The sequence below is a fragment of the Castanea sativa genome, chromosome 10, assembly GCF_040712315.1.
Source record: "Castanea sativa cultivar Marrone di Chiusa Pesio chromosome 10, ASM4071231v1".
Lineage (NCBI taxonomy): Eukaryota > Viridiplantae > Streptophyta > Magnoliopsida > Fagales > Fagaceae > Castanea > Castanea sativa.
This window is the reverse complement of record NC_134022.1, coordinates 38,404,396-38,548,574: the sequence shown is the minus strand read 5'-3', so window position 1 is coordinate 38,548,574 and position 144,179 is coordinate 38,404,396. Positions and strand designations below refer to the sequence as shown.

The window sequence follows — 144,179 nt, the reverse complement described above, 5'->3', positions numbered from 1 at the left end:
CAAGGTGAAAGACCTCATTTAGGGAACATACCGATAAATTGATAATAACTCCAATGACTTCTTATATAAGAATCAGATCATTTTTTAAAATATATAATTTATTTTTTTATCATATATAACTCAATAATTTTATGAGCCTTTAAAGCATATACTCATAAAATATACAAGTAAATAATCACTTTAGGAAAAGTTTTTTTTTAAGAAACAAACTCTTTTTAATTTTGTGTTTTAGAACGTTATGAATATAGAGAATGCATGCTTTTTCTTTTAATTAGTTAAAAGTTTGGTACATACCCTACATTTCTATTTTCTTGCTTCAATGCCATTGCCACAATTCTTTTTTTTTTCTTTTTTTTCTTTTTTTAAAAACGGAGACAATCAGACAACTTTAAGTATAATTTTTTTAATATTTAAATATCAATCAAATAATAATTATTTAACTTTTTATATTATACATTTTTTTAATTTAAAATCCATTCTTCTTGTTTTTTGAATTGCAAATTGAGCTTTTGTATTTAAGTTTTACTAACATCTCAATTTTAAATAATAAGTAATATAACTAATTCACTTATTCTTTCTTGTTTTATTATCAATTTCGGAAAACTCTAATATTTTTATATAATTTAAAAATCCAAGGAATACTAAAAAACTATTATATTCCTCCTTAATGAAATCCTCAGCAATTATATTAAAAATCCAAATAAAAAACTATTTCCTTTTCATTTCTATTTTCTTTCACTTTCTTGGCAACCAAATAGTGCAACAAATACAAAGAAATGTTATTTGAAGCTCAAAACTTTCCCGGGAAAAAGAAAAAACAAAGAAAAAACTTTTCTTTACAATGGCCTTAGTTGCCAAAAAAACGAAGGTCTTTGCTTCTTGTTGTATCAACAACGATTTTTCCTCCTCCTCATTTGATTTTCTGACTAACCAAATAGAAACTCCACACAAAAATTATCACATCTCCCTACACCTACTCTTCAAGCAAACAGAAAACTCAAAAAGATAGCAAAAAGAGTATACCGCCGGCGGCTGCTACTCCAATCTTGGCCAATGCACCTACAACGGCTCCCATGTCGGCTTCTGCCTCCGCCAATGCTGCCCAAGATTGGACCGTTGCCTCCTCCACCAATTGCCGAGACGATAAGCCCGCACCAACCTCCTCCAAAGGTTCTCTCTATTTCTTCAAAGATGAGATTTTTGAAACGGTTTTTTTCATGTTTGAATTGATTAGTGAGCTTCATTTCTATATATATTTTTGTGTTCAGTATTTTATTTCGTCTTTTTATGAGGTTTTGTGTAGAGAAGAATAGTCAAAGATGAGAGAGAGAGACAGCAAGCGAGAGAGAGAAAAGTGTTTGGAGGTTGAGAAAATGAAGGAAAATGAAAAACACTGAAATGTCTGAAGTCTTCTTTTTTCTTTTTTCTTTTTTATGGGAAGGGCTAGGTTGAATTTGAGTACATTGTTTTTGGGTTAAATGGGGCTCATTGGGTTTTTAGTTAAAACTCAATAATCACTGGGTCTAACTGGGTTAATGTCCATTTAACCCAACTAATAATTGGGTGAGTTTGGGTTCAATTAGAACAGATGGGTTTGGGCTTACTTTGCCACTCTTACTCGTACCTAGGGGTAAAATCTAAGTATGAAACCCACCTTTACATTAGAAAGATTTTACATATCCCAGTTTAGAAAAATAAAAATTCCCACTACCGGCCGACACCCACAAAGACCTTGAAATAATCTTGGGGGATATTAAGAACCCGAAAGCAACGTACATTCACATAGCCTTCCGCGCGCATAGGCCCTACCCCAACCATGAAGGAAGTCCTAGGACAAATTGAGATCCTATTGCCTCATGTAATTGGCTTTTAAGGGTTGGGATTAAAAAATAAAAAAGTTTACTTTTTAATCTCAATCATTGCATCAGGATTTTGTTAACATTTAAAAAAAATTTCCTATCATATTAATAAAGGTGTAATAGGCCAATAGCCCTTAAAAGCATTCGTATCAATCCATGCAAAAAATTATTATCTATTTTATTATAAGAATTTTCTTTTTTATTTTATTTTATATACTCATTTTTCAAAATACTCTATATCAGTTATCTATTTTGTACTAAAATTTATTAAAATATCAATTTTTTATTTTTTAAATTGTTTCTCTTTCTTTACATACAACAATTACCATTCACTCTTTTCCTTTATCTTTGAGATACGTAAAAAAAATTTTAAAAAAAAACTAAATATAAAATGAATAGCGTCAGTGTAAATTTACACGGTTACTATAACAATCTTGTAAATTTACATAATTAGATACAAAATAATATGAGTTATTTTTAAACAAAATTATATAAATTATATATATTTTTTATTATACACAAATTAATACGAATGCTCCAACTATTACCTCATATCCAAATTCTCCTGGGACTAGTAGCATAACTGTCCAAAGTCACCTCCACATCGCATGGCCTAGCTAGGTGTAAGTGCACAATCGCACCTGAACCCAAAGACAATTATGGGCTCAGGCCCAATAAGCCTTAAACAATGAAATTTGTAGAGTGTGGGCTTAAAACCTAGGTTAGAGGTGCTGAGAACTGGATAGCAGGCTAAGGTGTGCAAACACTTGTAAATAACAAATGATAATCGCAAATAGACCTCCTCGGACCCAAGCCGAAGACTACCTCAGTATTATTTCTCTTTCCTTCTTAAAGATTACAATTCTTCATCTTTTTCTCAGTTACAGACCGATCCCCCTCTTTTGGCCTTCACCCCCCTTTAAATACTTCTTTCCCTAATGCTTTTCCACGTGTTGCTCAAATTCCCTCTCCCCTAGATATTTCTTCCCTTAGTGCCTTTGAATAGTAACCAGAAGTTTCAGTTCTACTATTCAGGGGTCACTTCCCCATTAATGTGGCCAGGGAGGTAGGTGCAGAGTCTTTAATGTAGAGGAGGCAGCCTTTGCTCATGATATTTTTCTAACAACTGGTATGTCTACAACATTCAGGGGTTCCCCCTTTTAACCAATAGTCTTTCCAGAGTTGTGCCTTGACCTTCATAGTGAAGCTCCGAGTTCTCTTGGGTCCATCCGAGGAGAAACTTACTCTCGGACATGTCCTCGGACCCTCGGCGTATGGGCCGATTCACAGTACTAACAAATCCTTAGCTCAAGAACAGATCGGCCCTCCTTACTAGAGCCCAAAGGCCCAAATGCTTGCTTGGGTCCTTTTACTCCCCACAATAGCCCCTAAAAACTCTATTTTTCAGCATCCGAGGAGAAAAATAGGGTTTTGATCTAACGAGAACTTCCCCACATGTTTTATAAATAACTGCACGTGTGGAGATCGTTTCATGTTCCAGAGGGTTCCACTTGGCGGTTTTAATTTCAAAAACGCGCGCATTTATTACCGTAAGTTATACCTTGTGCCCCACATTCAACGGTGAGATGAACATCTAACGGCCCTTGTTACCCCCTGAAAATTTGGGCGGGACGAATGCAATTTCGAGGCCGCTTCCTGCATGTTGTGACGCTTTGGGAACCTGCGCCTTCATTTATTTCTTCAGAGGCTAATCCCATCAAAACATCAGTAATCACCTTTTCTCTGCAGAAATCCGTGGAAATTCGAACAACTTCAAATTTGTAAGTTCCTATTCTCTTTCCTCAACCCATTCTCCTCGGATCCTGTCCTCGGCCCCCATTTTAACAGTTCTCCCTCTTAAAACTTAGTCTTTCGTTCCTTTCTAATGGGAAAGTTTAAGTGTCTAGTTGACACCGCCGCTGGGATGGAAGGTTTTAGAGCCAAGTATCGCATTCCCAACGACGTAGGTTTAAGATACTGCCCGGCGGAAGCCGTGGCTGATTCTAGGAAAACCGGAGAGGTCATCATCCCGATGGTTGCCTTCGTAGAAGGTAGGATGACCCTCCCAATGAAAAGCATAACCAGGGAGTACCTCTGCAACCACCGGTTGTGCCCCGATCAGTGCGCTTCCAACGTTTTTAGAGTCTTAGGAAGCGTCGACGCTCTAAACGAGCAGATGGGTCTGAACCTCACCTGGCATGATGTCGCTTTTATGTACGAATGCCACAAACTCACTAGAGTAGGTTATTATATCAAATCCCGCTCTAGCGTAGTTAGGTTAATCTCTTGTCTGCCCAAGTCCAATAAAGGCATGAAGGACGACTACCTCATCGTCTCAAGCAACTGGCACGACGGCCCCCACTGCCCAGTTGAGTGGGGAGATCCAGGTGCGACACCTTAGGATTTAACTTCCCACCCCATAACTCCATCTAACATCTAGAAATGTGCATTTGCATTTACTAACTGTTTGACTCTGATCTACCACATATCTTAAAAATCTGACCATGTTTGTCTGTTTTTGGTGTCTTTCTTGGCAGATAAACAACACGTGCGCCCATGCTTAAGCCACTGCAACGTTGCAGATTTGAATCGAGTGCTACGCTCCGAGGTGTTCGTCAACGAAGACTTACAACTTAGGGCGGCTCATTTGATATTAGGGTATGACCCTATCTCCTCGGACTTCCAGGAGATCGAGAACGCAATAATTGCAGGTGACCGGAGGCGTAGGAGGATTCACGTAGCCAGACCCCACATCCTGGCCGACCACGACATTCTAGACGCCCCTCACACCATATTGTACACACAGCCCATTGCGGCCATCCCTCTCGCCGCGCACTCTCAGGCAACTGCTGTCCCAGAGGAGCAAGTGTCTTCTTCGAACACGTTGGACGAGGAGATAGAACAATTTCAACTCGAGGACGCCCAACGACCTCGCGGAAACCCGTTCGTTGTTCTTTCCGACGAGGTAGAAGAGCCAGCTGAGACCTCTGGGATCGCGAGCCTAGTGATAGCACGTCCAGACGACAGCTCCATTGAGGAAGAAATGGACGAGCTTAAGGGCCTTATGACCGCGAGAAGGGCGAGAGTGGCTAAAAAGGGAACGAGGGGGTCCCAAGTTCCCCCAGCTTTGCCACCACCTCCTCCTCCAGCCGACCCCAAGCCTCCAGCCGAAGATCCAAAGAAGAAAAGGAAGGTGGAGGCCGAGGGGGCTGGTGGTGAAAAGCAAAAGAAATTGAAACAGCAGCCAGTGCCGGCCCAGCAGCAGAAGCTGGACAAGGGCAAAGGACGTGCCCGTTCAGTTGAGAGCGGGGAGATCAGAGACGTGGTCGAGGTGCGCCGAGCACCAGCTATGTGGTCTCCCGAGTTGAGGTTGGACGGGGCGCCAATTCCCCTTCAGTCCAGCATCAGGTCGTTCCAACAAGGCCATGCCCTCCACTTAGCCGAGGCGTTGGAGCGTCCTCTTCTGTTGCCTAAGGACATGGAAGCCTTGGAGAAGATGGGCCAGCCTCAGCAATTCCTTTCATTAAAAAGGGATTTAGCTCTGGTAAGTTCCACCTCACACTTGTACTCTTGGTTCGTTTGTAAACATTTTACCACATTTAACCCCTAACATTTTTTTGCAGGCCATCCAAGAAGTTTTCGCGGCCGAGAAGTTCGTGGAGGATTCTCGGAAGCGAGCGGGGATGGAGCAAGAGCTACTGCAAGAAGCAGAAAGGTCCTTAGGCCAGGTCCTAGCAGAGAATGGGAAGATCACATCGCGGCTGGCTGATCTAAAAAGAGAGAAAGATGGTGCCAAAGCCAGCTTGAAGACAATGGAGAACCAAGTGGAGGGGCAATGTAAGCTTCTTTGCCAAAAGGATGACGAGCTCACCCAAGTCCAACAGGCACGCTCTGACTTGGAAAAAGAGCTTACACGGGTGAAGGAGGAAGCTCGCACCCACAAGCACGCACTGGAGGCCGCGAAGAAGGCCAGCTATCAGGAGGGGGTAGCTGCAACGCAAGAACTGTTGACAGAAGCCTTCGCGGCCATGTGCCGAGAGTACTGTCAATAGGTCTAGGGAGAGGCCATGAATGCAGCAGGGGTTCCTCAAGCTTCCGAGCTGAGGAAGCCCGAGAACATTTGGCTTCCCCTAGACATACAAGAGATAGAAGACCCTCCTGTTGTTGCCTCTCCTGCCCTTCCTCCTGTGGTGCAAGATCTCGTTCCTGTTCCTACAGAACCTAAAGGTTCCCATAAAGAGAAGGACGAGTGTGGTGGTGCCGAGAAGGAGCAAATTCAGAACGTGGAGCCCCTCATTCCTTCAACAGACAAAGGGAAGCAAGTTTTGTCTACCTTTGAGCTAGAACTGAAGAGCACTGAGGCTGGCAGCAGCTCCCTCCAAAACCCCCCTCCCCAAGCTTAGGGCCTAGTATAGGACTTTTCTGTACTCCCCCCCCCCCTTTTTTGTGTATACAATTAATGAAGAACAATTTTATTTGACTTTCATTCATGTTGTATTTATTTTACTTTATTCTTTTTGTGCTTATCATGAAAATTCTCACTAATACATAGCTAAAGGAAGAACAGAATAAATAAGTCTAACTCCAACAGTCAAACAACTATAACTTCTAAACTGCCATATGCACACTTGCTTTGCAGAGTGAATCATTCAAGAACCCAACAAAAGAAACTAACTTAGTTCGGGTATTAAACAATGCCTTAGTTAGAAAACTCATATGATGGTTAAACTTTTGTAATCTGAGGTATCACTTTCAGTAGGATGTAAGGTTTGAGGACCATTCCTTACAAAAATTTGTTTAACACTTAAAGATATAAAACTTAAGATCCAAGCTAATGAATGATAAGATATTGATTTCCACAAAGCGTGTGATAAGAATAAGAACAGTGACTAAGGTGCTGTTTAACAAATGACAAGATATCAATTTCCACAAGGTTTGTGGTCCGAGGACCATACTTAACCAAGTTTCTGTTTGACACTTGAAAATAGTAACTTCAAATGTTAATTTCTCCAAAGTAGGAGGTCCGAGGACCCGGCATAACTAAGGTTCTGTTTAACAAATGATAAGATATCAATTTCCACAAGGTTTGTGGTCCGAGGACTACACTTAACCGAGTTTCTGTTTGACACTTGAGAATAGTAACTTCAAATGTTAATTTCTCCAAAGTAGGAGGTCCGAGGACCCAGCATAACTAAGGTTCTGTTTAACAAATGATAAGATATCAATTTCCACAAGGTTTGTGGTCTGAGGACCACACTTAACCAAGTTTCTGTTTGACACTTAAGAATAGTAGCTTCAAATGTTAATTTCCCCAAAGTAGGAGGTCCGAGGACCTGGCATAACTAAGGTTCTGTTTAACAAATGATAAGATATCAATTTCCATAAGGTTTGTGGTCCGAGGACCACACTTAACCAAGTTTCTGTTTGACACTTAAGAATAGTAGCTTCAAATGTTAATTTCTCCAAAGTAGGAGGTCCGAGGACCCGGCATAACTAAGGTTCTATTTAACAAATGATAAGATATCAATTTCCACAAGGTTTGTGGTCCGAGGACCACACTTAACCAAGTTTCTGTTTGACACTTAAGAATAGTAGCTTCAAATGTTAATTTTCCCAAAGTAGGAGGTCCGAGGACCCGGCATAACTAAGGTTTTGTTTAACAAATGATAAGATATCAATTTCCACAAGGTTCGTGGTCTGAGGACCACACTTAACCAAGTTTCTGTTTGACACTTAAGAATAGTAGCTTCAAATGTTAATTTCCCCAAAGTAGGAGGTCCGAGGACCCGACATAACTAAGGTTCTGTTTAACAAATGATAAGATATCAATTTCCACAAGGTTTGTGGTCCGAGGACCACACTTAACCAAGTTTCTGTTTGACACTTAAGAATAGTAGCTTCAAATGTTAATTTTCCCAAAGTAGGAGGTCCGAGGATCCGGCATAACTAAGGTTCTATTTAACAAATGATAAGATATCAATTTCCACAAGGTTTGTGGTCCAAGGACCACACTTAACCAAGTTTCTGTTTGACACTTAAGAATAGTAACTGTAAGCCCCCGAGGTATTTAAAACTTTGAACCGTTAACTAAGAAAAGCACAATTTATTAATAATAATACCTTCGAAGGTTATCTACATTCCACGGGCGTTGTACAATTCTTTCATCTAGGTCAACTAGTCGATAGGACCCTATGCCTGCTACTGAAACAATGCGATAGGGACCCTCCTAGTTTGGTCCTAGCTTACCCCAAGCCGGGTTTTTAGTAGTGCCCACAACTTTTCTTAGTACGAGATCCCCAGGCGCGAGTGGCCTTAGTTTCACATGGGCATCATATCCCCGCTTAAGCTTATGTTGATAATAAGCCATTTGGACCATAGCTGCTTCGCGCCGTTCCTCAACTAAATCCAGGCCTTTCTCCAAGAGGCCATCGTTATTCTCTGGGCTAAAAGAACTCGTCTTTAGGGTGGGAAAACCAGATTCCAGAGGTATCACCGCCTCAGCTCCATAAGTCATGGAGAATGGCGTTTCTCCAGTGGACCTGTGCGGTGTAGTCCGATACGTCCACAGGACATGTGGTAGTTCTTCTACCCATCTGCCTTTTGCATCGTCCAACCTTTTCTTCAGCCCACTGACTATGACCTTGTTAACGGCCTCGGCTTGCCCATTTTCCTGAGGATAAGCTGGGGTGGAGTATCTATTTATGATGCCCATATCACCACAATATTTCCTAAAAGCCTTGCTGTCGAATTGAACACCATTGTCCGAGATAAGTGTGTGTGGTATACCGAATCTAGTGACGATGTTTTTCCAGACAAACTTCTTGGAATCAACATCTCTGATATTTGCTAAAGGCTCGGCCTCGACCTCGACCCATTTAGTAAAGTAGTCTGTCCCCACGAGCAGCCATCTTTTGTTCCCTGCTGCTCTCGAAAATGGCCCCACTATGTCCAATCCCCATTGTGCAAAAGGCCAAGGACTGGAGAGAGGTTGAGAACCCCTCCAGGTTGATGAATATTAGGGGCGAACCTCTGGCATTGATCACATTTTCTGGCATAGTCCTGAGCCTCCCTCTGCATATTGGGCCACCAATAACCCTGACTCAGAGCTCTATGGCCTAAGGACCTTCCCCCAGTGTGGCTCCCACAAATCCCTTCATGCAGTTCTTCTAGAAGCGCTTCCGTTGATTCAGGATGTACACATAACAAGTAGGGTCCTGAGAAAGATCGTTTATACAGTTTCTGATCTTCGGACAACCAGAAACGTGGCGCCTTCCGACGTATCTTATTTGCCTCAGACTTGTCTTCAGGAAGGACGTCGTTCTTAAGAAAAGATATGACCGGGTCAATCCAACTAGGTCCAGGCCTTATGAGATGGATACGAGCTGCGTTGACAGCGGTAAGAGTTGGCTCCAGCAAATCCTGTACAAGGATAATCCTGGGCAAACCCTGAGCCGAAGACGTTGCCAACGTGGCCAAAGAGTCTGCATGGGTGTTTCCACTCCTAGAGACGTGAGATAAGACGAAGGAGTCGAATTTAGCTTGTTGACGTTTGACCTGGGCCAAATATTCTTGCATTCTTGGGTCCTAGCCTCCATGGTCCCCGTGACCTGGCCGACCACTAACTGAGAGTCCGAGAATGCATGGACTTCCTTTCCACCCATCCTATGTACCATGTTCATGCCCACCAAGATTGCTTCGTACTCGGCCTCATTATTAGTAGCCGAGAACGCCAGCCTCAGAGATTTTTCGAAGACAATTTCCTCAGGGGATATCAGGACAAGTCCGACACCAGACCCTCTCTGATTAGCTGCCCCATCCACATACACTTTCCAAATTGGAGGTGCTGCAGCTGTGATGACACCAACTGATTTTCCATCCATGTGTGTTTCCTTCAGAGTTTCTTCTAGTAGTGGTTCGGCAAACTCTGCCACCAAGTCAGCAAGGACCTGACCCTTCACCGAGGTGCGAGGCATGTATTTAATGTCAAAGGCTCCCAAAATGGTTCCCCACTTTGCCACCCTGCCTGAGTAATCGGCACTACGTAACACCGCCTTGAGGGGCAATTGCGTCAAAACCACCACAGTGTAGGACTGGAAATAATGAGGAAACTTCCGCGTAGCATGAACTATGGCTAGAAGTGCTTTCTCCAAGAGTAGATAGCGCACCTCGGCTTCATTCAGAGACTTACTAACATAGTAGACCGGTCTCTGCACCCCGCCTTCCTCCTTTATGAGGACCAGACTGACTGCGTGAACGGCCACTGCCAGATAAGCAAACAGGACCTCGTCCGCCTCGGGACGAGACAAAATGGGTGGCCGAGAAAGGTATTGCTTAAGCTGTTGGAAGGCTAACACACAGTCCTCGGTCCAGTAAAACCCTTTCCATTTGTTCAACAATTGGAAGAAAGGACGGCACCGGTCAGCTGACCGAGAGATAAATCTACTCAGTGCGGCAATCATTCCGGTCAATTTCTGGATCTCCTTTGGATTCCGAGGCGGCTGCAAGTCCTGAATAGCCTTGACCTGCGCTGAGTTCACCTCTATGCCTCTATGAGTAATCATGTAACCCAAGAACTTTCCTGAACCCACGCCAAAAGAGCACTTTGAGGCATTAAGGCGCAACTTGTGCCTCCTAAGTACCTGGAAGGTGTCAGCCAAATCTTTAACGTGCGAAGGTACTGTTTTGCTCTTTACCACCATATCGTCCACGTATACCTCAATGGTCTTCCCTAGTTGCTGTTCGAACATTCTAGTCATCATTCTTTGGTAGGTAGCCCCAGCATTTTTCAACCCAAATGGCATGACCTTATAGTGGTAGTTCCCTGTTGGAGTGATGAAAGCCATCTTCTCTTGATCCTCCGCTACCAATGGAATCTGGTGGTAACCCTGGAAGGCATCCAAAAAACTCATACAAGGATGTCCGATAGTGGCGTCTACAAGCTGATCAATACGTGGCATTGGGAACGAATCCTTGGGGTAGGCTTTGTTCAAATCCGTGAAGTCCACACATACCCTCCACGTTCCATTCTTCTTTTTGACCACAACTGTATGCGCCAACCATTTTGGGTAGAAAACTTCTTTAATAGCCCCAGCCCTCTTGAGTTTGAGCACTTCCTCCTTGACAGCCTCGGAATGTTCTTTGGAAGAACGCCGAGGCGGCTGTCTTCTCGAAACAATGGCGGGGTTGACATTCAAATAATGACAAATGAAGCTTGGGTCGACACCTGGAGCCTCATAGGGGTTCCACGCAAAAACATCAACGTTGTCCTTCAGAAACTCCAATAAATCCATCTTCTCCTGGTGTGGCAGATGTATGCCCACTTGGAAGAACCTCTCAGGGTCCTCGGCTATCAAAAACTTCTCCAGATCCTCACAAAGAGCCTCCTCTCCTGTCACCGCATCGGACGCATCCGGAGCTGTTAATTGCTATAAATCTTTGGTGATCAAAGCCGAAGACTCGGCTTCCGTCTGGTGCAGCACTGCAGCCGATATGCATTGCCTGGCCACTGATTGACTGCCGAGGATCTCTTCAACATATTCCCCCGAGGGGAACTTGACCTTAACATGTAAGGTAGAGGAGACTGCTCCCAGAGCATGGAGCCATGGCCTGGCGAGAATAGCTGTATATGGGGAGTACGCGTCAACCACAATGAAATCCACCTCCACCGTTTCCGAGCCAGATTGAACAGGTAAACGAATCTGTCCCTTCAGTACCACGGCCTTTCCTTCAAAGCTTATGAGTAGCGAATCATAAGGAGTGAGATCCTCCAGTTTCAACCTTAGCCCCTTAAATAAATCAGGGTACATAATATCCGCACCGCTGCCCTGATCAATCATCACCCTCTTTACATCATAATTCCCTATCCTAAGAGTAACTACAAGAGCATCGTCATGGGGTTGGATGGTCCCAACCTTATCCTCCTCGGAAAATCCCAAGACGGGCAAATTCAACTTCAACCTCTTTGGCCTGCAGCCTGACTTTTCGGCCTGAGAATGTGAAACTGTCATTACCCTGGTGGGACCTGAACTGGTCTTGCCAGGTGCAGCGAAGATGACGTTAATTGTTCCTAACGCCGGCCGAGATGAATTATTTTTCTGATTGTTTGAGCCGGATTGACTGCCCTGCCCATTAGGTTGACACAGGTGCTGCTTCAGTTTCCCCTCACTGACAAGCTGCTCCAAGTGGTCCCAAAAGGGTCCGACAGTTCTCGGTAGTGTGGCCCACGTCCTGATGGTACTGACAAAAAAGGTTCTGATTCCTCTTCGCGGGGTCTCCCGCCATTTTACTAGGCCACCTGAAGAAGGGCTCCTTACGAACTTTCTCCAGTAATTGGTGCACTGGTTCTCGGAATACAATATTCACAACCTAAGGGGCTGCCGAGCCGGATTGCCCGATGTAATCTCTTCTCGGCTGTCTGTTGTGGTATCTGTCCGACCTGAAATCTCTTCTTTCCTGCGGGATAACCTTCTCCTTACCCTTTCCTTACTGCTGGTCTTCTTCTACCCTTTTGTATTCGTCAATGCGATCCATGAGGCGACGTACACTACGGACGGTCTTTTTTGTCAAGGACTTCCTCAAGTCGTGGTCAGTAGGAAGGCCGACCTTAAAGGTATTGAGCGCCACCTCATCAAAATCATCATCTATCTCATTAAACATCTCCCAGTATCGGTCGGAGTATGCTTTTAACATCTCCCCTTCCCTCATGGCCATGGATAATAGTGAGTCCAATGGTCGAGGCACTCTGCTACACGTAATAAACCGCGACGCGAATGATCTAGTAAGTTCTCCAAACGAACCTACAGACCCCGATTTAAGGCCGTTGAACCACCTCATAGCAACAGGTCCCAGGCTAGAGGGGAAAACTTTACACATCAGGGTCTCATTGTGAGAGTGCACTGCCATCCTCTGGTTGAAGTGACTCACGTGCTCCACCGGATCAGTCCGGCCGTTGTAGATGGTAAAGGTGGGCTGGGTGAACCTTTTGGGGAGCCTCCCCTTCTCAATCCTTCATGAGAATGGTGATTTAGAGAGTTGGTGCAACACGTGACTCATAGCGTCGTTCCCCAAGCCCCTGGAAGGGAGCTTCTTGTGCTTATGGGCCGGCAGGTCGTCCTCCTCACAAAAGGACGTTGCGCTAGGGGGCGACCAAGACCTCGAGCTATAACTACTTCCCCGAACCTCCACTGAAGAAGGATTGGAGGAGTACGGTGAATGCTTGCGTCTGACGCGGCGCAGTTTCCTTTTCAAATGATTAATCTCCTTCTGCATTGCCTTAGCACCATCCTCGTGGGTGGTGCTGCCCCCGCCATGAGTATGGCTCGCCCTAGGGTATTCTGTATGAACACTTCCCTCACGATCCCTTCGACGCTCAAGACGCTCAAAAATATCTTCAGGTTGTGATCCTTGAGACTCTGCATGGTGTGAGCCTAAGCCTGCCATAGTATCCCAGCTCCTTTCAAACTAGATTCCCACAGACGGCGCCAATTGTAAGTGCACAATCGCACCTGGACCCAAAGACAATTATGGGCTCAGGCCCAATGAGCCTTAAACAATGAAATTTGTAGAGTGTGGGCTTAAAACCTAGGTTAGAGGTACTGAGAACTGGATAGCAGACTAAGGTGTGCAAACACTTGTAAATAACAAATGATAATTGCAAATAGACCTACTCGGACACAAGCCGAGGACTACCTCAGTATTATTTCTCTTTCCTTCTTAAAGATTACAATTCTTCATCTTTTTCTCAGTTACAGACCGATCCCCCTCTTTTGGCCTTCACCCCCCTTTAAATACTTCTTTCCCTAATGCTTTTCCACGTGTTGCTCAAATTCCCTCTCCCCTAGATATTTCTTCCCTTAGTGCCTTTGAATAGTAACCAGAAGTTTCAGTTCTACTGTTCAGGGGTCACTTCCCCATTAATGCGGCCAGGGAGATAGGTGCAGAGTCTTTAATGTAGAGGAGGCATCCTTTGCTCATGATATTTTCCTAACAACTGGTATGTCTACAACATTCAGGGGTTCCCCCTTTTAACCAATAGTCTTTTCAGAGTTGTGCCTTGACCTTCATAGTGAAGCTCCGAGTTCTCTTGAGTCCGTCCGAGGAGAAACTTACTCTCGGACATGTCTTCGGATCCTCGGCGTATGAGCCGATTCGCAGTACTAACAAAACCTTAGCTCAAGAACAGATCGGCCCTCCTTACTAGAGCCCAAAGGCCCAAATGCCTGCTTGGGTCCTTTTACTCCCCACACTAGGCGTATCGATTCTTTACCTAAAATATGTGCAATTGATATCACAGGTGTTATCTTTTTTTTTTTTTTTCCCCCAGATGTGTGCTTTCTCATTTAAGTTGAAAAGTTCCCTCTTTCTCTTTTTTAAGGCAAAAAGGTTGTAGATCATTTACTTAATTTGGTAAAGAAAAGGCTTTAAATTCGGACAAAACATATGGAATATTAGCTTAATTAAACTCCAAGTTATTCGCAAAATTAAAATAATAATAATAATAATAAACAACAAGTTTTATGGGTCCTGTTATCAAAAAAAAAAAAAAAAAGAGAAGTCTTATGGGCCCTGTTAAGTCTAAGGCCTGTGGTTCTCCTTTGTAATTTTCTCTGTTGTGAATAAGATTTGCAGTCCAACGAAAAAAAAGAAGAAAAAGAAGTCTTATGGGCCCGGTTTTGCAGCGCAATGTCCTTTTTCATCATTAGCCAACGAGTTGCACGATTTCTACGCAAAAAAAAAAAAACAAAAAACAAAAACAAAAAACGAGTTGCACGACTCACCATATAATTCTCAAAAAAAAGTATAAATATACTGGTAGCTTACACCTTCCCATTCACCTTGGTCAATAGCGATATCACCTCAGAATTCGGAAATCTCAAGATTCTCTACACCAACATATAGTCCTGGGAGTGACTAGGAGGCAAGAAATTTTTTCCAAGTAAGTAGAACCATTTATTTATTTTTTCAAACGAATGGTAATAATTCCTAATACATCAAACTCACCAACTAAGCCCATCTCTCTTGGAAAACTCTACCCTTTCCTTCAAACTTAAAGACCTTTGACCCCCGTATCTTTAGTGTGATGTTATTTCATAAGTATACGTAACTGCTTGTAGGGTGTGAGGAGTAAAAACTAAGGATCTAGTGTTCATATCTGTAGGAGAAAATTTCACATACATATATATTTAGATTATACTAGATTAGAACTTTTATTTTGTAAAAAAAAGAAGAAGAACAGAGTAAGTTTTTATTATCATTTTTTTTATGGCTCCATCCAATGTCCTTTTACAATCTGTGTGGACAAAACCTTAGTATCTAATCCTGACTTCACATCTTGGAAATGTTAAGACCAACTTCTTAACATTCTTCTAATTTCATCATTGTTTGAGGAAATCCTTCCTTTCGTTACAAAACTGATCCCACTCAATACAATTTGAGGTTTAAGGCGGTAATTTTAAATAGAATTTTTCATATTTAAATAATACTTTAAAAAAATATAGTTTATTAACAATAAATTTCATTAAGGTTTTTATTATATTTTTTAATTTAGGATTTATAATTCTTATTTTTTAATATGACTAATTCAAGTGATGATGCTAGAACTTTACAAATTTTACTGCATAGGCCTTCTAAATTGACACATTATCAATAAGTAAAAAACGATGCAAACATTTCTTTATTATTTACTATATTATTTAAGTGGCACAAATATTATTTTTTCCACATTAATTTGTAAGTTTTTTTTAGTGAAATTTATAGTAGATTTAGCATTTTTATTCACTCAATGGTATTTGGTTAGATTTCTATTAATTCTTTTTTTTTCTTTTTTGGACGGGGTGGGGGGAATGCTAAAACTACTATATAAATTTTATTATAAAATGGTTACAAATTGATGCGGTAACAAATGTAATTAGTGGCACTTCAAAGGAATAAGAAATTATTATTTAAATTATATATTATCATCAGTGACACATCAATTTGTAAAACCTATATTATAAAATTTATAGTATTTCTAATATTACTTACTATTTGGAGCCCTTATCAATTGTGGAGGAAAAAAAAGCACAATCCACATTTTGTTAAAAGAAAAAAAAAAATACATGAACCCCTTCAGTTTAGGAACTTTTACTCAAACTCAACTTCATCTTATACAGGTGTGAGTGGTTTTTACTTTTTAGTGCGAAATGTGCGATTTTACGTTTTTTGTCCCATGACCAAGCAGATTTTACGTTTTCTATCCCATGACCAAGGAGCTAACTATGAACACTCTTACAATCTTTTGTCCCATTTTTTGTGTTTTATTTAATACTTCACCAATTATAACTTGATGTATATTCTTTTTTACTTTCCTCATATATTGAACAAAGTTTAAAATGATAAAAAATATATAAGACACAGACATATGTTATACTGCAATTTATAGAGTATAAAGTGGAATATAAAAAGTAGAGTAAATTATTTTTATTCAAATTTGTCTAGTCTTTGTTATTTGAAAAAGGGTGTTCTTTGGGTATGTTTGAGGTTTAGGTTTTGTAAAAGTACTTTTTGACACTTTTGTGCTCTCCCATATGTTGTTGTTTGTAAAACTTTTTACTTTGACGCCGCTTGTAGATATAGGCCTAAGGTTGAATCCATGTAAATTTTTATTTTACTTGTGTGACTTTCTAACTTTTTTTTTTTGGTTCTATTTTTATTTTACACAAACCCACTATTATGAGTACACACACAATCAGGGGCGGAGCCACCTTATGCATTGGGGGGGGGGGGGGGCATGGCCCCTCCAATTTTTTTTAAAACCTCTCTAATTATAAGTAAAATGAGTCTACAATCATTTTGAGTTAAGAGCTGGCCCCCACAAGATTAAAAGATTGCCCCCCCCCCTCCAACACATCACTCATAAAATTATCCTCACCCCGAATCCCAACTGTGCAATGGTAAAAATTAACTCATCTTGTCTTTCCCGTTCTTCTCTAAAGCATGATAGCCACGTCCATATTTTTCTAGTTTTTAGTTATTCAATTTTTTTGAAAGGATAATACTGAGGAGTAGTACTTTAGATTACTTGATTAAACTCATATGTATTGAATTTCAGTGTCCTTAAAAATAATATTATTGTTTGTATTTTATTGGACATGTTAAATATGTGCTTGAATTTAATTGAAGAACATAATGTATTACATTTAGGACATTGTATTTAAGTTTTACACTTTCTCAAAACTATTACAATATCTCCTTCCACTTTACAATTCCACAAAAGACTCTCCTCATCACTTGGCGTTCTCTCTTCAGTTTCTCTATATTAATTCTTCCATAGGATGCTCTCATGTAATCACATTTTCATTAGTTTCTCCCACTTCCTTGACAAAGAGTTTTCTTATTTAAAGCTAAGAAAATATTGAGAAATACCAACTTTTTTTTTTTCTTCTTCTTCTTCTTCTGCAGTTTTGTTGTATACTTATATTTGATTTCTATGAATGTTATGGACTTATGGATTTTCAAAAAAATAGGAGAAACTCAAGAAAAAAAAGACTTAAGATGCTTAATTGGTCGATTAACTTGTTAGTATTTTGATTTTTGAGTGCTATAGAATTACACTGACAAAAAAATTCTATCAATAAGCTTGTGTTATAAATATACTGTACTTTGAGTTTTTCGTTGAATCAAAATGATAGTTTTACGTTGGCCCCCTCAAGCAAAAATTCCTGGCTACGCCTCTGCACACAATAAATAGGTATCAAAACTATCATATCTCAACAAATTGTTCTACTACTGCACACCCTTGGTGTGATCGTCATTCCACGAGTATAAGTGCTTGTGGGGTGTGAGAGGCGAGGGTCGGGGTTCAAGTCTCCAGGAGGGAGCTTCACACACATATACACTTAGATTATGTTAGAGTTAAAATTCTATCATGTAAAAAAAAAAAAAATTGTTCCACAAAACTAATCCTAATTATTTCCGTCCATTTTCATCTTCATTGTTGCTATAGTAGATGGCTCTTTCCGATGAATGGGCTAACTTTCGAGAAAAAATTGGAAGATATATTGAACACACCGCGGCGAAGGTTGTCGTTAAATACCAACACTATCTCATGGGCGACCTATATAGAAGATTGTTTCAAAGTGCAGTGCAAGGTGATTGGGATGGAGTCGTTAATTTATGTGAACAAGAACATTTTGCTTTCAATGTCCAGATCACCAGGTCAGAGGACACGATATTACACCTAGCTGCCTACAATAAACTCGAAAAGATTTTTGAAAGACTTTTAGAATTATTGGCCGGGAAAGGGGATCTCGCACAGAGTTCTTTAGAATTGGTAAACATGAATAAAGATACCGTTCTCCACATTGCAGCATCAGTGGGGAGTGAGACGATGTGTAGAAACATCATTGATACCGCAGAATCAAAAAAGTTGCTAAGTTGTCGTAACAAAGATGGTGAGACCCCTCTCTTCTCAGCAGTACTTCATGGTCACAAAGATGTTTTCCTTTACCTCCATTCTATCTGCGGCCCCGAAGATGGCTATGATTACTGTAGTAGGGAAGATGGTGAGAATATTCTCCACTGTGCCATTACCGAAGAATACTATGGTGAGTATTTTCTTGTTTGAATAAAACTTAGATATGGTATTTTAGATTTAATGCAGTTACTTCCTCAATTGAATTCAAATTTCTGGTTAAATTGATCAATAAAATACAAATAGTATTATTTTTTTTCAAAGACAAGTAAATTTAATGCAACTAAGTGTTTGTATTGAATTAAAGAATTTTATTAATGTACCATACTTTAAGTTTACCTTTTATGCTTTATCTCTGTTTGTTTTTGTTTTTTTGATTTTGCTTCAAATTCTTGCTTAATCTCTGTTGAATTATGATAGAAGTTAGTAAATAGTTAAATGTAACAACATAATTGATGTGAATTGGCAATTTTGTGCAATAGGTTGTTAAGGATCCTCTCCATTTGAATTTTGAAATGGATACATTTCATGGTTCTGACTTTTGATAAAATATTTCAAACCATCTACGTAACTATATTGTTAAATTTAGGAAATAAAATCTTAACTATGTTATAGATTGAAGATTCTCAAATTGTAGTGAAATGGAGAGATCTATTCAATGTGAGAATTGCTCGAAATGAATTATATATTAATTAAGTCGTATATGGTTATTATGATTGGCAGATTTGTCCCTAGTAGTACTTTGCCTATATGGAGGTTTGGTAAACCTTGCCAATAAGGATGGCATGACCCCTCTCCATCTCCTAGCAAGTAAACCTTCCGCCTTCAAAAGTGGCTGTGATCTTGGATGGTTTGAAAATTACATGTATCATTGTAAGTATACTGTAAAGTTTTTAGACCCCTTAAACACAACCAGATTAACCTAGTTATTTAGCCAAGTGATTAACTTAGGTAAATTATGCAGATCTAGGTTAACACATATAAATCATATCATGCAAAACAGCGAAAATATAAAGAACACAATGATATGAGGATTCAAAAAAACCAAACCGGTAAAAAACTTAGGGAGGATTTAACCTAACTATCCTCAAGGTAAACTGAATCCACTATGAAAGAATTGAAGTTTACACAATAGTGACTTAGACCACTAACATCCTATTGCTACCTCAAGTAGGAAACTTACTACAACGACCGCGTGACACCTTCGAGTCTATGGACTATTTCTTTCTTGGATTCCCAACAAGCACAAGCACTCCTGCTTGTATATCTTTAAGCTCTTGAATCTGCAATTAAATTGATCACCAAGCTCTTGACAAAATCTAGATCTTGATAATCCTAAGTGTATGTGAAGGCAAACACCTCTAGATCTCACAAGAAATTCACACACACAACATAAAGAGTATTAGCAGCTACTCTAAAAACGTGGCTAGGGTTTTCCCTTTTATACCTAAGGCAAAACATAAAACTCTACACATAAAATGGGCTTGGACTGAGTTGAAAAATTCTGCAGAAAAATAATCTGCATGACTTTCGATCGGTCGAGTCTAATTCTCGATCAATCGAGTCAGACAGAATTGCACAGTAAATTCTATAACAACTCGATTCCAACTTTACATATAAGACACGTACTTTGAGCAGTCTAAACAAGACTAAAACGTTTTAATTATGGTTTGTCAACATTACAATTTAGAGTTTTAATACATTTAAACCTAAAGGCATTAGAACTTAACAATCTCGTAAACATACCATTAATTCGAGACATTGATGCTAATTCATTGATTTAAAAACAAAGCATCAATTAGCCTATAATATTTTCTCTATATTGAGGGATTAAACTAATTTACTCAAAGTACAACCCATTTTCCACTTTGCTAAAAGAATTAGGAAGGACATGACCTCTGTTGGGTCACGTAAAGAGTAGAGGGCTTCTGTCTCCTTTGGAGTAGTAGAAACGGCTACAGGAAACCCTCTTCCAATGCTTTTAATCATTTGCAGACATTTATGTACAAATTATATTAGTGTGGGTCGAAATACATGCCTAATTATTCATCAAAACTAGCAACAAAGTTAAACGCATGATTCAACATGGTTTTAGGAAGAATCACCATTTTTTTAAACCTTTTAAAATAGGTGACAATAATGAATTATAATCGATTAGGTTACCTTAAAAGCATCCTCATCAGTTTTATCGTCTCCTATATATATAGGAAGGACATTGCTAGAGTCTTCAAAACCAAGAGTATCAAGTAAATACTGCAAAGCATGACCTTTATTCCAATTTATAATAGGGCAAATTTCCATGACCTATAACAAAAATACAAACAACAAGATAATTAGTATTTTGGAGTCAACTATAAATCTTTAACAAAATAACTATGATCTATTTTCCAAGAAATAAAATCACAAGATATGAATTATAAAACTTTACCGGCTAGTACTTTATGAAAAATCATATTTAAAAAAATAGAGAGATCTTATAATTAGTATGGCAACAAGAAATTTTTTTATACCTTTTTCCCCTCAGATATACGGAAGTCATTATAGAATTCCATTGTAGATTCCACCATCTCCTTAAGCTTGCCAACATTCTGCAATAATTTAGACATGAAATCCACTAAAGAAAAATTACAATTTTCCATGATTTTAATTGGGTGTTAACAATATCATTGTTATTACATCACTTTATTTTATTTTATCATATCATATCAAATTAATTAGTATTATTGCATTATGCTAATTACCTCTTCATTCACACAACGAAAGTGTACAGAGAGGCAGAACTTATTGTCTTCAACCGAGGCACCTTTTATGTCTTTTGCTATTTTTTCCAATTTATCCTTTATCTGCAACAAGAGAAGCAAAAACATTATTTAAATAAAAACAAAAAAAGAAAGAGATAATTTATTTGCATTCTAATACTACAAAGACCTAGGAACAAAAGGTGGAGATTTTTATCTAATAATCATGCATTTTAGTATGAGTTTTCCATTTTATTAACTTTGACAAAGAGAATACAAAGTTTTTCAACCATAGATATACATCATTTCTTACCGTTTGAATTCTAGGCAAGAAGTCTCGTACTGGGCAGAAGTTAATCATGTCATTACCCTGCAAGATAAAACAATTAATGTGCTCAGAATGAAAAACAATATGGATATATCATTGCAAATTTGCAATTATTTTATATAGGAGTTTTGAACACAATATAACACAGTTTTTTTTTTTTGATTGGATATAACACAGTTTGCATTACAATAAGCACCAAGTAGAGAAAATAAACCACAAACAATTGAGAAATATACCTTCTCATCAATAGTCCTAGTTTGATGTTCATGGTAACCGTAATTGAGAGAAACTGATGGCGTTGATATATCCATCCCATGACTTCCAGCATAATAGATGTTATTCAATCTCACAAATTGGAACACTTAGAGTAGAGAGAGAAAAAAAAAAAAAAATTTGTTAGTAAAAAAAAGTTTGTATAGACCTTCCAGAGATAATTGCAGTTGGGAAATGTTCACCGATTTCTCTTACCGCTGAACGCATCTGTCAATCGAGAGGCACAAATAGAGTGTTATAACTTATAAGCCAACATGTTTTTGGAGGAAAAAATTCATTTATAGAAAAAATAAAAGAATAAAATATAACTTCCACACACACACACACACACATATATATATATATATATATATATATATATATATATATATATCATTTTAATGGTGCGGTTAGTTTGCAGAAAAATAGTATGTTTATGGTTTGATTCAATTTACTTTTTATATGGTATAGACATTACTTCTATTGCACAATGTTTAACCAATTAAGTATCATAGTTTTCTCCAAAAAAAAATCAAGTATCATATCAAAATAATTAGGCAATTTAATTCTTCCTCCATAGAGGTTAAGGAAATTTGTTACTTAAAAATTTATATAATCTTTAATGATGTATATATAGTTAGAAGTCACAACTATAAATGTATGTTCTGAATTTTTTAGATAAAGTACTAACCTCAATAGACATGAAAGCTTGATCAGGGTTGTTTACAATTGGTGAGAGAGTTCCATCATAATCCAAAAACACAACCATCTGTTTCTCATGAGCCATACTCTTTATTTCTTCGAAAGAGCTCAAGGCGGATGGATGATTTTTTTGTAGCAATCAAACACAAACTTTTAGTATTTTACTACAACAACAAAGTTTTAGTGTGTACTTGGGTTGGCTTATTGGTTTTTCTGTTTTACTATATTATTTTTTGAGAGTAGATAAGAGTATAATATTGTATTTAGAAAAATTGAGGTTTTAAAATTTTTATCTAAAAAAATTAATATGCTTAATAAGTTCCAAGATAAAAATTACTTTATTTTCAAAATATCTAGTTTTGTTATATTAATAAAACAAAAGTTGAGATCATCACATACAATGTCCTTACCAGCCATATATCATAAAAATCATCAATTACATCTTCATTGTTGTGAAATCTTTCTTCTGAGTTGGATTCCATGTTTAGAGGGCCTGAAGGGAGCTGTGGATATACCATAGTTAGATGAAATTGCACACTATATATAATTAAACATAAATGAAAAAGAAAGAAAATAAATCAAGCTCTAGAAGAGGTGCTTGACCTGTGCATAAATAATTGAAATTCTTGCAATATGAATTATAGAACAGGACAACTTTTTTGGGGGGTAAAGATAATTTTTTGTTTTAAATGTCATTACAGTTAAAAATTGTTGCTTTTGTTATGAAAAAAGTTCTTAAGCCCGGCCTCTGCTCGATAATAAAATTCCACCTTGGTCATGGTTCATCAAAAGCAAGACACTAAATTAGACTCATAAATGTACATTGTCTAGAAGGCGGAAAAATAAGGTCAAAGATATAACGTGTCACTTAGTTGATACATGAATAATCGGTACAATGGTACAATGATTTCACTTAATATTGCTTTGTGGGAGTTTTTATATTTTAAAGAAATAAAAGAGCAACCTTATATCAAAATTAAAAGGCAAAAATTAGAAGGAAAAATAAAGTATTTAAAGGAGTCCTAAATCATGTGAAGGTTTTGCACTATTAATAGAAAATCTTTAAGACATCTAGCAATAATTTCTTACCAAAATTGATCTATTTTCTACTACCGATCTCTATTCAAAAATTGAGAAAATAATAAGAATCAAAATAAAATAAAAGCAAGGTTTCGTGGACCATTAATTATAAACCCACCAACCCTCATAGAAAGGGTTAGGGGGACCTTGTCATCTGCAAGGGTATTTATAATCCTTTTCTACAATTGCATGCATGGACTCCAAAACCCCTAAAGTTTTTAGAAGAATATTATGGTCTGTTTAGATATTGCATATTTTGCTTAAACTGAAAACTTATTACTGAAGGTACTGTAGATAAATGTAAAAATTAGTTGAAATAGTACAGTGGAACCCATAAATAGTGCCAAAAAATGCAGTGGGCTCATGAATAGTAGTAAAAATAAGCTGAATAATGAAATAATTTATAATTTTAGGGTGTGTTTGGGTACCACTTATTACTGAAAACTGAAAACTGAAAAAACTGTAGTAAAATAATTTTTAAATATGTGAATAGTATCATAAAACCCAGTTTTGAAATTGTTTTAAAAGAAAAAGGTACTTACGGGTCTCGTGAATAGTGCACGGGATTCACTGAAAAAGAAACGCAAACACATGGATAGTGCAAAACGCGTTATCCAAACGTGCACTTAATCCACATCCAAACGCACACTTAATGCAAGATTTTTTGTTTGTTTAAAACAATGCCTGTCTTACCCTTACCCCTCCTTTGTTTAACAATTAATTGTCACAATAAATTCACATCAAAAGTAAGGCTATGATGGACTTTCTAATAAACCGTAGAACTTAGAAAAATAAAAAAAAACCAGGAGTATTATTTTTTTTTCCTTACTAAGTGCAAACTCTTGGTGACACGCAACCAGATTTCCTTCTTAATATAGGAGACCAGCCCAACACACGTTAACAAAACGCTAGTATGAACATAAAACATATATACATTCAAATCTCTGTCTCTCTTCTGATAAAAATAAAATAATATAAAATCTCCCTCTCTCTCTCTCTCTCGACCACATGATCAATAACAATATGCTTGCTGAAAAACATTAAGATCTATAACAAAATAAAAGAAGCAAAAATTAAGTAACTGAAGGCAAAAACATAATGATATCCACAGTAATATCGAACAAACCCACGTATCAAATTGAAGTATTAAATTGACTGTATTTTGAAGGACAAATTAATTTGTCTTTGTAAATAAATAGAACCAAACCTTAATTCTCTACGATAAAAACGCTATCTAATTTTGTTCTCCTCGCAAAATCAAAACTTTGTAATATAGTACATAGTATGTGCAGCTATGAATAAACAATGAAGTGAAAAGAATTGGAAGGGAGAGCAAAGAAAAAAGAGTACGTACTTTCTTAGTTGGGCTTTATTTGAGAAAACCTTCGAGAGAGAAAAATTCGCAAGAAATTAAACTATGTAAGAAAGAAAACTTTGTTAGAAAGAGAGATGAGTAAAACTAAAATGGAGAGGGGGTGGTATTTATAGAATTAGGAGGGGAGAATTAAAATTACAATCTCGTTAATGTCCTAGTAGTTGTAGGATTAAGAATGTGGTAAAAGCATAGGTATGTTTTTGTTATCATGATGACGAAGGTGATTCAAAATTTACGTGTGCTTTACTGTAGTCGGTAGTGCATTAATTATTCATAATTCTATTCGGATTTTTTTTTTGTTGAGAAAACTAATCGGATAAGTAAATACTAAGGATTGAATATGTTATTATTAATTCACTTTTATGTAATAATGTAGTATGTCAGAAACTACATACTAAAAGTAATGGGATTTTTTTTCTTTGAAAAGGGTAATGAGAATTAAAATACTTAAAGAAGTGTTATGGTACTCGATCAAAAAAAAAAAAAAGGGTTAGGGTTCAAGACCAAAGAGTGAGGAGCAAATACAGTCTCCCATAAACTTTAAAAATATAAAAAAAATTAAAAATTAAAAAAAGAAGAAGCAAGAGAGAGAAGAGTAAATAACTTTAAACTATGTAAATAAGATATATGTCAAACTTTGGAAGGCATCATAATTCTGAAATTAGATGTTCTCTAAAAAATAACAGTATATTACACTCTTCTTCTTCTTCTTTTTTTAAATTTTTTTCGTTGGTAGGTATATTACACAAATATAGTAGTAGTGTAATTGTTATATGCATGGGCAACCAGTAAATTACTTTGTTTTCCTCTTCAATAAAATTTTAAGTTTTTGTTGATATTTATTTGTCTAATAAATAAATAAGTACTTAATGAGGCTTGAGAACAAATATAAAATCAAGCATTGTTTAGTACTTTCTAAGTAGAGCACATGATACTCTCTCTTTCATCACACATGAACAATAGATTTCATTATTTAATTTGATTCTTCTGATAGAGTGAACTTGATTCATATATATATATATATATATATATAGAGAGAGAGAGAGAGAGAGAGAGAGAGAGAGAGAGAGGTGAACTTGAATTTGCTTAGTTATTGTATGAAAAAAAATGTGAATAAATTTGCTTGGTTTCCTTCATCCTCTTAGATGCAATTATAAGGTTGTTGCCCACTTTCTTTACATTAAGAAACTAGACCTCACCAATTCAAAAATCATAATAAATTCTTAGACTTCAAATCAGACCTGTTAGTAGCTCGTGTCTCTATGACATGTTATTTAAAAAAATTGCCACATCGATCATTACTCCATCAGTTACATAGATAAAAATTTATAAAATCAAATGAAGGGACCAATAGTCTATTGAGTGTACATGTGTGATTGAAGTCCTACATTAAATAATGATAAGAAAAATGAGTGATTAATATAGTATAATTGAGCACATACCCATTAGGCTTAGACTTTTTGGGTTAAAGTGTGTGTCTATATATTATATTAATTATTCAAGGAAGCTTTTTAAGTTATTTATCTCTCCATTATAGCCTCGATTTCGACCAAGGTTTTCCCTCAATCATTACCAAACTCAACACCTTTTAGTTGTCTTTTCTAAAATATGAATAAACTTCATCAAACACAGGATATAGATTATAAAATAAAATAAAAATGATCAAGTAATGAAATTAATTAATAATCATTGAAACCATATATCTTGAACATACAAGTAATAGTCATAATTTGACTACAATAATCAATCAATCAAGGCAATGATCATTCAAACATGTAAATCAATATAGCACAACATGAAAATGAAATTAACATGCTCAATGTCAAGAGTGTATTAAACCAAGTAACAATGTTTAAAGATTACATCAGAATTATTAGAGAAACACAAATCTCTAACATAAAAAAATGAGTCTCCCCCCTATGTACGTCCCCCCACATAATATGTATATAATAAAAATCATACAAACTCCCTACTCATTCTCCCCCTAATAAGAGCACTGCCAAAATAGACCAAAACTTTTCCCCCCTTTTTCTCATGAAGTGCCAAGGGAGAAACCAAGTAGCATCATCGCCACCAGCATCATGTCGATCATTGATGTCCTAAATCTCAGTACTCAAACGGGTGAAGGTGGTGGCGAGACACTCCTGACCCTATAGAAGCTGTTGAAGTCATGATCTCATGCATTCGGGGCAACAGTCGGTTAAAAATGTAATGTTTCTCCTTTTAGGCTAGAAACTAAAGCTTTTGAAATTGTTATAGTTAATAGTCATAGCTTTGTAATGAACTCTATTAAAGTTATTGGTTTTGACCCAAACTTTAGTTATGACCCAAACTTTGTAATGTTGATGCAAACCAATGCAAGCTTGCTCTAGCACAGGCCACAGGAGAGGTGGAGAAGCTGCATTTGCACTAGCACTTGGATTTGTCAAAACTTCTTTAAAATTTAAAGTGCTACTAGGCATTGATCATATTGCAGGAGCCAAGAGATAATTCTAAATGTTGCGGACCCAAACCCCATATTGTCATCTGTGTTTTTAAATCTTTCAATATATCAATTCTCTTTACTGTAATTGGCATTGCAGGCTTGGATCCGAAGCAAAAGAACTGCTTTATGTCACCATGTTCTCCAGAGGGATTTGTTAGGTTCTAAGTACTTAGGAACTAATGTATTAGAACTCTAATATGTATCGTTGACAAACCATGATCAAAATAGGTGTCTAGTAGTGTTTTAGAATTGCTCAAAGTATGTTATTTGTGTAAAGTTGGAATCAAGTTAACTGCAGAAGTTACTGTGTATTTCTGCTTGACTCGATCGATCGAGAATTAGACTCGACCGATCGAAAGTCGTGCAGATTGTTTTTTTTGCAGATTTTCCAACTTAGCCCTAAGCCCATATAACGTGTAGGGTTTTATGTTTTTCCCTAGGTATAAAAGGCAAACCCTAGCCATGTTTTTGTGGTTTCTCTTATTGCTGTTTGTGTGAATCTCTTGTGAGATCAGAGAGGCGCTTGCCTTCACACAAGCTTGAGATTATCAAGAAGGAGATTCCTTCGAGAGCTTAATGATCGTTCAGTTGTTGTCATAAGAGCTTAAAGATACACAAAAGGGGGTGCTTGTACTTGCTGGAGAATCCAAGAAAGAAAGAGTCCATGGTCTCAGAGCTTGCACGTGGTCGTGTCAGCAAGTTCTACTGGTGGGTAGCAATAGGATGTTAGTGGTCTAAGTCGCTATTGTACACTTCGATTCTTTCATAGTGGATTCAAGTTTGCCTTGAGGATAGCTAGGTTAAATCCTCCCCAGGTTTTTTACCGGTTTGGTTTTCCTGGGTTATCATATCTTTGTGTTTTTATATTCCGCACTTTGCATTGATATGATTATATGATTGTGTTAACCTAGATCTGGAATTTGGACTAAGTAATAACTTGACTTGTTAACTAGGTTAATCCAATTGTGTGTTAAAGGGGTCTAAACAAACTCTACAGGATTGAACCATGATGAGTATTTCAATGAGTGCAAAGGCTTATTTGGAAGGTGAGAGTGGGGATTTAGTAGTTATATATTTTGGGTGATCCTAATTGTGAGTTATGATGTAAAAATAACTATTGTCTCTTCTAAAGGCTAATTATTTAATAAAATTATCATGGTGAAAATATTGTATATTCATGTGTAACAACTTATGAGCTATGCAGTAAAAATAACTATTGTCTCTTATGAAGGCTAAATATTTAATAAAATTATCATGGCAAATCTCTCTCTCTCTCTCTCTCTCTCTCTCTCTCTCTCTCTCTCTCTCTCTCTCCATGTGTTGCTTGTTATTGTGATATGATTATGTTGATATTGGTACTAATGTGTACCTAAAAGGCTAGCGCGCGTTTGATCTTTGAAATTGTGCTATATTGTAATGTGGTGTGATGATTTCCTGATAGAATGATGTTTGGTAGACTGAAAAATAAAATTTTGGTCAAGCTGTGATTTCGTGTCTGGAGATATTGTAGAGAAGTAATATAATTTTCTAATATGTAGTAGCTGTTTGGGAAGTTTATTTTTTGCCAACTTATTTTACTATTAATTAGCTAATTTTTGCTACTATTTATGAGTCTCATTGCACTTTTTAGTACTATTTATAGGTCTCACTGTACTATTTCAACTAATATTTATTTTTATTTATAGTACTTTCAACAAAAAAAAAATTTAATTTCACCAAAATAAGCAGATCTCAAATAGATCCGTAAACAGCAAAGCTTAAGAGGAGGGAAACAGGAATCCCCTCTTTTGTGCTCTATTCATCGGAGAAGGATCCTCAAAATTTGTGCAAAGTACAAAATTTTGAAGTGTGAAAAATAAAGTGCCATAGAGCTCCTTTTAGAGTCAATTAGCACTATTTGGTTTGGTCAAAATATCGATTAATACTTTGATTTTAGTTTTCTAATTTTATGATAAAATTACTATGGCTCGTGTATAAAAATTGGCTGGTATATAATCCTAGAAGATATTATGCTTTTAAATTATCATTTATTTTGCAGAAACAAATAACTAGTTTTAGTAATTATAAAATTCACCAAATCCTACACATGCATATCTTCTGTTCCATTTGAATTTTTTTAAGGACCAATCAAAATCAATTCACATCCCATGTATTCATGTCCATTTTAAGATCATTCTTCAACTAATGAGAAATAACCGCTGATACATCTTGATGGGAACTTGTAAATTTCATACAGGGAAATTCCATTTTGCCCACTGTGGCTCAATTTGATGTGAAAGGACCTTTTTGTCTCTGGACACGCGCATGACAATTTTACCCCTAAATATCTTGGGATTTCAATTTTACACCATGACAATTGATCAAATTCCAATTTCTTCATGGTGTCAAAATCAATTTTGTAATTTCACCGAAAAATAGTTTTGACTCATGTGGACAATGTGATCATTTGGTCCTGGTACCAACAACTTGCACTTTGTCTTTTGTAATCACTGCAATGTGCAAAGAGCCAATTTTATATATGGACATATGCATGCATGTTATTCGAGTCCGATGTATCTGTTATTAATTAGCTGTGCTAGTTGCCAGCACAGCCTTAATTTTCTCTCTCTCTTTCTTTGTTTTGTCTTGTATTTTTCTGGTCGATTATAAGTGTCGTAGAACCAAGATTAAGAAGTACTACATAGATAAAACCAGAAATGCTTGGATGGCTGAGGGGAAACTCTATCAAATAACATAGGTTGTTATATGGAGTCTAACCTTGCATAAAGAAACAAAACTCTTATGCTTTACTATCCAATTAAGGTTCAAGGACACTCTTTTCTGCTTATTTAATTTAAAAACAAGAAATAAAACCGAAGTTACAAATTCCTCACCAATATACATACATACATACATAATCAATATAATGTGCTACATTAGTGTACTATATATGTCTATACATGCAGTGTATGCATTTCTCAGCTCATTCTCACAAAGCTACAGCGTGAGAGAATTTCCTACTAAATTGGTGTCCTATATGGGTGGGTTCCAAATTATAAAATTGTGTTTACAATCAGGATATGACTTTAAATTCTATCTTCTCAACTATAAAAAATTAAAATAAAAAAATAAATCCAAATGGTAAACAAATTGAGAGAGAGAGAGAGAGGTTAGTTATCTAGTCACACACCAAAATAATTTAAATACTTAATAGCCGTTTAGATTAAAAAATAAGTTGTTAGACATGAAAATACAATAGAATTTCAGCCCAAAAAAAAAAAAAACAATAAATTGAGCTACTTACTCACCAAATACGTACTCCACAATCCATGTTTTCATACCCAATAAACTTGAGCATTATGCACGCATGAATTTATTCTTCAATCAATTCAACTGGTTCAAGCTTCGCAGGAGCAAGACCAGGATCAGCCAAAATAGCTACAAAATCCCCACTCTCATCTTCCAAATAAGCCTTCAAAAACGCCACAGCAATCCCACCTACACTCCTCCTCATGGGGTCTCTTGGACCCTTTCCATTCACACACATACAGCCACTCAATTCCCCAACAATACCCGATGGATCATCATTTAGCATGTCCATGTGACCATAGTCCTTAGCAACAAAATGTGCACATGGAGGCTTGCACTCATTGAAAAATTCGTCGTGGTTCAAACCCTCTGGAGCACATGGTGGTGATAAGCAATTCTTCTGCTCTGGACCCAACCCAGTGCCAATTACTGTAACTGGAATTGATAAGTTGAAAGATCTAGGAACATAGGTGAGAATATGGGGTTGGGTTCGGCAACATTTAGTACATCCAGCCACGGGATCTATGCTTAGTAATACTGAAAATTTTAAGGAAGTTTTGGCGTAACCCAGTGCTAGTGCAAATGCAGCTTTTCCACCTCTGCTGTGGCCTGCTAGAGCAAGCTTTTGTAGGTTTGCTTCAACATTTTCAGGAAGCTGAGGTTGAAGACCACTTGATAACCAATCTGTCACTTTTGCTGCTGATTCAATTTCTTCGAGTCCACTCGATGGTATGTAGAGGTATAGCTTAAAAAGAAGACAACACAAACAAGAATGAGAGAGAGTTCTGTACGTTAGAAACCTATATATATGTTCTTATTTTGATAAACCATATTTCATCCCTCCAAGTTTTGATATGGATAATAGATACCCTTCTACAACCTCTTCATTAATTACATGCCATTATAATTAATAAAATCAAAGCATGCGTTTTTTAAAGTAAAATTTCATCAAAATGTTTATATAATAAGAAAAATAAAATAAGAGTATCTTCAGGGAGTTTGTCATTTTTGAAAAATATTAGACATTTTTTGAATTTCCTCAAATCTCGATGATGGTTGATGTGATTTACCCTACAGTGCTTTATATAAAACCCTGATTAAATTAGCATTTTTAGTCCCGTATTTCAATTTTATCCTTGAATAGAATGTTTTAATTACTTTTTTAATTTAGTGTCTGTTTGGGAACAGTTTATTAAGTTGAAACTAAAATTTTTTTACTAAAAGTACTGTAAATAAACTTAAAAGTAGCTAAAATAGTACAGTAAAACTCATCTATTGTACTAAAAATTGCAATAAAACTCATAAATAATAACAAAAATAAATTAAATAGTAAAAAAAATTTGGCTTTTATAATCAATGCCAAATGTGCACTTAATCCCTCAGCTTTAATAAGGTTTTAATTATCCACTCTTTCCATTACTAATAACAATTTATTGATATGACATTTTTTTTTTTTTGGGCTATAAATGTTCTCAATGCATATATTGCACACTAGACTGCATGTCAGTATTACAATATCAAAATATATATTCCATTTAATATTTCATTTAAAAATATATATTTGTGGCCACAAAACCTTAATTTATTGATCAGATCAGCAGAAAGATATGGATAAGGAACAGTAGGGATGATATTGACTTGTTTTTAAAATTTAAGAGGACCACAATATTCCTTTTCGTAAAAAATAAAAAAGGACCACAATATTCCTTTATATAGCTTTGTCCTTTCTTTTGGTTGGTAAAATCTTTTATTTGTTAAGAAAAAACCCCACATGGAGAGCAAATTATTCTTTCGCCTTTTACTTAAGAAAAAAACCCCACAATATTGAAAAATTCAGTAATTCATAAATGATGAACTAACAATAGTTCATATACCAAAATTGCATTTTGAACTGAAAACATTATATAAAATACGACAACTATGAAAGGGCGCCTTGTTATATATTTTTACTTATCGATCATCTCATCAAACATCTCTTGTATAACAATGATTAACATATAAAATATCTTAAATTGGTACAAAAATTCAACCAATATATGTCAAACTAAGTGACGTCCTAACAAGAATGAAAAGGGCCCATTGTCCTTAAAAAAAAAAAAAGGCCCATTGTATCATAGTTTTGTCAATACGAGTACTATTCACAAAAATCTTAAAGGTATCTTTGACAACTTTTAGTTTATTTGTTTATTATACAACATTTTAAAACTTTTTTTTTTTATGTTCAAAATATTTTAAACAATATTTAGTAAATAAGTAAATAAACTGTTAATATGAGGAAATTGTTTCACACAAAAAAAAAAAAATTCCCAATTTTATAATCACAAGTAATAAGATAACAAGCATAAACATAAAAACGAGACAAAAAAAAAAGGGGAGAAAGATATTAGTTCAATTAATATTCTTAGTAAACTAAATTAGAAGAGTACAAATAGAAAGGAGAGAAGAAAGTGATCCAAATCAATGTATAGCAAATAATTGGGATTCGAAATACCTGAGGAGCAACAACAATATAACCATGTGAGGAAATATGTTCAAGAAGTTGAGAGTAAAAGTAAGTCCGGAGGTAGAAGCCATGAAGAAACAAGATTACAGGGTATTGGCCAGTAGTAGTTGGTGTAACAATTAGCAATGGCTTTGGAGGTGGACTACTGCTACCATCACCGTTTGATGTCTCCACTTTCTTGCTTGTGAAAGGAAGTTTTCCCTGATCAAAAACAGTAGTAGTTGTTGCCAAAGCTGGTTTACCTTCCAATTCTGCCATGGCTCTCACTCAGCGTTGTACCTTGTACGTGTTTTTCTTTGTGTGTGTATATGAGAGAGAGAGAGAGCTTGTGTTCTATAAAGTATGGAGAATCTTGGCTTCTTTTTTCTTCTTTTCTTCTTGCATGATGAAAATAATGGTAATGATTATAGCGTTATAAACGTGATGTTTTACAATATTCACAAGTTGGAAAAATATTATAAGTCAAAATATCTTTTGTTAGGTTAGAGCATTAACTGGTAGTTAGGGCACGCTATTTAATGAAGTACTTGTAAAAATTAATAGCTAACAACAAGACAAGAGGGTGTCATCTTCCCCCTTGGCCCAAAGTATTTTGGTGAGAGCACAGAGATAGGGAATGTGACCATTGAAATTATAGTCTTTATTCACTTATTTAGCAAAATGTTCTAAAAAACAATTTTCTACTCTATATGTGCTCTCTAAATCATTGTGCGAAACAAAAAAAAAAAAAATATATATATATATATATATATGCCAAAAGTATTTTCTATTCAATTTAGGTCCTCCATGAAATTTTTTACATAAAATCAAATTTTTATTTATTTATTTTATAACGGTCATTTATGTGTGTGACTTACCGTCATAAAAACCGCTAATTGACAGGCCAATACAAGAATCACTCCAAAACCAACGGCGAGCCATGATGAATCATTGCTACTGCCTAAGATCCTTGAAGAGTCACCAAAAACCTTTGTGATCTCTCTCTCTCATCCAAATCTGGATTTTTTTTTGGGGTAATTTGTAAGTCAATTTTGCTAATTTGTGTTGCTCAATTGCTGGTTTGGGTGTGGTGGAGGGTTTGGCCAATTGTGAGGGTTTGGACGTTTGGCAGTCAATGGTGCGGGTGATTATTTATTTATTTAATATAAAACAAGTGTGAAACATATTTTTGAATTTACTAGTTAGTAGAAAATCATACAAGGTTTATGTTTTTGATAATTAGAAAATCATACAAGATTAAATGTGCAGAAATTCAAATTAGAAATGATAACTTTATAATTTAGCAAAATTTAACAATGATCCAATTAATATTGTAACACAAAAATTTAGAGCTTTATCCTTAAAACTCATCGAAGTGACTTGAATCTCATGTATAGAGTGAGACCATTGGAACGAGTTGGTCTTAAATTTTTTTACGCCTACCGACACAATAGTCGGAATAAAAAATTAAATTCTGATGCCAAAATGTTGCTCATGTACCACGTTTTTCAAATGTAACATCAAGGCCGAAGTTTATAAGGCCCACCTTAATCAAGTGGGTGATGGAAAGCAACTCAATGGTCCAAATCAAAAGTGGGCCTAACTCATTCAATTCTATGAAAATTAAGGAGAAGATTATTCGATTTCAGTCCCAAGTTTTCGTTGCAGATTAAGGAAGTCAATACCGTACCGGAGGCTGTACTAGTTTGACTAGCGGTACGATATATTTCGGATACCGATCAATATCGGTGTACCGTTTCGAATTTACCGCTATTTTATTTATATATATATATATATATATATACACACACACACACAATCTCTAAAACCATATTTATGAGCATATAATATTTCACTTATTGTTTATTTCTAGCTCACATATCAGTCTATTAATTAATAAAAATATAAAACTAGTGAGGGATAATTGTTGAATATTCAGCAAAAAAAAAGAAAAAAAAATACAATAGTTGAAAAATTGAAATAAATGATGTGATTGAAATTTCAAACTTGTTTTTTAAGTCTTAAAGGTCCTGGAGTTATAGGTTAATGGTTTGCACTGGGCCGTTCTTTGTTTGAAAAGCTCTTGGGCTGGGCCTCTTTTGTTTTCCTTTTGATTAATATGTTTCTATCCTTTCAGTCAAAAAAAAAAAAAAAATTCAAACTTGTTTCAAATTTCAATGTTTACACGTGTGGCGTCAGAACACACAAAATAAGACTCTAACAACCACACAAAACAAAAGGAAAAAGGGGGATGCAGCTGTAGTCTAAACAGGTAAGAAGAAGCGAAAAAAGAAAAAGAAAAAAAAAAAAAAGAAAAAAAAAAAGAAGAGAAGTGGAAACTGAAGGAGGAAGAGCAAGGCATAATTCAGCTAAATGTTAACAACGACCAACAAAATGGTACTGGGCTTTAAGGCGACATGAGCCATTTGGTATTTTTATGTTTTGTTTTGTGTTATTGTTGTGTATGTGTGTGTGTGTGTGTGTGTTTTTTTTTAAGAAGCTTTTTGTACCGGCCAGTTTTTACTTTCCGCCTGAAATGACCAATATTCGCCGGTACACTCGGCATAGTTCGGTATAGACTGGTATTTTGAGCGGTACAATTGAAGGGTGTTTCGGTACCGTTTTATTCACCGGAACGAGAAATACCGGCCCTACTGGCCGGTACGATATGGTATTAACTTCACTATTGCAGACGCATAATATTAGGCACTTATGATATGATATAACTAATCCGCGCAATACAGGAGCGATCGAGTGTGGAATATGAAATTTTTGTCATACCACATATTTGAGCATTAGAAAACAAAATTTATTGTTTTTTTTAATACAAGATAAAAGTTCTACTTGATAGGAATTTTTTTTCTAAGAAAGTCTTTTTGGCACTTTGACCCATTAGGATGAAATACTTTGTCTTTGGCCCATCAGGATAAATGCCTCCTCCAACAGGACCTACCAACCAAGGATTTGTAAGGATAAATGCCTCATTCGATCCCTTAAAGTGCCGACAGATGTTCCACTCAACTCGAAGATTCATCGGGTAGCTCGTGTATATGCCCGACTAACGATTCATACCTCGTCATTTGCATACTGACAAAGGGATGATCATACCAATAAATGGATGATCATACCGACAGTTGAGTACACTAGGTCCCGCAAGCCTTTATGTATTCTCCATGCATGTGTCCTTATATGGTAATAACTTGCACACCACGCCCAAAAACCCTACTACACGTTCATATCTTCCCTATATGGAAAAAGAAGCAATAAGATCTCAGAACCTTAACTCCAAATCTCCTCTACAAGGAAAGCTCCTACATTTAAGGGATCTTGGTCAACTCTACACCACTATATAAGCACCAAACCTCCTCTTCCTTAAGGTACGTGAAATTTCCTAGCTCTCACATTCTTGAGTTCTAGGAGATTCTTCTATCACTGACTTAATCTTCAAAGGATTTTTGGCCAGCACCCCACCGGTGTTCTTCGTTGGTTCTTTGTTCCCTTATTCTTCAAGTACCTTAATTGGTGCAAGTATGGACAATCAACTCATTGACGTTTTTTGTTCCTCACTATATAATGAGATTGATATAGTTAAATGTAGAGCTCAAATACTTTTTGCTTTTATGTACAAATTAAATCAAGTCTTATCCATACAAATTTGTTTACGAACACATTATTATGTTTGAGCTTGACTTATTTTATAGTACACGCTTAAACATGAGTATGAGACTGGCTTGTTTGCTAAATACACTAACACAAACAAACATTTTCTTAAGTCAACCTCAAGTTATCCATAAATTAGTATGGTTCATTTATAGACGTCCTATGTCTAACTAACTTAGGGAGATTACTAAAAATGATGAGAACATTGGAATTACATGTTAAAGCATCAACATATTTGTTTAGACAATAACTAATCCAACAAATTTAAATGAAATTACAAATCTATACAAAATTTATTTCCTACAAGTATATATAATTAAAGTTGACTCAAAACATTCAAATTCAAATTCATAATGATAATAAAAAATAAAACATGAAGACAAATTGAACTCCCCATGATAAATTGTGGTTCAACAACTTAATTAAGAAGGTTGATAATATTCAATTCACCCAGATAAATATGTTTTGCTTTATTGAAATAGAACACACAGTACAAGTCTAGTATCAATATTATCGGAGAAAGTGTATCAATCAATAACCTGAGCCATCAGATTCTTGAAGATAGGAATGTATATACTAGTTAATCTTCCAAAAACCAGCGAGGAATAGTAACCCTGTATTTACGTTGTGGCACCTTCTTAAAGGTAGCCCACACCAAATGAAAGTAGAGTGGAAACACTGCCATAGAAGACACTGTTACCAGCACGTTGGTCAATATATACGAGGTGGAAGACACAAATTTTAATTGATTCCTAAAGATGAAGAAATGTTCAGTTGTGAAGGATACCAAGGTAGAAGCTATGGAAATGTAGAACGCTGTTTAACCAAACAAAAGCTTCAGTGGTAAGGCGTGGTAGAAATCTCTTTCTCTACACCCAGATGTGGGAATTGCAAGGAACATGACAACTGCTATGACTGAAGAGTAGGACACAAAGGATGAGCATGCGTAAATTTTGGATGACTTATTGACTTTGCTTTCAAAACCCTCAGGCACGTTGGTTGCGGTGGAAAAGGTACTTGTGACAAAGAGACCTGCTACGACTGAGCATGCATTTGATGTGCTGATTAGCCAGCTCACTCCTAGCTTAACAAGATTCTGGTGTTTTTTGGTGAAGACCTCCTCTGGGGTTTGGCTATTATTGTTGTGGAGATAATGGAAGCTTCTTTGCAATAATGATTTCCTTATGTACTGCATGCATTTCGAAAAAAAAAGAAGGTTATACTTTCACATCTATTTCCAATGGAGAGGACCTTATGCATTCTGTCACTACATAAATGAACGTATACATGCATTAAACTTAGTCCAAGCATGGTACAAAGTACAAACTAAGGAATGCATTATATTCTTTCTAAAAGCAAGGTACAATCAATGACCCCATTGTAACAATTTGCAGTAGTTTCCGACATGCTAATCTGATTAAGTGGTGGGCTGATAATTCATCCAAGATCGACAAGTTTTTTGTGTGTATGTGTAACAAAATCAAGTGCTGAGCAATAGTCTATCTCATCCTTGTCACAGTATTCTATAAACTTAGTTAAGATCTAACAAGTCAAACCTTAAAAAAAAAAATTAAACTATTACAAATTTTATAGTTTAACATTTACAAACTGATGTAATAATGAATATAATATGTGAATTTTAAAAAGTATAATAAATGAATATCAAAATTACTTTTTTTTGTTATTAATTAGTTATATAGTAAAATTTATAATATCTCTATTATTACTCTAAACATTATGATGGTAATGTTAAAAATACTAAAATTTTATTACATAATACTTACAAACTGATATGGCACCAATCACAAAAAAGTCTGAAAATACTAAACATACTACCAGTTTTATGCATAGAACTTATAAACGAATATAGTTATAATAAATATGATTGATAGGCTTCAACCACCTCTTAAATGAATGTTTTTTTTAGAAGACTCTTAAATGAAGATTTAAATTGTCTCTTCATGATTAGTGACACATCAGTTTGTAAACTTAATATAGTAAAATTTATAGTACTTATAACACTATAGAAAAGTAATTATATATTTATTATGATTGTCACAATAGTTTGTAAAGGAATTACTAAGTCTTTAGTAACTCTATCTTGTGGCAATGAATATGAAAGTTGGATTTAAAAAGCATAATAAATTAATAACATTGGCAAACCAATATAATAATGAGTATAATTTGTGGATTTCTAAAAATAATAAAAAGAGTTTCTAAATTAATTTCTTTATTAGTGACACATTAGTTATAAAAATTATGTATTTGTAAAAATTTTAGCATCCCTAACATCACTCATTTATAAATATTTTGTAGTAATTTTAGTATTTTTCAATATATAATATAGGAGGAATCAATGATAAATAAAAGTCCTCTTTAGGTTGGCCATTTGGGGCTCTTACCTTATACCATTTGATTTCCCATTGCATTTGGGATAAGGCTCCGAGAATTGGCCAACTAAAATCTATGCTCTTTGCTGCAAGATGCAATGCATTATTCCCCTCATTATCCACTTCACCAAATATACTTTCTTTAATAAGTTTCTCTTCCTTGAGTGAGAGTAGGAGCTCGTATACACAAGGTTGCTTATGCTCCGATGTCAATAATACTATGTTCTTTTGGTTTTTATCCACGTCATACATGGCCATGGGATAATTCTTAAGGATTGTCTCAACCATTTCGGTAATTCTATTCTTTGCTGCAACTAGTATGGGTGTTAACTCAGACAGATCAATGTCTTTCTGTCCACTTCTTTTCTTCTTCTTGTTGGTAGAATCCTGTACGCTTGTTTCCTTTGACTGATCACTGTCTGCCTTTTTCTTTTCTTTCCCTGTCATTGCACAAGATAATAAATTTCACTCAATTTTATCCAAAACTATTACCATTTCCTTTTCAACTATGAGTCTAAAATATGTTGTGCATGTGCAACATATTTAATTATTTATTTTGTTTTTAAGAAAAATAAAAAAATTTCTCTACCTTTTGTAAGAGGGAGGGGGTTGGAGGGGAAGAGATAAGTGGAGAGGGGAATGATTGCACTTTTCATTTGTTTGTATATTCTAAAAATTAGGTAGAATAGGAGGAATATTATTGAATACAAATGCTTTTTCTCATTTTCTTTCACTTATACTTCACCAATTATGACTTGTCATATATTCTTTTTACTTTCTTTATAAAATAACCATAGTTTAAATTGAAAAAAAAACACACACACACACACAAAAACTAACAAACAAAAAAATACATAGCATACCATTATTGGTATCTGGTAGAAAATAAAATGGAATAGAAGATTTGTATTCATGAGTAACCCTTCCTTTTATTTGAATACTTTTTAAAATTAAGTAGTGGGACAAGAGGAGAGTGGTTGCCTTAACAATTATAACTATTTTTTGCTAATTAAAAAAAAAAAAAGATATAAATTGATATCATAGATAAAAAAATTTAAAGTTTTTAACATAAGTGGAACAGTTCCCATCTCCTTCAACCTCCAATTTCTCTCAAATTTTGAGAATTAAAAATTAGAGGTTTGGAGGGGTAAGTATCCCCTCCAAATCTCCAGAAAACCTTCCCATCTCTCTCTCAAAAATCATCCAAACAAATTTTATTAAATCTCCCTATCCCATCCCATTCCTCTACTCCCTTCTCCATCTAACCTTACTCCTAGAGTTTCATGCTAGTTAAATATTAAATCCTAAAGGTTACTTACCAGCCCATGATGAATAACTAGATGGGTTGATCCCAGGGACGGACCCAAGTGGGGGCCCAAGGGGGCCTGGGCCCCTCGGGTCCAATTTTTTTATTATTTATTTTTTTTATAGTTATTATATATTTCATTTTTGTAATTAGCCCTCTTTCCAAAACCTTAGACCCCCTTCTCCCCATTCAGCCTAACTAACTTAACCCAAATAGCAACTATCCAACCTAAAAACTTAACAAAAATAATAAAAACATTCATAATGATGATTGTATTTTAGCACAAAAAAAACTATTTTACTACCCAAAAATCATTTGTCATTAGAGAAGCTAAAGTTAATTTTTTTTTGCTACTACAATAAACTGGTATAAATATCAGTTGACTGTAGCAAGTTGTTAAAAATAAAATACAATATTTTATTAAGATTATATCTCTTTCTTTAATTAAAAATCTCAAATTCTCTTTCCTCATTTATTATTTTAATGAGTTGTTTATATTATTTTAAATGAAGTGATAAAAAAATAAAACATTTGATATTAGGTGTATTGTAAAGCGAAGTGATAAAATAGATAAGGTAGCTTTGTGAAGTGCTAAAAGTTAAACTTTTTAGCACTGCTCTAACTTCAACCAAAAAAAAATCCTAGTCAACATAGTATTAAAATTTTTTTTTGGTCTTTGTTAGTAGATGATTGCATCTTAATCTATTTAAAAACAACGACTTTATATCTTTATAATTTTTAAACACTATATAAATGCCTATCTGTAGTTTTTTTTTCCCCCTCTTTATACTCCGCCCCGCTAGTTCCCTGGACTTGATCCACACCACCCAAGAATCGGAGAGTTTCATTTTTAAAAAGTGAAAGTGCTTGATACTTGTATATGTTAGATTTTTGGATTCATGTGGTGCAGAATCCACTGAGTATTGAGGTAGGGCAAATAGTTTCCGGTTTTATGTGCATGAAAGGAATGACGGATTGATTCATAGTCAATATGTTGAACTAAGCAAATAATTGTATTTATGTTGCCTTATATAGGCGCACTGAATAATATAAAAGTACACAAATAATTAAAGACATGATCAGTATGTAATTACATACGTGTAAGATGAAGAGTAACATAATGTATGTGGTGGGTTTGGTGAATTCTGCAGCAAAACATAATGTTTGTGGTGGGTTTGGTAGTTTCTGCCGCAAAACATCCCATGATTCTCCTAATACAACACTAATAACCAACGTAAAATTGCGAAAAGATTAAAAAGAGAAAGAAGAGAGGACTGAACCCAGAAAAAACAAGAGAGATTAGAACGAAGGAAAAACCAGAAAGCCTCTACTGTAAGTCAGAAGGCAGCCGTGAGAAGGGAAAATTTTGCGAAGAAGAAATGCAGGAAAAAACTGCCACTCGGCCTTAGACTATAAGCAGCCATAGTGTGTAAGGAGGAAGGTTCCAAATGAAAAAATCTTCAACTTGCTAGGCATAAGACATGGAAGAGCTCAAAGCATATTTGGCATTGGATTTCTTGAGAAAGTTGGCTGACGTTTGGTAAGGAAAAGAAGTGATATTTTGTAATGGAATCATGTCACAATTCATTGCAGAACACGACGTGATATATATATATATATATATGTGTGTGTGTGTGTTACCCAAAAAAAGAAAGAAAGAAAGACTAGGAGGTGAAGTTACTGTTCCTGGCCAGACTAAGCATGGCTGGTGATAAGTCACAGAGACTTCCTAGTTCCTACCACCAAACTATTTCTGCAGTGTGATAAGTCACAAAGATTTCCTAGTTTCTACCATTAAACTATTTCCGCAAGGTAGTTTAGGATTTACTTGAGGCAATTAAAAGAGAATTATATAATTTTCCTTCTTCGTTGGATGGAGTTTTAAGGATATATAATGTCTTTCCATTGAATCACAATGATTAATACTATCTTTTCTTTTTCCTTTTCTTTTTTATAAATATTTTTGGTCTAATGACATGACAATTACCCTTTATACACGTGGTTTAGCTCTAATTCTATTTACCAACTTGTGGCTTGAAAAATTATATATTATATTCACATAAGTTTTTTTTTTTCCTTTTTTGCAAATTTAATATGTGCCTATCATAATGAGGTTTCTATTCCATTTAAATAAGTTTACTTTTTAAATAACGTAATTGGAAGATTAAATTATTACCAATTTTAGCCTTTTTAATTAAGAAATTAATTATCATTTACATAAACTATAATTATTTAAATAAATCATAATAAGTAAATAATTCGAATGCGAAAACATATTCAAATTAATAAATAAACTGTGTAATTAATTATCCCTAGAAAAATATTAAGGTTGAATTAGGTGATTACCTTTTCCAAGCTTTTTATATAGAGGGATCAACTCATCATCATTTTGAGATTCTGCATATTGGGGTATCACTGGATAGTCGAACGAAAGTGAGGGTATGCCTTCTGAAAATCGATACAATGAAGTGTTCTTTAGTAGTTTGTTCATGATTAGAATATAATATCTATGCCTCCGCTTCGTCTCCCTTATACTACAAGAATTTTGGTCTTTTGCGACCAATGTTTTAGCGACGACCAAAAAGTCGTCACTATTAGGCATACATTAGCGACGATAATAAATGTTCATCGCAAATAAGTGTATTGTAGCGACAACACTAAGGTAGTCGCTAATAAGTCATCGCTAACACCATAAAGGGAATTTTATTTACTTTTGAAAAATGGAGGAAAACTTTTAGCAACAACGACAATAAATTTTGTTGCAACGACATTTACGTTGCTAAAATAAGGTTTATTTTAACGACGATATCTATCGTCGCTAATAATCATCTTTAGTGACAACCTTATGTTTCATTACAAATATGTGGCAAAAAATATATAATAAGTAAATTATATACATGCTTTATTTATCGGCGATGACACATTAGTGGTCACTATTAGAAGGCTATTTGCGAGGACACAACATGTCATTACAAATATATCTACCTAAATATTATGGAGGGTAAAATTTCACTCAAAAAGTGGTGGGAATTATTGGAGCGAAGCAAATTATATATTAACAATGAATTAGGTTGTCGCTATAAGGGATCTTTTAATGAAGACAAATATTGTCGTCACTAATATGTGTCTAAAACAATATTGATATAATATGATTTTTTTTATATCAAATCCTCCAAATGCCTCTTAAAATATTTAAAATGACATGAATTCCTTTAAAATATTTGAAATGATTAAATACCATTAACCTTGTCAAAATGACCAAAATACCTCCAAACTTATATAATGACCAAAATAAACTTAAAACCTCCAAAGTAACTTAAAACTTTCAAATCCATTTAAAAAAATAAAATAAAAAATGAGACAACAGAGGGCTTGTTGCTTCAAAATACTCTCAAATCATAATGTTACCCATTTGAAACTTGAAATCAATAAAATAATAAAAATTGAGAAAGTTCTGATTCCACTTAAAATACTGACTAATTCTCATAGTTATAAAAATGTGAATCGTATCGTGAATCAATTTTTTATTTTTCTGTATCATGTGTCATAAGAAATGTATTAGTCAATATTTACCAAACTAATAAATATAGGAAATGTATATTCATTATAAATTCATAATATATTCAACCCATAACCAATTCAATCATCAATTATGTAATAATATTTACCAAAAGTAAGTAAATAAATCAAATTAAAATGTATTTATAACATACTTATTCAAATTAATTAAAATCATAAGTTGTAATACATGATATATGAGCAAAAATAATAAACTTTTTCATCATTTTGCCTAATCAACTTTATCTAAGTTAATGTTAACATGATGTTCATCATCTTTCAAAATTATTTCTTTATTAACATTTTCTAACAACTACTCCAATACCCAATAATCCAATGATAACCTTCCCACTGAACCCAATTTCACAAAGTCTAGTGGTTTCGAGACAATCTATTAAGTTTGATTGGGTTTGACTAATTTTAACTAAACTTTGACTTTGACTTTGCCTTTCTCTAAATCCAGCCGTTTGATTGTGACCATAATTTGCTAGAATTATTCTTTCATTACTCTCTTCAAATCCAACGGTTAGATTTCAAATCTAAGGATGGCGTGTGATGGACATATGTTATATACCTTTATGGCTATGTTCTCTCAATCTAATCATCCAATTGTTTTCAAATTTCACCAACACCAATATGTCACCATACTCTTCAATCCCAATGATCAAGATTTGAATATGAATTTCACAAAGTCTAGTGGTCTCGGGACAATTTATTAAGTTTAACGGGGTTTGACCAGCTATAACTAAACTTTGACCGTGCCTTTCTTTAAATCCAGCCGTTTGATTGTGACTATAATTTACTAGTATTATCCTTTCATTACACTCTTCGAATGCAACGGTTATATTTCAAATCTAAGGATGGTGTGTGATGGTCATATGTTATGTACCTTTATGGCTATGTTGTCTCAATCTGACCATCCAATTGTTCTCAAACTTCACCAACACTAATATCTCACCATACTCTTCAATCTCAATGATCAAGATTCAAATATAAATTTCACCAAGTCCAGTGATCTCGAAACCATCTATTAAGTTTGACCGGGTTTGACTAACTTTAACTAAATTTTGACCATGTATTTCTCTAAATCCAACCGTTCGATTGTGACCATAATTTACTAAAATTAACTTTTCATTATACCCTTCAAATCCAACGGTTAGATTTCAAATCTAAGGATGGCGCGTGATGGATATATGTTATGTACCTTTATGGCTATATTCTCTCAATCTAATCATCCAATTGTTTTCAAATTTCACCAACACCAATATGTCACCATACTCTTCAATCCCAATGATCAATATTTGAATATAAATTTCACCAAGTCTAATGGTCTCGGGACCACTTATTAAATTTGACCAAGTTTGACCAACTTTAACCAAACTTTGACCGCACCTTTCTCTAAATTCAGCCGTTTGATTGTGACCATAATTTACTAGTGTTATCCTTTCACTACACTCTTTGAATCCAACGGTTAGATTTCAAATCTAAGGGTGGCGCGTGATGGACATGTATTGTGTACCTGTATGGCTATATTTTCTCAATCTGACCATCCAATTGTTCTCAAACTTCAGCAATACTAATATGTTACCATACTCTTCAATCCCAATGATCAAGATTCGAATATAAATTTCACCAAGTCCAGTGATCTTGGGACCATCTATTAAGTTTGACCGGGTTTGACCAACTTTAACTAAATTTTGACCACATATTTCTTTAAATTCAACCGTTTGATTATGACCATAATTTACTAGTATTATCCTCTTATTAGACTCTTCAAATCCAATAGTTAGATTTCAAATCTAAGGATGACATGTGATGGACATATGTTATGTACCTTTATGGCTATATTCTCTCAATCTAATCATCCAATTGTTTTCAAATTTCACCAACACCAATATGTCACCATACTTTTCAATCCCAATGATCAAGATTCGAATATGAATTTCACAAAGTTTAGTGATCTCGGGACAATTTATTAAGTTTGACCGAGTTTGACCAACTTTTACTAAACATTGACCGCGCTTTTTTTTAAATCCAGCCGTTTGATTGTGACCATAATTTACTAGTATTATTCTTTCATTACACTCTTTGAATTCAACGGTTAGATTTCAAATCTAAGGATAGCGCGTGATGGTCATATGTTATGTACCTTTATGACTATGTTTTCTCAATCTAACCATCCAATGGTTCTCAAACTTCACCAACACTAATATCTCATCATACTCTTCAATCCCAATGATCAAGATTCAAATATAAATTTCATTGAGTCCAGTGATCTTGGGACCATCTATTAAGTTTGACCGGGTTTGACCAACTTTAACTAAATTTTGACTACGTATTTCTTTAAATCCAACCGTTTGATTGTGACCATAATTTACTAGAATTAACCTTTTATTATACTCTTCAAATCCAACAGTTAGATTTCAAATCTAAGGATGGCGCATGATGGACATATGTTATGTACCTTTATGGCTATGTTCTCTCAATCTAATCATCCAATTGTTTTCAAATTTCACCAACACCAATATGTCACCATACTCTTCAATCCCAATGATCAAGATTCGAATATGAATTTCACAAAGTCTAGTGGTCTCGGGACCATTTATTAAGTTTGACCGGGTTTGACCTACTTTAACTTAACTTTGACCGCGCCTTCTCTAAATCTAGTCGTTTGATTGTGACCATAATTTACTAGTATTATCCTTTCATTACACTCTTCAAATCCAACGGTTAGATTTTAAATCTAAGGGTGGCACGTGATGGACATGTATTGTGTACCTGTATGGTTATGTTTTCTCAATATGACCATCCAATTGTTCTCAAATTTCACCAACACTAATATGTCACCATACTCTTCAATCCCAATGATCAAGATTCAAATATAAACTTCACCAAGTCTAGTGATCTCGGGACCATCTATTAAGTTTGACCGGGTTTGGCCAACTTTAACTAAATTTTGACCGCATATTTCTCTAAATCCAACCGTTTGATTGTGACCATAATTTACTATAATTAACTTTTCATTACACTCTTCAAATCCAATGGTTAGATTTAAGTATGGCGTGAGATGGACATGTGTTATGTACCCTGTATGACTATGTTCTCTCAACCTACCATCCAATTGGTCTTAAATTTCTCTAACATCAATATGTCACTATACTCTTCAATCCTAATGATCAATATTGGAATATGATTTCACCAAGTCCAGTGGTCACAGGACCATCTATTAAGTTTAACTGGATGTGACAAACTTTAACTAAACTTTGATTGCTCCTTTCTCTAAATCCAATTGTTTGATTGTGACCATAATTTACTAGAATTAACCTTTCATTACACTCTTCGAATTTAATGGTTAGATTTCAAATCTAAGGCTGACACGTGATGGACATATGTTGTGTACCTGTATGACTTTGTTCTCATAATCTGACCATCCAATTGTTCTCAAATTTCACCAATACCAATATGTCACCATACTCTTCAATCCCAATAATCAAGATTCGAATATGAATTTTACCAAGTCAAATGGTCTAGGGACCATCTATTAAGTTAAACCGGGTTTGACCAAGTTTAACTAAACTTTGACGGCGCCTTTCTCTAAATCCAACCGTTTGATTGTGATCATAATTTACTAGAATTAACATTTCATTACACTCTTCAAATCCAACGGTTAGAATTCAAATTGAAGGATGGCGTGTGATGGACATGTGTTGTGTATCAGTATGGCTTTGTTCTCTCCAATGTTATGAATACCGTTTTAGATCCCGTTTTGGTTTGTTTAGTAGAATGAAATATTTTGATACCGGCCAATTTCGATATACTGTTTCAGGACAATTCAGATTTCAAAATGTATAAAACTATTTTCTTTTGAAAACATGTTTCTTATATTGATATATATATATTCTTTAGAATCTATTACTTTTAAAAACATAAGAGTTATATTTATAAAACCTTTTATTTTAATATTAAACTAATCAAATCAATTAAACTACTATTATTTTAATTAAAATACTAATTAATTCTTTTAAGATAGCAAATTGACAAACGAAGGCTAGGCTCACTTTTTACCAAAAAAAAAAAAATGCTAGGCACACTACACAAAGTCAAACCATCTCTGTTCCAACAATTTATTATATTTTACTTTCTTATCATTTTTGTATCTCTTGTTTTTTCTAAGCCCCACACATATTCATTTGTGTCTGACTCCTTGATGTCTATCCTTCATCACATTTTTCTCTACAGCTTTTATCTTTATCTGCACATTGGCTCAGACACGCAACTTAGATTTTTCATCACGCCTTCCAAGATTTTATTAAAAGTTTTTCTCTCTAGAGCACGCCTTCATATTACTTAGTATTAATTTCTCGTATGGAAATGATATATTTACAATATTTTCATAATATTTTTACAATAAATTTTAAGTGGGAGGTTATTACTGGTTATTATTATTTTTTTCTCATATTTTAATCAGTTGTGGTTTTTTTTTTTTTCCCCTTCATATGAAATATTTAGGTAGAGAAATGGTATGTTCATAATATTTTCACAATATTTTTACAACAAATCTTAAGTGGCAGATTATTACTGGTTATTATTGTTGGGACAAAAAAGTAATCTCAGTGTTAGATTCAAATTTGAACTAACAAAAACTAACCACCTGTGATTTATTGTAAAAATATTGTAGACGTAGCATCTATTATTTAAGTAATAATTAAAATTTTTTTGTCACAATAACTCATTATATGTATTAAAAAAAAAACACGTAACATAACGGATTTTGAAGTCCTATGATGGGCATGATCCCCGGTCTTTTTCAGTCATTATCGCCAATTATATCACTCATCACCTCTCTCATTTTTTCTCACATACCCACTAAACCTGTAGATCCACTGCTACTGTTCAGGAATTTTCTTTTTTCTTTGCTTCTAGTTTTGTTCTTAGTGTTTGTTATTAAATATATGCCTGTTTTAATTCTATTTTGATAGAAAATTTGTTTCAATCCCCCTATCTGCTTCACCATTCTCATGATGAGGGTGATTTGAGTCCTTTTTAGGGCCATATATATAATCTTCTTGTTCATTGTCTGTTTTGTCACAACATAATTTACAGCCAAGTTAAAAAATATTACTAAGAGCACTCTTTATTACGGGTTCTTGGAAATTGTAATTTCCACGAATTGCTAAAATTGTCAGATTCAGGAAATTTTATGATAGATATTCTTTTGCATTGCATAAATACATGTAAGAATGCATTAATTAAAAAATTGATTGGACTAAGGGACTAGACTTTACTGGTAGTTTTGTATGTGCTTAATGGTCTCACTGGGAATTTTTACTCTTAACTATACTAACAATATCAAGCAAATAATTGAACCCCGTCCAAGAGACTCTTGTATCCCTCATATCATTTGTCAATTGTTTGATTGGCATACAATATACTATGTTCCTAGATTTGGATGCTTGTCAATCATGTAGCTAAAAACAATTCTAAACTTGTTTTGAAATTTCAAGATTTAGTGCTAAAGTCTTTTGGTGTATTGTTCTAAACTTTCATAGAAATAATGAATTGATTAGAATGTCTCTGGGTTTTTTTTTTTTTTTTTTCATTTTTTCTATTTTTTTTAATTAACAATCTGTTTGTGTATCCATTTAAATTCTTTTGCTTTAAGTTCACTATGAATGATTTGTTTATTAGATAAGTGACATTTTGATTGTGTTAATGGTTTTTCATTTGCTCTAAATTCTTTTACTTTATTTATTTTACAATTATTATTTTTCCTCTGTCAATTATATTATTTGTTGTCTTTCTCTCTCTTTGTCAATATATATTAGTTTTTGGCCCCCCACTACAAAAAACGCGAGCTATAGCCGCGTTTTTTGGCCGCGTTTATAAAAAAAAGCAGCTATAGCTGATCTATAGCCGCGTTTTTAAAAAACGCAGCTATAGACATAATCTATAGCCGCGTTTTTCGAAAACGCGGCTATAGGTCCCCTTCTGGCTGCGTTTTCAAACGCAGCTCCAGCCTAATAATTTTTTTTTAAAAGTGGGCCTGGAGCTGCGTTTGGCGCTGCAACCAGAGAACTATAGCCGCGTTTTTAAAAACGCGGCTATAGGTCCCCCTATGGCTGCTTTTCTAAGCGCAGCTCCATGCCACTTTTTGAAAAAAAATTCATTCGGCTGGAGCTGCGCTTGAGAACGCAGCCAGAGGGGGACCTATAGCCGCGTTTTTAAAAACGCGGCTATAGGTCCCCTCAGCCAAATAAATTTTCTCAAGGTAAGGACGTGGAGCTTGCAGCAGAGGGGGCCTATAGCCACGTTTTCCAAAAACGCGGCTATAGGTCCCCCTCTGGCTGTGTTTTCAAAAACGTGGCTCAAAAAAAAAAAAAAAAAAAAAAACTTCCCACGTGCCCCCCTTTCCCACCTACAGCCTCACCTACCCCCACTTTGTATAAGTTCTTTTCTTCTTTTTTTTATTTTTTCTTTCTTCAATCTTCCCTCTGAAGCTTCAGGTTCTCTCTTTCCTTCTTCTTTTTTTTTTTTTTTTCTTTTCCTTTTCTTTCTTCCTTCCTCACTAACTCTTCAGTTTTTTTTTTTTTTTTTCCTTTTCTTTCTTCCTTCTTCACTAACTCTTCAGGTTCTTCTTCCGTTTTTTTTTTTTTTTTTTTTTTTTTTTTCTTTCTTTTCCTTTTTCTTTCTTCCTTCATTTTTCCAACGTAGCTCTTTTTTTTTTTTTTTTTTTTTTTTTGTTTCTTTGAAGTTCCTACATCTTTTTTCTTTCTTTTTTTTTTTGCTCATTTCTTTTGCAAGTCACGACATTTTTTTTTCCTTCTTCACTCCAACACATTTTTTTTCTTTGTTTCTTTCCAGCTATTTCTTCTTTTTTTCTTCATCTCAGTCACTGATTTTTCTATAGATCTAGTTTTTTTTTTTTGTTATTTTATGTTTAGTTAGTAAGAAAATGGAGAAAATGCTAAAATTTTTGAATTTGTGCTATTGTGTCCCTGATATTGTGTTTATGTTTAAATGGGTTTGTGATTCTGAGCTTGTACTTGAATAGTTTTAGTGTTAGATTTGGGTTGGCTTTGTTGAAAGAGAGGAGATTCATGGGTTTGTGTTTTTATATTTTGGAGCAAATTGTGGTTGTATTGTTAGTATATTGTGTTTGATTTTGAATTTTTTTGGTTTGTATTTGATTTTGAATTTTCTGGGTTTCCGTTTAATTTTCAATTTTATTTTTGGTTTGAATTTTGAATTTCTTGGGGAAAAAAAAACACCCAGAAATTTTTTTTTTGTTTTTAAAAAAACCTATAGCCGCGTTTTTGAAAAAACGCGGCTATAGGTCTCAGGTTATAGCCGTGGTTAAACAACGCGGCTTTAGGTCCAATCTTTAGCCGCGGTTGTAAAAACGCGGCTATAGACCCACAGGGGCTGTTGCTGCGCCGCTTAGGCCGCGTTTACAAACGCGGCTCTAGAAAACGCGGCTATAGGCTATAGCCGCGTTTTTGGGGTCTATAGCCGCTTTTTTGAAACGCGGCTTTAGACCCCGTTTTTTGTAGTGCCCCTAAGAAGAATGTCTACTCCACCTAATGGACCACCACATGAGATGGTTGACTCAACTCCCATTTCAAGTGAGCAAGGAGCCCTTACTGCATCTGGTGAGTGAAAGTTTAATCTTTCATGTAGTTATCTTTGTTATTGTATAGACTTTGAATAAGTTACTTTGCCCAAATGTTGCTGACTATGCTATCTTATTTTTCCTAATAGCTACTATGGCCAACAAATGGAAAAGAGGTAGAAATTTATGCACCAAGTTTAAAAAACTGAGGGAAAATGGACTCATTCCGATAACCATCCCTCCAGGGGCCCAAGGGCCTGTGGGCGAAAATGCTAGTGTGTTTACAAGAAGGGTGGGCTTCATCGTTCGTGAACATGCGAACCTTAGTTATCAATCTTTGTCTAAGGCCCCACAAGAACACCGACAAATGTTGAAGAATCTTTTGGTGGTAAGTTGTTACTACAAAGGCTATGGTATTTAAAATTTGTGTAAAAAAATGAATGATAATTGCTTTTTTAATTATTACATTTTAGGCTGATTTCTCATTAGACCCAAATCGCGTTGAGCATAAGAAGTGTATGGAGATTTCTTTGTCAAGTACCTATAATAATGTTCGTAGTAACTATTACGAGTACTTGAAATTTAGTAAGGAGGAAGTGAGAGCTAATGTTCCACCAGAATTGACACAGGACAAATGGGATGCTTTATGTGATTTATATGAAACAAGCACATGGAAGGTAAATCTTGTTAATACTAAAATGTTAATCATTTTCAACACAAGTATATTTTGATTTATTCTTTGTTATGATTTTTAATTCTCTTTGTTTTAATTGTTATCTTTTTTGTTTTTTTATCCAATACTTGTTAGGGTAAGTCAGACCGGAATAAGGAGAATAGAGGAAAGGACAAAAGTGATCACACTTGTGGATCCAAATCACTTATTGATTATTATGAAGAGGTTGCAACGATTTGAATCTTTATTATTTATAATAATGTTAGTGTATACATGTTAATTTTATCTTTATTATGTGCAAAAAAATCAAAGTGGTAATTAAAGAGATTGGAAAAGTGGATTTTTATAAAATGACCCGCACAAAGAAAGATGGTTCTCTCTATGATTGCATGGAAGTGCACATGTCCATGCATTAATGAGATGATGAAGATGGTAGATATATTTCATTGCAACAAGTTTCAGCTTGGTTGCATATCTTCATGAGGAATTTGTTATCATTGATTAGTATTTGAGTGAATAGATTGGAGCTTTTTATTATGTATATGATATTGAACTTGGGTATTATTTTCCCTTATTAATAGTTATTGATTGAGCAGTTGTTATGCTTATATGAGTATTTGTGATTGAAAATTTTTTATGTGCATAGGATTGTGCTTTGTTATTTCCCAACAGGTACCCATGTAAAATTTAGAATGTAAATAAGAATATATTGATCCATATTAATCCATTGGGTGATGGGTCCCCTACAGCACAAAAGAATAAGAATATATTGATCCATATTAATCCATTTAATAATGTCATTCTCTTGAATAGACTAATAGCAACAAGCTCAAGTCAAATCACTGAATTAGCTAGTGAAATTTAGTTGTGTGCTTCTCAAACTTCTTAAACAGACTCATGCAATTAGCGTGAACAATTTTATTTTTCTTCTTATAACATATTGCGGCGTGAACATTAATTTCTCGCTTTGATATATACCTCCGTTGGTAAAGTGGAATTTTTGAGGGTTCTCTATATCAACTTCCCACCATGTGCATTTTCTGTCAATTGCTGGAAAATGAAAAGGAGCTTAGTTATAGTTTATATCTCAAATCAAAGTGTCATTTAGTTATAGTACATTGGTAGACTTATACAAAGGAGAAAATTAGTAGATATTTTTAAAGGTAATACTCTCTTCTAATAAATCTTATATTGTGAATTTAATTAGTGAAACCTATTATTATGTGAAAGCAGAATGATGTATGTTACTGTACTCCGTACTGAAAATTACAAGACAATAAAACAGAAATATATATGGCCACACTGCCTTGAATACAAACTCAAACCAGCTTCTGCAAATAGGTGGAAGATGTAATTTAGACAAAGACAATTAATCATTATCAACCGTTTATTAAAATCATTGTCGTGACCAATAAAAATAGAAGCTCAAGTCATGTCACCATTTTTTTTCCAATTAGTTTTTTTTTATGAACTTTTTTTTTTTTCTATTAGTTCTTATCTCTAACTACTTGAACACACTAATGTTAGCATACTTTTTTTGTTTTTGGTAACACATTGTGATGTGTGTGTGAACATATCTCACTTTGGTGTCTTACCTCCATGGGTATCTCGTGGAAGGTTCTTTTCTGCTTCCTTAATTAGTTCCTGTTCGTTTATTCTTGCAATTGCTGAAATGAAAGTAGCTAAGTCACAAACCACATTGTAAATGATTTTTCCATGCCACAAGCTGATGAATATAGATCGGGTCACATACCACATGGAAATAGAGTACAATCTCCCGTACTCTTGTTGCACTATTATTTAGTGATTTCTTATAGGAGATTGTTAGTCTTACGTGAAATTTTTGCCCTAGAGAAAATGGAGAACAACTAAAATATATGACTCACTCTAACTCTAACATCAATATATTGCCTTGTAGCTGTTCATTCCACTCTTTATAAGTCAGAATGTAAGAAAAAGATATTATTGTTGCAGAAAACCTTGACTGATTTCAGCAAAAAAATAAAAAAAATAATAATAAAAAAAATAAACAAATAAAAACCTTGACTGATCTCCCCGGCATACCTAATTTCAAATTGTCAAACTAACATTTTATCTATATTGCCGTACTAACCATTGTGCTACTTGATATATTCATAGCTTTCATTGTGTACTTTACTACCCAATTTTATTTCTTATTTAAGCAAGAAGCAACTATTCCACTAAACAAGAATACATAACCACTTTTAAATTTTTGTTTTTTAAGTATCTTAGAAAATTAACATTAGTTCTTTTTCTTTTAATTTCACGATCACTTAATCCGTTCATCCAAGATCTTTGTGCCTTCCAAACGTTCTCACCAATTAACAATGGATATAGACATATGGTAATGGTTAAATGGAAATAAATGTAACTAAATATTCTGCGAAACTTGAGTTCTGGAAGGGTTGATAGTTTAATTCAGTGAAAGTGTGACACTAATTATTTTCTTCTTTAAACTGATTTGTAATCCGATATTAAAAGAGGGAGTGGGTACGTAGGAGCAAATGAAAAGAAAGACAAAGTAGTGAGTTGATGTTTATTTACTTGAGAAACTCTATCAATCTTAAAAATTTTACAGTATACTCACAATGATAAATGATATCTTCAAACCATCGAAGGTGGCTGCCACTTTTGAAGGCGGAATGCTTATTTGCTAGGAGATGGAGGGGGGTCATGCCTTTTTTGTTGGCAAAATCTACCAATAGACCTCCATACAAGTGGAGTATATCATAGCACAATGCTGCCAAGCACAATAACCAAATGTGACTTAAGAATTATTTTATCTGATTCTAAATAACAACAACAACAACAACAATGTATCTAACTACAAACAATTGCACAACTTGCCAATTTTCATAAAGTACTGTTTTCTTAAATGTATTTGACTGATTAATAATCCACTTCCATGCTAATAAAGAAAAAATAATAATTTACATCCAAAACTCAAACAAAACTCAAGTAGTTGATGAATAAAACAGTTATAATATATATATATATATACACACACTTGGTGTAACTTTAATTAAAATTACACTATTCAATAATTTTATTTTGGATACAAATATGATAACTATCATTGGATCACATTTTATTCTTATATCTTTTATATTTGCAAAATTTCAAGATCATCACAGATAAATAATTGTCTAGTCTAACTAATTTTTAACTTTTTGTATTTTTAAAATTAAGCAAAAAGGTGATATTATGGATCAAATAGTAAATAAAATATGATTAACTCAAAATTTGGCATACAACAAATTAAAAACGTAGAGAACATATAATCCAAAAATGAAATTTCAAAATATTTAACTATTAAAAAGATATTAAATTATATAATTTTGATTAAAGTTATAATATATATTACACCTCTTAATTTCTTATTATTGGATATGTATTTTGACAAATCTCTATATGCATTACATTTTATGATGAAAAAAAAAAAGATACAATCTCATTTATTATAAGTTGTTTAAATTTTAGTTTTTTTTTTGTATTTTAAAATTATATACAAAACATTTGGGCTACAAAACATGAATTTATTAATTGAATAGATAATATCTAGTTAAAAAGAAATTTAATGTGAGTATTAAAAATAATGAAAAGGTAAAATTTAACAATCAGAACTTTTAAAATATTAATCTAATAAAAAATGATTAAGTGGGGTTAATATTTACAATATATATATATATATATATATATATACACACACACACACCAATTACTTAACTTGATCATGCCCAAGAATGTGTGTTGGTTAAAAATAAACAAATTAAAAATAAAAAAAAAGCATCAAAATGCTCACCAAAGTGTTCTTCAGCGATAGCACAGTGGAGAATGGTGTCACCATTTCTTCTTATACAGTACTTTTCTTTAGAGCCGCATTCAGAATTGAGGTAAAGGGAAGCCTCTTTGTTACCATTAAGTGCTGCTACGAAGAGAGGGGTCTCACCTTCATTGTTACAAGTACTTATCATTGATTTTGAGATACGAATGATGAGGAGACACATCATCACACTCCCTACTGTCGCTGCAATGTGGAGAGGATTATTTCCTTTCTTGTTTTTCCTCCTTAAAGCACTTGCTATGTGTGTACTTTCCTGAGGTAATAGTTGTAGAAGTTTTTCAAAACCATCTTTTCGGTCATCATATTCATAGGTTGCTAGGTGGAATACCGTGTCGCAGGAATTGGTGATCGGGACAGTACTTAAAAACATTTCTTCCTGACATATGTTATGGACTTTTTTCTAATCACCTTTGACCGCACTCGGATACAATGTTTCATAATCTTTGAAGCCTTTCAAATCCGGGTGGATAATGTAATCTTCGAATTGTGTGTACTGTTCATCTATCCAATCTGAATGATACTCAATATCTTTCCGATTTTGATCAACCCAGGCAAAAAATTCATCCATCGACTTGGAACACTGAAGGTGAAAATGGAAAAACATTAGGAGTACGGTCGTGGAGCCAATTTGCAACAATGGATTTCTTTGTACTATCATTTTTTACTAAAAATCATCAGTCTCTTACTAATTCAACACCCTATAATATTTTTAGCCGAGACAGATTTTCATGCATAGATGTATACTACTACAATATACACCCTACAAATTTATTATTAAAAGAAAAAACTAATTTTTAGTTTATATGCGTGTGTATTATTCATGACAAAGCATTCTAAAAGAAATATAGGGTGCTGTACATTGGAGCGTTAAGCTCACTGGAAGGTGCTCATGTGTTTCTGCCGGAAAGTGTCTCTAAAGATGGTATTATTTCTTTCTATCAAAATAAATTGATGCATCCGAGTACCTTAGGGCCGTCATTTGTTGTTGCTTGCGCCTCCTTTTATTTCCATTTTTGATGCCATCTTAGCACATTCAACGACAATTCTCCCAAAATTCGATCTTTAATGACACCAATCCTGATAGATTAGCTAGGCTTCACCGACAATCAAGAAGATAATGTCAATCTCTAAGAGTATGATTGGGAAAGCAACATTAAATCCTTAATTGATTTTATTTAATTTAGTTTCCATGTTAGTCTTTTAGTAGACTTAATGATTTCTATAACATTAGGATCTGTTTGAGATCCGTTTATTTTGTTGAAATTGAAATTTTTTGCTGAAAGTACTGTAGATAAAAGCAAATGTTAGTTAAAATAGTATAGTGGGACCCATTAATAGTACCAAAAAGTGCAGTAGAATTTATGAATAATAACAAAAATAAGCTGAATAGTAAAATAAGTTAGCAAAAAATAAGCTAGCCAAACAAACACTATATTTCCTAGTTCGTTTAGATACAAGTCTTTTTCCCATTATAAGAAATTTTACAAATTAAGCCACCTAGAAACCATTAACCATCAATGTGATAATTTTAGAGATCACATATTACTTTGGATCAATATTTCTAGCCACTAACAGAAAGATGGTTCTACTTACAAGAAAAAATGTCTCCAGTCGCCAAGTCTCGTTCCAAGACTATGAGTTGTTGTTGAGCTTTCGGAGGTAAGTAGTGTTTATTACACACTTGATACATACGTTGGCTCACAAGACACGTAATAGTTTATGGGAAATGCTAACGAATGCCCTTAGGACATTGATTAATAATCCATTTAAAGAAAATTTTTATAGGAAAAGTAAATAAAACAATTAATATTTTGATAATTTTTTTCATTTCTTATAAAAGTGGTGTTAAAATTTTACTAAAATGAATTGTTAACTAATATTTTAAGGGCATTCGTTAGCACGACTCATAGTTTATTTATTGCATCATATGTTGATGATTTGAGCAACTATATATAATGATATTTGAGATTGAGAGGTGCTACGTCCACAACATTTTTACAACATTTTTACAACAAATCATAGGTGGTTAGTTGTTATTGGTTCAAATTTGAACCTAACACTAAGATTACTTTTTTGCCCCAACAATAACAACCACTAACATCCTGCCACTTAGGATTTGTTGTAAAAATGTTGTAAAAAAGTTGTGGACATATCATTTCTCTTTGAGATTAAGCAGTAAAACCGGGTCCACCAAAGACTTGGAGTTTAATTAAATTAATATTCCATTTCATTTCCCCTAATGAGTATTCTCTCTCTCCAAATTTAGAACTATTTAACCCTTTTACTTTTCCAAAATAGTAATAATTTTTTTTTTTTAAAAGCACTAGAGTACTATACACTATACAGTACTGATGAGGCCCAATCTGGGCTACTTTAATAAAATTTGAAGTACGACAACTATAAGTCAGATTTTTAATAATTTAATATTATTTATATAACATTTATTTTAACTTTTCATATTATAATTTTTTTATATAAAATCTATATACTCTTGCTTTTTTTATATACAAAATTACTAACTAGTAACTAAAGGCCATTTCACATTTGTATTTCAGTTTTTCTAACATCTCTCTTTTGAATGATAATAAGACTAATTCACATCCTCTTGTTATATAATGGAATTTAAGTAAGATTTTATCAATTTTAATTTTGAAAAAAAAAATTATGCAAAAGCAACTTTAACAAAGTTTGGAAAAAAAAAATTCAATATTTTTATATATCAAAATCGTTAAATTTTATAATTGAGAAAAATTTAGAACTATTTTTTATATTATATTTAAGTTGCATTATTTCATTATCTCTTAACTTATTCTCCATTCGAAATATCTTCATCTAAATTTTCTGCTATAAATTTTATATTGCTAGTAACCAATTTGTTTTTAGATATTCTAATAAATATATATTTTTTAGTTTTTTTAAAAAATTTGTATCAAGAATCAAGATTAGTATTTTCTATAAAAATGATTAATTATAAAATACTTATAAATAAAAACAATACTATTTACAATACAGATTTATTAAATAACAAGTACAAAAGCATATTTTTCCTTTCTTTCTCATGTCATGGCTTATACTCTCTTTTTATTCAAGTCATCACGGAACACGACAACTAGACTTGTTTGTGACATGTGTGTCATGATGTGGTCCGCTTAATTTGTTTCTAGTTCAGAAGTGGACCAGACTAATATTTTATATATATATATATATATATATATATATATATATATATATATATATATATATATATATTCTTTTTTGGAAATTGACGAACCATTAATGAGGCTTAAAACACTACAGCAGCTTTAGGGCAAAACCTTTTTAAGTACATCCTATTGAGTTTCTTCTCAAAAACATTAAGCAAGTTCACATGCGGAATATCAAAAGACTTAGATCGAAATCTTAACTAGCTCCCATCCTTGCAAGGCTGTCCACACACCAATTAGCTTTATGATAGTAGTGCTTAAAATGAATCCGATGAAAGCAGGAAACCAACTGCCTGCGATCATCCAAATAGAAGAAATCACATTATTCACATAAGTTGAGTTACCTAAGACAATCGTCAATAGCTTTTGCATCAACTATAACTTCTAGAGAAAACAGGATTATTAGGTTCTAAAAGTTTAAAACAATTGGCAAATCGTGAATACAAACTTATCTAGATATAGATCCTAGAGTCTATAGGTTTTATTAGACAATACTCAAGGTGATTCAAGTTAAGATTTAAGAACATACAAGCTGTAGAAAGAAGAATTCAGAATCTGTATAGTTCAACCGATCGAGAGACAGGCTCGATCGATCGAGAGTTGTATTTGCAGAATTTTAATTAAGCTCAAACAACAATTCAAGCCCAAAAAGGATTAGAGTTTTATATCTACTTCTTCTAATATATAAAGGAACTCCTAAGCACGTTGTTAATAAGGTTTTTTAGAGAGAGAAGAGTGTGACTCCTTTATATCTAGAGTTTTGTACCCAAAAAGCTCTCTCATGTCTTCTACCGGAGTAATCTCAAGATTTGGTATGGTAAAAGTTACTGCATTTTCTAGTCATCAAAGGTGTTGATGATCTAACCTTCAAGGGTGGTCTTGGAGTCACAAACAGGGGAGTTTGTGTTGATAAACCTTTGAATAGAGTCTCAAAGTCACAAGTGCGGGTGCTTGTGTTGTAAAGGCCTAGAAAAGAAGTAGTACGTGGACTTGGAGCTATCATAGGGTCATGGTAGTAAGTTCTACGCTTAGTAGCAATAGAATATTAGTAGTCTAAGTCTTATTGTAAACTTGAATTCTTTCTAGTGGATTTGCTTTTTACCTTGAAGGTAGATAGGTTAAATCCTCCTCATGTATTTCACCGGTTTGGTTTCTTGGATGATCATATCATTGTGTTCTTTATTTTCCACTACTTTACAATAGAATGTTAGTGGTCTAAGTCTTATTGTAAACTTCAATTCTTTCTAGTGGATTTGCTTTTTACCTTGAGGGTAGATAGGTTAAATCCTCCCCATGTATTTTACCGATTTGGTTTTCCTGGATGATCATATCATTGTGTTTTTTGTTTTCCACTACTTTACATTATATGACTTATTGTTTTAACCTAAATCTGAATAATAAACCTAAGTATTCACTTAATAAATTAATTATGTTAAACAATCTAGTTTACAAGAATCTAAAAACCTAACAAGGGTTAGACTACAACATATAATAAATCCATCCCGAAGGTCTCACAATTCAGCAACAAAACTATTAGTAAATCCAATTTTCCTAGAAAACCTCGCTACCTAGTGACCATTCTCATCTCTAATAATGCCTCCACACCCAGCTAGACTAGGATTGCCAATAATTGACCCATTTGTGTTTAGCTTCACCCACCCCATTGAGGCCTTTCCCATACTTATATATATGACTTGGAATTGAATCATTTTTCTTCATTATTTTTGGGGAGTTTAAGGAGTTATGAGTAGGCCACTTTTGATTTGAACCACTAAGAGTTGCTTTCCTACAATGTACTTGGTTAAGGTTGGCTTTGACATATTGCATTTGGAGAACGTAATGGTCAAACTATAAACTGTTTCAGCCTCATAAAAACCCAGTGATAAGAGATGTGCATAGTTGAGAGTAAAAGTCTTTTGGATGTCCGTTAATGGGTGGAATAACCTTCTAGGCAATCCAGCTCCTAATGACACTATAGCCTAACTATTTGTTTCTCAATTTTCAACAAGAGTAGAACATGAAGACTGCATACATCTGATAAAATAGTCACATGTTCAAAAAAGTCTGGATATTCTCATTTGTTAAAAAAAAAAAAAAACCAAACCTAAATCATTATTAGTGACCAGTACTAACCATGTCAACATTATAGAAATTAGTGATTATAAAAGCTCTCTCTCTCTCTCTCTCTCTCATACACACACACACACAAATAGTTTCCCTCTTTGTCTACACCTCTCTAAGCCAAACTAATTAGGAAGTATGGACACTTCATTTAGGGTGACGTACCTGTATCATACCCATATCAAACCACTGTCATACTGATCATTTCATGTTATAATTTTTCAAAGATTGCTCGAGTTACTATGTTGTAACATTTCTTGCGTAACGAACTGCTTCAACAGGGAAAAACCGTGGCTAGCATGGGCTCTTTGTCATCTTTTGAACAAGAATTTAGCTTTTTCTTTTGTCTGTACCACACCCAAAAAAAATTCAAAAATTGCTTGAGTTCTTGTGTAGTAAGATTTCTTGTGTAACATACTACTTCAACAGGGAAAAACTGTGGCTAGCATGGGCTCTTTGTCATCTTTTGAACAAGAATTTAGCTTTTTCTTTAGTCTATATCACACCCAAAAAAAAAAAAAGGTCGAACCTTGCCTTAAAAAAAGATTGAGAAGGTCAGAGGGGGAGAAAAAGAAAAAAAGAAAAGAAGGAATATGTTAGCTTAAATGGGAACACACGCGATGCTAATGGTGCACAGTTTAAGAAAATAATATAGGCTAATTAATGAGTTCTACCTGTACGTACCTTTACCCCCAAAACTAATTAAAGGCAATGAATTGTAAAGTATTCCTTAGTCAAATAACCCTTTGCTTAAAGCATTCATTCTTATTTCTTAGTAGTAGAGCCATGATTTGATCGACTTTATTGAAACAAAATTTTATACACAAGTATATATGCATATGTATATCTCCATTGTTTGAGATGAATATGAAATATAAAAAGTCATTTGGGTGGGTATATATTAATGAAGCCATAAATTTTTTTTTGATTAAGTCAAAATTTCAGTTATGAATGAAAAGCTTCATTTGTTATGATTATCCTTCTTATTTTTTAATACTTATTACACAAATTTGATGAAAGAATAAAATTATACATAAAGAAAAAAAAATTTTCCTTTTTAAAAAATCTAACTTAATTTGTCAATTTCCCTATTTTCCTTTAATTTTTATATGTTTTGAACCTTAAAACACTGATAAAATACGAAACACTTTCTTTCTTTTTTGAATGCATTTTGGGATATTAAAAATTAGTGTATTTGATAGGGTAAATGTATTGACCCCTTGCAAATTAATTAGTTATCCAAGTTAATTAATTGGGTTCAATTACATGCAATGACGTGGTAACACAAACAAATCACCAACTAAACTAAATGCAGCAGAAATTAAATTTAACATAGTGATTTGTTTACGAATGGAGAAACTACCAAGGCAAAAATTTCACTGGGTGATTTTAAGGTCACCAGTCCCAAGAATTTACTAATCAATAATCAAGCGATTACAAGTAAAAGGAATCTTACCAACTATCTTTGACCTATCCCAAATTACCAACCTACAGTTGAATCTTCACTCCAATACCCAATTGGACTTGATCTTATAGTGGCACTCTTTCTGTTTAATGCACGAATCTCAATACGTGACTAACTAATGATGCACGGATCCCAGTACGTGACTAACTCACCAACTTTAAGAAAATTGTTGGTTGCAACGAATCTCAGTTCATGCACAACGAAGATCGGGAAGCTCCTTGGTTAGAAAACCCTTTGGCGTAAAGACACAATAACTTCTTTTAGAGTGAATAAGGCACTAGGTCACTCAATGCATGTGCGACGACCTTTAAAATAATCCTTATATATGCCTAGAGTTGTGAAAAAAGAAACCTACACAAATATACAAGAATTTGTATGCAATCAAATTTGAAAAGTCTGATTTCGTAATTCTCGACAGAAACAACTTGTCCCAAGCTTCTATCGAGCTTCAACATTAATTCTCGATAGAAAGGATTTCGTCGAGACTTCTGTCGAGTTTTAGTTAATAGTTCTTTCTTCACTTGTTTCTTGGTTAGATTTTCATGGCTTTAAAACTTAACTTGAACTCTTGTTTCTTAAAGTACTAAACCTATCCTAGATTTACCCAATTACAAGTAAAGTGCATTTTGTCAAAGTGTAAGGTTGAATTTATTCAATCATGTGTTGGCTTTATTCCATGCCAAATTTGCTTGTAATTTAGCAATTAGATACCCTGTATTTAGGTGGAAATTATGTAAGGGTTGTGTGTGAGAGAGTGTGAAGAAAACTCAAGATGTGTGCATTCAAAGAAGTCTCACGACTAGATCTCGCGATTGCCTTGTGACTGGCAAGTCGCCAAACTAGCACATGTGTAAAGCAAGCAGGGAGCTGAAGGGTCACGACAGCTGGGACACTACAGGACAAAAATTACAGTCTGGCCTGAAAGTTATCTCGCGACTCAAACTCGCGACTCATTCCAGTTAGGAGGCCAAGTCGCCAGAATGCCCTGTTTGGATGAAAACTGACTTTTCACATTCTTCACGTACCCTACTATAAATACCCTTATACCCACAAAATGTAGAAAGCTTCTAGAGAGAAACCCAAGAGAAAACCAAGATTGACTCATCCAAAATCTTTGCCTTTTGATTCTTCGAATTCCTCTACTCTCATCCTCTCTATTGACATATTCTTGAGAGATACATTAGCCAAATCCTTATCTCACCATACCCATATCAGTGAGGAGGTATTTTGGTGCTTGGGAAGCAGTTCAGAGAAGACCAATTTGTTTGGTTGATGCAATAGGCTTATTGCGGGATCCAGGAAGTTAAAGAAGATATGGTTAGGCTTAACTTTGTTAGAGCAAGAAGCTTGGAGGGCTTAGGTGCATTGGGTAGATTAGGCTTGGAGGGTCTATTGCTATTCGTGTATCCCAACTTTATTCTTTAGCGGATCATTTGACCGCTTGGAGTGCGACGGAAAGGTTTTTCGCCTAGTTCTTCAGTTTCCTCTTCGATAACACGTGCCGGTGTTATTTTTGTATTTGCATCTCTCTAACCCTTACTCTTACCTTTTAATTTCTGCTGTGTTGTGATTAATATGGTGTAAAGTTGTTTATTTGTTTAGGTTTCTGCTTGTACCTATTATTTTACACATATATTGTTTGGCTATAAGCTTGTGTTGGTTTAATTTGAAATTAGAGGTCTAAACATTCATCAGTGTTTTACACACTAATTGAACTTTTACAAAGGATTAACCAATTACATAAAGTACTCATTTGGATCCTACATCCAATGCTTCACTTTTTTTTTTGTGGAAGAGCGTTAACTGAGTTCCAGTGGGTCTCGTGCACAATTCACAGGACCCACAAACCTCTTTTTTCAACAAAATTTTCATTAAAAATAGGTCTCACGACACTATTCACACAATTAAAAATTATTTTGCTACAGTGTTTTCAGTTTTTAGTTTTAAGCGGTATCCAAACGGACCCAAAATATGTCCTTAACTGTATTGATTATAAGTATAATAAAATTTTAACATATGAACAAGAAATACATTAAAGAAATTTAACAAAAAAAAAATCTAATTATATTTGTGGAGGGAGCAAAAGTTGTAAGATATATCTATAAGCCTTTTTTTTTTACTTCACCCCCCACCTTTACAGCCCTCACCTCTCAGCCTCACCCCTCACCTCCTGGGTCTGCTTATGTTCCTAAACATTTTTATCATGAGTTTGAATCTTCAATCTCACATATTGTACTAGGAGAGATTTCTTTTATCTTAGAGAGAATGAGATTTAACGTAGAAGAACTCAATTATTCAATAATTAAATTCACAACTTGAAATTTTCCAAAAGTTAAATTCTCACGCCCATATATATATATATATATATATGGGATAATATCGCCTCCCATTTAAATAATTTAGTTTCCTCTAATTTTCAGCCACATGTGACATTATTTCATATATATTTGTGGTTTAGAGCATTCCTACCTAATTATGCAAAAAATCTATATTCGGCCTATTCGGTCTTATTCAGTTTTATCACTTTGGTTCTATTTAGTCCTATTTGGTCTTATTCTATCAACTTTGGTCTTATTCAGTACACTTCGATCCATTCTGGTCCTATTTGGTCCATTTTAGTCGTATTTGGTCCACTTTGGTTTTATTCTGTCATATTCGGTCTATTTGGTCATATTCAGTCCACTTCGGTTCTATTCAGTCCACTTTGATTCTATTCGGTCCCATTCATTATTATTTAGTCCAATTTGGTCCTATTCAGGCCACTTTAGTCCTATTCGGTCCACATTGTTTCATTCCATCTATTCTGTCCACTTCGGTCCAATTTGGTCCTCTTATTCGGTCCTTTATGTCCATTTTGGTCTTATTCGGTTCACCGTCCTATTCGGACCATTCTCCCTATTCAGTCCGCTTTCATCCTATTCGGTCTACATTAGTCTTATTTTGTCAACTTCAATCCATTTGGTTCAATTTAATCCAATTCTGTTCATTTTGGTACACTTTGGTCCATTTTGGTCTACTTTGACCCATTTTGATCTACTTCGGTCAATTTGGTCCATTTTTGTGCACTTACATAAGGGCAAAAGACAGGTTTGAGTTGAGAAAATCTATTCTAAATCCAAATTATAATATGCTCGGAACTTCTTCTCAAAAAATAAAATAAAATAAAATAGAAAGAAGAAAAAGAAGAAAGAAATGTATTGGCTTCCTTTAATTAAGGGATGTCACTCACCTTATTGACTTATTCACTAATGCATTGTTACAAATTATAGTTGAAATGAAATTGGTATTGTTGAAATCAGGGAGAGCTACTGAGTTGGTCTTCAAAATGATTGGAGCATTTCGTCAAACATGTGTAAGCTCCAAATGGCTTTACTTGCATACTAATTTACAGTCAAAAAGTGGGAAAATTGTATCAGTATTCAGTCAAAGAAACACTGAAAAGTCTAAAATACATGCCTGGAATAAGATGGCTGGGCACTGAAAAGTCTTATCTCTGCCAGGTTTTATTTTATTTTATTTTGGTTAATAGGGATTTTAATTTTCAAGCTCATAATATCACTGATTGGGACATGTTTTGTAATTTGAATGGGCTTCTCTTCAGCTTCTCTTTTGCCTTCAGTCTATATAATTATTCATCAGAAAAAAAAAAAAAAAAAATCGTGGATTAGACTGGTGTTCAAAATAAGGCAACTGTCGGTCTTTTAGTGTTCTTTACTTTAGTAACTTTAGTTTGACGTCTTTAGTTTCGAACTCCCAAGTCATATTATTAAACCACTTTTGCTAAGATTTTTGTTTGAGTGGACACAATCAAAGAAACCTTGATTACGAAGGCAAAGCGTTGCATGAGTGGCATTTGCCACATTTTGAAGTTGGTGACTTCCAAGCATGCACATTTTCACATCCAAATAACTCACGGACGGAACTGCGAGATTAACATAATTATATATTATCCAAAACTTTCAAATGGGAACTTGCATAATTATAATTGTTATTTTTTTAATAATACTCTAAACCTGCAGCTAATAGAGTGACACTCTGCATTACATACCACAATAACAATATAGACACCAGATAGCCATAAAACATAGTACATCACCAATGGGCAAACTTGCGATTGTTTGAATGCCCTGAGACTCATCACCTAATGTTGTAAGCATAAATAAATACATTAATAGATTTCCATAAAACATAGGACATACCCAATGGGCAAACTTGGCGAGTTTTCAATCCTCGACTGATGCAGTGGAAGTGGAAGGCATGGTTGCAAACGCCTGCAGAAAAATAAACCATGTTTGTAAATAAAACAATTTTATTATTGAGAAAACCAAGGTACATATTAAAAAATCCATTTTCACATTTAGAAAATTAATTGGTTATCATCAGGAATATGATGACAAAGAAGATCCTTCACAAAGTAAAACCCAAGTTAATAAACTTTGAATTAAACTTCAATGAGTAATACACAATTTACTGTCAAACTACCTACCAAAAGTTGGGAAAACTTAGACACAAAGCTTGAGAATATATATATCTATGGGAAGACAGGTCATAATTGGGATCCTAAAGTTGACAGAACTATAATGTTGCAAACTTTTTTTTTTTTTTTTTGAGAAGCCAACCTGGAAGTCCAAGAGGGAAATTTATTGAAAAATAACAGCAATAATGTGACAAAGTAAAGATTTTTCAAATTTTTAGGTCCAAGAATGGTTTGGTTTTTGGAAATTAAATTCAATGAAATGGAATTTGATGACTTCAATTATATCTATCAGCACAAGGGCATACATTCTATGTTAAAATATGCATTCCTGCAAGATGGAAAGTGAGTTCCTACTCCTTTGGGATGATTCTTTGAAATTGGCATAATATACCTAATCTACTTCCCACATTACACAATTTCTTCAATAAAAAATAAAATAGCATACAATGTCACATTTTACAACCACCAAAGACACATAACCCTGTGCATCAAACTCAGGCACCAAGACATTTTATTCCTCAATTTGCATTCCATGGGAACAAACTTAACTAATCTCTTCTAATTTAACCATATATATACACAGATCTACGGCAAGCATGTACAAATCACAAGAAATAATAAATTATAACATTGAGAGGAAATAAATAAATAAATAATAGAGAGAGAGAAAAGAACCAACCTTTTATTTCCTCCAAACCAGACAGCATTGGAACTCTATTGGCCTCCAGCATCCTAGAAACTTCCAAACCAGAATCATAAACCCTGTCATCATGCATGATTATTCATCTATAATGTTCATTTTACTCACTTAATTTGAGAAGAGTTTGGGGGACAACCTGTTTTGGCTGATATAAATTTCAGTGCTTGGATCTTTGTTCCCAAATCATCACAGGTAACTAGCAAACATATAACCCAAAATAATCAAATCTAACCTTTTAAAAAAAAAAAAAAAAACCCAAATCAAATAAATAAAGAAAAACAGCTTCTCAAATACTAAACAAAATTCTCACTAGTAGCAGTGGTGGACAATCTATTGGCGGCGGATGGTGAGCAGTGGCTGTGGCTTGCCAGGTCTCTTGTTCAGCTTCTTAGCCCTTTTCATTCTCCGTTTCTTTTCTTTTTCTTTTGGTAATTCTTTTGCTTTTATACGCTACCTATTCTACCGGTAATAGGTCTAACACTAAACTTAAATAAACTATCTGAATTAATAAAACTATACAGCTAAGATTTGGGTGGGTACTATCCCACCAAAAATATAGGTGAGTACCATAGAATGACCCATCAAATTGTACATTATATATATATATATATATATAAAATCAAATTCTTTTTGTTAACATGTTCCTTTTCTTTTTAAAAAGTTAACATATTCCCTCGTTCTCTTTTTTAAGGTAAGGTTCTAGGTATTTTTTGGTAAAGAAAAAAAGGTTAAATTTGTGTACAAAAGACGATGAAGAGAGAATCAGAGATCACTCATTAATGATCCGGAATATCAGCTTTGATATGAGTAATTCTTAGGTACCTCCAGAGTACGGAGAATGGTGCTCCCTCCTCTCACATTCATGGTGAGACCCGTTCATTAAATGCATGGTGGGGCCTACCATGAATGTGAGAGGAAGGAGCACCTTTTCTCTATGCTCCGGAACTACCTAAGAATTTTCCCTTTGATATTACTTTTAAAAAAAAAAAAAAATTGATTCTTACCAAAAAAGATGAAGTAAAGAATGTGATAATTAGAGAAATGAACACGCAATAACTATAGCAATAAAGGAGTCAAGATCGAGTTTATCTCTCGGGGCCAAATTAGAACGGATTCAATGTAACTAATCTATGGCTATAACTTTGAGGTATTTTTTTTTAATTAAAAAAATTATATATTAATTAAATAATATTTATTTCACTTATAAAAAATTAAAATCATATTCTTCTTACTGATTTGCTAAATTAAACTTTTGGAGAAACTATATTTTTTGTCTCTGAAGTTTACCAAGCGAGTGTTTTTAGTCTATCAAGTTTCAAGTTGCTGACTTTCTCAACAAAAAAAAAAAAAGGTTTCATATTGCTGTGTGAGTGCTATTGGGCTTGTGCTTATTTCAAGCATCTAATAACTTTACTTTTATTTAATTGAATCCCCTAAATTTCAAATTTATGCAATTTAGGCCTTTATTCCAATTCCATTAAAAATTACCTTTATTTATGCAACTAACTAATTAATTTTTTTAAAATCTCACATAAAAAAATCTATAAAATGTTTTTATTGATTTTATTGCTTTTTTCATGTGACCAAAATATTTTTTAATAGCAAATTTTTAACAAAATTGGACATATTGTCTTAATTGAATAAATTTGAAACTTAAAGGACTTAATTGAATGAAAGTAAAGCTAGAGAACAAAAATAAATTCTAGTCAAATTTAGATGATGTAATTTGCATTTTATCCTATAAAATACATTAGCAATCTTCAATGGCACATTTGTTGAATAAAGCAAAAAAAATTATTTTTGTTCCTCACTTTTTGAATGACATTCTCTCGATATATTGAGATTGACATGGTTAAATGCAGAGGTCAAGTACTTTTTGCTTTCATGTACATATTAAATCAAGTCTTATTTACACAAATTTGTTCACAAATACATTACTATATTTGAGCTTGATTTATTTTATAGTCAAGCTTAGATATGAGTATGAGACCGGCTTGTTTGCTAAATACACAAATATAAGCAAGCATTTTCTCAAGTCAACCTGAAGTTATTCATAAATAGCCCGATGTATTTATAGTCCTTTGTCTAACTCGCTTAGGAAGATCACTCAAAAAAAAATGAGAGCATTGGAATTACATGTTAAAGCATCAACACAATTGTTTAGACAATGACTAGTCCAACAAATTTAAATGAAAATACCAACTCTATAAATTTTTAATTTATTACAAACTAGATATAATTAAAGTCGAACTCAAACATTCAAATTCATAATGATAATAAAAATGAAAACATTCAATCAAATTGAACTCCCAACGATAAATTGTGGTTCAACAACTTAATTAAGAAGGTAAATAATTTTCAATTCACCCAGATAAATATGTTTTTCCTTATTTAAATAAAACACGTAGTACAAGTCCAGCATCAATATTATTGAAGAAAGTGTATCAATCAATAACTTGAGCCATCAGACTCTTGCAGAAGATAGGTACGTAAATACTAGTTAATCGTCCAAAAGCCACTGAGGAATATTAAGCCTGTATTTCTTTTGTGGCTCATTCTTGAAGGAAGCCCACACCAAATGAAAGTAGAGTGGAAACACTGCCATAGAAAACACGGTTACCAGTGCATAGATCACTATATATGAAGTGGAAGACAAAAATTTTAGTTGATCCCTAAAGATGAAGAAATGTCCTGTTGTGAAGGACACCAAGGTAAAAGCTAGGGAAATGTAGAATGCTGTTAAACCCAGCACAAGCTTCTTTGGTAAGGCATCACGAAAATTTCTTTTTCTATACGCAGATGTGGGAATTGCAAGGAATATGACAACTGCTATGAGTGAAGTGTAGAAGGACACAAAGGATGAGCCAGCGTAAATTTTGGATGCCTTATTATTGCTTTTAATAGCATCATGTAAGTCGGTTGCGGTGGAAAAGGTACTTGTAACAAAGAGACCTGCTACAACTGAGCATGCATTCGATGTCTGGTTTAGCCAGCTCCTTCCCTCTTCAATAAGTTTCGTGTGGTTTTTGGTGAAGATCTTCCCTGGGGTTTGATTCTTATTGTTGTGGACAAAATGGAAGTTTCTTTGCGATGATTTCTGTATATACTGCATGCATTTTGAAATAAAAAGACAAGGTTATACTTTCATATCTATTTCCAATGGAGAGGACCTAATGCATTCGGTTACTTCATAAATGGTCGTATACATTAACCTTAGTCCAAGGATGGTACAAAGTAAAAAGTAAGGAATGCATTAGTTTCTTTCTAAAAGCAAGGTCCAATCCGTGACTTCATTGTAACAATTTGTACTAGTTTCCAACATGCTGATTTGATCGAGTAATGGGTTGATAATTCATCCAAGATCGACATGCTTTTTTGTGTGTGCGTATAACAAAATCAAGTGCCGAGAAATAGTTTGTTTCATCCTCCTCACAGTATTTTGTAAACCTAGTTAAGATCTAACATAAGAAAAATACTAAACTATTACAAATTTTATAATTTAACATCTACAAACTTATGAAGCAATGAATATGATTTGTGAATTTAAAAAACATAATAAATAAATATCAAAATTATTTATTCTGTTATTAATTAGTTACACATCAATTTGTAAAATTTATAATATCTTTAACATTAATCTAATATTATGAGAGTGATGTTAAAAATACTATAATTTTTGCTACATAACACTTACAAATTGATGAAGCACAATTACAAAACTGTATAAAAAAAAAATGTTAAATATACGAGTTTTACTACATAAAACTTACAAATAAATGTGGTAATGAATATGATTAATGGACTTCAACCATCTCTTAAATGAAGTGTTTTTTAGAAGACCCTTAAATGAATATTTGAATTCCCTTTCTATGATTAATGACAGATTAATTTGTAAGCTCAATATAGTAAAATTTATAATATCTGTAACACTAAAAAAAGTAATTATTTATTAAGATTGTCACATTAGTTTGTAAAGAAAATGTAAAGTCTTTACAAATGTGAAAGGTGGAGTTAAAAAGCATAATAAATTTATGACATTGACAAACTGATATAATAATGTATATAATTTGTATATTTTTAAAAATAATAAATGAAATGTGTAAATTAAATTTTTGTTAGCAATGAATTAGTTTATAAAAATTATGTATTTGTAAAAATTTTAGCATCCCTAATATCATTCATATATAAATATTTTATAGTAATTTTAGTATTTTTTCAATATATAATATATGAGTCATGGAATCAATGATAAGTAAAAGTCCTCTTTACCTCATACCATTTGATTTCCCATTGCATTTTGGATAAGGCTCCTGGAACTGGCCAATCAAAATTTGTGTTCTTCGCGGTAAGATGCAATGCACTATTCCCCTCATTATCCACTGCACAGAATACACTTTCTTTAATAATTTTCTCTTCCTTGAGTGAGAGTAGAAGCTTATATACCGAAGGTTGCTTATGCTCTGCTGTCAATAACACTATGTTCTTTTGGTGTTTATCCACGTCATATATGGCCATGGGATATTTCCTGAGGGTTTTCTCAACCATTTCAGTAATTCCATTCCTTGCTGCAACTAGCATGGGTGTTAACTCTGACAGATCTATGTCTTCGTCCTCTATGCTTTTTCCCTTTGACTCATTGTCTTCTTTTTTCTTTTCATCCTCTGTCACTACATAAGACAATAAATTTTACTCAGTTTTATCCAAAATTATTATCATTTCCTATTATGTGAGCCTAAAATATGTTGTGCAGGTGCAACATATTTAATTATTTATTTTGTTTTTAAGAAAAATACATAATTTAGGGGAAGAGATAAGTGGGGAGGGGAATGATTACACTTTTCATTTGTTTGGATATTCTAAAAATTAGGTAGAAAATGAGGAATATGTATCAAATATAAATATTTTGTCCTTTTTTTTTTCACTTTATACTTCACCAATTACAAATTATTATGTATTCCTTTTACTTTCCTTATAAAATATCTAAAGTTTAAAATGAAAAAAAAAAAAAAAAAATCAAACACATAACATAAAAAATCAAACACATAGAATAACATGACTAGTAGAACATAAAATGAAATAGATAATTTGTATTATTGAGTATCCCTCCCTTTTGTTTGAAGGTTTTTTAAAATTAAGTAGTGGGACAAGAGAGGGGGGGGGGGGGTAATTTTCTTATTAATTAACAATTATAACTATCTTTTGCTAATTTTTTTTAAGAAATAGATATAAATTGACAGTAAATATTTTAAAATTTTTAACATAAGTGAAACACCTCCCATCTCTTTCAACTCCAATTTTCTCAATTTTTGAGAATTAAAAATAAGAGGTTTGGAAGGGTAAGATGTAGCCCTCCAAATCTCCTTCACCATCCTTGCTTGTGCTGTACTACGCCAATTACCAAGTGTAAAAGGGGACGACTATGCACCAAAGCTTCCATAAATGACTAGAAAGAAAACAGATAGAGTTTAGCTTTTGATAAGACAAGGAATGTAGGTTGAGTAGCAAGCACCAAATTTGATTTTGCCAATATGGCTAAATTAAATAACTTTAAATCCCGAATCTCAATCCACCAACACATTCGAATTTGGAAACTTTAGTCCAACTCAGGCAATGCTACTTTTTCCCTTTCTTGGCACATTAACACCACGACAACCTACTAATCATTGCTTATAACCAAATTTCTAATCCATCCAAAATCTTAAAATAATATAATATATAGGGACACCACATGATTGAAAATATTTAAGCCAATGTGTTTAAGTTCAACTATGTTTTATTAACTATTCCATTTTCTCATACTTGTTTTATGTGAGACGTCACTCATACATGTATTCCAAACAATTTGTTACAATTCAGTTTCTGCCCCAAAGTTCTCCCATAAGACCAAAAACCTCTTTAACAATTTTGCATTCTTCCAAAGTAGTAAAACAGAAAAGTAAGCTATCGTCCGTTAGGGAAGAAAAAAAATAATGAAATAACAAAAACAATATCAAATGTGTAACCTATCATGTTCTCCCGATATGCTTACTGGAGCAATGCTGATAGATTAATTACAAATTAAGAATAAATAAGGAATTAAGGGATCCCCTTTCCTGAGTCCTCTGCTAGGGCATACATATTCACGTGGTGTATCATTTGCTAACACTAAATAACTTGTGCTGAGGCCAAGCACTCCATTATCATGTCCACCCATTTCACCTGGAATCCCATCTTTACCATAATCACTTTCAAGTATATCCATTCCACCTTTTCATAGGCTTTAATCATATCAAACTTTGCAGTAATGTGAGCGGAATTACCTTTTGTTTTGTCTTTAATATAACACATTACTTCTAAAGCCACTACGACACTGTTTGTAATCAGTCTAGTAGGGACAAAAGCAATCTAACAATCTCAAATGATGACTAGTAGGATCCTTTTAATATGTTGGCTAAAACCTTTGAAACTATCTTATATAAAACGTTACATAAACCTTTGAAACTATCTTATATACAACGTTACATAAACTAATGGGATAAAAGTGAGATAGAAATTATAGATTTTTGATCTTTAGTATAAGTGAGCATAACTGATACTATCCAACTATGGCCCTGGCCCGAGCGGTATGTCAACCACCTTTTTATTATGTTAGCTAAAACCTGGGAAACTATCTTCTGATCGTACAACTAATAGGCCGTAAGTGTGATAGAAATTCTGGGTATTTCATCTTTAGTATGAGAGCAATATGAGTATAAATGTATAATTTAAAGTTTGAAACCATTCAACACCCTACCAGAGTTACTAAGAAAATTAAGACTAGTCTCTATCACATCCAAACCAAAAATATGCAATGTATATAAAAGAAGGCTAACATATTGTTACTCGATGTGGCTAACATATGATTGGCTTAGTTTTGGTGTTAATTGTTGTGCGCCCATCCTAGACATGAGCCCAGGAATATACCAATAACTCGAGGTTAGGGTAAAGAATAAGAGTTGATATCTAGCTTAGTTAGAGATTACTTTCCATCCCTATAAAGAGGTCTAACAAACCAAATTATGAGCACAAAGTTAGAGTACAGGCTTGGAAAGGTAACATATACACCCAAGCTTGCCTAAACAAATGGGCTAGTCCCAATTAGTCTATTAGACCTTTTATTTTTATAATTCAATAGTTACTAAGGGGAAGGGGAGATTCGAATCCTAAATTTCGTGAACATACCATGAAGTGCCAATCAATTAAACTATAAAGTTCTTAACATGCTACTCAACCATGTCATGGAGTATGATATTTATAACTAATTATTTAAAAAAAAAATAAAGAAGTAAACACACACAATGACACAAACACAAGGAAGAGGAAATGAGGTTCTAACACAAAAACACTCTACAAATTTCACTCAAAAACCATAATAACTTTTAGGGGAAGATGTGATAAATTATACTACACACAACACATTGTCTTAAGCCTAATTAACCCAATCTTAGAGATTCAAAGTCAAACAAAGTCATAGAACATAAGAAAAATCATTAAACTAATTAAAACATGAATTTTTGCATATTCTAAGTTTAGGGTCAATATGCCTGCCTACACATTCTCAACGATAAGCACGCATCCTGCCTACAAAATCTCAGTTCTTAGAATCCCTTCAATATTTATTAAACTAACTCTCCTATTCAAAAAAAGCAGAGCGCCTCGGTTCTCGACCTTGGCAGTTAGTTTCCCCTAACTCCCTATGCTGTAGTAGTCGTTTCCTTCCTACCTTTGTGGAGATGAATGGTTTCTTCATAGTTTTTAGTCTGCTTGTTTTTCATTTGGGTTTGTGCCTTATAGTTTTACAGTACAATGGAAGATCTTGCTTGACGTTGGAAAAATCTCTCCTTGTCTAATAAGGAGGGAAAGAAGTTGGCATTGACGAAGAACAAGAAAAGGGTTGAGTATGTTCTAGCAGCCAAGTTTCTTACAAAATGTAATGTCAGTATTGATGTAGTGGCTAAAACATTTCGTCCTTTATAACGTACAAGTAGTAATTTCTGTATTCTGATGCAGATGAAAATCATTTGCTTTTTGCTTTTGAACTTGAATCTGATTTAGAAAAGGTCCTAATGGGAGAACCTTGGTCTTTCGATCGACATTTGGTTGTTCTACAAAGATATGACGGGATTTTACCTATGAACAAAGTGGATTTCTCGAAGACATCTTTTTGGGTTCAAATCCATAATCTCCCTCTGACTTGCTTATCTCCTGATGTTGTTATGGAAATTGGAGAATCTTTGGGAGAGATTAACAAGTCCGTTACTTTCTCAGACATGGTTGGTATAAATTTTCTGAGGATCCGGGTGATTATTGATGTAACACGCCTTTTGTGTCATGGCAGAATAATTTCTTTGGGAACTGATGTTGACAGATTTATAACCTTTCAGTATGAGAGACTTCCCAATATTTGTTATTGGTGTGGAATGGTTTCCCATGATGACAAAGAATGCTCTCTCTGGTTGAGTAGTAAAGGGACCCTGAAAGTTGGGGATCAACAATTCGGTCACTGGATCAGGGCTACATAAATCAATCCATCTAGCAAATCTGTTATGGAAGTTCGAGGTTTCGGCAAGAAAGATACTCAACGCCAATCTGGGGTCTCAAGCACTATAGGGCTAAGTTCTTCATCTGTGCATGACCATCTTGTATCCTTCTCACTGGCATTTGGAAATGCTGTTGGAACTTCTATCGATGCTGATTCGTTGATGATTATGGACCTGATTCCGGTGGGAGTTGGAGGTAAGTGTGAACTGGTGGGGAGTGTTAAGGAATGGTCTCAGCCGATAATTCTGTTTTTAAAGGAACGTGCACCTAAGGACGTGGCTATTACGTTGGATGAATATAAAATGCCAGTTGTTGCTAAGGTGGATAATGGAGTGTGCATGTCATCCAATTCATTAAATAGCATTACCTGTGTCACTGGGAGCAAGGAAAATTTGTCTACATTAAGAAGTCTAGACTCGTGTGGGCCTGTAGTTTCCAATGTTTTAATGAATACACCACACACTGCCCTTAAGATGGATCATTAGACTCCGTCTTCTTTTGAACCGCTATCCATTCAACACTCTAATCCTTATCCTAATCGGGTAGGGGTTGTGATGGAGCAAAGGGAGAAGCCTCTTAAATTTGATGCTTTGCAGGACTGTGAGGGTACATTTAACATGGGTGGGGTGAATCGCGATAAGGCTATAGAAGATACGGATCAACACAAAGGAACTGAACAAAGGGGAATTTTTCCTACTGAAATCAAACTGAAACGTGGTAAACAGAGTGGAGTAAAAATAGGAAGGTGGACTAGATTAAGCAATCGCGTTGGTGTGGACAACTTACAATCTAACAGTCCCAACAGATCAGGTACAAAGTGACATTTCTCTGGTACGTTTGACGCTTTGGTTGTGGATACTGACAATGTGAAGAACCTTAAATTTCAGAAAGAATCAAATGAACAAGGTGTTTTCTTACCTTCACGATTGGGATCGGCGGAGGCTGTTGAATAGCCTCACCGGGTCCAATGAGTCTTATAAGCTGGAACTGCCAGGAGTTTGGGAACCAACGGATAGTTAACGCCTTAAAAAAAATTATTAAGGCACAAGTTCCCAATTTAGTTTTTCTTATGGAAACTAAATCTAATCGAGGCTGGATGGAATATTTTCGTGATCAATGTGAATTTAAAAATGGATTGTTGGTGCCTAGTGATGGAGTTAGTGGTGGCCTAGCTTTATTTTGGAAGAATGAGGTCATAGTACACATTCAAAATTACACATCTTCCCATATTGATGCGTTTGTTGATGGGGGTGTTGATGGGTGGTGGCATCTAACTTGTTTTTATGGTAACCTGGAAACTTCTAGAAGATGTGAATCTTGGTCTCTACTTAAATCTCTCAGTACTTATTCACAATTACCATGGCTTGTTATTGGTGATTTTAACGAATTGGTGGGTTTGTTTGAAAAGGAAGTTGGTGCTTTTAGACCTGCAAGTCAAATGGCACATTTTCAGGAAGTTATTGATGTGTGTGGACTTAAGGATCTTGGTTTCATTGGACCCCGATTCACTTGGCTATATTAGAAATTTGATGGGACACAAATTCGTGAGAGATTGGATTGAGCATTGGCTACTAGTGATTGGTCGAGTAAGTTTCCTACAGCAAAACTTTACCATCTTCCTCTTCTGCTTTTGATCATTGTCCACTAGCTTTGCATTTTGTTAGAAAACAAAAGAAGCACAGGTATCATAAACCATTCAAGTTTGAATTTATGTGGTTAAAAAATGATAAATGTGAAGAGGTTGTTTAAAGAGCTTGGGATGAAGGCTTATTGAGGGGCTCGGCCTTCCCTTTAAATTCTTGTTTGGAATCATGCCGTGTGTGCTTGGATGATTGGAATAAGAATGACTTTGGACATGTGGGCAAGCAAATTGTTCGATTGCAAAAAGCTCTTGAATGGTTGGAGTTATAGCCTACTTCTCCTTTACTCATTCCTGAAATTCAGAAGACAAGAGTTGAATTAAATTGTTGGTTGGAAAAAGACAATGCCATGTGGTTACAAAGATCTAAACTAAACTGGTTTCAAGCGGGAGACAGAAATACCATGTATATTCATTCTAAAGCTTCAGCTCGATTTCAAGATAATCTAATAGAAGGTATGGAGAATTCAGGTGGTACTTGGCAGGAGGATATTGATGTTGTGGAGGGTATAATTGTAGATTAATATTCATCATTATTTTCATCATCAAATCCAACGGACTTTATAGAATTACTTGATGCCGTGGAGCCTAAAGTCACTAGTGCCATGAACCAAATGCTTGTTCGGGATTTCCAAGAAGGTGAAGTGAAGACAGCCTTGAAGCAAATGTATCCCCTGAAAGCGCTTGATCTAGATGGTATGACTCCTTTCTTCTTTCAACATTTTTGGCCTTTAATTGGTAATGTTGTTACTAAAACAGTACTTGATTTTCTTAATTTTGGAATTGTACCTCCAAATTTTAATGAAACTCATATTGTTTTAGTTCCTAAGATTAAAGAGCCTAAAAGAGTGACTGATTATTGCCCAATTAGCTTGTGTAATGTTGTTGATAAGCTAACCTCAAAAGCGATTGCCAACAGATTGAAGAAAATTTTTCCATCTATTATCAGTGATACTCAAAGTGTCTTTGTGCTTGGACGATTAATTACTGACAACGTATTTATGGCTTTTGAAACTATGCATCATATCAATATGAAAAAGGGAGGGAAAAGTGGTGAAATGACACTCAAATTGGATAAGAGTAAAGCTTATGATAGGGTGGAGTGGGGCTGCCTTGATAAAATCATGGATAAATTGGGATTTGAGAGTAGGTGGAGAAGTTATTGTTGACATGTATCTCTACGGTTACTTATTCTATTCGGATTAATGGGAGACCACATGGGCATATAGTACCTTCAAGGGGTTTAAGGCAAGGAGATTCATTATCCCCTTATCTTTTTCTGTTATGTGCTGAGGGCCTTTCTGCTTTGCTTAAGAAAAGGGTTAGTGATGGTTGCCTCCAGGGTATTGCTGTTTGTAAAGGTGGGCCCAAATTATCTCATTTATTTTTTGCAGATGACAGCCTCATTTTTTGTAGGGCATCCTTGGAAGAATGTGACTCACTTCAATGAATTCTTGGGGTTTATGAGCGAGCTTTTGGCCAACAATTGAATAGAGCAAGACTTCTCTTTTCTTTAGCTGTAATACTGATCAAGATGAAGTTAAATGTAGATTTGGAGCTCAAGTTATTAGGCAACATGAGAAGTATCTTGGTCTCCCTTCGCTGGTTGGAAGAAAGAAGTGTCATAATTTTAATGATATCAAGGAAAAACTTGCAAAGAAGCTAGCCGAGTGAAAGGAAACATTGCTTTCTAAAGCAGGTAAGGAAATTTTGATCAAGGCGATGGCATAGGCAATTCCAATTTATACTATGAGTTGTTTCAAACTTCTTGATATTCTCTATGAAGAATTGACAAGTATGATTCATAATTTTTGGTGGGGTCAAAAACAGGATGAAAGAAAACTCAATTGGATGAGTTGGGATAATCTTTGCAAGCCTAAGGTAGATGGGGGTATGGGTTTTAAACAGTTGAAACTTTTTAATTTGGCTTTACTAGCTAAGCAAGGTTGGAGATTGCAAATGGGGCGTAATTCTCTTGTTTATCATGTCTTCAAAGCAAGGTATTTTCCTAATTGTGATTTTGTTGAAGCTTCTCTTGGTAATAATCCATCATATGTTTGGTGTAGTCTTATGGCAGCCCAAAAGCTTGTGCAACATGGGCTAAGATGGCAGATTGGTAATGGTCTCGCAGTGCAAGTGTGGAAGGATAAATGGTTACCAAACTCCTCGACCTTTAGAGTTGTTTCCCCACGGCTGAACTCCCCAGCGGATCTTCGTGTTTCTGAACTCATTGACTGGGAAAACAAGTGTTAGAATCTCCATTTACTGCAGCAATTGTTCTTGCCGTTTGAGGTGGAGGAAATTAGAAGTATTTCGCTTAGTAATTCTCTTCCCCCTGATAAGCTAATCTGGATAGGTACCTCTAATGGGTTGTTTACTGTTCAAAGTGTCTGTAATCTTGCTTTGGAGTGTTCCAATGATGCTAGAGGTGCTTCTTCTTCAGATGACAGTCTCTTGCGTAGGTTTTGGAAGAAACTGTGGGGGTTACCATCCCCTCACAAAGTGAGACATTTTTTATGGCGAGCTTGCACGGATATACTTCCAACCAAATTGAATCTCAAGCAGCGAAAAGTGTTAATTGAAGATATTTGTGATGAATGTTTGCTAGAGCCCCAAACTTCAAGCCATTTATTTTGGTCATGTCCAAGAGCTAAAACGGTATGAAGCTGTTCAGGTATTTTTAGTTCGGTTTCTGCACTTCAATTCAGCAACTATATGGAGTTGGCGTGGAAGATGATCATGGTGGATTGTGGGGATGATAATACTGCTGCGTTGATGGGAACTCTAGCGTGGAGAATGTGGGGCAACTGTAATGAGATTTGTAATGGTGGAAAACGTATTGGTGAAATGGAGTTGTGTCGGGATGCTTCGATGTGGCTGCTGGAATTTTAGGAAGCTGTGGCTACTGCTTTACCATGGTTGTCTAAACCTGTGCTCCAAAAGTGTTGGCTGCCTCCCTCAAATATGTTATATAAAGTGAATGTTGATAGGGCTATTTTCAGAGCAAGGAATGAATCTGGGGTGGGGGTGATAATTCGTGATAATCATGGTTTGGTTGTGGCTGCTTTAAACAAAACAATTCATGCCCCTTTAGGTCCTTTAGAGGTGGAAGCCAAAGCATTTGAATCTGGTTTGGAGTTTGCCAAAGAAGTTGAATTACAGAAATTCATTTTGGAAGGTGATTCTCTCAATGTGGTTCGTGCTCTTCAAGGTTTATCGCTTTCTTCAGTTTCGGTGATGCCTATTATTTATGGGATTCAAAGTTCTACTCATGATGTTAGGAAAGTGTTATTTTCTCATGTTTGTAGAACAAGGAATCAACTTGCCCATCTGTTAGCTAAATATGCTATTAGTATTGTTGACTTTGAGGTGTGGATGGAAGAGAATCCTTATTTCTTGGAACAAGCTCTCCATCATGATGTAATATTTTCTACTATTTAATGAAAGTTTTCAAGTTCTCTACCAAAAAAAAAAAAAAAAAATCTCCTATTCAAAACATCCAATTCAAAGTGATTCCTAGTCCTAGACGCATACAATATTCATAATCATTCATGAACAAAAACATAAGGAGATAAATCATTTAAGTGGCAGTTTTAGAAATTTTTTTTAGGGTGGTCATTATAAAACTTAAATTATATAAAATATAATAAAAGAATAACTTCATATATTGACAAAAAAAAATGCAAATGCATAAATTTTTACAATTTCTTTCTATGAATTTTCTTATTTTGAAATCATTGCATGATAGTCTCATTCTCAATATTGCAAGCTACATCTCTTTCAAAATTTCAGTGCAATAAAAAAAAAATTGGCTTTTTCTTTTTGTTTGTAAGGGCCTAATATATTGTTAAGGGGACTAAAGTTTGGCTAGTTACAAACTTATTGCAACCTAAGGTTACAACTCTCACTCAAAAATTAATATGGTTACATATATTGAAAATATAACAATTGGATTGTATGTTCTTTATATTTTTATAAAACATGTCATAATTTCATGTTAGTCAGATGTTATTACTATTCGATCCTTACACTTTTTTTATGTATAATTCTAGACTACAAAAACTTGAAATTTAAACATTTAATTGATAACATAGTTATTAATTTTTAATCTTATTTAAATTTTACAAGTAAGGAGGATATAAGAATAATATGCAATTTAATAATGGCTTTGTCAAAATTCACATCTAATAAAAAAAATATTAAATAAAGTTATAACCTTAGTCTACAATCAAATTTGTTGTCAAACTTTGTCTAAAGTTTAATTATGTTGGGTCTAAAAAAATTTAGGGTGATCACAAATTTTTTTAAGGGTAAAAAATCATAAAAATTTTAAATTATATATAATAATAATAATAATAATAATAATAATAATAATAATAATAGTAATAATTTTTTATCAAGCCAGGGTGGTCTTGTGACCACCCTTGCTTCAATGTGGAGCCGCCCCTGAATCATGTTCAGCCCTATTGAAGTGAAATAAGAGTAATGGGGGAATGAACTTACCTTGATCGGGCATCACAAGATTTAAGCTTTTAACTGAATCTTCAGTATCTACAACAACAAAAAAAAATGAATTGAAATTGAAAGAATCTCTTTAGAGCATAATAATAAACACTCAAAGAATATATATATATATATATATATATATATATATATGAATTCTCTTTGAATTAAACTAACTACTAGAGAAGGATTATGAAGACTAAAAATTGTGCTAGGGTATTGGTGTGATGAATATTAGAGAAAGCAAGAGAGTTTTTGTGATAAAAATAGCTTAATGTCTTTTTCTCCATAAAATGATTTGGATTTGAGGCATGGAGTGGATATTCATAGGCTCAAATTACAATTGTTTCAGTTTGTAAAGGGTTCTATAGCTTTCTAGAGATTGAACCATTTTGAGGCTTATTTATGGAAAAATAAAGTTTCTGAGCATTTTTCAAACTCTTGCAAATGTGTACGCTGTGGGGGGTAAAAGCTATTGAACAAACAATTGAGCTTTGGGCCTGATCGGTTGGTACCAGTTTATTTTTATTAGGGCCCTCTAAGCCTACAAGTCAGTTTACACTGCAGAGGTCCGAGGAGTTGTCCGAAGAAGAATGTATTCTCGAACGGGCTCGGCAATGACCCTAGGACTTGCTAAAAGGGTTAGAGGCAAGCTTCTAGAAAAACTGATGGGTAAGAGGGCGATCCAAGCACCCTTTAGAAGCAAAGATGTGTGAGAAATATTTGAGGAAAAAGCTGCTTCCACTATATTAAAGACCCTACATCTACCTCCCTGGCCGCATTAATGGTGAAATGACCTCTGAACAGTAGAATTCAGCCTTCTTGCTATTGTTTGAAGACTTCAAGAAGGTGGCGGATGGGACAAGTATCTAGGGGAAAGATTTATATGACACATGGATGAACCAGTGAGGAAGAAGAAGTATATAAGGAGATGAGAGAGGAAAGAGAGAGGATCTCTGCACTTTCTGTTAAGAAATAATAGGAACTAAGTATTGTAAACTTTGTCATAGAAAAGGAATATATATGAAAATCGTCCTCGGCTTACGTCAAATAAACATATCTTACTCATTTTAAATCGGAATCATGTCAAATTTGTGCTTATTTTAAAGTCTTGGATGTCTACATTCCAATGAAGCAATGTTCACTAAAAAAAACATTATAGTTAAAAGATATGGTCAATCGAGTGAACAACCGTCATTTTTAACCAATACCTATTAAGCAATTTTGAGCATTGTTGATTTGTGATTACTTTCGAACTACCGAGAATACATTAATCACCCATGAATGACAATTTCAATCCCCTACTTAGGGACATAGATTTACGATTAATAACTGGTACGAAATTAGTTATTTATAATTGATGTTCTTTTGAATACACTTACAACTACAAGTGGAGTCAAAAGTCTTAAGATACAAGCTATTTTGCAGATTAACAAATCTTAGTCCAAGCACATGTAAATGTAAATTTTAGTCCAAACACATGCAAATGTGCAGGCGAAGATAGAAACATGTGCTCAGTGAAGGGTGTATAGGTAAGAATGTGGGTCTATCTCTCCTGTAGGGGATAATGGTTTGGAATATCCATCCTTTCCGCAGATGAAAAAAAAAAATTGGAGGCCACCCACTGGGTAGGAATCTATGCCGATGAGAAAGAAGACCACTTACCATGTGAGAATTTACCTCAGGTAAAGGTCATTCACTAATGTAAGAACTTACACCAAAAAAGACTCCTCTCTATGCAATAATTTAAATCATGAAAAAGACCACTCACTATGTGAGCATCTACACTGAAAAGGACCCCTCGCTCTGTGAGTTTACTTCACAAAAAAGGTCATTCACTATATGAGAAATTACAACAAAAGATACCTACTCCTGCATGAGAATTTAATTCAAGAAGAAGGTCACCCAAAGCAGTGTTATTAACCCCGGCCGGCCCGGTTGGTTGGACTTGTAACCCGGTGACTCAACACATAGACTAGTCCAAATCATTGATTGGGTCAAATGTGCACAAGACCCAGTCAAAACTGTAAAACTCGGCGAGTTTAAAGCAAACTATATCACTTAGCTAGGTTTTAATGACCTAGTTGATATGTAAATTATGCAAAATTAAGTCTATAACATTGACTTCTTTATTGTTTAATGTGTGATAATATAGTAATTTAAATAAGAGTAAACCTAAAGAAATTTAATAATGAAAATGCAAGTTCTCCTACTTCTTTGCCGATTCACACTACTCTACCCATCACTTTTCACAATTTCAGTTCCCCAAACTCGTAACTGTGCATCAATTTTCTGCTATGAACATATAACTTTTTAGTTTCACGTGGCTAATTAGCACATAGGTATGAGTATATTAGTATATGTTATATAGTTTATTATTTAAACCTTATTTTCTCTTCTTTTGTTTACGTTTTTTGTGTTTTATTTGTTTATTGCTTTAAGTTTGAGTCATTAACATTTTTTTTCTCTTCTATTATTTACATAGTTTGAGATTTGCTTTTTTTTTTTTTAATATGCAGAATTTAAAGATATGTAATAAGATTTTATTTAACAAAAACTTTGTTGCAATCTTATAACATTGGTTACTTTTGCTTATGAATTTTATATAATTTTTCATGCTATTACTTGTAAAACCTTGGTTTTGAATTACAATAGCGAGTTTAATTTAGGCATAGACCTTTTATTTATTTTTGTTAATTTATGTATTTATGTTATGATTTCTCAAATTTTTATATATATTTACTTTTTAAAATCTTTTTATTTGACCCTATGATTCGACTATTGACCCACTGGTTGAATCAATGGCCCAGTGACCCAACTTATAGACCAAGTCAATCTTTGGTTCGGGTTTAATAACTATGGCCCAAAGAAAATTATAACAAAAATGACCTACTCGCTCTACATCCGCCATTGGTCCTCATAACAATGTAGTCTCTTATCATCATTTATAACTTCTTCTTTTCTTTTTTTTAGAATCATCATCGTTTATAACTAGAGTATTGTTGTAGACACAACAATTTATATAACAATTTTCAAAATAGTTGAATTTACAAAGTTTTATTAGTATTTATAACAATTTACATAACAATTTTCACAATAGTTTGATTTACATAGTTTTATTAGTTCTTGTCAAGACCCATCAATGATATCACTTTATTATCTACCATTAATAACATGTTAGTTGTGAAATATTTGTAGCCCTAGATTTATAACTAATGGTGTTGGACCTGTAATAGGCTGAGTTAGATTTTGGGCTTTGAGTTTCCTAGATGATACATAAAGTTGGCTAGAAACCAGGCCACAGTCGTAATCCATTGGCTCTAACGGCCTACTATGCTCGAATCCTTAGGCCCACACCCCGCGGGCTTTCTCACAAGGCAACCCTTCCACTACTAAATCGTGGTCCCAGTTGGCTTTGTACGTAGTGGAGGAATAAAAAACAACACCACTACACGTGTCATCTACTTATCTCTTAGATTTTGGTCACTTGAGGGTAATTATTGGTTTATTTATAATACTATAATAATGTAAATATACAGTATTATATTGCAAATTAATTATGTAAATATACATTATTATATTGCAAATTAAATAAATATGTATACAATACTTCTTTTTAAAAAGTGTACAATATTGTACACATTTATTTAATCTACAATGTAAATCTTGTATGGTTAATACATTATAAACTAAGATTTTTCCTTTATTTTATGTTATGTAATGATTAAGTATGTACTTATTCGTGTGTATCTCTTGTTTTCTCTTGTGGACCATGTGGTTAACTTTCTCATCCTCTCATATGATGGTGAACCCTCCAAATTTGGGACTCTCATATGATGGTGAACCCTCCAAATTTGGGACACACACCTTGTGAAATTAGTGTTATATATTCCTATTATACCAAATAGGCAAATACCACCTCCTCCTTAAGAGTTGACATTAGTTCAAAATCATCCACTAAGCCACCATCTTTTTGGGAACTTTCCAATCATGAAAAATTTACACTTGAATTTAGCTAGATTCTTCAAAAAAAAAAAAAAAAACATGGATGACCCTCAAATTATTCATATTTATTATGTAACCTTCTTAAATTGGATAAATTTGTATAATTTTACTTTGGCTCCTCATTCATATTTCTTGTGTAACCTTTTTTTTAAGAGGTTATTTATTTATTTATTTATTCAAAAGGGACTTACAAGTGAAGTTATTGTTCCTAGCCAGCTTAAACCTAACTCAAGCATAGTGTGAGAGCCTCTAAGTAATTATAGAGTTTGTCGCTACTATAACTCAAAACTTCCAAACCATTAAACTACTTCCGCATATGGTAGTTTAGGATTTAATTGTGGCCATTAAAACATTCATGATTTTTTTTTATTATAATCCCAATCTATTAAAAGTGAATTATATAATTTTCTTACATTCTTCAAGTTCTTTGTTGGAGTTTTAAGGTTAATGTCTTTCCACTAAATCACAATGGCTAATAATATCCTTTTCTTTTCTTTTTTCTTTTGGTCTAACAAGAATTACCTATAGCGGCAGTTTTTGCACCCGCTGCAATAAACCAGTTTTCTTGTAGTGACACGTGGTTTAGCTCTAATTCTATTTACCAACTTGTGGTTCAAAAAATTATATTTTATTCACATAAGGCTTCTTTTGGTGAATTTAATATGCGCCAATGATAATGAAGTCGCTATTCCGCTTAAATAAGTTTGCTTTTCAAATAACATAACTTGAAGATTATATTATTACCAATTTTAGGCTTTTTAATTAAGAAATTAAATATCAGTTACTTAAAGCCGAAAACTATAATTATTTAAATAAATCCTTATAAGTAAATAATTCGAATGTGATAAAATATGAAATTTAATAAATAAATTGGGTAATTGATTATCCCTTGAAAAAATATAGAGGTTGTATAAGATGATTACCTTTTTTATGCTTTTTATTTAAGCTGGATTGAGTACGCAGAGGCTTCTCAGATAAACCGCGTCCAGTTATGAGATCATAAGGGATCGATTCACCATCATTAATAGATTTTGCATGCTCAGGTATCATTGAATAGGACGAAAAAGAAGGTATGCCTTTTGAAAACCGATACATTGAAGTGTTCTGCAGCAGTTCATTCATGATCAAAATAGACCATTCATGCCTCACCTTTGTCATCCTTACCTTCTCTATCTTCTTCGGAACTCCTAAAGATCCATACCACCAATAATGTTACCAATTATATCTGACACACTCATATATGTTTGTTAAGTAATTGGGTAAGGAAAATACGAAGTAATTACTAATTTTATAATTAAAGATTTACAAACTAACCTAACAATGATCGTGATTGATGTGATGACATCAACAACAATTATAATAAAAAAAACAAAAACAAAAACTTATGTACTACAATTTGTAGTAATTGGAGCATCACTAATTCAATAATAGATAGATATTTTGGACATATAAAGGAAACCAATAAGTCTAGAGTTGCAAGATGAAAAACTTAGCAGCAGTGTTTACTTCACTGTCTACAGGCCAGTAGTTTACACTAACAGAGTTAAACGACAAGCGTTATACTTAAAGCTTATAATGTACGAGTGATAGTTGTTAGGAGTTGGTTTTTAATTTCTCCTTTTTCCGCTCTCCTCTCGTTCTAGTATATAAGTACAGAGGTCCATGTAATTTACTTCTAAGCTTATATACAATTAAACTTAGTGAAATTTAATTTCTCCGCGGAAAGATTTTCTTGCGTGAATAATAAATTTCACAACTATTTTGCATGATAAATTGTTTATAGTGAATACTTAATAGTGTTAATAAACCTATGCGAAAATCAATAATAATATGACAACTGAACCGTCATTAAATCTGTCATAATAATATGATAACAGAGAATAATGGAACGCGTTTAAGTACCAAGTATTATTAGCACTGCCTTGAGGACAAGTTTTACAAACGAAAAGCAGATTCCATAATTAGGTGGATGTAATTGATGCCCCTCAACTCCATTGGGTGATGGGTCTCCTACAGCACAAAATTAAGAATGAGAATATATAAATTGATCAGTATTAATCCATTTAATAATATCAATCTCTTGAATAGACCAATAGCAACAAGCTCAAGTCAAATCACTGAAATGTATTTGGGTGCTAGCGTCTCGAACTCCCTTTTTTTTTTTACTCATGCATCTCGAACTTCTTAAACAGACTCGTACAATTAACGTGAACTTTTTTTTTTCTTATAATATATTGCGGTGTCAACATTAATTTCTCGCTTTGATATCTACCTTGTGCATTTTCTATATCAGCTTCAGACGGTGTGTATTTTCTACCAATTGCTGAAAAAATGAAAAGGAGCTTAGTTATAAAGTATATCTCAAATCAAAGTGTCATTTAGTTTGGTAAATAGCTAGATATATAGCAACCAGAAAAATGATTAAATACTCCTAAAATATAGCAACATAATACTTCCTCTTTTCATATGAATAATAAATTATATTATGTATTTAATTAATGAAATTTATTGTTATGTGAGAGGAGGAAATTTCATATCACTATATTCCTAGTATACTGAAGATTACAAAGATAATAAAACAGAAATATACATGGCACTGCCTTGAATACAAGTTTTACAAACTCAAAGCAGGTTCCGTAAATAGGTGGAAGATGTATATGATTCCATGGAGCTCCATTGGATCCTATACACAAAGACAATTAATCAATATCAATCCGTTTATTAAAATAATTGTCATGACCTGTAAGAATAGAAGCTCAAGTCATGACCAATTTTTCCCTTTGTTTTTATCTCTAACCACTTGAACACACTAATGTTAGTTTACTTTTTTTTTTTTTTTTTATAACACATTGTGATGTGTGTTAGTGTGTGTAACATTACTCACTTTGGTTTATACCTCCATGGGTATCTTGTCGTCTTAAAAGCTTCTTTTCTGCTTCCCTAATTATTTCCAGTTTTTCTGTTCCGACAAATGCTGAAATGAAAGCGGCTAAGTCACAAACCACATTGTAAATGAATTTTTCATGCCACAAGATGATGAAGAAAGATCAGGTCACATAGCACATGGAAACAGAGTATAATCTTCCTTACTCTTGTTGCACTATTATTTGGTGATTTCTTATAGGAGATAGTTAATCATACATGCAATTTTTTGCCTCGGAGAAAATGAAGAACAATTAAAATATGTGTCTCACTCTAACATTAATGTATTTTTCCTTGTACCTGTTCATTCCACTCTTTACGGTTAAAAATGTAAGATAACGATATTGTTGATGCAGAAAACCTTGACAGATCTCCCAAGTATACCTAATTTCAAATATCCAACCTAACATTTTATCTATTGCCTTAGAGCATCCACAGCAGTGGAGCTAAAAAATTAGCTTTTTAGCTTCACCAAAGGTTACTTTATCTATTTTACTATACATATCTACACATGCTGCAGCAGTGGATCTATTTTAGCTTTCAACACAATAAAATAATATAAACATCACAATAAAATAATATATTTCCTACAATAAAATAATATATTTCCTACAATAAAATAATATATCCCACAACTCAAAAAACATTCATACAACCAACCACAACCACCTTTACCATCAGCCACAGTCACAACCACCACCACCACCACCACCACCACCACCAGTCCACAGCAAAAAAAAAAAAAAAAAAACCAACCGAAATCTCCAATCTTTTTCCTCAACCCAGACCAAACAAAATCACCAATTATAAACAAAATAAAAATCATCAATCATAGAGCTGGGCTTCGGTGAGGAGGACAATGTCGGCGTGGGTCTGATCGGCGAAAGAGAAGTGGATTGAGGCGGATTGGCGGTGAATCGGCGTTGGGTGAGCATTGAGAGTGAAGCTGATCGGCGTGGGTCTGATCGGCGGTAAGCTTGCGTGGAGCTGAATCGGCGTGGGTCTCAGCTGATCGGCGTCGGCGTGGGTCTCAGCTGACGTTGAAGGCGGCGTCGGCGGCGGTGAGCTTCAAAGTGTGATTGTGAAATGGAAATGGAGAGGAGAGAGTGAAATGGAAATGGAGAGGAGAGGAGAGAGTGAAATGGAAATGGAGAGAGTAGCTTCAGTGCCCGAATAAAATTTTTTTTTTTTTTTTTTTTATAACTTTCAGCTACAGTGCTCATGTATTGATACATGAGCACTGTAGCGCAAAGCTAAAATTTTTTAGCTTTGCCTCCACTGCTGCAGGTGGGTTTTTGGGGTTTGAGTTGAGCTAAAATAGCAATATAGCTATTTAGCTCCACTGCTGTGAATGCTCTTACTAACCATTGTACTACATGTTATATTCATAGCTTCCATTTGTTTACTTAACAACCCAATTTTACTTCTTATTTAAGCAAGAAGCAACTATTCCACTAAACAAGAATACATATATAACCACTTTTAATTTTTTATCATTTAAGTCACTTAATCCAAAACACAATTCCATCATCCAAATTCTTTGTGCCTTCCAAATATCTGATAATTTGCATCACTGCTTGCCATTGAGCTTTACCTATGTTAGAATATAGGTCCGGACCTAGTGTACTGTACTTGTAATACCCTAATATTTATTGTACTATATACATACTGTGTTTATATAATAAGGTTCTTTATTATACAGTATTACATGCAAAATATGCATTAATATACAAACTATTCAATCTCTCTCTCTCTCTCTCGCTCACAACAACAACCTATATATCTTGCCAATTAACAATAGATATAGATGCCAAAAGCTTTGTAGTTTAATTAGCATATCTGCATGTACAAAATAGTTGAGGGTCTTAAAAAAAATGGTTCAACTGCGGAATTAATAGCATATTGAAACTATCTATAAACAAAATTTAAAAAAAAGGATAGATAGTAATGGTTAATTAATTGGAAATAAATGTAACCAAAAATTCTGCAAAACTTGAGTTCTGGAAGGGTTGATAATTTTATTTAGTGACCGTGTGACACTAATCATTTTCTTCTTTAAACTGATTTGTAATCCAATATTAAAAGAGAGATTGAGTAGGAGCAAATGAAAAGGAAGAAAAAATAGTGATTCTAATAATCTTAAAAAATTTACAGTATACTCACAGTAGATGATTTCTTCATACCACCGAAGGTCGGTGCCACTTTTGAAGGCGGAAGGCTTATTTGCTAGGAGATGGAGAGGGGTTATGCGTTTATTATTGGTAAAATCTACCAGACCTCCATACAAGTGAAGTATTTTATAGCACAATTCTGCCAAGCACATAACCAAATGTGACTTAATGATTCTTTTATCTGATTCTAAACAATTGCACAACTTGCCAATTTTCATAAACTGTTTTGTTAAATTTATAATACACTTTCCATGCTATCAAAAACAATAATAATAATTAATTTACTTCCAAAAGTCGAACAAAACTCAAGTAGTTGATAACTAAAACAGTTATATATATATATATATATATATATATAGTGTAACATTGAATTAATGTTACATTACTCAATAATTTTATTTTGAATGCAAATTCTGACAACTTTTGTTAGAACATATTTTTTTCTTGTAACTTCAAAACTGGTAAAAAATTTCAAGATCATCACAGATAAATAACTATCTAAAATATCAAATTTTCAACTTTTTACATTTTAAAATTATGCATTAAAAATGATAGTATTTTTAACTTTTTGCATTTTAAATTATGCATTAAAGATGATATATAGTATAGATCAAATAACAAATAACATATGATTGGTACAAAATTTGACATGTAATATTTTAAGAACATATAAAACATAGAATTAAACAATAAATTCTCAAAATATTAAAATAAAAATCTTAAAGCATATAAAATGTTTATTATTTAAAAAAATATATAAATATAACGCATCAAAATGCTCACCATGGTGTTCTTCAGCGATAGCACAGTGGAGAATGGTGTCACCATTATTTCTTATACAGTAGTCTTCATTAGGGCCGCATTCAGAATGGAGGTAAAGGAAAGCCTCTTTGTGACCATGAAGTGCTGCTGCGAAGAGAGGGGACTCACCTTCATTGTTATAAGTATTTATCATTGATTTTGAGATGCGAATGATGAGGCTACACATCGTCACACTCCCCACTGATGCTGCAATGTGGAGAAGATTATTTCCTTTCTTGTTTTTCCTTCTTAAAGCACTTGCTATGCCTAAACTTTCCTGAGGTAATAGTTGTAGAAGTTTTTCAAAAATAACTTTCTGGTCATCAGAGATTGCTAGGTGAAATACCGTGTCCAAGGAATTGATGATCGGGGAAGTACTTAAAAACAATTTTTTACCACATATTTTAAGGACTTCTTCCCATTCCCCTTTGACGGCACTCGGATACAATGTTTCATAATCTTCGAAGCTTCCCAATTCGGGGTGGATAATGAAATCTTCGCATTGTATGTAATGTTTATCTATCCAACCTGAATGAGCTTCAATCTCTTCCTGATTTTTATCAACCTTTACCCAGTCTAAAAATTCATCAAACGACTTGGAAAACTGAAGGTGAAAATGAAGAAAAAAAAAAAGTTAGGATTACCCAGTGGCAACTTTAGGAATTTTTTAAGATAGTCACTAAAAAAATTAAATTATACAAAATTTAATAAAGAAATAACTTGGATATATGTCACAAAAAAAAAAAAACGCAAATACATGAAGTATTACCATTTCTTTCTACTAATAAAGAGAATGTTGTACATGTAGCATTACTTTTATTTTTGTTGTGAAATTCATTTTTGTTAAGTTAATTTTTTTTTTTTGTCATTTTTTTTTTGGTTTTTTTATAAAAGGGTTAAATTATATATGGGGGCCAGAATTATTTATGAAGTAATTCTATATCCATAAATATTTTCATAGCAAATCTTATGCGATCAACTAATATATAATTTTTTATTGACCCCACATTTTTGTAATTTTTAAGTCAAAGTGTTTAATATTATTATTAGGATAGTCAAAATAGATTACTTTAGTATATGATTTTTTTAATTTCAAGTATATATATAAATTTTTGGCAAGTGAGGGTGGTCCTGTGACCACCCTGAAATATATGTGGAGCCGCCGCTGGGATTACCATCGAGGAGCCAGTTTGCAACAATGGATTTCGTTGTACTATCATTTTATACTAAAAATGATCAGTCTCCTACTAATTCAACACCCTATATTTTATAATAAGAAAATAATAATAACTTTTTTGGCTGAGAGAGATTTTCATTAGCTCGAAATGCTAAATCATTATGTATGGCTAGATCTGATTGTAGTTATGCAGTTTGGTTAGAAGAGGCTCCTGTGCTTCTGCAGGAAAGTCTCTCTAAAGATGTTATTATATTTCTTTCTATCAAAATAAATTAATGCATCCGAGTACCTTAGGGCCGTCCTCTTTTGATGCTTGCGCCTCCTGTATTTCCATTTCTTATTCCTGCTTAGCACATTCAACGACAATTCTCCCAGAATTCGATCTTCAATGACACCAATCCTGATAGATTAGCTAGGCTTCACCGACAATCAAGAAGATAACGTCAATCTCTAAGAGTATAATTGAAAAGGCAACATTACATCCTTAATTGATTTTATTTAATTTAGTTTCCATGTTAGTCTTTTAGTAGTCTTAATGATTTCTATTACATTATATTTCTAGTTTGTTTACTAGTCTCACAAGTCTTTTACTCATTATAAGAAATTTTACAAATTAAGCCACCTAGAAACCATCAATGTAATAGTTTGAGAAAGCACATATTACTTTGGATCAATATTTCTAGCCACTTAAAGAAAGATGGTTCTTTATCTCAAAAAAAAAAAAAAGAAAGATGGTTCTACTTACAAGAAAAAATGTCTCTAGTCGCCAGGTCTCATTCCAAGACTATTGAGTTGCTGTTGAGCTTTCGGGGGCAAGCAGTGTTTATTGCACACTGGATATATAATGATATTTAGATTGTGCAGTAAAACCGGGTCCACCAAAGACTTGGAGTTTAATTAAATTAATATTCCATCTCATTTCCCCTAATGAGTATTCTCTCTTTCCAAATCCATCGTTTTGAACAAGACTTTATTCCTTTTCCTTTTCCAAAATAGTAAAAATAAATAAATAAATAAAAAGGAGAGAACTAGAACCTTGCCTTAAAAAGAAGAAAGAGAGAACCAAATGAGAAAGAAAGATTCTCATAAAAATAAAATAAAGGAGAAGGGAGAACACGTGATATGAATGGGGGTCATACTTTAAGTAAAGAATTGATACTTGAGAAATGAATGGGCAACTGATGGAGTACTAAACACCATATAGTACCAATGGGGCCAAATCTGGGCTACTTTAATAAATTTGGCCTTCGGTTTGGGAAGTGTTTTTTGTGCTTTTCCCAATTGAAGCATTTTTTCTAGAAAAATTATAGTGTTACAAACTAATGCACAATTTTGTTCACAACTCGCTACATAGGTGAATTGTAGACAAAGTTGTGCACTAGTTTGTGACACTAAAACTTCTCTTTTTCTGTGGGTCTCGTGCACTATTCGCGAGACTCATAAGTACCTTCATTTAACAATTTTTTCTTTAAAATTAGATCTTACGATACTATTCACACATTTAAAAATTATTTTGTTACAGTGTTTTCAATTTTCAATTTTCAGTAATAAGCAGTATCTAAACAACAACTATAAGTCAGATTTTTAATAATTTAATATTATTTATATAACATTTATTTTAACTTTTCATATTATAATTTTGTAATTTAAAAGCTATATATTCTTGCTTTTTTTTATATACAAAGTTACTAACTAAAGGCCATTTCACATATGTATTTCATTTTTTTGAACATCTCCCTTTTGAATGATAATAAGACTAATTCACTTAATACTATTGTTATATAATGGAATTTAAGTAGGATTTTATCAATTTTAATTTTGAAAAAAAAAATTATGCAAAAGCTACTTTAACAAAGTTTGGAAAAAAAATCCAATATTTTTATAACTATTGAAAAAAATCCAATACTGAAAAAAATTTATAACTATTTTTTATATTATCTTTAAGTTGCATTGTTTCATTATCTCTTAACTTATTCTCCATTCCAAATATCTTCATCTGAATTTTCTGCTATAAATTTTATATTGCTAGTAACCAATTTATTTTTAGAAATTCTAATAAATATATTTTTTTAGTTTAAAAAAAATTTGTATCAAGAATCAAGATTAATATTTTCTATAAAAAATGATTAATTATAAAATACTTATAAATAACAACAATACTATTTACAATATAAAATTATAAAATAACAAGTACAAAAGCATTTTTTTTCCCTTTCTTTCTCATGTCACGGCTTATACTCTTTGCTCTTTCTTTTTATTCAAGTCATCACTGAACACGCCAACTGGACTTGTTTGTGATGTATTGACTGATTATGTGTGTCATGATGTGGTGCACTTAATTTGTTTCTAGTTCAGAAGGGGACCAGATTAATATTGGTCATTTATATGTCTTCTTCTTTTTTGGAAATTGACGAATCATTAATGAGGCTAAAAAATTACTGTAGGTTCAAAACAAAGCCTTTTTTAAGTACATTCCATTGAAGTTCTCCTCATAAACATTAAGCAAGTCCACAAGCGAACTATCAAAAGACTTAGATCTAAATGCTAATTAGCTCCCATCCTTGCAAGGCTGTCCGCACACCAATTAGCTTCACGATAGCAGTGCTTAAAATGAATCCAATAAAAGAGGGAAACCAACTACCTGCAATCATCCAAAATAGGAGAAACCATATAATTGACATAAGTTGAGTTACCTAAGACAATCATCAATAGCTTCCACGTCAACTTCAACTTCTAGAGAAAACAAATTAAGTCTACAACACATAATTAATCCATCTCAGAGGTCCCACAATTCAGTAACAAAACTATTGGTAATTCCAATTTTCCTAGAAAACCCCGCTACCCAGTGACCATTCTCATCTCTGATAATGCCTGCATGCCTAGCTAGCACTACAACAAAATGTATTTTCAATGACGAAAAAATTCGTCACTAAAAGTCCAGTTTTTCGTCACTAAGAACCTTTAGTGACGAAATCGGACTTTTAGAGACGAAATTCATTTCGTCGCTGAAACCCCATCACTAAAAGTCCCGGTGACGAAAAATTTCGTCACTAAAAGTCCGATTTGATTTAAAAAAAAAAAAAAAAACTTTTAGAGACGAAAACGTTTCGTCACTAAATATTTTCCTCACTAAAAACACCATTTAGTGACAAAAATATTTCGTCACTAAAAACACTTTAGTTTATTAAATCATATTTAGTGACGAATAATTTCGTCATTAAAACTATTTTCGGATACATATAGTGACGAAAAATTTTGTCACTAAAACTATTTTTAAGAAAATCCATGCACATATAGTGACGAAAATTTTCGTCACTAAAACCATTTCTTACAAAATTTTGCTACGTTTAGTGACGAAATATTTCGTCACTAAAACTTATTTTCTGTTTTTATTTTTTTCATGGCTTTGATATTAACCTGTAACCTGTTATTACATTACTAAAACCTTACATTTGAATAATACATTTATTTCAACACATTTATAAAATAAAATAAAAAAATCCATACATTCCACAAGTATAAAATAAAACAAGTATCCAATTCAAACTCCTTCCATACAATAATTGTTTGCAATACATACAATAACTCAAGATATTTTATAACAATACAAAAATGTTAGCATAATATAATTAAAACTAACGGAAGATGTCCTCATATGTTTTCAAGTAATGCCAAAAGTAAATCCCCTAAAAGCCACCAATAAGAAATCTACACAAATATAAAAACAATACTACATTAAAGTCGTAAAGTGAAAACATTAACTATGTTATAAGAAACATTTCTAACAATGCATTAAGAGTAACCACACCAATAAATTAAAATCACAACTCCTAATGTATAAGTTGTAGAAAGCAAATATAGATTTTCATGTGTAATATAATACAGCTATATTATATTAAGCATTAATTTGACTTAAAAAAGGTTCCTATCAGAAACGCATTTCCTATAAAATGAAAAAAAAAAAAAAAAAAAAAGAAGAAGAAGAAGAAGAAGAAAGCAGCCAGTTTATCTCAAACATTAAGAAAATTTCAACATGCATATCGCCCAAGCAAGATGGAATCAATTTAATAAAAGCTCTTAATCATATATGACAATGAACACTCATGTGGGGTTGTATGTATATTACCTAAATCTATAACTTTTCATTTATCTAGATAAATTTTAGACCATAACCAAATCTCATAGTACCTTTCAATCAAGATGGAAAGGTCAAATTACACCTATTATGCATCAATTTTAAACTTTTATGTTAAGTACATATATACCAAAATCCTTAAACTTCTACCTTAAAGTGAATTGGCAGTATTTAAAGTAATATTAAAGTGCTTCTGTTTAAACTAACCAGTGCCATCATGATCCTCATCAATACTAGTGTTAAATTCTAATTCCACAAAACCATTCACTTCACATGTAATGTCATTCATATATCTCTATAGTCTATATCCTCATTCTATGCTAATCCCAAAAGATTTGAATTTAATCTTATGATAATTGATAACAAAGGACCCCACCCCCCAAAAATAACAACCTTCATCAACCTAGTTTTAGAGACAATACCATCCTAATATTCCTTTCTCAGATTGAACACTCATTTTGTCATCAAAATGGATGATAGAAAAAACTAGCAATTAGGGAAAAAAATCTCATCATTTGTCTTGCAAGAAATATTAATAGAGTAGCACAACGTATCTAAAACATAATCTAGAGAACAATCCTCCATTAAATCAAGTAAAATAACAATCAGAGGACACAATCCCATTGTGAAATCAGAGTATCATTACCTAAGCAATAATCAACACAAGAAAAATTAGAAGATGGATAATCTCATTTTGAGTTCATACATTACACCTAATGTATAGGAACTTGTACACTACATATATCTAACACTGGTATCAATGTGGAAACCAAACCAAGAGAGTGAGGATCCAAAACTAGAATCATCCAAACAATAAGAACCATATAAATAAAAAAGAATTACAACAATTGATAAGTACGTATATAAGAAACTTTCTTCACAACCATTACACAGTAAATATCAAATACCCAAACTAATCAAAAATGCATATACCCATTACTGTATCAAACAAAGAAATACCCAAAGGAACTAGAATCATTAAACAAAAAAATTAGCATCAAGCATTTAGAATCATTAAACAAAAATACCCAAAGGAACTAGAATCATTAAACAAAAATTAACAAAAAAATTAACTCAAAAGGGAAAAAAAAAATACCCAGGCTTAGGGGTGGGAGGCGAAGGGTTGCCGGCTGGGTGGAAGGCGAAGCGTTACCGGAAGCGTTGCAAACTGAAGCGTCGCTGGATGAAGGATGAAGCGTCGCCGACGAGCTAAAGCATCGCGATCTGCGACCTGAAGCGTCGCCGATCGCGACGCTGAAGGTCACAGATCGCGACGCTGAAGCGTCCCCAACAATCGGCGACCTGAAGCGTCGCCGATCGCAACGCTGAAGGTCGCAGATTGCGACGCTGAAGCGTCGCCAATGATCGGCGACCTGAAGTGGCGCGATCTGCGACCTGAAGCGTCGCTGAAGCATCGCCGATCACCGGTGACCTGAAGCGTTGCCGTTGAGCTTAATCGGGGACAGTGGCTTCACATGCGGTTTGGGTTTTTTTGGTTTTTGACCGAAATGGCTCTTGGTTTTTTTTTTTTTTTTTTGACCGAAATGGCTCTGAAATGTTTTGTGGTTTAACTGGGTTTTGAAATTAGGCTTTTAAGGTTTTAGTGACGAATTTCAGTTTCGTCACTAAAGACCAGGCTTTGTTAAGATTTTTAGAGACGAAATTCATATTTCGTCGCTAAATTATATTTTTAGTGACGAATTGTGATTTTGTCACTAAAAACATATAAGTGCAAAACTATTATTATTTTTAGTGACGAATATTTTTCGTCGCTAATTCTTCTTTATAGCGACAAAAAGATTTTCGTCACTAATACTATCCACAGCAATACCTACAGTGACGAAATATTTCGTCACTAAAAATTTCAACTTTTAGCAATGAAATATTTCGTCACTATAGACTAATTAAACTCACGCCAAAGTTTCCCTCCACTAGCGCCCATTTTTCAGATCACAATAGCGACGAAATTCATTTTTTGTCGCTAAATGTTATAATTTTTTTCATTATTAGTGACGAAATTTATATTTCGTCACTAAAGCTATATTTTTAGCGACGAAAAATATTTCCTCACTAATTTTCGTCACTAAAAATACATTTTGTTGTAGTGACCAGGATTGCCAATAATTGACCCATCTATTTTTAACTTCACCCACCCTATTCGAGGCCTATCCCATACTTATATATATGACTTATGAGTCTGAAAGGAAACTTGGAATTGAATCATTTTTTTTTCATTTTTTTGGGGAGTTTAAGGAGTTATAAGTAAGCCACGTTTGATTTGAACCACTAAAAGTTGCTTTCCTACAACGAACTAGGTCAAGGTTGGCTTTGATGTGTTGTGTTTGGAGGACGTAGTGGTAAAACTATAAACTATTTCAGCCTCGTAAAAACTGAGTGATAAGAGATGTGCATAGTTGAGAGTAAAAGTCTTTTGGATGTCCAATAATGGGTGCAAACTTGGAGGCAATCTTGCTCCTAATAACACTACAACCTAACCATTTGTTTCTCAAATTTCAACAAGAGTAGAATATGAAGACTACATACATCCGATAAAATAGTCACGTATTCAAAGAAGTTTGGATGTCCACATTTGTTTTTAAAAAAAAAATTTTAAAAACCCTGAATCATTATTAGAGCATCCGTAGCAGTAGAGCTAAAAATATAGCTATTTGGCACCTACAAAAATCACTTTATCTATTTTACTTTTTCACACCCAACATCAATAGATCTATATTTTTAGCTATTTAATTAAAATAATACAAATAACTCATTAGAATAATAATAATAATAAAAACATCCACACAAAAAAAAAAAAAAACACACACACACACACAAACATCCACCACCACCAATCCCAACAGGGGAAAAAAAACCACCAACGCAAATCCTCAATCTTTTTCCTCAACCCCGACCAACAAAATAAAAAATCACCAATCACAAACAAAATAAAAAATCACCAACACAGCACAAACACAGCGTGGGTTGGTGAGCTGGGTCAGCGAAAGGGGTGGGTCGACGAAAACCCAGCACAAACCGGAGACAAATCCAGAAATCAAGCTCCAACAAAACAGATGAAGATGAAGATCCAATAGAACAGATCAACAATGGGGCTTGGGGAGATGGGTCTCGGCGAGATGGGTTTGGGGAGATGGGGTCTCAGTTGTAGACGAGCTAGCTAGCGAGTTGAGGGATGAGAAAGATGAGGGAGGCACTAGATGGCTAGAGAAGAAAAAAAAATGAGGAAAAAGGAAGAAAGAAGAGAAACTAGAGAGAGAGAGAGAGAGAGAGAGAGAGAGAGAAATTGTTAAGTACATATTTTATGTAATTGGCTAATCCTTTGACAAAACGCATTTTATTTGTATTTGGGTAGATTTAGGATGTGTTTAATACTTTAAGGAACAAGAGTTCAAGTTCAAGTATTAAAACCATGCAAGTCTGTCCAAGATTTAAGCTGAGAAAGTGCTATTCATTAAACCTCAATAGCTAGCATCTATTGAGACTTGTAGAGTTATTGAAGCCTGTGGCTCAACAGCATCTCAACAGATAGGCATCTGTCGAGGTTTCTAAAAAACAGAATTTCAGATCTGTTTTGACTCCAATCCGTGATTATGTGTTTGGGCTTTCTTTTCGCACAACGCTAGACATATATAAGGCTTATTTTAAAGGTCATCACATAAGATAATACAAAGAGAACATATGCAAAAGGTGACCGAAGCCTTATTCTCTCTGAAAGAAGCTACTGTGTCTTTTGCGCCTTAGGGTTTTGTAACCAAGTGCTTCTTGATCTTCATTATTGATGAAGTGAAGAACTTTGATGAAGTGAAGAACTTTGTAACCAAGCTACTGTGTCTTTTGCGCCTTAGGCGAACATTCTTGTTCCTCAAGTTGGTGAGTGAGTCACATATTAGGATTCGTGCAAAGAAGTTAGTCACGTACTGGGATCCATGCATCAAAGGATGACGTTCATATATTGAAGAATTCAGAGGTTCTGAAAAAGTAGAAGGTTTCTGCTGTAAGTTCATCTACGAGGATTGTAGAGTCTAGGGACAAAGGTTTTGTACTAAATTTGAAACTTCTCTTTACTATAGTAGATTACTTTTCGAAAAGGTTTCTCCCCAGATTTTTTATTGTGAAACTAGTTTGTTTAATTGGTTTTCTAGAGTCATCATGTCTTATTTTATTTACTTTTCCACTGCATATGATTTTGACATGATATTGATGTTTATTTGTTTTAACAAGTTTTATGCATAATAAATCTAATTAACAACTTGGGTTTAAAACTTGTTAAATCTATCAACCGATGTCTAAATTTCCCAACAAAAATATTTGTTTAATGTGAGAAGAGAGAGAAGTTAATAATATATATATATATATATATATATATATATATATATATATATATATATATATTTAGCTTCTTGCTACAGTGCACAACCATAAATAGCTATGCACTGTAGCAAGAAGCTAACAAACTTTACCTATGGCACCACTACTGCAGCATGCATTTTTTTTGTTTTGGTGAAGCTAAAATAACTATATAACTATTTAGCTTTACTGCTACTAATACTCTTAGTGACCAGTATTAACCATGTCAATACTGTTGGAATATATAGAAATTGTGATTATAAAAGCTCTCTCTCTCGTACACAAACACAAATGGTTTCCCTCTTTGTCTACGCCTATTTTTAGCCAATTTAGAAAGTGCGGACATTTCATTTAGGATGATGTACTCATGTTATACACATATCAGACCACTATTGTATCGACCATCTCATATTATAATTAGGGTCATGCTAACGAATATCCTTAGGGCATTAGTTAAGAATCCATTTTAAGAAAATTTTAACACCACTTTTATAGAAAATGAAAAAAACTATCAAAACATTAATTAGTTTTTTTTTTTCTCATAATAATTTTCTTTAAATGGATTATTAACCAATACGACATTCGATAGCATTTTTCTTATAATTATTCAAAAATTACTCAATTTAATATATAACAACATTTCTTATGTAACGGAACTGCTTCAACAGGGAAAACACGTGGCTAGCTAGGATGGTCTCTTTGCCTTAAAAAAGAGAGAGAGAGAGAGAGAGGGCCAGAGGGGGACAAAAAGAGAAAGGAAAAGAAGGAATATGTTAGCTTAAATGGGAACACTCGATGCTAATGGTGCACGGTTTAAGAAAAGAATATAGGCTAATTAATGAGTTGTACCTGTGCGCTCCTTCACCCCAAAACTAATAAAAGTCAATGACTTGTACAAGTATTCCTTGTTCAAATAACCCTTTCCTAAAAGCATTCATTCTTAGTGGTAGAGCCATGATTTGATTTTATGAAAACAAAATTCTATACACAAGTATATATGTGCTTGAACATGTATATAGATTGTTTGAGATGAATATGAAATATAAAAAGTCATTTGGGTGGGGTATATATTAATGAAGCCAATTTTTTTTTTTAATTTTTTGATTAAGTCAAAATTTCAGATATGAATGAAAAGCTTTATGTGTTATGATTATCCTTCTTCTTTCTTTTTTAATACTTGTTACACAAATTTGATGAAAGAATAAAATAATACATAAAAAATTCTTTTTTCCTTTTTTAAAACTCTAACTTAATTTGTCAATTTCCCTATTTTCCTTTAATTTTTATATGTTTTGAACCTTAAAACACTGATAAAATCTGAAACACTTTCTTTCTTTTTTGAATGCATTTTGGGATATTAAAAATTTGTGTATTGATTATAAGTATAATAAAATTTTAACATATGAACAAGAAATAATTAAAGAGATTTAACCAAAACAAAAACAAAAAAAATAAAAATAAAATAGTCTAATTATAATTGTGAAGGGAGCAAAAGTTGTAAGATATATCTATTAGCCTTTTTTTTTTTTACAACTCCCCCCTCCCCCCCTCCTCCCACCCTAATAGACCTCACCTCTCAGCCTCACCCCTCACCTCCTGGCTTTGCTTATGTTCTTCAACATTTTTATCATGAGTTTGAATCTTCTATCTCACATATTGTACTAGGAGAGATTTCTTTTATCTTAGAGAGAATGAGATTTAATGTAGAAGAACTCAATTATTCAATAATTAAATTCACAATCTGAAATTTTCCAAAAGTTAAATTCTCAAGCCCATATAATATACATATATATATGTCAAATAATGTCACATGTGGCTGAAAATTAGAACAAAATTAATTATTTAAATGGGAGGGGATATTACCCCATATATATATATATATATATATATATATATATATATATATATATATATATAGGACTAAAATGGACTGAATAGGACCTAAATAGATCGAAGTGTACTAAATAAGACCAAAGTGGACAGAATAAGACCAAATAGGACTGAATAGAACCAAAGTGGATTGAATAAAACTGAATAAGACTGAATGGACTGAATATAGATTTTTTTGCATTATTGGATTTTTGTGGTTTAGAGCATTCCTATCTAATTATGCAAAAAAAATCTATATTCAGTCCATTCAGTCTTATTCAGTTTTATTCAATCCACTTTGGTTCTATTCAGTCCTATTTGGTCTTATTCTGTCCACTTTGGTCTTATTTAGTATACTTCGATCTATTTAGGTCCTATTCAGTCCATTTTAGTCCTATTCGGTTCATGTTGGTTTTATTCTGTCATATTTGGTTGTATTTAGTCCACTTCGGTTCTATTTGGTCCACTTTGATTCTATTTGGTCCCATTCATTATTATTTGGTCCAATTTTGTCCTATTCAATCCATTTGGCCCTATTCAGTGCACATTGTTTCTATTTGAACTATTCAGTCTACTTCAGTCCAATTTGGTCCATTATGTCCATTTTGGTCCTATTCAGTTCACTTCAGTCTATTTGGACCAATTTCCCTATCCGGTCCACTTTGATCCTATTTGGTCTACTATAGTCCTATTATGTCAACTTCAATCCATTCGGTTCAATTTAATCCAATTCTATCTATTTTGGTCTACTTTAGCCCATTTTGATTAACTTCAGTCCATTCAGTCCATTTTTGTGCACTTACATAATGACAAAAGACAGGTTGGAGTTGAGCAAACCTATTCTAAATTCAAATCATAATATGCTAAGAACTTATTCTCAAAAAATAAAATAGAAAGAAGAAAAAGAAGAAAGAAATATATTGGCTTCCTTTAATTAAGGGATGTCACTCTCCTTATTGACTTATTCACTAATGCATTGTTACAGATTATAGTTGAAATGACATTGGGTATTGTTGAAACCAGGGAGAGCTACTGAGTTGGTCTTCAAAATGATTGGAGCATTTCGTCAAACATGTGTAAGCTCCAGATGGCTTTACCTGCATACTAATTTACAGTCAAAAGGAAAGAAATTGTATCAGTATTCAGTCAAAGAAACACTAAAAGTCTAAAATACATGCGTGGAATAAGATGGCTGGGCAGGTAATACTTTTATAAATTAGACCCTGAACAGATCTTCTCCAAGATCAAGTCTTATCTCTGCCAGGATTTTTTATTTTATTTTGGTTAAAAGGGATTTTAATTTTCAAGCTCATAATATCACTGTTTGGGCCGTGTTTTGTAGGCCAAAATGGCCATTTACCACCTTTTTTCAAAAATTTTAGCCAAAAACACAGTTTCAGAAATAAATGGCGATCTACCACTTTTTCCAGTACTCGAACTTGGTGAGCTCGAATACCAGATTTTCTAGTTCCACCGTGACATGTTAGCGTGGCATTTCGGATTTAAAAAAAATGCGCTTAGTACTCAAGTTTCCTAGGCTCGAGTACCGTATAGTGTGGTACCCGAGTCCACTAAACTCGGGTACCAATCTGGGTTGGCCGCGATTTGTTGAGCATATCATGCCATTTGATACTCGAGCTTCATGGACTCGGTTACTGTTAACATAGTACCCGAGTTTCATAACAGTACCCAAGTCCATGAAACTCGAGTATCAATTTGTGTTAGCCCAAATTTGTTGAGTCATCATGCCAATTAATACTTGAGTTTCATGGACTCGAGTATCAATCTGTGTTGGCCTCAATTTCTAAAGTGTTTTAATCATGCACCTTGAATCTTTACGTCCAATTGCATGAAGTTCTCACTTATTACACACTCTTAAAATCCATTTGATTTTTAGTGAACATTTTTTAGTGCTCTTTATTTTGGAAAGAGTTAATGAGGTGCTGCCATCTCCAGGCTCCCAACTTTGCATGGGAAGATATCACATAATGGAGAGTGGAGAAGTGGGGATGTGTAGGGGAAAATCTCTCCAAGCTGTGGTGTCTAAGCTAGCTTTAGGAGCAATCTACGATATTTGGCATCGGAGAAATGCAATTATCCTTAGAAAGGGTATTTTGAAATATGAAGGCTCTCTCTCGAACAGAGTCATTGCAATACTTGGATTTTTAGCTTGAAGATAGTGCATTTCTTAAATGGGGTTTGTTTAGATTTTGGTTGCTGGTAGGGTGGTTTTACAAAGGCTACCTCTTCCTTATGTGTGCTTTTTGTCCTTTATTGTGACATGCAATTGTATAGCTACTCTTTACTAGGACTAGGAGTTCTTTTAGTCTGTGAGTTGAGATAGTAATTGTACATTACTTTTTAGTTTTTAGTAGTTTATAAAAATATTTCTCATTCATCTTAAAAAAAAAAAAAAGCATTGAAAGGAACATCCAAAAAGTAAAAAGCGATTTTAAAGATTAAACTAACATATGCATGGCTGATCCACATCAAGATTATCACATATCTTGCAATCTTCTTTGCCACACAATTCCTTTTGCCTAAAATGATGAGAATATAAAAATCCATGTAAGAAAAATCACTTGTCATGGAAGATAATTGAAGTAAGAAGTGAAAGGATTTTGTTGTTTTTAAATGACCAAAACAAGGAGAATGAATAAAAATTGGTTCTTGTACAAGTCAGCTATCTTCTTGGTATGCTGAACAAAAGATTATATAAATATTACTAGCATACCTTTTGGATACTCTATTTTGTGATAATAATATGGTTCTTATACAAGTCAACTATCTTCTTGGTCTGTAGAGAAGTCAGGCTCTTCTGGCTTAAACAACTTGGGCATTTGCAAGGTGGTGGCATCAGCTTTTTGTTAAATCCCTCTTCTGGAGTTTACTGCAAACTTTGAGGCCAATATTGTAGCTCCCATTTGCTGTGCTTTGTCCACTAATAATCTGCCAGCACCATCATCCTTATAATTAGCGTTTGATCCATCCCAATAGCTGAACTCTTGGTCCCAAACGTGTCCATGGTAGTTGTCCTCTTGTCTAGCCAACTCCATTTCCTTCTTTCTTCTCATGTACCATCTCCATGCAACTTGTAGAAAGCAAGCTCCCCGAGTTCTCCACTGGTGGGAGTAGTACCTGAAAGCATGATGGAGTTTCTTACTGTGAAGGCGCTTAAACTAACTGGCAACAAACTTGAGGTCTTAAGGTCTTCAGCTCTGAGTGCAAATGCCTCAACTTCAGTTAGGGACTTGACTATTCAAGTTGAGGATGGAAGGTTGAGGCTAAAGGTGGGCATTAGAGTCCATGTCAGTAACTCTTCACCACAAAAGTCACCAGGCCTGAGGGCAATCAAGTTGAAGAATCCTGACCTTCCACCATTGGTAGTGGAGCTCTCTAGTTGGCCTCTGATGATGAATAGCATCTCATTCACTAGATCACCCTCCCGAACTATGTATGTTTCTTTGGTATTCAAGGATGAGACAAGGCATTCACATTGGCATCAAGATCAAAGACACAAAATTTCCATTTTTTAAGTTAATTACTATTGGGAGGGAAAATATCTTTCTTTCGGATAAAGCAGGCTCCCAATTGGACCCACAGTCAACAACAATCTACAAGAAACTACCCAAAATTAAAATTAGAGGTTTTCAATTCATCCAAAATGAATCTGCATGTCTATATCTCAAATAACTTTAATAAAAGAAGATAGACATAGTAAATAATTGGAAACTTCTCAGTCTACCTGTAAGGAAGAATTGTCATCTTTTGATCCATTTGCCATCTTAACAGGCATTTTGTATTCTTCCTTATTATGAAATTGCTTGCGAAGTGAAACATTGCCAAGAACAGAATTTGGATCAATAATTGACTCTGACAAAGATTTTCTTCCAGAACCATGTTGTTCAATGGCTAATGCTAGATTTTGTCGAGCAACAGAATCAACAGAATGTTGGGAAGAATCATTACTAAGGTGAGGAGCCAACCCTGTGGATGATAAGCATTTCTCAAATAGCAAAGCTCCTGTGCCTTTTCCAGTGGTAGATCTTGGTCCCTTGGATGATTCACTATTTTCCATTAGCAGGACCTCAACCTGCAACAAAACAACAAATGGTTAGAAAATAAAGGAAGTCAATGATCGAATCCAAGTCAACAAATGTGCAAATACATGATTTCTATATCCAGCCTGATTTGACGGCTCCTTTTTGGATCCCCCAAAGGCAACAAGAAAATCCTTTTCCTTGTGCTGTACAAGAACTAGGCTGAAACCCTGAGAATACAACAATTTTTAGCCAAATAATTTCATCTTGTGAAGAAGAATGCTACTAACACTACACACATCATCTAAAAATGATATCAGATAACAAATATCACAGCAATTATGGACTAATTACATCGGCTCAGGCAACCCATAAGCTCAAATGTCATCTTTATGCAGTATTCTCATAAGCTCAATAGCGAAAGTGAAAGCCATACAAAGGCTATGCACAATTTGAGATGGCATCAGCTTACCACAAGGGTGTGGCATCAATATGGACTTCCCAACGTAAAGCTTAAAGCCAGAATATTAGCTTTTAGTTCCAAGGTTAAACTAACAGCTAAAATGGATGATAAGTTTTGACTAATTTGAGAAAGTAATCAAAGAACTAACAGATAAATCCAAGCCTTCTAGGATAACATAGAAAGCTCATGGATTTACGGCCATTAAAAAGTGTATTACTTTTATAGAGATATCAAAAAAATAAATTGATGCATAATTTTGGCACATCATATGGCATGAGACTAGCATTAAAAAGATTTGCGATACTTGATAATGCAAAGAACAAAATCTATATGACTCACCATGTTGGTGGTGAAGGAAGATGGCAGTGGTGCAACAGCCATAGACCACTCAACCTTTAAAACATCAAAGACCAAAGTCTCCACATGTCCTGGAATAATTAGGAATAAAAATTTCATAAATGAATGTTTAAAAAAAATTAGTGAAACTAGAGAAAAATTGCTCAAAGCTGCATTGCATTTGATCCACATCAGAATTCAACTCCCAGGCCAGTGAGATATTGAAGATCTTAACACAAGGATAGAGGACTTAGTTATAAAGGTGAAAACAACATCAATAGCAGCTAGATAGGCTCTGAATGTACACAAATTTTACAAATATAAACTTCTTCAAATCATGGGAATCAAAGGAGTTGAAAGCCAACCCTTTTTTTTTTTCAATCTTCCTCTCTTCTCTTTCTTTTCTCCTAAGTCATCAGATGCTTTCTCAGAACCAAAATTAGGTTGATTTTGATAGCCTTCCTACATTATAGTATAGGTGGCAACTTATATGGTTGAAATCATCACCATGCTCCAGAGTTTAGAACCACTGCGACTCTGTGTGTATTAAACAAGCCAAGAAAAGAATAAGAAACACTGAAACATATGGCAAGAACATCCTAAAGTAGATAGGTCTGGATTGTCTATCCAAGAGTGAATGATGTGAAAGCAAGGATATCGGAGGCATGAAGACCTTTGAAGATCTATTAGGGGGGAACAAAAGGAGGAGCAAAAGCTACTTCTTGCTTCAAACCTAACATAATACTGTAATGAGCAACAAGTTCAATCAATTCGTGGTTGCAACATGAGAGAAAGGTCCACATGCTTTTTAAGTGACCAAATGAGAGAAAAGGGTCAAAATATTCTAACAATGCTTCTAAGCTCGAAAGGCATACGTTTTTTCCTGCTTCCACCCTCGCTATATACCATTTAGTTCCACACAGGACTCCACAGGAACCAACTCTTGGCCAAAGCTTGAATTTTTTAATGTTGTTTAGATAATCAGTGCGGTGGGCAAACAAAGAATGAAAAGACAGAGAGTAGTACAAGTACAAGTATAAATGAGTGTGAGTTTGGAAAACAAAGAAACAAAGGTTTGGGTTGAATGTAAGATTTAGTAGTCTTGAAGAAGTGTAATTTAAAAAATCATGGAAGTGTAAACCAAAAAGAAAAAAAAAATTACCAAAATGTTAATCTTTGAGTGTGAGGTCGCCGACGAGAGGAGAGTTCTTGTTTTCCGCCGTCGATGAGATGCTCTTGTCTTCAGTGGAGTGAGTGCAACAGTGCTGACGAGAGGAGACTTCTTGATTTCTGCCGATGATGAGATGGGCTTGTCTCCAGTGGAGTGAGGGTTTGGGGTTTGTATGTTTGGGTGTGAAGGAGAGTGAGAGTGTGTGTTCAGGTATGTGAGTGGTGAGGTTGAGAGTGAAATAAAATTTAAATATTTTGTGGTTTTAGTGAGTGATACTCGAGTTTAAGGGACTCGGGTACAATGAAGAAAGTACTCGAGTCCACTACCCTCGAGTGTTAATCTGTCTGATTTTATGAGTGAAATCGAATCGCAACCAACCCAGATTGGTACTCGAGTTTAGTGTACTCGGGTACCACACTATACGATACTTGAGCCTAGGAAACTCAAGTACTAAGCGCATTTTTTAAATCCAAAATGCCACACTGGCATGCCACGGTGGAACTAGAAAATCTGGTACTTGAGCTCACCAAGCTCGAGTACTAGAAAAAGTGGTAGATTGCCATTTATTTCCGAAACAGTATTTTTTGGCTAAAAATTTTGAAAAAAGGTGGTAAATGGCCATTTTGGCCGTGTTTTGTAGTTGGAATGGGCTTATCTTCAGCTTCTCTTTTTTGGACTTGAAACCGAAATAAGATCAAGTGTATTATCTTCGGCTTCTCTTTTGCCGTCAATCTATATAATTGTTCATCAAAAAAAAAAAAAAATCACGGATTAGACTAGTGTTCAGAATAGGCTACTGTCATTCTTTACTTTCAGTAACTTTAGTTTTTCGTCTTTAGTTTCGAACTCCCAAGTCATATTATTAAACTACTTTTGCTAAGATTTTTGTTTGAGTGGACAACTGCTTTGGTTAAAGCATTCTCATTAAGGGTTTTAAAAATACTAAATACTATTTTTTAGCATTTTGTTTGAGTGGACAACTGCTTTGGTTAGAGCATTCTCATTAAGGGTTTTAAAAATACTAAATACTATTTTTTAGCATGTTTAACCCCTCAAATCATAAAAACACACATCCATCAAACATTTTAAATCCTAAAAAATTTAACACGAAGCTACAGTGGGCTTGTATTCACTGTAGCTGAATTGTAAAAATTAAAAAAAAAAAGTTTTTTATTCATCACCAACGGATCTATTTCTATTTCTCTTTCCTATCACTCCTCTCTTCCCTCTTCTCTCTTCTCTGTCCCATGGTTTGGCGTGGTCCGATGGTCAAGGTCGTGGTTTGATAGGTTTGGGTCCGATTAGATGGTTCGATGGTCGTGGGTGGTGACGGTGATGGTTCGATGGTCAGCGATTGTGGTCTGATGGGCATGGATCGTGGGTCCAACGGTCCAGTGGTCGTGGTGGAGGTTCAACGTGGGTCGTGGGTCATCGATCTACTGGTTTTGTGTGTGTGTGATGGGTTTTGGTTCACCGATCTAGTTTTGCTTCCTGTGGGTTTTGGTTCACCGATTTGCTGGTGGCAGTGATGGAGGTTTTTTTTTTTTGTTATGGTTTGTGGTAGTGGTTTTGGTTCGGCGTGGGTCGTGGGTCACCAATCCTGGGTTTGTGTGTGTGATGGGTTTTGGTTGTTTTCTAGTTGTTTTTGTGGTGGTTGGTTGTGATTTTGGTGGATGGTTGTGGTTGTAGTGGTGGATTGGGGTTGCTACAATGGTGGTTATGGCAAGTGGAGCGATGGAGGAGGGGGTTGGCTGGTTGCTATAGTTTTTTGTGTGGATGATTTATTATTATTTTAATGAGTAATTTATATTATTTAAATGAAATGGCAAAAAATATAGAAGCTTTGATGTATCTTAAAGTGGGGTGGTATAATCAATAAAGTAAGTTTTTGAAGTGTTAAATGTTAAAATTTTTAAAATTCTTGATGGGAATGCTCTTAGTGTCACTTCACGGTCTTATTTTAATTTGGCCATAGATGAAGTCCGTACTCGTGTATTAGACCCGTTAAAGTTATGACATATTTTACCATATGTGTCATAATCTTGATCAGTCGTGTGCACATAAAGACTGAAGCAAGTCAAGTCAGTTCTAATTCTTTTGGAGCAGTTCAAATGCATTCTACATTTGATATCTCATTTGAATGTATAATCATATTTTTACTTATTAGAAAAATTTTGTTAAAAAAATATTTATAGCTTGCATTTGGATTTGAAAAAAAATTAGCAGTATAAATTGTTTTATAAAAATAAAACAATGCATGATTTGAGCTTTGGAGATTTAGCAAAAACAAAAACCGTTTTATGAATTTAAAATTACATCTTATATCTAATCATTATAAATCGAATTATTAAAGTTTAGATCCATTCATAAATTTCATTAAAAAAAACAGTTATTCGTACTTTCTCAGGTTATTTAAACTAAAAACTTGAATTTGAATAATTTTCTTTAAATATTTCTATACTAAGAAAAATGCATCTAAAAATTGATACAATGCAGAGCATAACTTGGTAATTCATAATTTTGGATAGGACACATCAAGAATACAACAATGAATAAACTAATTAATATTTATGTGTAATTGTGTATTTTATTTATTGATTGGTATATTTTAAGTTTCAAAATAAATACAACTACTAAAATTATATCTAAAACCAATTTTTTTTAATTATCAAAAAATAAACAAAAAATTTCCTCCCAACACATCAAGGAGTTTTCCTAACATGTGAGACATACATGTTGGGGGGTTTTGGATTGTACATACTTCTAGGTTCTATCCAAATCAATTTGGCATAAAGAGATTGAGACACAAAAACATAGTGTGGTCTTCTTAAGAAACCAATATTTTGGCTCCAAAAGTTGGTTAGGATTAGGAATCAATAATTGAAGATTTCAATTGGCTTAATTGATAATCTATTCTCTCGTAATTTAAAGGATGAGAAATTTTAAGATCAACCCACCCAGGTCTAAGACTTGTGAACTAAGATTTTATGTTTTTTTGTAGTCTTTCCAATGAAGTACAGTTCAGGCATCAAATCCTTATTCAGCCGAGCTATTAAGCATGGTTTATTCTACGTTGAAAAATTACTCTCCTACAATTTTATTGCTTTACACATTTAAATTAGCTCAACAATATTTCAGAAAACACATTGGATCAAAGTCAACCCAATTATTATTGCTTCACGTGTGATGCTTTCCTTATACCACATTACCTAATGTGAGGAACCCTTTGAACGAAAAGGTGAGGGTGCAACTATTGTGAAGCTTACATAAATTATTTTATACACTCAGTTTCTTTTACATAATTATGAAGTCGATGTGCAAGATCTACATGTGGAACTCTTCATATATAAGAGAAGGTGTGTACACCAAACTGCACTAAATAGTTTTAGGTACAATTGAGTATTTGGAAATCATAGTAATGTAAATGACCAAGAGAAGGTAAGCACGGCGAAGAGAGAGAGAGAGAGAGAGAGAGAGAGAGAGAGAGAGAGCCACTTAAGTATGATTCTTAATAGTTGAGGCCTGAGAAACTGATGATAGCTGGAGAGTTTTTTTTTTTTAATTACTATTTTGTTTACATTAATTTATTTTATTTAAAAATATTAATATAAATATAAATATACCTTAAGAATAAATTAACATTTTAAGTTAAACAAATAGAGCCCTTTATTTAATACAAAAAATAGAGCCTTTTACTATGACTAAATAATTTTTTTTTTTTTTTTTTTTGTGAGAATACAGTAGGTCTTGAGTTTGAGGTTTATAGTTTTCATGCATGGTGTTAATTTTTTTTTAATACAAGATAGAATTTTTACTCTAGTCTAATCTAAGTGTATATGCGTATGAAGCTTTCTCTTGGAGACTTGAACCCCAATCTTTGTCCTCCACACCCTACAAGCATTTATACTTGTGGAGTAATCACCATCATACCAAGAATACGCAATGGTTAGTGTTATTTGTTCAATTCAACTAAGATGTTTTGCACACTCGACTTTTCTGCCTATTATCTAGTAAGATATTAAACTTTAAAAGACTTCGCATCTGATGATGAAAATCCAAACTAGCAAATCCTTCTAGAGATATTGATGCAAAAATTAGTTACCCAAAATAACTTTTGAGAGTCAAAAGGCTGAAAAGCATCACTTCTGAATTAACCAGGAATCTAATTATTATTAGATTGGTTAAAGCCGTTTGATTTTGAGTGTAAATAGTTCTTAACCCCACAGCTGTCCAATAAGCATATGATTAAAGTTTCAGTTTGATTAATAGTCTATTTTCTTTCCCTCTTTTTATTTCACCCAACCACAAGGCCGGTCCAATAAATAGCACCAAACAATTGTAATGTCATATTCAGGATTTTGGCCTCTTGTAAATGGTCCACAGCTAACTTTTTAAAGTATCCTATCATTCCCTAGGTTCAAGCCGAAGTAGGGAGAATCTGGAAAGCAAAATTCACACTCAACAAAATCATGCACAAATTGACTGATTTGAAAAACTGAAACTTGGAATATGATATGAAAGTGACAACATTATAGATTCCCTAACAGCAGTAATATTTATTTCACACATTTGACGTATGCATTATCATTATTTTTCAGCTACGTGAGATTTATATGTTAGAGGGATGATATGGATAATATATATATATATATATATATATATATATATATACAGGGGCGTAGTCAGGAATTTTTACATGGGGGGCCGATTTGAAGTATTGATATAAAAAACATAAATCATAAGTCTATTGAACATGAAATTTCAATTTTGATATATCTTAAACATTAATGAACATACAAAAATTGTCTAGTTCACTATAGATATATACAAAAATATCCACACAAAAAAAAACAAAAAACATTTCACATCAAAATCATGTCTGTCATCACTGTATGGATAATCTATTTTTTTAGTTTGATATGGACCTTCTTTGAGATAAACTCGTCGGATTTCATCTTATTTGTTGATAGGGAATTCATATTTGTTTATGTGATCCTAGATCACGATCTATCTTTTTAGATTGAATTCTTGAACATTTGGAGGGGTGTTCATTAGGCATTGAAGTATCAACATTTGTTTCTACAGCCACAGGTGTCCTAATTTCTGAATTGCTAACATCTTTTTTCTTAAAGAATGCATAAATTGTTTTTCATTTGCTCATAATTCTTTTAACTTTAAGAATATGACTCAAAAATTAACCTGAAAAGAACTTTAAAAAATAAAATTTTAATTAGAAATTTTTACTTATTTATATGGATGGTATTTGTAAGTGCACAATTGCACCTGGACCCAAGAACAGTTATGGGATCAGGCCCAATGAGCCTTAAACAATACGAATTTGTAGAGTGTGGGCTTGAAACCTAGATTAGAAATGGGTGGGAATCAAATAACAAACTAAGGGTTGTAAATACTTGGAAAACAAAAAGGAATATTGCAAATTGGCCTCCTCGGACATAAGCCAAGGGCTGTTCTTATATTATATCTTTCTTTGTTTCTTTTCTTTTTAGGTTACAAAAAAGTCCGTCCCTGTTTCTGTCCCAGGTCCTTTCTTAAATACTCCTCTTTTTAATACTTTATACACGTGTTGCCCCAATTTCTCCCTTAGCCTAGATATTTCTTTTCTTAATGCCTTTGAACAGTAACTAGAAGTTTCCCTTCCACCGTTCAAGTGTCACTTCCCCATTAATGCGGCCAGGGTGGTAGGTGCAGGGTCTTTAATGTGGAGGTAGCAGCCTTTATCTTTGACATTCCTTCAACACCGGTGCTTCTGGGGCGTTCTAGGGTTCACCCCTTTTAACCATTGGCCTTAACTGTGTCATCCCCTAACCTTTACTATAAAATCCCGAGTTCTTCGGTGCTCATCCGAGGGTAAGTTCACCCTCGGCTGGATCCTCGGATCCTCGGCGTATGGGCCGACCCATAATACTAACAACTTCTAAACCCAGGGTCAGGTCGGCCTTCCTTAACACGGCCCAAAAGGCCCACGTTCCCATCAGGATCTTTTTACTCCCCACAATAGCCCCTCAAAACTCTAATTTTCAACGTCCGAGGAGAAAAATAGGGTTTTGATCCGACGAGAACCTAATCTGCTCACTTTGCGTGTAATGGCACGTGTGGAAATCGTTTCGCGTCCCAGAGTATGCCATTTGGCGGTTTTATTTTGAACAACGCGCGTATTTATTACTGTCAGTTACATTTTGTCCCTCACGTTCAACGGTGAGATGGACATCCAACGGCTCTCATCACTCCACGAAATTTTAGGCGGGACAAATATAATTTGGAGGCCGCCTTTTCGCACGTCGTGACGCTTCGGGAACCTGCGCCTTCATTTAATTCCTCTGGGGGTACTCCCATCAAGACATCAGCCATCATTCCTTACTTGCAGAAAACCGTGGAAACTTGCACTCCTTCAACCTTGTAAGTTCTTGCTCCTATTCTTAACCTTTTTCTCCCTGATATTTGTCCTCGGCTATCACTACAAACACTATCCCTTTTAGAGCTTAGTCTATCGTTCCTCTGTAATGGGAAAATTCAAGTGTCTAGTTGATACCGCCGCTGGGATGGAAGGCTTTAGAGCCAAATACCGTATTCCCAGCGACATAGGGTTAGAATATTGCCCGGCAACAGCCGTGGCCGGTTCAAAGAAGGAGGGAGAGGTTATCATTCCTATGATAGCCTTTATAGAGGGTGGGATGACCCTTCCGATGAAACCCGTAACAAGGGAGTACCTTCGCAACCACCGGTTGTGTCCCGATCAATGCCTCCCAAACGTTTTTAGAGTGTTGGGTAGTGTAGATGCTCTAAACGAGCAAATGGGTTTAAACCTCACATGGCACGATGTCGTGTTCCTATATGAGTCCCATAAACTTTCTAAGGTAGGTTATTATATTAAGTCTCGGTCCAGCACCGTTAGGCTAATCTCCTGTCTGCCCAAGTCAAACAAAGGCATGAAGGACGACTACTTGATCGTGTCTGGGAACTGGCACGACGGCTTCCACTGCCCAGTTGAGTGGGGGGATCCAGGTGCGACACCGTAGGATTAATCTCCCCACGACACAACTTCTCCTAACACACACACAGAAATACGTATTCGTACTTACTTAAACTTGTTAAACATCTATGTAAATCTGACCAAGTTTGTTTGTTTTAACGTCTTTTTTGCAGATAAGCAACACGTGCGTCCTCGTCTGAGTCACTGTAACATCGCAGATCTGAACCGGGTACTTCGCTCCGAGGTGTTCGTTAGTGAAGACCTACAACTCCGGGCTGCTCACCTTATTCTTGGGTACACCCCCCTTTCCAAAGACTTCCAGGAGATAGAGAACGCCATAATTGCGGGCGACCGAAGACGAAAGAGGATAAACGTAGCTCGGCCCCACTTTTTAGACGACCGTGACCTCCCGGACGCTCCTAACACCATTTTGTACAACCGGCCGATAGCAGCAATCCCCCTTGCCGTGCATTCACAAACAGCTGTCATTCCGGAAGAGCAGGTGTCTTCTTCACACACACTTGACGACGAGATAGATCAATTCCATCTCGAAGACACCGAGAGACCTCGCAGGAACCAATTTGTGGTACTTTCCGACGAGGAGGAAGAAGCCACCGAGGCCTCTAGAATCGCAGGGTTTGTAGTTGCCCTTCCCGAGGACGAATTTGAAGAGGACATGGGAAGAATGGAGGGTCTCCTCACCAATAGGGCTGCTAAGGTTGCAGAGAAAAAGAAAACGGGGACGTCCCAAGTTCCCCCAGCCTTACCTCCTCCTCCTCCTCCAGCTGAGCCAAAACTGCCAGCCGAGGATCCCAAGAAGAAGAGGAAGGGGGATAATGAGGGGACAATTAATAAAGACCCCAAGAAACCACGCCAACAACTCCCACCAGCCCAGCAGCAGAAGCTGGACAAGGGCAAGAGTAGAGCCCGTTCGGTTGAAATTGGGGAAATCAGGGACGAGGCTGAAGTGCGACGAGCACCGACCACCTGGTCCCCCGATTTAAGACTGGACGGCGCTCCCATCTCCTGCCAGTCCAGTATAAGGGCGGTTCAACAAGGCCATGCCCACCACCTGGCCGAGGTCCTGGAACGCCCTCTCCTGCTACCCAAGGATATGGAGACCTTGGAAAAAATGGGTCAGCCACAACTATTCCTCTCCCTAAAAAGAGACTTAGCGCTGGTAAGTGTTTCTCCTTTTAACAATATTTATAAGTAAGTTTGTTGTTTTACTGTTTCTAACTCCATCATACTTTACTACAGGCTATTCAGGAGGTCTTCGTAGCTGAAAAGTTTATTGAAGACACTCGGAAAGTAGCGAGGACTGAGCTCGAAATCAGAATGGAAACTGAGAAGTCCTTGGGCACAGCCCTTGCTGCGAATGAGAAGTTGACCTCAGAGGTGGCAGATCTGAGGAGAGAGAAAAATGGGGTTGAGTCAAACTTGAAGACTATGAAGACCCAGATAGAAGGACAACGCAAGCTCCTTCGTGAAAGAGATGAAGAGCTCTCCCAAGCTCAAAGGGAGTGCTCGGATCTGAAGAAGCAACTGGCGCTGATGAAGGAAGAAGCCAGCTCCTTCCAACTCTCTCTTCAAGCTGCCAAGCAGGCAAGTTTTGATGAATGGGTAGCAACCACCGAGGAACAGCTGACAGAGGAGTTCGCGGCTTTATGCCGCGAATACTGTCAAAAAGTATGGGGGGAAGCTTTAAACGTAGCAGGAGTTCCCCAATCTTCGGATTTGAGGAAGTCCGAGAACGTTTGGCTTCCCCTAGAAATACAAGAGATCGAAGAGACTCCTGCTGTTACTCCTACCCCTGAGACAACTCTTCCTGCTCTACCTCCAGTGGTCACACAGCAAATTCCTGATCCTACAGAACCTTCTGGTTCCAACAAAGAGAAGGAAGGAGGAGAGGATACAGAGAAGGATTTAAGCCAAACAGTTGAACCCAACGTCCCTCCAACGAAGACAGCAGATAAGGGAAAGCAGATCTTGACTCCCTTTGAGCTGGAGTTGAGAAAGACCGAGGGCACTAGTACCTCTCAGCAAGAGCCTCCTCCAAAAGCTTAGGACTTAGCTTAGGGCTTCTCTTTTTCCATTTTGAACTATCTATGTAATGCATATTTAACTGATTAACGAAGAAGAATTTCATTTGCTTTTCACTTGGGTTGTATCTGTTGTACTTTACCTTACTTTTTTTGTATTTGTTATAAAGATTGCCATTAGCACATAACCAAAAATTTCTCAGCGTAAACAAATCTAACTCCAAGGATTGCACAATCATAACTTTCACATAATCTTATGCACATCATTAAAGATTTAATAAAGGTGACATAGTTAATATATTTAAACAATGCCTTGATTAAAAAGAAAAGAGGAATTCATGTAACGATTAAACCCTTATAATGCATAATACTGTTTCTAGTAGGATGTAAGATCCGAGGACCATTCCTTGCACAAAATTGCTTAACACTTAAAGATATGAAACTTAAGGTTCGAGTTTAATAAACAGTAACGCATTAACACCCAGACATGATAAGGAGATAACCTTGATCAAAATTGTGGTCCGAAGATAAGACTTAACCAATTTTACGTTTAATCCTTAAAAATTGTAGCTTCAAATGTTAATTTTCCCAAAGTAGGAGGTCCGAAGACCCGGCATAACTAAGGTTCTGTTTAACAAGTGGCAAGACATCAATTTCCACAAGGTTTGTGATCCGAGGACCGCACTTAACCAAGTTTCTGTTTGATTCTTAAAAATTATCACTTCAAATGTTAATTTTCCCAATGTAGGAGGTCCGAAGACCCGGCATAACTAAGGTTCTGTTTAACAAATGACAAGACAACAATTTCCACAAGGTTTGTGATCCGAGGACCGCACTTAACCAAGTTTCTGTTTGATTCTTAAAAATTATCACTTCAAATGTTAATTTTCCCAAAGTAGGAGGTCCGAAAACCCGGCATAACTAAGGTTCTGTTTAACAAATGACAAGACATCAATTTCCACAAGGTTTATGGTCCGAGGACTGCACTTAACCAAGTTTCTGTTTGATTCTTAAAAATTGTAACTTCAAATGTTAATTTTCCCAAAGTAGGAGGTCCGAAGACCCGGCATAACTAAGGTTCTGTTTAACAAATGACAAGACATCAATTTCCACAAGGTTTATGGTCCGAGGACTGCACTTAACCAAGTTTCTGTTTGATTCTTAAAAATTGTAACTTCAAATGTTAATTTTCCCAAAGTAGGAGGTCCGAAGACCCGACATAACTAAGGTTCTGTTTAACAAATGACAAGACATCAATTTCCACAAGGTTTATGGTCCGAGGACTGCACTTAACCAAGTTTCTGTTTGATTCTTAAAAATTGTAACTGCGAGTGTCAGAGCTACTCATAACTTTGAAATACATACTGACAAAAGCTCATTTTATTAATAATAATACCTTCTAAGATTATTTACATTCCATGGACGTGGTACAATCCGCTCGTCTAGATCGGCTAGCCTATATGACCCTATGCCTGCTACTGAAACAATGCGATAGGGGCCTTCCCAGTTAGGTCCCAGCTTACCCCAAGCCGGGTTCTTGGAAGTGCCTACAACTTTCCTTAATACAAGATCACCAGGTGCAAGTGGTCTTAGCTTCACATGGGCATCATATCCTCGTTTTAGCTTCTGCTGATAATAGGCCATTTGGACCATAGCTGCCTCACGCCGTTCTTCAAGTAAATCAAGATCTTTCTCTAGAAGTCCCTCGTTATTCTCTGGGCTAAAAGAACTTGTCTTTAGAGTAGGAAAACCAGATTCCAAAGGTATCACCGCCTCGGCTCCATAAGTCATGGAGAATGGCGTTTCTCCAGTGGATCTGCGCGGTGTGGTCCGATACGTCCACAGGACATGAGGGAGCTCCTCTACCCATCTACCTTTCGCATCGTCCAACCTCTTCTTGAGCCCGTTAACTATAACCTTGTTAACGGCCTCAGCTTGTCCATTTCCCTGAGGATAAACAGGGGTGGAATATCTGTTTATGATACCCATGTCACCACAATACTTCCTAAAAGCCTTACTATCGAACTGGACACCATTGTCAGAGATGAGTGTGTGTGGTACACCAAATCTAGTAACGATGTTTTTCCATATAAATTTCTTCGAATCGACATCTCGGATATTGGCTAGGGGCTCAGCTTCAACCCATTTAGTGAAGTAGTCTGTTCCCACCAGCAACCATCTTTTGTTACCAACAGCCCTCGGAAATGGCCCTACAATGTCCAAGCCCCACTGTGCGAAAGGCCAAGGGCTGGAGAGAGGGTTAAGAACCCCTCCAGGTTGGTGGATATTAGGGGCGAACCTCTGACATTGATCGCATTTTTTGGCATAGTCCTGAGCTTCCCTCTGCATATTAGGCCACCAATAACCCTGCATCAGGGCTCTATGGGCTAAAGACCTTCCCCCAGTGTGGCTCCCACAAATTCCCTCATGCAATTCCTCCAGTAATGCCTCTGTTGATTCAGGGTGCACACATAACAAATACGGTCCTGAGAAGGATCGTTTGTATAGCTTCTGGTCCTCGGACAACCAGAAACGCGGCGCCTTTCGACGTATCTTTTCTGCTTCAACCTTGGCTTCGGGAAGAATGTCATTTTTAAGAAAAGATATGATCGAATCCATCCAACTAGGACCAGGCCTTATTAGATGGATGCGAGGTGCGTTAGCAATTACAAGAGAAGGTTCTACCAAATCTTGAACGAGTATAACCCTTGGTAACCCTTGAGCCGAGGACGTTGCCAACGTAGCCAAGGAATCTGCATGAGTGTTTCCACTCCTAGAAACGTGAGCTAAGGAAAAGGAGTCGAATTCAGCCTGCTGGCGTTTGACCTGGGCCAAATATTCCTGCATTCTGGGGTCCCTAGCCTCCATGGTTCCCATGACCTGGCCAACCACCAACTGAGAGTCTGAGAACACATGGATCTCCTTGCCACCCATCTTATGTACCATTTTCATGCCTACTAAGACTGCTTCATACTCGGCCTCATTGTTAGTAGCCGAGAAAGCCAATCTCAAAGATTTTTCGAAGACAATTCCTTCAGGGGACATTAGAACAAGTCCAACTCCAGACCCTTTTTGATTAGCAGCCCCATCCACATAAACTCTCCAAGCCGAGGGCGATACGGCTGTAATCACACCAACTGATTTTTCACCCATGTGTGCTTCTTTTTAAGCTTCTTCTAGCAATGGTTCAGTAAACTCTGCCACCAAATCAGCGAGGACCTGTCCCTTCTCCGAAGTGCGAGGCTTGTATTTAACATCAAAGGCTCCCAAAATGGTTCCCCATTTTGCCACCCTGCCAGAATAATCAGCACTACGCAGCACAGCCTTAAGAGGCAACTGGGTCAAAACAACCACAGTATGAGATTGGAAATAATGGGGAAGCTTGCGCGTGGCGTGGACTACAGCCAGAAGTGCTTTTTCCAAGGGCAGATAGCGCACCTCGGCCTCATTCAAGGACTTACTAACGTAGTAGATCGGTCTCTGTACTCCGCTTTCATTCCTTATAAGGACTAAGCTCACCGCGTGAATAGCCACGGCCAGATAAGCGAATAAAACCTCGTCTACCTCAGGGCTCGATAAAATAGGTGGCCGAGAAAGATATTGCTTAAGCTGTTGGAAAGCTAAATCGCATTCCTCAGTCCATTGAAACCCTTTCCACTTGTGCAACAACTGAAAGAAAGGACGGCACCGGTCAGCTGACCGAGAAATAAATCTATTCAACGCAGCCACCATTCCTGTCAATTTCTGAATCTCTTTTGGGTTCCTAGGCGGCTGCAAATTCTGAATAGCCTTAACCTGCACCGGGTTTACCTCTATGCCCCTATGAGTAATCATATATCCCAAGAACTTTCCAGATCCCACGCCAAAAGAACACTTGGAGGCGTTAAGGCGCAACTTATACTTCCTTAGCATCTGGAAGGTGGCGGCCGTATCCGTCATGTGCGATGGTACCGCCTTACTCTTCACCACCATATCATCCACGTATACTTCGATGGTTTTGCCCGATTCTTTGTTCAAACATTCGGGTCATCATTCTTTGATAAGTAGCCCCAGCGTTTTTTAATCCAAACGGCATGACCTTATAATGATAGTTCCCGGTTGGAGTAATGAAAGCAGTCTTCTCCTGATCCTCCAACGCCAAGGGAATTTGGTGGTAACCCTGGAAGGCGTCCAAGAAACTCATCCGAGGATGTCCAACAGTGGCATCTACCAGTTGATCAATCCGTGGCATTGGGAACGAATCTTTAGGACAGGCCTTGTTCAGATCAGTAAAGTCCACACATACTCTCCAGTTACCGCTCTTCTTTTTAACAACAACAGTATGAGCCAACCATTCAGGGTAGAAAACTTCTTTGATAGCCCCCGCCCTTTTGAGTTTAAGGACCTCTTCCTTCACAGCCTCAGAATGCTCTCGGGAAGATCGCCGAGGTGGCTGCCTCCTCGGAACAATGGCAGGATTGACGTTTAGACGATGACAAATAAAGTTCGGATCTACGCCTGGAGCCTCATAGGGGTCCCACGCAAAAACATCTAAATTATCCTTCAGAAACTTCAACAATTCTATCTTCTCTTGGGGTGGCAAAAGTATGCCAACCTGGAAGAACCTCTCTGGATCATCTGTTATTACAAACTTCTCTAACTCCTCACAAATAGCCTCGTCACCTGTCATCGCTCCGGGTGCCTCCGGAGCTGTTAATTGCTATGACTCCTGAATGGGCAAGGTTGATGACTCAATTTCCGACTGACGAAGTACCGCAGCCGATATGCATTGCCTAGCCACTACCTGGCTGCCAAGGATTTCCTCAACATGCTCCCCCGAGGGGAATTTCACTTTAACATGTAAGGTAGAGGAGACAGCTCCCAGAGCGTGCAGCCATGGCCTGGCGAGGATGGCTGTATATGGAGAGTACGCGTCAACCACAATGAAATCCACCTCAACCGTTTCTGTGCCGGATTGGACGGGTAAACGGATCTGTCCCTTTGGCACAACGGCCCTCCCTTCGAAGCTTATAAGTGGGGAGTCGTAAGGGGTTAAATCTTCCAACTTCAATCTCAGCCCTTTAAATAGATCAGGGTACATGATATCTGCACCGCTGCCCTGATCTATCATCACCCTCCTCACATCATAGTTCCCTATCCTGAGGGTAACCACAAGAGCATCGTCATGGGGCTGGATAGTCCCTACCTTATCCTCCTCAGAGAAACCCAAGACAGGTAAAGTACACTTTAATCTCTTCGGCCTGATACCTACATCCTCGGCCTGCGGATGGGAAACCGCCATCACCCTGGTGGGACTTGAGCCGGTCCTACCAGGTGCGGCGAAGATAACATTGATTGTTCCCAATGCTGGCCGAGATGAACTGTTCCTCTGGTTGTTTGACCCAACTTGACTGACCTGCCCAGTGGGCTGACACAAGTGCTGCTTCAACCTTCCCTCACCGACGAGCTGCTCTAGATGGTTCCACAGAGTCCGACATTTCTCGGTAGTGTGACCCACATCCTGATGATACTGACAAAACAGGTTTTGATTTCTTTTCGCAGGGTCCCCTGCCATCTTGCCGGGCCATCTGAAAAAGGGCTCCTTCCGAACCTTTTCTAATAACTGGTGCACCGGTTCTCGGAACACAGTATTTACAGCCTGAGGTGCTGCCGAGCTGGATTGTCCGAAGTAATCCCTCCTCGGCTTGTTGTTGTGATATCTGTCCGACCTGAAATCCCTTCTCTCCTGTGGGATAACCTTCTCCTTTCCTTTTCCCTGCTGCTGGTCTTCCTCTACCCTCTTGTATTCATCAATACGATCCATAAGACGGCGTACGCTGCGGACAGGCTTTTTCGTCAAGGACTTTCTTAGGTCGTGATCAATAGGGAGACCCACCTTAAAAGTATTAAGCGCCACCTCATCAAAGTCGCCGTCTATTTCATTAAACATCTCCCAGTATCGGTCGGAGTATGCTTTCAATGTCTCCCCTTCCTTCATGGCCATGGATAGCAACGAGTCCAATGGCCAAGGGACTCTGCTACACGTAATGAACCGCGAAGCAAATGCCCTAGTTAGCTCCCCAAATGAGCCTACGGATCCTGATTTGAGACCGTTAAACCATCTCATAGCCACAGGTCCCAAGCTAGAGGGGAAGACTTTACACATCAAAGTCTCGTTGTGAGAGTGCACTGCCATCCTCTGGTTGAAGTGACTCACGTGCTCCACCGGGTCAGTCCGGCCATTATAGATGGTAAACGTGGGCTAGGTGAACCTCCTGGGAAGCCTCCCCCTCTCAATCCTCCGTGAAAACGGAGATTTAGAGAGTTGATGCAACGCCCTACTCATGGTATCGTTGCCTAAGCCCCTAGAACGAAGCTTCTTACGTCTGCCTGTTGGTTGATCGTCCTCTTCACCGGAGGATGTTGCGCTGGTAGGGGAACGTGACCTCGAACTGTAGACAACCCCCTATCTTTCTCTGAGGAAGAACTAGAAGAGGACGGGGAAACCTTACGTTTAGCACGGCGTAACTTCCTCTTCAAACGATTGATTTCCTTCTGCATGGATTTAGAACCCTCATCGTGAGTAGTGCTACCTCCTCCACGAGTATGGCTAGCCCCTGGGTATTCTGTATGGACGCTTCCCTCACGATCCCTACGATGTTCAAGACGTTCAAAGTGATCTTCCGGTTGTGATCCTTGTGACTCTGCATGGTCAGAGCCTAAGCCTGCCATAATATCCCTACTTCTCCTAGACTAGGTTCCCACAGACGGCGCCAATTGTAAGTGCACAATTGCACCTGGACCCAAGAACAGTTATGGGATTAGGCCCAATGAGCCTTAAACAATACGAATTTGTAGAGTGTGGGCTTGAAACCTAGATTAGAAATGGGTGGGAATCAAATAACAAACTAAGGGTTGTAAATACTTGGAAAACAAAAAGGAATATTGCAAATTGGCCTCCTCGGACATAAGCCAAGGGCTGTTCTTATATTATATCTTTCTTTGTTTCTTTTCTTTTTAGGTTACAAAAAAGTCCGTCCCTGTTTCTGTCCCAAGTCCTTTCTTAAATACTCCTCTTTTTAATACTTTATACACGTGTTGCCCCAATTTCTCCCTTAGCCTAGATATTTCTTTTCTTAATGCCTTTGAACAGTAACTAGAAGTTTCCCTTCCACCGTTCAAGTGTCACTTCCCCATTAATGCGGCCAGGGTGGTAGGTGCAGGGTCTTTAATGTGGAGGTAGCAGCCTTTATCTTTGACATTCCTTCAACACCGGTGCTTCTGGGGCGTTCTAGGGTTCACCCCTTTTAACCATTGGCCTTAACTGTGTCATCCCCTAACCTTTACTATAAAATCCCGAGTTCTTCGGTGCTCATCCGAGGGTAAGTTCACCCTCGGCTGGATCCTCGGATCCTCGGCGTATGGGCCGACCCATAATACTAACAACTTCTAAACCCAGGGTCAGGTCGGTCTTCCTTAACACGGCCCAAAAGGCCCACGTTCCCATCAGGATCTTTTTACTCCCCACAGTATTCATACTCAAGAAAAAAACAAAATTTTCACTATAATTTAAACAGTCAACCCATCAATCATCATCATTCCTATTATTAAAATTTTCCTGTATTTTTATTTTATTAATACAACTTTAATTAATAATAACCCCTCAAACAAAAACAAAAATTAAACACACAAATATTGGTACACAACATAAACCAAACAATTTAACAACATCCACAGCCACATGATATCCAACTAATCAAAAATAGGTAACAAATCAAAACAATTTTATCTTAGAAACTTTGTCTTCACAGAATCACAAAGTGCAAAAATGGGTGTGGGCCGTGTGGTGTGGCAATGCCTATTGCCTACAACTGTAGATATTCTTCCCTTCAAGACTCATCACAAACAATCTCCATCCACATGGCTTCAATCGTATATTTCTCTAAAAATCTATGAAAATATAAAGAGCATGTGAATATTTAGGTGTAGATAGTTGATAAAATCAAAAAAAAACATTGAAAAGAGATGAAGGTTTAGTGCTTAAATAAGAGAAGAAAACTCACTTGGCAGTCACCAAGTTCCAAATCCTGAAATTGACAATGAAATATGCTAAGTGATTTGTTTTAGAAAGCAAGAAGAAAGAAAAAATTGGTCAGGATTTTTTTTTTTTTTTTTTGGGACTAGATGACTGATGAGTTTTGGGGGCTGGTAGGCGGTGCCAAGGGGAAGTGTACCAAAAAAAAAATTGGGACTACATAGGTTAAGGGATTCCGTGGGTGGGTTTTTGAGATGGAGAAGGTGAAATTTTGTTGTTTTGTGTTTGGATTAAGTGGAGTGGGCCAACTTGCTTTTTGTTTTATTTGAAGTGAGAGGCCTAAAACTAAAAGTGGAAGCTTGGGAGAATAAAGGCCTAAAACTAAGCTGGGAGAAATAGTGGGGATATGGGGGGCCGGATGTCCAATATTGGGGGGCCCAATCAATTTTCTTACATATCTTGATGGATTTTTTTTTTTTTTTTTGCAGGGTCACGGCCCCCCCAACAACGTGGCTCCGCCCCTGTGTGTGTCTATATATATATATATATATATATATATCTTCTCCTAAACACTATTGCAATGCGCGTGTATGCAAAAGACGTTGTTGCGGAGAGAAGTTAGACTGTTGAGTACTTGAGTTCACCCACTAACGATCTATCTAAAGCCTTGTTGGATGGATAGGCATTTGAGAATTGAGAGCTCAGCCATTTTAGAATTGAGATATTTGTCCCTAGCCTAACTAATTATTAACAACACACCACCACCGATGTACTGAGATATCGTGTTTATAACACCCACGCAAGACCTCGCTTTCATCTCTTTTCCATTGATGTTTTAGCACCAATAAGGAACTTAAGACGACAGTGCTATCATTTTCTTTCATCAAATATATTTACTCTATAATATCAGAGAATACATTGGAGAAAACAACCATGACTCGGTAATTGTAACCGCATCCAAATTTAGATCACCAAACTTTTTAGAATCGGAAGGTGTAATTTCATTTGTAAATTGTTTTTTCAAGTGTTGTTTACATGCCGTTTGGATATCCCCATCTAAAAAAAATACAATTTGCATTGCTTTGAGCTTTCAGAACCAATGAATAAAGAATCAAACTAACCACCCTGCTAGCCGTGTGCCCTCCACCTATACAACTATGTGCTATCCCAACCAAAAAAAATGGAACAACATGTACCAAGCCTAAAATAGAAATGGTCGATGAAAATTGATCACGCTGTATGCCCCCAAGAGTCACAATCGAGCTGGGAACAAGAGCACAACAAATAAATGCATGTGCTGTGATGCAACCAGCCTACTGAAACGTTTCAAGGATTCTCTACCTGTATGTAAGATGCCAGAGAAATTGACCTGGTCTTGGCCTATGCTGATTGATATCATGGGCTTCCCCACAACGATACCATCATTGACACCACGGGGTGCCACAAGGGGCCACCAACGGAGTTTGCAAGTTTGCAAACAACGGAGTTTCTTTAGTCATTAAGTACTGAAAATGAGTCTGCAATCCTCCGAACCCCATAACAATTGCCATCTCTACGCGAACAAAAAAAACTACTTCTATGTACCTAGCTAGCAAAAAAAAAAAAACTAATAGAAATATATATCCTGCAAAATATGGCAAATTTTTAGTTTGATTTATAATTAAATATTCTATTTGATGACATGCATACCATTTACAAGTGCAATCCATTTCCATTAGTAATTTGATTATCCATAATTTTTTTTTCTGCTTACAATTCTTACATTTTAAAATTAGTATTTTGTGAAATAGTTAAATATTAAGGGCACTAAACTGTTGCAGAAATAGACAACACAAGCAATATCAAAACAGAATCAAATGTAAAGGGTCAAAAACAAAACTTAAAACTTTGAGCCCGAAAGTGTACTTCAGTCAATAAAAGGAGAAGTCCCAGCAAGCCGTCAAGCCCCATGAAAGATATATATTTTTTTACTTGTATTACATACAGATAAATTGAAAATAACATATTAATTCAGACAAAAAAAAATGTTGTGCAATTCATTAGCAAATTAATTACTGAAGCTGTTTATACCAGGAAAAATGTCACTGGCCGCCAAGTCGCCTTCCAAGTTCCAAGACTATATGTTGGAGTTGAGCTTTCTGATGTAATATCGTCCATGGCTCACAAAAACCTACCAGTTTATTTATAGCATTATCGTTATGTTGGTTACTAGTGCACCCGGTTGGTTAATTGATGATGTTAAAGGAGATTGTGTAGTGAAACGGGACCTATAAGACTTGGAGTTTAATTAAGCCGGTAATTATAACGTCTCGACTTTATTTGGGGTATGGGAACCATTAGTAGATAACTTACTATACTAGGTTATCAAAAGATCATATTTGACAGTACCATCTTCACATTATATAGTACTAACATCACATGTGACTATACTTTTGTCACATTTGATGATTCCCTAATTTTTTCTCACATTCAATGGTACCATTCTTATATTGTGCAGTATCAATATCACATGTAACTATACTTTTATCACATGTCATTGTACTTTTGTCACATTCGGTAGTTCCCTTATTTTTTCTCACATTTGATGGTATCATCCTCACATTGTTGTGCAGTACCAACAACACATGTGATTATACTTTTGTCACATTTAGTGGTTCTTTTTTTTTTTCTCATATATGATGGTACAGTCACATCACATGTGACTGTACTTTTATCACATTCAGTGGTTCCCTTATTTTTTCTCACATTTGATGGTACCATCTTCACATTGTGCAATATCAACATCACATGTGACTATATTTTTGTCACATTCAATGGTTCCCTTTTTTTTTTTCCTCACATTTCATGATACCATCCTCACATTGTACAATACTAACATCACATGTGACTTTACTTTTATCACATTCAATGATTCCCTTTTTTTTTTCTCATATTTGTGCAGTACCAACATCACATGTGACTGAACTTTTGTCACATTTAGTAGTTTTTTTTTTTTCGCATTTAATGATACCATCCTCACATTGTGCTGTACCAACATCACATGTGATTGTAATTTTGTCATATTCGGTGGTTCTCTTATTTTTTTTCTCACATTTGATGGCACCATCCTCCCATTGTGCAATACCAAACATAATATGTGACTGTACTTTTGTCACATTCGGTAGTTCCTTTTTTTTTCACATTTGATGGTACCATTCTCATATTGTGCAATACCAGCATCACATGTGACTATACTTGTGTCACATTCGGTGGTTCCCTTTTTTTTTCTCACATTTGATGGTACTGTCCTCACATTGTGCAGTACTAACATAACATGTGATTGTACTTTTGTCATATTCGGTGATTCCCTTTTTTTTCTCACATTTGATGGTATCATCCTCACATTGTGCAGTACCAACATCACATGTGACTGTACTTTTGTCACATTTGGTAGTCTCTTTACTTCTTTCTCATATTTGATGGTTTTATTGTCGCATTAAGTAGTACCAACATCATATTAGACCCATTTCTCATATTCAGTGGTACTTTTCACCAATTACCATAATACTCCTGAAACCTAAAAAATGATTAAAATACCCTTAGAACCTAAAAAATGATAGAATAACCCTAAAACTTAAATAAAAAATTTAAAAAAAAAAGATCAAAATTATCAAAAAAAACTCAAAAGAAATGACTAAAATAACTACGAAACCTACAAAATGACCAAAAGACCCTTAAAATTTTTGACCAAATAACCCTGAAACTAAAAATAAAAAATAAATAAAAAAGACCAAAATTACCATAAAACCTAAAAATGACCGAAATAACAATGATACCTAAAAATGACCTAAATACCCTTAGGAAAAAGAAAAAAAAAAAAAAAAAAAAGACCACATAGCATATCTTTTTCCCTTCGATTTCAATGATAAAAGATACAATTTCCTCTATCTCTCTTTGCATCTCTCTTTGTTCACAGTATCTACCATTTATCACCTCTAAATTTCAATACATCCCCTTTTATATAAAAGTTCAATGTTACATTGATGATTTCCCTTTCTTCTTCTTCTTCTTCTTTTTTAAGGCTAAATGAAATTACTAAGATAGTTAGCTTTAAATGAAATTTCAATGCTAAACTTTTCAATTAATAAAAAATTATCTTTCAGTTAACACTATTAATAAATTTTTAAGAAATCTAATAAAAGTTTGATTATTTCCTTCTACAAATTTTTATTTTATTTTATTTTTCACACTCGTACTTCTACTAACTTCATTAACAACTTTTGACACCCCAATATTTAATGCAATAAAAAAAAAATTTTGAAGCCAACATTAAATCCCACGTTCACAACCACTAAATTTACCAATTTGAACTCCAATCAGACTTGCACTACACAAAATGAAATTTCAATGTTCAAATGGATACATGTTTGTTAAGCACTAAGATTATACCATCTAAAACAAAATTGTTGGGAACAACAATTTTTCACTAGTGATGGTTTCAATGACACTTCTTTTGCATCCATATCATCTTATGAAACCAGATCAAATAACTCTGCTTGTTTTGATGTAGGATTTTTTTTCCATTTAACATGATTTTCGAAAAACAATTTAGTTGGCATGTTTTTGAAACATAATTGTAAACTAGCATTTTGAGTCTTAAAGACTCGAGATTGCTTAAGGAACTCAAGCCTTTAATACTCGAGTACAAGATCAAAGTCTAGTGATTCACATATACAGAACTCATTCACAATATGTTATTTGCAAAAAAAATAATTAAAATTAAAATTATACATTTTATATATTCATCAAGACAAGATAACTATGACATAAAGATGCAACAACTTGCTCAGTGATTTGATTATACAATAGCAACAATAAAATGCAAAAAATAATGTCATAGTCATGACTCATGACAAGTCTATTCCATAGTCCATACTTCAACATTTTTTTCCTAGGGCCAAACCTGATTCATGCATTCCCTAAGGCCAAAACTACAATTGACCAGTTGGAATAAAAAGAGAGTTATAAATTAGACATGGTGTAGGAGGTTTTGGCAGGGCACAGTCCACGAGCTCCCCGACTTATCATTCCAAGGGTCCAATAGGAGCATAGTAAACTTGAGAGAGCTCCTGCAATCTGGTGCATTTCTCAATCTGAAGAATCACCTTCAAGACTGCATAACATGCCTATAAAATAGCTTAACATCACTTCAAAGTTTCTAACACATAATTTCACAAATATCTCCTATGCATTTCCAAAATCAAAACTAAAATAAAATATATTTAAAAATCTAATATGTATAGATCAATGTTAAAATTATACACACTCCAAGTTTAAACCAAAATCAGGAAATTCAAAGCTTCACAACAAGTGCACACAATTCTACAGAATAATATTACTTTGCTTTTACATAACAATGTTTGAAAACTCAACAATACAAATTTAAATAAAAAGAATGTGCAAAGCTAATAATCAACATGTCCACTTGCAGGTTAGCAAAATTAATAGTATTGTTACATGAATGCCTCAATGACATAATCAAGCAATTAATAGTATTGTTACGGAAATTGCAAAGCTGCACCAACTATGCTTACTAAAGTAAAAAAAAAAACTATGTGGAGTTCATCATCTCTCTATTAATTACAAAGATAATTGATACTAGCCCATAAATCTATAATTTTCCATCTTCATTGGGGTTGGAGACTTTGGCATAAAATATACATGATATCATTGTTAAAACTCTCTTATCAAAATTTAAAACTATAAATCAGATTCTTCATATCTACCTAAAACAATTAAGAAACAAAGGGTGACACCCATAAATTATAAGGAAATGAACATGTAATGAAATCTAAGCTCTTTTTCCAGGCTTAACTTGTGCCAAATTTCTTACAAACAGACAATTTCATGCACATTGCTCTTATTACTAGTAATAAAATGACAATTCAAAAAATCTTGTAATAGAATTATAAACCTAAAATCGATAGAATACTAAAGAAAGCTTCCCTTTGGTGGAGAACACAATCAAAGAAACCTTGATTATGAATGGAAAGTGTTGCATGAGTTGCATTTGCCACATTTTGAAGTTGATGACTTCCAAGCATGCACATTTTCACATCCAAATAACTTAAGGAACTGCGAGATTAACATAATTATAATTTATCCAAAACTTTCAAATGGGAACTTGCATAATTATAATTTTTATTTTTTAATAATACTCTAAACCTGTAGCTAATAGAGTGACACTCTGCATTACATACCACAATAACAATACAGACACACCAGATTGTCATAAAATATGGTACATCACCAATGGGCAAACTTGCCATTGTTTGAATGCCCTGAGACTCATCACCTAATGTTGTAAGCATAAATAAATACATTAGTAGATTTCCATAAAACATAGTACATACCCAATGGCCAAACTTGGCAAGTTTTCGATCCTCAACTGATGCAGTGGAAGTGGAAGGCATGGTCGCAAATGCCTGCAGAAAAATAAACCATGTTTGTAAATAAAACAATTTTATTATTGAAAAAACTAGGGAACATATTAACAAAATCAATTTTCACATTAAGAAAATCAATTTGTTATCATCAGGAATATGATGACAAAGAAGATCCTTCTCAAAGTAAAACCCAAGTTATTAAATTTTGAATTAAAATTTCAACGAGTAATGCACAATTTACTATCAAACTACCTGCCAAAAGTTGGGGAAACTATTGAGAATATATATATCTATGGGAAGACAGGTCATATATAATTGGGATCCTAAAGTTGACAGAACTATAACGTTGCAAACATTTTTTTTTTTTTTTTGAGAAGCCAACCTGGAAGTCCAGGAGGGAAATTTATTGAAAAATAACAGCAATAATGTGACAAAGTGAAGATTGTTCAAATTTTTAGGTTCAAGAATGGTTTGTTTTTTGGAAGCTAGGTCTTGTGTAAGAATTGGATTTTTTTTAGGTCCAAGAATGGTTTGTTTTTAGATTTGATTATTTTAGTATTGAGAAGCTAGGTTTTGTGTAAGAATTGGATTTTTTTTTTTCTTTTCTTTATTTTAGGTTAATTTTGTTTGAATATTATTTACTATATAATTTTTTGTAGCTAAACTTTGTCCTTGTTTTAATTCTAATAGTTTATTTAAGTTTAGTGGTAGACCTATTACCGGCAGAATAGGTAGCATATAAAAACAAAAGAAAAAGAAAGAAACAGAGAACAAAAAAGGCTAAGAAGTTGAACAAGAGACCTGACAAGTCACAGCCACCGCTCACCATCCGCCGCCATTAGATTGTCTGCCACTGCTACTAGTGAGAATTTTGTTTAGTATTGAGAAGCTAGGTCTTGTGTAAGAATTGTGTAAGACTTAGCTACAAACTCACTCAATATCTTTTTATCAAAAGTGGATTTTGATAAATCCACAATTGAATTACATCTTCTTCTTATATCCTACATGTTTTTAAAATTTCAAGAAAATTAAAAATCAATAGTTATGTCATCAATACATTTTTAAATTGCAAGTTTTTGTAATTTAAAATTATGTATAAAATATAAGTTTATAAATTATATAGTAAATAATATCCGATTGACATAAAATTTGACATATATATTAAGAATGTAAAAAATAAGATATTCAACGGTTAAATTTTCAAAATATGCAGTAATATTTATTTTATTGAGTGAGTTTGTAACCTAAGGCTACAACCAATTTTATAACTAAACTTTGTCCTTAAAACAACAAAAACATACTGCTAAGATTTGGGTGAGTACCATGCCCACTAAAAATATAGGTGGGTATCGTAGAATGACCCATCAATATTGTACATAATATATATATATATATATATATATATATATATATATATATATAATTAAATTCTTTCTGTTAACATGTTCCTTTTCTTTTAAAAAAGTTAACATGTTCCCTCGTTCTCTTTTTTAAGGAAAGGTTCTAGGTATTTTTTGTATATATAATCAAATTCTTTATGTTAACATGTTCCTTGTCTTTTAAAAAAGTTAACATGTTCCCTCGTTCTCTTTTTTACGGTAAGGTTCTAGGTATTTTTTGGTAAAGAAAAAAGGGTTAAATTTGTGTACAAAAGACGACGAAGAAAGAATGAGAGATGAGAGATCACTCATTGATGATACCGAATATCAGCTTTGATATTGATTCTTACCCAAAAAAGATGAAGTAAAGAATTTGATAATTAGAGAAATGAACACGCAATAACTATAGTAATAAAGGAGTCAAGATCGAGTTTATCTCTCGGGGCCAAATTAGAACCGATTCAAAGTAACTAGTCTATGGCTATAACTTTGAGGTATTTTTTTAATTCAAAAATTAAATATTAATTCAAAAATATTTATTTCACTTACAATTTTTTTTTTAATTGAAATCATATTCTTCTTACTGATTTGCTAAATTAAACTTTTGGATAAACTATATTTTTGGTCTCTAAAGTTTACCAAGCGAGTGTTTTTAGTCTATCAAGTTTCATATTGCCGTGTGAGTGCTATTGGGCTTGTGCTTGTTTCAAGCATCTAATAACTTTAATTTTATTTAATTGAAACCCCTAAATTTCAAATTTATGCATTTCAGGCCTTTATTCCAATTCCATTAAAAATTACCATTATTTATGCAACTAACTAATTAATTTTAAAAACAATTCTCACATAAAAAATTTATAAAATGTTTTTATTGATTTTATTGCTTTTTTCATGTGACCAAGATATTTTTTAATAGCAATTTTTTAACAAAATTGAAGATAATGTCTTAATTGAATAAATATGAAACTTAAAGAACTTAATAGAATGAAAGTAAAGCTGGAGAACAAAAACAAATTCTAGTCAAATTTGAATGATGGAATATGCAATTTAGCCTGTAAAATACATTAGAAATCTTCAATGGCACATTTGTCGAATAAAGCAAAAAAATTATTTTTGCTCCTCACTTTTTGAATGACATTCTCTCAATATATTGAGATTGACATGGTTAAATGCAGAGGTCAAGTGCTTTTTGCTTTCATGTACATATTAAATCAAGTCTTATCCACACAAATTTGTTTACGAATACATTATTATGTTTGAGCTTGATTTATTTTATAGTCAAGCTTAGACATGAGTATGAGACCGACTTGTTTGCTAAATACACAAATATAAATAAGCATTTTCTCAAGTCAACCTAAGTTATTTATAAATAGCCCGATTTCTTTATAGTCCTATGTCTAACTCACTGAGGAAGATCACTAAAAAAAAAATGAGAGCATTGGAATTACATGTTAAAGCATCAACATAATTGTTTAGACAATGACTAGTCCAACAAATTTAAATGATATAATTAAAGTCGAACTCAAACATTCAAATTCATAATGATAATAAAATTAAAACATTCAACCAAATTGAACTCCCAATGATAAATTGTGGTTCAACAACTCAGCTAAGAAGGTAGATAATTTTCAATTCACCCAGATAAATATGTTTTTCCTTATTTAAATAGAACATACAGTACAAGTAAAGCATCAATATTATTGAAGAAGATAGGTACGTAAATACTAGTTAATCTTCCAAAAGCCACTGAGGAATATTAAGCTTGTATTTAAGTTGTGGCTCATTCTTGAAGGTAGCCCACACCAAATGAAAGTAGAGTGGAAAAACTGCCATAGAAGACATGGTTACCAGCGCGTAGATCACTATATACGAAGTGGAAGACACAAATTTTAGTCGATCCCTAAAGATGAAGAAATGTCCTGTTGTAAAGGACACCAAGGTAAAAGCTAGGGAAATGTAGAATGCTGTTAAACCCAGCACAAGCTTCTTTGGTAAGGCATCCCGGAAATTTCTTTTTCTATACGTAGATGTGGGAATTGCAAGGAATATGACAACTGCTATGAGTGAAGTGTAGAAGGACACAAAGCATGAGCCAGCATAAATTTTGGATGCCTTATTATTGTTTTTAATAGCATCATGTAAGTTAGTTTTGGTGGAAAAGGTACTTGTAACAAAGAGACCTGCTACAACTGAGCATGCATTCGATGTCTTGTTTAGCCATCTCCTTCCCTCTTCAACAAGTTTCTCGTGGTTTTTGATGAAGATCTTCCTTGGGGTTTGATTCTTATTGTTGTGGAGAAAATGGAAGTTTCCTTGCGATGATTTTTGTATATACTGCATGCATTTTGAAGTAAAAAGACAAGGTTATACTTTCATATCTATTTCCAATGGAGAGGACCTAATGCATTCGGTTACTTCAAAAATGGTCGTATGCATTAACCTTAGTCCAAGCATGGTACAAAGTAAAAAGTAAGGAATGCATTAGTTTGTTTCTAAAAGCAAGGTCCCAAGATCAACATGCTTTTTTGTGTGTGAACGTAACAAAATCAAGTGTTAAGAAATAGTTTGTTTCATCCTCCTCACAGTATTCTGTAAACCTAGTTAAGATCTAACATAAGAAAAATGCTAACCTATTACAAATTTTATAATATAACAACTACAAACTTATGAAGCAATGAATATGATTTGTGAATTTTAAAAAACGTAATAAATAAATAAATATCGAAGTTATTTATTTTGTTATTAATTAGTTACACATCAATTTGTAAAATTTATAATATCTCTAGCATTACTCTAAATATTATGAGAGTGATGTTAAAAATGCTATAATTTTTGCTACATAACAATTACAAATTGATGAGGCACAATCACCAAACTGTATAAAAAAATGTTAAATATACAAGTTTTACTACATAAAACTTACAAATTAATGTGGTAATGAATGTGATAAATGGACTTCAGCCATCTCTTAAATGAAGTGCTTTTTAGAAGACCCTTAAATGCATATTTGAATTTCCTTTCTATGATTAATGACACATTAGTTTGTAAGCTCAATATAGAAAAATTTATAATATCCGTGGCACTACAAGAAAGTAATTATTTATTAAGATTATCACATTAGTTTGTAAAGAAAATGTTAAGTCTTTACAAATGTGAAAGGTGGATTTAAAAAGCATAATAAATTTGTGGGTTCCAATTAACTCAACTGGTAAAGTCTCTAATGGCTGTATAAGAAATCGAATTCAATCCCCGTCTACACCAAAAAACTGATTGGTATCTTGATTTGATGATAAAGAGCTATCATCAGGAGTGAACGCTATAGGTTGAAACTCTCTAAAAAAAGCATAATAAATTTATGACATTGAGATACAGATATAATAATGTATATAATTTGTATATTTTTAGAAATAACAAATGAAATGTGTAAATTAAATTTTTGTTAGCGATGAATTAGTTTATAAAATTATGTATTTGTTAAAATTTTAGCATCCCTAATATCATTCATTTATAAATATTTTATAGTAATTTTAGTATTTTCCAATATATAATATATGAGTCATGGAATCAATGATAAATAAAAGTCCTCTTTAGCTTGGCCATTCTGGGCTCTTACCTCGTACCATTTGATTTCCCATTGCATTTTGGATATGGCTCACGGAACTGGCCAATCAAAATTCGTGTTCTTCGCAATGAGATGCAATGCACTATTCCCATCATTATCCACTTCACAGAATACACTTTCTTTAATAATTTTCTCTTCCTTGAGTGAGTGTAGGAGCTTATATACAGAACGTTACTTATGCTCTGCTCTCAATATCACTATGTTCTTTTGGTGTTTATCCACATCATACATGGCCATGGGATATTTCCTGAGGGTTTTCTCAATTACCATTTCAGTAATTCCATTCCTTGCTACAACTAGTATGGGTGTTAACTCTAATAGATCGATGTCTTCCTCCTCTACACTTTTTCCCTTTGACTCATTGTCTTCCTTTTTCTTTTCATCCTCTGTCATTGCATAAGACAATAAATTTTACTCAGTTTTATCCAAAACTATTATCATTTCCTATTATGTGAGTCTAAAATATATTGTGTTGGTGCAATATATTTAATTATTTATTTTGTTTTTAAGAAAAATACATAATTTAGGGGAAGAGATAAGTGGGGAGGGGAATGATTACACTTTTCATTTGTTTGGATATTCTAAAAATTAGGTAGAAAATGAGGAATATGTCTCAAATATAGATATTTTGTCCTTTTTTTGTTTCACTTTATACTTCACCAATTACAAATTGTAATATATTCCTTTTACTATACTTATAAAATATCCAAAGTTTAAAATGGAAAAAAAAAAAAAAAAATCAAACATATAGCATAACATGACTGGTAGAACATAAAATGAAATAGAGGATTTGGTTTCTTGAGTATCCATCCCTTTTGTTTGAAGGTTTTTTAAAATTAAGTAGTGGGACAAGAGGAGGGGAGGGGGTTAACAATTATAACTATCTTTTGCTAATTTTTTTAAGAAATAGATATAAATTGACATCATAAGGAAAAATTTTAACATAAGTGAAACACCTCCCATCTCTTTCAACTCCAATTTTTCTCAATTTTTGAGAATTAAAAATAAGAGGTTTGGAAGGGTAAGGTGTACCCCTCCAAATCTCCAAATCTCCTTCACCATCCTCAGTGGCTTTTGGAAGATTAACTAGTATTTACGTACCTATCTTCTTCAATAATATTGATGTTTTACTTGTACTGTATGTTCTATTTAAATAAGGAAAAACATATTTATCTGGGTGAATTGAAAATTATCTACCTTCTTAGCTAAGTTGTTGAACCACAATTTATCATTGGGAGTTCAATTTGGTTGAATGTTTTAATTTTATTATCATTATGAATTTGAATGTTTGAGTTCGACTTTAATTATATCATTTAAATTTGTTGGACTAGTCATTGTCTAAACAATTATGTTGATGCTTTAACATGTAATTCCAATGCTCTCATTTTTTTTTTAGTGATCTTCCTAAGTGAGTTAGACATAGGACTATAAATAAATCGGGCTATTTATAAATAACTTGAGGTTGACTTGAGAAAATGCTTATTTATATTTGTGTATTTAGCAAACAAGTCGGTCTCATACTCATGTCTAAGCTTGACTATAAAATAGTTACCCGCCATGTTAAAAAATAAAACCAAGCTGCCAATAATTTTCATCTCCTCAAGAAAAAAAAAAAAAAAAAACTCTTGTAGAAGGAGTCGTAACAACAACTCATGGGTGAGTTTTTAACCCCTCTCTCTTTGTCTCCTACTTCATCAATTTTCTTAATCTTCAATATTTTTTTTACAATTTTCTCAGAGAATTTGCTATTTCCTCCAAATCTAAGAGAGTGGAGACTGAAGAGTAATTGAATGTATGGTTTTTAACCATTACTCCCCAGGTAAACATCAAGATTTTTAAACTATTATGCATTTTTTTATAAATAAATATATTATATAGCATATAAATAAAATAAAATAATTTTAATTAGTTTTTTTGTTAGGGTTTTTATTTTGTTGTATTTCTTGATCTATTGAGATTTAGCATTTTTTTTTAATAAAATGAGTAATGATTGAATTGAGGCTTAGTTTTGACTTTGAATATGTGCATGTGATTCTTAAATTTAATGAATATATACTAATTTAATCAAATATTAGTGAAAATTAATCTTTTTTAGGATTAATTACTAAATTTTTTTGTAAAAAAAAAAAAAATGTCTTATGAATATGATTACAGCTATCTATGACTATGATTACTTATGTTTTTAGTCCTTGTAGCACGTAACACTTAATTAAAAGTATGATTGTGGTGTTGACTACTTTTTTTTGTGCATAAACAAATTTAAGTTGTCTTTTGACCGTTATTTCTAACCTACTAAACGTGAAAGCTATAGGTTTAATCAATTCTATTAATGTTGTTAGTTGGCGTACAATACCAAATGACTACAAAGAAAATTTTTGGAATATAATTGAGGTATTAAAATTTTAGTAACATATATATTACTTCTTTCCAGAATTTCAATGCTTCTACATTAATTTTTTATTATTATTATATATAGAAAGAATGCTTCTACATAGTGGTTATGGTTTTTTTTTTTTTTATATGTATTTGTGTTTCAGTCAAAGTTTGACATCCCCCAAGATGAGATTGCAAGAGAGATAATCAAGCGTCATAATTTAAAGAGATTGGCTGATCAATGGATGAATTGGAAGCATGCTTTGAAAGCAAAGCACTTTGATAAGTAAAAAACTGCAACACAACTAGTGGCTGAGGCTCCAAATTTAGTAAATCGCCAAGATTATGCTAAGCTTGTTGACTCTTGGTTTAGATGTAATACAATAAAAATAATGCACATGAGAAGATATGTATTTGTCATCATTTTTTTTCCAATAGCCATTTGATATATTCTCTAAGATTTGCCTATATATATAGTTTTCACTAATGCATATATATGGTTTATTGTATTCCAGGAAACTAAGACAATACATTGGAATATAAAGGGAGACCAAGATTCATGCTGGAGTGACTTTTGGCATACTTCAAAGGGAATATTTATATTCTTAGTTTTTATTGTAGGTTGTTTACAATTATTTTATCCTTGTCTTATCTTAAGTACCAAAAAATATTGTTTATACTTTTATTTAGCTATTTGTGATTTCAAACTTTGAATTGTAAAGTTTTATTTCTTCATTTGGATCAATATTATTAACTATTTGCAATTATTTTATTACTTTGATTTTTGGAATTGTGGATTTTAATAACATTCCAAACATGTTATATTACTAATTTTCAGGGAAATTTTAATTATAAAAATATTTTTGTAATATTCAATAATGTTTATACCTTTAGTAACAGTTTTTATAACTGCTCCTATATGGATCCTATAGTAGCGGTTTTTTTTGTTGCAATAACTAATTTATAACAAAGTGTACAAATGGAAGAACTAGTGGTTTATTTTATTTTATAGCAGTGTTCTATAAAACTATTGTTAAAGAATATCTAGTAGCAATTCACAAAATCACTGTTAAAAATAATTCATGCTAGAAATAAGGGAAGGGTTTACAAACATTTTTAATTTTGTTTAGTAGTGGTTAATAGAACTGCTGCTAAAGAATCTATAGCAGCAATTACATAACCGCTGGTATGAATAATTAATTTCAAAAAGAAGGGCTCTATGTACTAGCGGTTTTTTTTAATTCTCTAGCAGCAGTTCTATGAATTGCTGCTAAATAATCTATAGGAGCAGTCACATAACCGTTGGTACAAATAATTAATTCTGAAAGGAAGGGCCGTGTGTAGTAGTAGTTTTTAATTCTCTAGCAGTGGTTCTATGAACTGCTACTAAAAAATCTATAGCAGCAGTTACATAACTGTTGGTATAAATAATTAATTCCAAAAGGTAAAGTTGTGTACAAGCGGTTTTTAATTCCCTAGCAGCAATTTATAGAACTGTTGCTATAGATGTTTTCTATACCAGCTGTGTGGGGCAAAAAGATCCTGATGGGAACGTGGGCCTTTTGGGCCGTGTTAAGGAGGGCCGACCTGATCTTGGGTTTAGAAATTGTTAGTACTATGGGTCCGAGGATCCAGCCGAGGGTGACCTTATCCTCGGATGAACACCGAAGAACTCGGGATTTCATAGTAAAGATTAGGGGATGACATGGTTAAGGCCAATGGTTAAAAGGGGGAAACCCTAGAACGCCCCAGAAATACCAATGTTGAAGAAATGTCAAAGATAAAGGCTGCTACCTCCACATTAAAGACCCTGCACCTACCACCCTGGCCGCATTTATGGGGAGGTGACACTGAAACCGATGAAGAGAAACTTCTGGTTACTATTCAAAGGCACTGAGAAGGGAAATATCTAGGGTAAGGGGGAGGTGGGGCAACACGTGTACAAAGTGTTCAAAAAAGGAGTATTTAAGGAGGAACCTGGAATAGAAAGGGAGGGACTTTTGTAATCTAAGAAAAGAAAATAGAGAAGGAGAAAGATATAATATAAGAACAGCCCTTGGCTTACGTCTGAGGAGGCCAATTTGCAATATTCCTTGTTGTTTCCAAGTATTTGCAATCCTTAGTTTGTTATTCAATCCCCACATACTCCTAACCTGGGTTTCAAGCCCACACTCTACCAATTCATATTGTTTAAGGCTCATTGGGCCTGGGCCCATGCTTATTCTTGGGAGCCGGGTGCATTTGTGCACTTACAATTGGCGCGTCTGTGGGAATCTAGTCTAGGAGAGGTAGGGATATTATGGCAGGCTTAGGCTCTCACCATGCGAGTCACGGGATCACAACGGAAGATCATTTCGAACGTCTTGAACATCGTAGGGATCGTGAGGGAAAGCGTCCATACGGAATACCCGGGGGCTAGCCATACTCGTAGCAGGGGTAGCACTTTGCCGTGATGAGGGTTCTAAATCCATGCGAGAAGGAAATCAATCGTTTGAAGAGGAGGTTACGCCACGCCAAACGTAAGGTTTCCGTCCTCGTCTAGTTCTTCCTCGAGAAAGATAGGGGACACGGCTACGGTTCAAGGTCATGTTCCCCCACCGGCGCAACATCCTCGGTGAGGAGGACGACCGGCCAACCCGCGGACGTAAGAAGCCTCGTTCTAGGGGCTTAGGCAACGATACCATGAGTAGGGCGTTGCACCCGGCTCTCTAGATCTCCGGTTTTCACCGAGGATTGAGAGGGGAGGCTTCCCGGGAGGTTCACCCGGCCTACCTTTACCATATATAATGGCCGGAGCGATCCAGGTGGAGCACGTGAGTCACTTCGGCCGAGAGGATGGCGAGTGCACTCTCTGTGAGACTTTGATGTGTAAAGTCTTCCCCTACTAGCTTGGGACACTGTGGCTATGAGATGGTTTAACGGTCTCGGAAATCAAGATCCGTAGGCTCATTTGGGGAGCTAACTAGGGCATTTGCTTCGCGGTTCATTACGTGTAGCGAGTCCCTCGGCCATTGGACTCGTTGCTATCCATGGCCATGAAGGAAGGGGAGACAACGAAAGCATACTCCGGCCGATTCTGGGAGATGTTTAATGAAATAGACGGCGACTTTG

General features: G+C 34.6%; 5 protein-coding genes and 1 long non-coding RNA gene across 7 annotated transcripts; 1 reads left to right on the top strand and 5 right to left on the bottom strand.

Moving 5' to 3' along the window:
* Positions 1 to 17,844: 17,844 nt before the first annotated feature.
* On the top strand, positions 17,845 to 18,462 carry LOC142612490 (uncharacterized). Its single transcript, XM_075784576.1, has one exon. It carries the CDS (start codon positions 17,845 to 17,847, stop codon positions 18,460 to 18,462), a length of 618 nt encoding a protein of 205 aa, XP_075640691.1.
* A 1,667-nt stretch (positions 18,463 to 20,129) lies between these two features.
* On the bottom strand, positions 20,130 to 22,847 carry LOC142612488 (putative trehalose-phosphate phosphatase 2). The gene is made up of 9 exons (XM_075784575.1): positions 22,740 to 22,847; positions 22,319 to 22,453; positions 21,786 to 21,855; positions 21,612 to 21,739; positions 21,361 to 21,417; positions 21,051 to 21,152; positions 20,820 to 20,897; positions 20,472 to 20,613; positions 20,130 to 20,297 (listed from the first exon to the last, which is right to left on the bottom strand). Exons 1-9 carry the CDS (start codon positions 22,845 to 22,847, stop codon positions 20,140 to 20,142), a joined length of 978 nt encoding a protein of 325 aa, XP_075640690.1. The 3' UTR covers positions 20,130 to 20,139.
* Positions 22,848 to 30,443: 7,596 nt separating this feature from the next.
* LOC142612684 (chlorophyllase-1) lies at positions 30,444 to 33,433 on the bottom strand. Its single transcript, XM_075784815.1, has 2 exons — positions 33,049 to 33,433; positions 30,444 to 31,302 (listed from the first exon to the last, which is right to left on the bottom strand). Exons 1-2 carry the CDS (start codon positions 33,316 to 33,318, stop codon positions 30,622 to 30,624), a joined length of 951 nt encoding a protein of 316 aa, XP_075640930.1. The 5' UTR covers positions 33,319 to 33,433; the 3' UTR covers positions 30,444 to 30,621.
* Positions 33,434 to 37,519: 4,086 nt separating this feature from the next.
* On the bottom strand, positions 37,520 to 42,886 carry LOC142612487 (uncharacterized). The gene is made up of 3 exons (XM_075784574.1): positions 42,742 to 42,886; positions 39,102 to 39,529; positions 37,520 to 37,888 (listed from the first exon to the last, which is right to left on the bottom strand). The coding sequence occupies exons 1-3, from the start codon at positions 42,884 to 42,886 to the stop codon at positions 37,520 to 37,522; spliced, it is 942 nt and encodes a 313-aa protein (XP_075640689.1).
* Positions 42,887 to 66,874: 23,988 nt separating this feature from the next.
* LOC142611797 (uncharacterized) lies at positions 66,875 to 68,522 on the bottom strand. Its single transcript, XR_012840126.1, has 3 exons — positions 68,377 to 68,522; positions 68,046 to 68,262; positions 66,875 to 67,160 (listed from the first exon to the last, which is right to left on the bottom strand). It is a non-coding gene; the product is annotated as an uncharacterized LOC142611797 (long non-coding RNA).
* A 1,920-nt stretch (positions 68,523 to 70,442) lies between these two features.
* Positions 70,443 to 94,646, bottom strand: LOC142614235 (uncharacterized). 2 transcript variants are annotated; one of them, XM_075786803.1, is made up of 12 exons: positions 94,589 to 94,646; positions 94,133 to 94,260; positions 92,649 to 93,270; positions 91,858 to 92,004; positions 89,657 to 89,746; positions 89,363 to 89,455; positions 89,045 to 89,095; positions 88,675 to 88,782; positions 87,696 to 87,959; positions 82,768 to 82,815; positions 72,336 to 72,733; positions 70,443 to 71,172 (listed from the first exon to the last, which is right to left on the bottom strand). In XM_075786803.1, the coding sequence occupies exons 2-12, from the start codon at positions 94,175 to 94,177 to the stop codon at positions 70,567 to 70,569; spliced, it is 2,472 nt and encodes an 823-aa protein (XP_075642918.1). In that variant the 5' UTR covers positions 94,178 to 94,260; positions 94,589 to 94,646; the 3' UTR covers positions 70,443 to 70,566. The 2 variants fall into 2 exon arrangements, with proteins under 2 accessions (XP_075642918.1, XP_075642919.1); XM_075786804.1 differs by having other exon boundaries at positions 94,133 to 94,255; positions 94,589 to 94,641.
* Between the last annotated feature and the right edge of the window lie 49,533 nt (positions 94,647 to 144,179).

Coding starts and splice junctions, on each gene's coding strand:
- LOC142612490 (XM_075784576.1), top strand. CDS start 17,845: ATGGCTCTTTCCGATGAATGGGCTAACTTTCGAGAAAAAATTGGAAGA.
- LOC142612488 (XM_075784575.1), bottom strand. CDS start 22,847: ATGGTATATCCACAGCTCCCTTCAGGCCCTCTAAACATGGAATCCAAC. Junction 20,614..20,819: donor GTATATCTGAGGGGAAAAAG/GTATAAAAAAAT, acceptor TTTTTGTTATAG/GTCATGGAAATTTGCCCTAT. Junction 20,298..20,471: donor TGATGAGGATGCTTTTAAGG/TAACCTAATCGA, acceptor AATGTCTGCAAA/TGATTAAAAGCATTGGAAGA.
- LOC142612684 (XM_075784815.1), bottom strand. CDS start 33,318: ATGGCAGAATTGGAAGGTAAACCAGCTTTGGCAACAACTACTACTGTT. Junction 31,303..33,048: donor ATATTGTTGTTGCTCCTCAG/GTATTTCGAATC, acceptor CTTCTTTTTAAG/CTATACCTCTACATACCATC.
- LOC142612487 (XM_075784574.1), bottom strand. CDS start 42,886: ATGAACAAACTACTAAAGAACACTTCATTGTATCGATTTTCAGAAGGC. Junction 39,530..42,741: donor ATATAAAAAGCTTGGAAAAG/GTAATCACCTAA, acceptor GTGCAATGACAG/GGAAAGAAAAGAAAAAGGCA. Junction 37,889..39,101: donor GGGAAATCAAATGGTATAAG/GTAAGAGCCCCA, acceptor AAATGCATGCAG/TACATAAGGAAATCATTATT.
- LOC142614235 (XM_075786803.1), bottom strand. CDS start 94,177: ATGGAAATACAGGAGGCGCAAGCATCAAAAGAGGACGGCCCTAAG. Junction 92,005..92,648: donor TATCGCTGAAGAACACCATG/GTGAGCATTTTG, acceptor TGTGCTTGGCAG/AATTGTGCTATAAAATACTT. Junction 88,783..89,044: donor TGATATAGAAAATGCACAAG/GTAGATATCAAA, acceptor TTTGTGCTGTAG/GAGACCCATCACCCAATGGA.